The 108,757-nt window shown below is 32.5% G+C and overlaps 9 protein-coding genes and 1 long non-coding RNA gene across 13 annotated transcripts; 4 read left to right on the top strand and 6 right to left on the bottom strand.

Annotated features, from left to right (window-relative positions):
* Window positions 1–717: 717 nt before the first annotated feature.
* On the bottom strand, window positions 718–7,944 carry LOC122579572 (probable protein phosphatase 2C 12). Its single transcript, XM_043751761.1, has 10 exons — window positions 7,877–7,944; window positions 7,345–7,602; window positions 6,999–7,170; window positions 4,164–4,317; window positions 3,999–4,062; window positions 2,975–3,082; window positions 2,578–2,703; window positions 1,935–2,173; window positions 1,650–1,855; window positions 718–1,245 (listed from the first exon to the last, which is right to left on the bottom strand). The coding sequence occupies exons 2-10, from the start codon at window positions 7,555–7,557 to the stop codon at window positions 1,226–1,228; spliced, it is 1,302 nt and encodes a 433-aa protein (XP_043607696.1). The 5' UTR covers window positions 7,558–7,602; window positions 7,877–7,944; the 3' UTR covers window positions 718–1,225.
* Window positions 7,945–13,791: 5,847 nt separating this feature from the next.
* Window positions 13,792–17,892, bottom strand: LOC122580516. Of its 2 annotated transcripts, none has more exons than XR_006320809.1 (4): window positions 17,776–17,892; window positions 17,108–17,374; window positions 16,859–17,031; window positions 13,792–14,106 (listed from the first exon to the last, which is right to left on the bottom strand). It is a non-coding gene; the product is annotated as an uncharacterized LOC122580516 (long non-coding RNA). The 2 variants fall into 2 exon arrangements; XR_006320810.1 differs by having other exon boundaries at window positions 17,726–17,781.
* Window positions 17,893–19,538: 1,646 nt separating this feature from the next.
* On the bottom strand, window positions 19,539–26,665 carry LOC122609903 (pre-mRNA-processing-splicing factor 8A-like). Its single transcript, XM_043782852.1, is given in 4 exon segments — window positions 19,539–22,472; window positions 22,475–24,599; window positions 24,601–26,153; window positions 26,156–26,665. Coding segments are annotated over 4 exon segments (6,831 nt in total). The 5' UTR covers window positions 26,628–26,665; the 3' UTR covers window positions 19,539–19,791.
* A 2,199-nt stretch (window positions 26,666–28,864) lies between these two features.
* LOC122609787 lies at window positions 28,865–30,814 on the bottom strand. Its single transcript, XM_043782730.1, has 7 exons — window positions 30,636–30,814; window positions 30,305–30,362; window positions 30,114–30,194; window positions 29,977–30,012; window positions 29,659–29,898; window positions 29,429–29,570; window positions 28,865–29,340 (listed from the first exon to the last, which is right to left on the bottom strand). Exons 1-7 carry the CDS (start codon window positions 30,812–30,814, stop codon window positions 28,865–28,867), a joined length of 1,212 nt encoding a protein of 403 aa, XP_043638665.1.
* A 3,632-nt stretch (window positions 30,815–34,446) lies between these two features.
* On the top strand, window positions 34,447–38,198 carry LOC122579751. Its single transcript, XM_043751980.1, has 7 exons — window positions 34,447–34,805; window positions 35,155–35,243; window positions 35,328–35,463; window positions 36,867–36,962; window positions 37,049–37,171; window positions 37,258–37,520; window positions 37,928–38,198. Exons 1-7 carry the CDS (start codon window positions 34,625–34,627, stop codon window positions 38,036–38,038), a joined length of 999 nt encoding a protein of 332 aa, XP_043607915.1. The 5' UTR covers window positions 34,447–34,624; the 3' UTR covers window positions 38,039–38,198.
* Window positions 38,199–38,936: 738 nt separating this feature from the next.
* On the bottom strand, window positions 38,937–41,964 carry LOC122610603 (patatin-like protein 2). The gene is made up of 7 exons (XM_043783579.1): window positions 41,878–41,964; window positions 41,551–41,735; window positions 41,227–41,413; window positions 40,921–41,082; window positions 40,290–40,592; window positions 39,955–40,130; window positions 38,937–39,006 (listed from the first exon to the last, which is right to left on the bottom strand). The coding sequence occupies exons 2-7, from the start codon at window positions 41,652–41,654 to the stop codon at window positions 38,937–38,939; spliced, it is 1,002 nt and encodes a 333-aa protein (XP_043639514.1). The 5' UTR covers window positions 41,655–41,735; window positions 41,878–41,964.
* Window positions 41,965–52,303: 10,339 nt separating this feature from the next.
* On the top strand, window positions 52,304–53,852 carry LOC122610602. The gene is made up of 3 exons (XM_043783577.1): window positions 52,304–52,457; window positions 52,574–53,140; window positions 53,318–53,852. The coding sequence occupies exons 1-3, from the start codon at window positions 52,304–52,306 to the stop codon at window positions 53,668–53,670; spliced, it is 1,074 nt and encodes a 357-aa protein (XP_043639512.1). The 3' UTR covers window positions 53,671–53,852.
* Window positions 53,853–61,825: 7,973 nt separating this feature from the next.
* Window positions 61,826–67,125, top strand: LOC122579215 (probable inactive heme oxygenase 2, chloroplastic). Of its 2 annotated transcripts, XM_043751333.1 has the most exons (5): window positions 61,826–62,410; window positions 65,427–65,647; window positions 65,738–65,845; window positions 66,191–66,282; window positions 67,013–67,125. In XM_043751333.1, the coding sequence occupies exons 1-5, from the start codon at window positions 61,867–61,869 to the stop codon at window positions 67,056–67,058; spliced, it is 1,011 nt and encodes a 336-aa protein (XP_043607268.1). In that variant the 5' UTR covers window positions 61,826–61,866; the 3' UTR covers window positions 67,059–67,125. The 2 variants fall into 2 exon arrangements, with proteins under 2 accessions (XP_043607268.1, XP_043607269.1); XM_043751334.1 differs by lacking the exon at window positions 67,013–67,125 and having other exon boundaries at window positions 66,191–66,604.
* A 1,866-nt stretch (window positions 67,126–68,991) lies between these two features.
* On the bottom strand, window positions 68,992–75,892 carry LOC122579942. Of its 2 annotated transcripts, none has more exons than XM_043752209.1 (15): window positions 75,838–75,892; window positions 74,326–74,718; window positions 73,993–74,218; window positions 73,083–73,325; window positions 72,886–72,998; window positions 72,712–72,810; window positions 72,509–72,596; window positions 72,184–72,410; window positions 71,885–72,069; window positions 71,245–71,444; window positions 70,834–71,166; window positions 70,641–70,742; window positions 70,106–70,555; window positions 69,750–70,034; window positions 68,992–69,392 (listed from the first exon to the last, which is right to left on the bottom strand). In XM_043752209.1, exons 2-15 carry the CDS (start codon window positions 74,622–74,624, stop codon window positions 69,183–69,185), a joined length of 3,060 nt encoding a protein of 1,019 aa, XP_043608144.1. In that variant the 5' UTR covers window positions 74,625–74,718; window positions 75,838–75,892; the 3' UTR covers window positions 68,992–69,182. The 2 variants fall into 2 exon arrangements, with proteins under 2 accessions (XP_043608144.1, XP_043608143.1); XM_043752208.1 differs by lacking the exon at window positions 75,838–75,892 and adding an exon at window positions 75,526–75,669.
* Window positions 75,893–93,792: 17,900 nt separating this feature from the next.
* Window positions 93,793–96,119, top strand: LOC122610601. Its single transcript, XM_043783576.1, has 8 exons — window positions 93,793–93,858; window positions 93,985–94,083; window positions 94,190–94,309; window positions 94,403–94,998; window positions 95,076–95,175; window positions 95,278–95,421; window positions 95,513–95,629; window positions 95,789–96,119. The coding sequence occupies exons 1-8, from the start codon at window positions 93,793–93,795 to the stop codon at window positions 96,092–96,094; spliced, it is 1,548 nt and encodes a 515-aa protein (XP_043639511.1). The 3' UTR covers window positions 96,095–96,119.
* The last annotated feature ends 12,638 nt before the right edge of the window (window positions 96,120–108,757 follow it).

Genomic DNA, 108,757 nt, shown 5'->3' with positions numbered 1-108,757 from the left:
TATCTTCTTGTCTATTAGGCCATACACATCAACTTTTAAATGTCTGGCTAGCTATTGTTACACATTGGTTTGTCAACATTGCAAAATGTTATCTTCTTGTCTATTAGGCCATAGATACGTTATCTTATAATTATTCTCAATCATCAAAAGCGATATTTGTTTTGTGATGCACAAAAATGCTAATGCGGAAGATCAAAATGAGAAACAATGAAGCATAGAACATGTGTTTGTCCAAAAGAGCATAATATTATGCTTTAAAAGGTTCTTTGTTAATCATGCAATGTTGCAGATATTGATTTTTACCATCGAATTGAAGTTTGAAAAATACTTGTGAAAATAAAGAAGATAAATAAAGAGAAAAAAACAAAAAAAAACACTCCATAGAGCTGATACATTTAGTGTTTTACATACTTTCCTATAGTTTTTAAGGTGGAGTTTCATAGAGAAAGTGAAGATAATGAATTACCAATGGAAGAGAAGTTGATCAAAAATCCAGCTCATTTCCAGACCAAGTCAATTAAAAGCAACAGCAAACTTCATAGGACCCATATATTCCCCCAGTCATAACTTGATAATCTGTTTTTATTCAAAATATATGAAAGGTAGTGTTTCGTTTGCGTGTACCGAATCACAAAAACTCCAAGAAAATTCAACAATGACTTGACATACACTACAACAAAGAAGATAGCATCTTTCATCAATCAAACAACATGCCAATTATAAGCATACAAAAACCGGGTCACTAGTCACCAGCTTCTAAATTAGTCAAGCATATCACAAATGAATCTGCTTTCAAAGGCATACCCATCACGGGTACCACGATATGTTAGCATCACAAAACATATTACATGTCAGGTGGTTTTTTTTTTACTTTTCTGTAGATGAAAGGAATAATATAGTTACATGAGTTATCAGTAATACTAAGATTATACGGACTACAAGCTTTGTAAATGTTAGATCTATGCAAATGGTAGGGCTAGTTGAAATCGCTCAGCAAACGTTCAATAGCACTAATCTGATCTTTTAAGGCGAAAAAAAAGAAAAAGATCATTATCAATCACCAATCTTTGTCACAAGTTAAAAAGAATGTTTGGAAAGGTCAAAGGTCAATTCCCCTCGAGATAGAAAAAGAACTTTCCTTCACAATAATTTTGTTCTTCAAATCTATCCTTTGCTCAGAAAGGATTATAAGTATTTGTAGGGTACAACTGTAACGCTAATTACTTCAGCTACTGTATCGCCCGTCTGACAACAATATAAGATGAAGGGATGATTAGTGGACATAAGCATATTAAAATTCAGAACAGAGGCAAATTCAACCCATTTACTTAAAGGGTTGACAGATTATATTATATCTCTAAGACTAACGGGTCAAATCAAAAATTTAGTTGCAAAAGGAAGTGGCAAATTATTTGAGGACAAAAGCATGGCCTCCTAAACTGGTTTTTGCACCCAAAAAATATTATTATAGAAAAAAAAAGTATCCGTAATCATATTTATTAGTCTATTTGTGAAGATTTTTACGGCAACAGTCTAAGAGGCCATGCTTAGACTGTCTGAACTGATAAATCTTTACAGAACGCAAAATATTTTGCGTTTTGACCCAATTTGCCACCTCTAAAAAAAAGAAAGCATGAGAAATGTCTTACTCCTGGATGAAATTTTCCCTTCCATGGCATCTCTCTTATGTTGGCAACTTACACAGAGGAAAGGACCATCCCATGGCCTTAACTTTCCATTTGTATTAGCTGGTACATGGTGTATCGAAATTCCTTCACCTGGTTTCATTTCAATTTGACACACCGCGCAAACAAACAACCTGAAAACATTACTGAGCGGGTATTTGGTATCTAACCTGCAAACCAATTGAAATAAAATGTGTCATCTCAGGTCTTCCAATATACAATTATAAACTACATTTAGTAATTACCAACCGTTCTGAAAGCATAGCTGATCCTTCCTCCACAAGCTCCTCCACCATATCTGGTTCATAATATTCTTCTTCATCAAGCTGAGGTGGCGTCTCTGTACTCTTTTTCTTGAACATGGATTTCAACACTCTTTTACCACTCTTCTTTGGTGGTGGAACGGGAGCATTTGTCTTCTCTGGAGGTAGAACATCTATGACTATGCAAGTTGTATCATCCCGCAATCCTTTCACTTGTACAGCTTCCTGTAGATTGAAATTAGAGTAGTAAGACCTGACGTTCATTCAAGTATGAAGATTATAAGAGGCCTTATGGATGGGTGAGACGCTTAGGTTAACAGGTCATTTTCTAGTATGGCAAGTTGGATTGGCCTATACACATTTTGTGGCCCATTTATTACAAAAAACGGTGCGATATTTATGATCACAAATACAATATTACAGCAATAATAAAAACGATTTCAGAGGGGCTATGCAATTATGCATCGACTTTGGGTTATCTTCAACCCTTTAAACTTATTCCCCTGTTAGGAACATGTCTGAGACAAAGACAACACCATTTATAAGTAGATGAATTGAAGTTGCCATCTCTACTAAACATTAGAACAGAAATTTTTGAAGGCATTAGATGCATAATTTGGGTATCATACTTTAACAATTTGTGCTGCTGCAGCTTCAGGTGCCAAACCACGGCTGCACTCAAGAGCCTCTTCTGTAGAAAGAGCATCCCAGACACCGTCACTTGAGATAACAAGCCTCCCGCCAGCAGAAGATAGCTGCAAGTCAAGATCACATATACATAGAATATTAAGTCTTGTACTCTTGTTCACATCTAAATGAGTATATCATCATTTAAAGTCAAAAGTTGATGGTCATTCATAATGAATTTCATTAAAGAAAACAGAAAATATAACGACGTGACACACATAATATATATGCTAAATAAGAAGACAAGATTATTATTGAGTTATTGAGAGTATCAGCGTGCAAAAAGAAGCAATTGATAAACCATATTGTCATATTCGTTCATTGACACGAGTAACGAACCTTCACTTGCTTGACAAAGGGAACAGGAACAATGAACTCCCCAACATCCCGATCTCCAATAGATCGTGAAAGGCATAAGCCCCCAGGCCAACATCTCAAAGGGCCGATCTAGCAAAGCCACAAGAAAAAAGAGTAAACACAAGATTTGTGAGCAAATATCAGAAAACAAACGTAGAGCAAAGATGAATAAAGATTATCAACTTGTATAATAATATTAGCTATTCTTCATTACATCTGAAGACGATGGGCATGTAAAAATGGCTCCAAGGAATGATGATACATTCAGAAAACATGCCTAAGATACAGTGACCTCCTACAATCAGCCATTACTTTGAAAACATCTTACTCAATCCAACCCTCCACTCTTGCACACGCACAAAAGATACAGACAAGTGCTGCTTAGTTAGAGCACTATTCGATGTATGAAAGGTTATCAATTTACATAGTCATTTAGCATGTCATGATTGTCATCCAAACAATTGGCTTTCTTTACTATGAAGTTCATCTAATCAACTACATCTAACCCTGGAGTATTTGAAGAATTGAAGTCACTACCAAACCTCAAAGATCAAAATACCCAAGAACATCATTATTGTAGCCCACAATTAATGAAGAAGTTCAAGCCTCGAAAAAGAAACAGGAAATACTATCAATACCCAACCAAGAACATCTGTCACTAAATATTTTATGATATGTTTATTTTGCGTATCAAGGACATATGGATTTTAATTCTCTAAAATCTAAAAAAATGAAACAGAATCTGACCATACATGCAATAGAGCAGAGTGTGGATATATGCTAAAGCTTTTACCATAACATATTACATATCCGTATCTCTTCTCGAAAAAGAAAATTTCTTATAGTTAAAGCATAAATAACTCACACAACAATGAACACAGATGTGCACATACATAATCAATCTGAAATAGAACATACCAGGAACCTAGATTGAAAGAGAATATCTTATATCACTGCAGATAAAGCAAATATGATGTATATTTAAAAAAAAAAAACTAAAAATTACCTCTGTACCACCACCAGTATTAAGCCGACCAACCTCACCACCACTTGCAGTGACTCGCTCTCTCCTGCCGGACAAGGAAAGGAAATTTAAGATAAATTTCAATATACTTCAAATAAAAATCAATCCAAGATATTGGAACACGTCGTATGAGTTTCATTGACTTACTCCTCTTCATTGGTGTCAAGTCTGTGATCTGCGGACAGATGATATATTGCTCCATCAGCAGATTCAAGTATGCAGCGGGAATCCCCAACTGATGCTACTGTCACAATTGATCCCTCAATAACTACAAAGGTGACAGTCGTCCCTGACATTTGAGCTGTAATAATAACATGTATACAAATTAGAAGACACAGTCCATATATGCACACACATAAAAAAAAAAGAATTTATTAAAAGAATGATACTCGAGAAGGAAATGATAATATGGGCCACATGCAACTATATAATTATATCCATAAACATAGTAATATGGCAAAGATAAGACTTAAGAGAAATCATCAAGCATTACTCACTACCCTGCTTTAGTATGGAATGTTGTACTAGGTATACAAAAAAGGGTAGAAATAATAACATGAGAGCAACATAACCACAGTAGATAGAAACTTATAATAGTGAACCTTGAAACATTTCATCTACTTTATAGAACACGGGGATTAAAATTAAACTTGATGCAAAGAAATGCCTCAAAAAAGTAAATAACAAAGGAAATGGCCCATGGTGGGAGAATGAAAGCAACAAGCGGGATGCGATGGGTCATGGGCTCTCACAAAAATGGTGATTTACCAACATGATTGAAAAGATAGATAGATTGTCATTTACAGTTGACATTAAGAAGGTTAGATGTAGCATCTTGATATTATAGATTAGGGTTAAATGCAAATATAAAGAGCTGATACAGATTCTGTGGTATCCTACTAGCATAAAAAGTTAAATTTATCTGTGCATATGGAAACTCTGTTTTCTACTAGGCGCTTACATATAACTCATTCCACATGAAAACAAATCATTAACGGGAGAATGACTTGGATGGTTCGTATACAGGTGTGATACCCAGAAATCAAATTATCTTAGTAATTTAACAAAAAGGAATCCTATGTGAAGGACGATACACAGATGGAGGAACCCACGAAATGGAGGCGAACACATATAGGTGGCGCAGCGTCATACAAAATGCACCATGTGACAGCCTTAAATATTGAACAGTGTAAATGACTTGGTTTACACAGACTCCGTCTAAATTCGTTGGGATTGTCTGAAGTTATTGTCAGGAAAGTGCAGGTTCCTTACATATATGCTTGTATTATTTTGGTATAAGATGATATATGTGCACTCTCTATAATGTTTAAGTAAATACTTGTGTTAGATGAATTCACTTTGCTTCTCTTTCAATGTTCATTTGTTCAGCTATGCTACACACGTGGACCAAATCTGCATTTCTTTGATGATAAAGTACCAACTTGGACGGAGTCCGAGTGAACCCATGCATTTACATACGACGAATTAAAGGCCACCATGTGTCGAATTGCGTGTGGTGCCAACAAGCACTTAGTGTCTGCCATAACTAATACCGAGTCTGGATATCCCCATTATAGGAGATTCTTCACCATTTTTGTATTTTAGTAAGATTTTGAGTTTTTGACCATGTCGAGACACCACACATAGGAGATACAATCATACATGTAATTTTCCCATACTTAATTAGTGACAATAGAAATAACAACAAGCAGATTTTTTAATGACAAAAACTTTAAATGCTCCATATGATAAACTTCCACATACACAAGGCTCTCAATATGGTAAATTTACAGAGGATACAGTTATCCCCATTAGCCCTTGAAGTGGAAACATTGTTTCCTTGTTAGAACTTGAGATCCATGTCTCTCAATAGAGAAAGCTTACCATTTCTTACCCAAATCACAGGCAACTCAATGCGAATTTAATAAGTTCCAATGTTCCATATATATTACTATGATTGTGGTTCCAGTTATACTAAGTACTTTTACATCCAATAAGGTCTCCATAACATATATGGCTTGAGAGTAAGATATCCTCGGTAAATGGAACCACAAAAATTGTACATGGTATACATTTCATCTCCTTTTCATAAGGCCCTAAAAAGAACGCCTAATGCATAAAGTCAGCCTACTTTTTTTAAATGGATATAAATGTATTTTACATTGAAATAATTGTACACGATTAAACTATTAAAATGTCTATTATAGTTGTAAACGTGCTTTTTCTTATGAGAAGTAGTAATATGTCAGCATGAATGGGACAACAGTCAGATTGTTTTTAATCATTGACATCAAATAGGTCAGATGCTGCATCTACTCTAAACAGCTCAATACAATTGAGACCTAGGTTTAATCACTTCTAGTTAAGCCCTAATAGAGAATTTAGAGAGCTGTAGTGGTTCTATGTCATTACCCTAACATCAAAAGCTAAAAAAAAATTGCATCTCTAAGAAAATCTCATAACCAACGAAAACATAGCAACTACTTTTTTATTTCTGCTAATAGGTTAAGTTAACAAACATAATGTCATGCATTCAATACAAAAACCATCAGATAATTAGTAACTATGGAAATGAGTACAATAAGATTCTTTAATACTTATATTAACCATTTCATACGACAGCTTTCAAAATGTATAATGCTATAAATGCTACAGGACCACAGAGGTTTCAATTACTACCACTAGCCTCGAAGTGGAAACATCCTTTCCTTGTTAGGACTTGAGATGCCTATGTTGTAGTTACTAAGTTTGCATGTATATGCAATTTTAGCAAACGTCCCAAGCAAAAAATATTTATCTGCCTACTTTGCTTCAAGTCTATACATACAATATCCGAATGAATTAAGAAATACTTATCTACATAACAGAATCTAGACACAACAAAATAAACTATGAAATATTTATCTACACACAACATCTAGTCACATCTATGTCCAGCACATACAATATCCGAATAAAATTATAAAATAAACTTATTCGTACCTTTTTGTTGGAAATCTATATCAGTTTTCACAAAACCAGCCACCAAAGCCCTAGGCAATGCCTGCACCCATTCCTCACGATTAAGATCGGGAGGAACAGCACACAATACATTATTCAACAAGTTCTCCTTAGTATATATAGCCGCTGCAGATCCGTTATGTCCATCAAATATCTACAAACAAAAACCAAGTCCAAACTAAAGCATCACTCGCCGAAATCCTAACTTACCTATACATTTTTTATTTCTTATCCTACTATGCAAAACAATACTAATAGAAAAACTACTTATAAAGAACAATAACATGTTTCTCCTAAACCCGACCGTATATAAACATAAAAAACATACCCCAAATACAGAATAAGTAGCAACACCATCTCCCAACGAACGTCGACAGTCAGTCTCAATCAACGAAAAATCTTCCCCTTTTTTCGACTGATTAGCTTCTCCACTAACAATCTCAGGCTTATCAGCTTTCTCATTCACCAACTCTCGTTTCAATAACACCGATAACGGAACGTGTTGCTCACTCTTATGATTATTATTATTATTACTCAACATAATTTCCAGATTTAACCTTCATACACACTCATCAACAATAAAATCCTAAAAACAAACATATCAATAAATTAATCAAACATTACATATATATATATATATATATATATTATATATATATTCATATTTATATTTATATAGATAAATAAAACACTATATTAAATTTGTTTGACCTAAACACATAGATAGATAGAAACAATAAGATTGAAAACCTTAATAATCGAAGAACAAAGAACAATGTGTGTATATCTATATTATATTATATTATAATATTAATATTAATGTGTATGTTTGTATGAATGAAGGAAGAAAAAGGACTTACATAGATTCCAAAAAAAAGGAAAAATGTTTGTGATTCGATTCGGTGAGACAAAAATTTCCGCGCGAGAGAGAAAGAAGGAATGTGAGATATATATATATATATATTACAGCTGTAAGTATAATGTAATATTATTTTGATTTTTGATAGTGATATATGTGATATGTTTTGTTTTTGTAGTGTTTTTATTATTATTTTTGTATAGATTTTTTGTTTTGATTTTGATTGATTTATGAACGTGTTGCTGACATGTCTATGGAGACATACCACACACAAAGCGCGTGAGTGAGGGATTTATGAGTTGTCTTTTTTTTTTTATTAGCTGTTTTTCGTTCCTTTTTTTTTTCTTCTTAATTTAATATTATTAATTCAAGAAGAATAAAGGCTATAATTTTTTTTCTTTTAATTATTATTGGAATGGCAAATAAAGTCTATATATAGATTAAATAAAATAATGAAGCAGAGATAAGATATATGGAAGGGGATCAGCAGAAAACGGAAATCAATCGTGATAATTTGGAAATTATCATAAAAGTATGCAATAATTTCCTCTTTTTATTCCCTAAAGTGTATATGCATTTTCTTTAACTAGTTATATATGCTAGGGGCGTGATTTGTAATATTAAAGTAATTGATATAAAAGATTGTATTATAGTTATTGGGGTGAGTTATTTTGAAAACTCATTAAAAAAAACTCAAAAATCATTCTGTACTACACATTCTTTCTCTCATTCTTTTTTTTCAATTAAATAATAAAATTCACTCAAATCATTCAATATGTTTTATCTCACAAACCGTAAATCGTTAGACGAAACAAAAAACATGGGTAGTCTTAAAATTTTGTCCTCTTTCATTAGAGATCCAATTCGATATACTTTTGATGACTTTTTAATATTTATTTTCTTTTTGGTATTTACACATAACTTACACATGTGTAGGTTGAACAAAAATTATGATTCGGAGCGGCCTTCACCCTTAAGGATATTCATAAACCAAAGCTGGTATGGATGATAGGTCATTGAGGGTGATAGGTCATAGTGTGATAGGTCATAGAGGGTGATAGGTCATATGGGGTGACCGGTGATGGATGATCTATCTAATGGGCTCCGCCCTTAGCCGCTATGGCTCCGCCATGGACTGATGGGCTCTGCCCTTGGCCACCATGACTCCACCATGGATTGACGGGCTCCGCCCCTAACCTTCATTGTTGTGTACAAATGTTCATTTACTAATTTACATGTAAAAACAATGATCTACACAAGTACAAAAGGAAAAAAAACGAATATTAAAAAGTCGTCAAAAGTATATCGAATTGGATTTCTAATGAAAGACGACGAAATTTTAAGACTACCCATGTTTTTTGTTTCGTCTAACGATTTACGGTTTGTGTGATAAAGCATTTTGAATGATTTTAGTGAATTTTATTATTTAATTGAAGAGAGAAAAAGAGAGGAAGAATGTGTGTTCCCAAATAGTTCTTGAGTTCTTTTTTATTTGTAAGTTCCTAAGTAACCTTTCCTCTATAGTTATTTTAAGGGTTAAGAGATATATTTTGTAAAATTTTATTAATGGTATTGTAGGTATATTAGGTGAAGATATTTAAATTAATAAATAAATGAAATGATTAGTTTAGGTATATCAAGTTCTTTTTTGAAAAAATAGAATAACCAAATGCTTTATATGGTAGTTAATATTAAGATAGTATATTTAACCTTATATTTCATTACATATACGAGAGCAAGTACTTGCGCGTTGCGGCGGTGAGATGGTGGGGGTGATAAGTCATAGAGTGTGATAGCCAAATGCCTTAACCGTCCGGGCTCCGCCCTCGGATTTAAAAATCCGTCGAAAGTATATCGAATGACATCTCTAATGAAAGAGCATTAAATTTTAGGAACACCCATGTAATTTTTATAATTTATCGATGTAGGGTTTTTGAGATAAAAGATTTTGAATGAATTGGAGGAAGAAATGATTTATGGAGGAGAGAGGAAAAAAATAATTGGTTGAGATTTGAGAAGAGAGAAAAAGTGTTAGGTAAATATATAATTGATATATTGGCATTTTGAGAAAGTAAATGTTGAAACTTAAAATGTAGACATGAGGAATCTGCTTTATAATATAGTATAGATAGATAACGGATTCAAGTCAAAAGTCATGTAGGACCATTGGTAATTATCCACTCTTTTCACTAAAAACACAATTATTATACAATTAAAGTTAAATCATTGATAGCATTTATTATTAATTTGCAACTTAACAATTTAAAACAGATTTCTCAAATACTTAATTATTATTTACTGGATGAAAAAGATAAAGTTTATAATCCCTATTCGTGCAGTAACATCATTTTGAATCCATTCAATTTGAATTGGTATTTTGAAAAGACTAGACTCGATAAACCGAAAATACAAATTTTTTTTTTTTACCAGTGGGCCTCACCACATAAGCAGTGGGCAGCACCAAAAATCGTATTTGAACAAAATTTCAGCTAGTGAGCCTCACCAGGTATGTGGTGGGCAGCACTAGAACTTTTCTGTCCTTAATCCTCCAGTTAGTGAGCCTCACCAGATTGTGATGGGTAGCACTAACTGGTATACCAGAAAAATTTCCAAATTGTTACTTGCAAACTCACAAACTCATTTCCATGTTTCAATTAGCAACTAAACTGATTCAAACAAGTTTTTAACATCATTACAAACATAATTCAAAGGTCCATTTCATCATACGTTCATTTACCTATCCAAATGGGTCGTTTACCCATTTTGACACAATTTTCGCCTAAAACTCAAATGTACAACCTTCCAAAAGAATTTGCACTAGACCTCTTACAGAATTTAACATTTGTAAGACATCAAAACATTATGTACCAAAAGCCAAGAAGAGAGGGACAACTAAGCCTCTAACCTAAAGATCGTCATTCTTTCATGAATGACCTAAATACCTTAATTATTGCAAAAACTTCACTTCGATCACTTCAAGCTCTAGATCAACACTAGTTCCTTCTTCTGGAACTACCTATAAAATGGTAAACAACTAAAATATAAGCAAAGGCTTAGTGAATATACTTGCATACATTTACGAACACGAAGGAAGGCAAGTGCAAAGACTTTCACATGTAACCTATGACACTGTTATGTCATATTTACATGCTCACTTTGCACACTATCAACACATATATGGATCCATATAAGCTAAACAACATAATCATGATCATCTATCGGGGTTCTTAGGCCACCGGAGGTTCTTAGGCCTCAATCAATCAACTATCGGGGTCCTTAGGCCCCAGAGGTTCTTAGGCCTCATAAACTATGCCCCACATGGGCTTAACGCCAAACCAATTACCATGCTTGGAACATTCACATCTCATGGTAATTGGCCCAACGTATACATAAAGGTATGCAAATATACTCACCTCATCCGCGTCAAAGACAATAGCGCTAAATGATCAAGCACAAGCAAGCTTCAACCTATGATCATACCGTAAAATGCATAAGCTTACATTCACAACTATGACTAGTTCAACCTAGTCACACTCAATCACTACCCTTTTCCTAAACCCAAACCCAACCCATTTGTCATTGAGTTACTTCCATTCTTAAGATTAACATTAGGTAGTTCAACCTACCATTTTCATCCATAGTTCATTAACTAGCAAAAACTCATATTTTCTCATAAACTCAAATTATCACATAACCTTATGAATTTCATAATCAAATACATCATATAACTCAATGACAACTAAGTTAACTAAGGAATTGGGGAAAAATTAACCATAATTCAAATTCTAGTAAAAACCCCCAAAGTGGTTCATCCATGAACCCTAATTTCTCAATAACAATAGAAATAATGAAATATAAATCAATACCTCAACATTGGAAGATAATAACTTAGGTTTTTAATTCCCAAATTTCTCTCTTTTTCTTATTAAATTTCGGCCACCACCTAAAATCACCAAAGCCCTAAATTTCAAACTCTTGAATGGAGATATATTGATGGTGATGATTGTTAGGATGATTTCTAGTCTTGGATTTGAAGGATTAACACTTGATTTTGGAAAGAATAGAAAGGAATTGCATGAGGGAATGAAGATGAAGGTAGTGGAATTATGAGTTTGAAGAAAAGAGTATGTGGCTGACACATTTTGGGGGTGCCACGACCCACTTCAAAAATTGTGGGTATTTTACCCACTATCCGCTAAAGTTCCAACTAAATTAACCCTATATCCAAAAATAAAATACTAGGAAATTAATTTAATGTCAAAACTATAAAAAAGGGTTAATTTCTTTTACCTTAAAATCTTTGGGGTGTTACATATTTTCTGCATTACAATTGTTGTGAAGAGGCATCTACAGTTGTTAGTCTTGGGCAGGTTCTTTGTGAAAATGTAACTCATCGTCTATGTCACTATGTGTAATTGTTAGACTAACACGTTACCCGCGCGAATGCGGCCCGGGGGGTGGGGGGCTGTTGGTGGTAGATGGGGTGTCGAGTATAGATAATTGATTTAAGAATAATTGATATAAAAGGTTAATGGAGATATTTTAAAAAATTAAGGATTGATAGTGTAACTTAATCATTAATGTTAAGGGGTAGTGTAAGTGAAAATATTTTAAGGGGGTGCTAAGTGTAAATGTTACATACTTTTTAAAACTTCCAAAAATAAAGTGTTATTCTTTTAATAATATAGTATAAAAGTATATAGATATAAATTATTATATTATATATAAGATATGTAGATACAAATCATGTAAAACCATTCTTAACCGTTCACCTCTTTCACTTACACTTTTTCTTGTCACATCAGTTTCACCTTCTCATCTCTTTCACCTTCTCTTTTCACCTTAATCATTCACTTACTATTTACACCTCAATTTTATTTAATTAAAAACACAAAACATTTTAAGTAAATATAAGTAGCAAAAGAAAACAAATAAAAGGCCAGAAGAACAGCGGATGGACCCCATATATGTTTAACTTTTCTTTTTTGTTCTCTTACCTGAAAACAAAACAAAAAAGGGAGAAAAGGTAAAAAGAAGAAGCAGCCGGTGATCACTTCCACCAAGCTAACTTTCACCTAATGATATCACTGACCACCTTTAAAGCTTTCATTTCCTTTCACTTGCCATATCATATTATTTCACCTTTGTTTCGCTTAGATTTTACAAATGGTCTAATAGTTTACGTGTGACACTTGTTTTTTTTTTCTAATCTCCTTTCTTCAAAATTTCAAATTTAGTTATTACAATAAACATGAGAGAGAAAGAGAAAATAACTCATACATGGTGAATCGATGCGTATCCAATTGTGATATCAAAGCTAGGGTTTCCTCCATTACCTTTTTAGAGAGAGAGAAAAAAAATAATGACATATACTACTTTCACCTCTACGATACATTTCAGTTAAGTCACTCTTGCTTTAAACGAAAATCATTCATGAAATGATAATTAAACTATGTCATAGAACTTCATACCGTATCTTTATGGTTAATAACAAATGACTGTCCTGTTAGACCAATTAATTGATTTATTGATTTTTGTGGATATTATGTCACTTAATAAAGCGGATAGAAGGCATAATAACACATGACTGTCTTGTTATACCAATTAATTGATTTATTGATTTTTGTGGATATTATATCACTTAATAAAGTGGATAGAAGGCATTTTACATGTAATCATGTCACACACATGACACTCTTGCCCAAAATTTCCACCATCTTAAATTTTTCCTTATTCAAAATCCCCTCTTTTGAGTATTTATTGATCACACATATAGCAAGTGCTTGCAATCGCAAATGCATGAGACTGTTCTAGTCCACATACAGGATCAGAACTTGAAACTAAACTATGTCAACATGTTGACTAACAACTCAATTGCAAATACTCATGTTATATTTTCAAAATTGCAATAACATTTAGCCCACGACAATTAATTTCAAGCATCAAAGCGAAAGGTTAACAATACGTCCAAAATAATGCAAGAAGTGAATATATGTCAAATAACTAACATTTCATGATACTAATGAATAGATGTCAAATAACATTTGAGCCCTTTTGCATGTACACGACGACCCCAAGGACCGTCAACCCCAAGTACATAATTTGTAAGCCGATTCATTTACACAGCCACATGGATATCTGTTCTTGCTATCTTAAGCACCTTCATGTGAGAACCGCGTGCAGATTAGGAGATAAACTTCTTCTATTCATCTCATCCCAAACCTTTAAGCCCTGCAGGAGTTCTCATACACAACAATGGCCATCAATTATTATGTAAATGTAATAACGTCAGGATTCCAACCAAGGCATGTACAAGGTACTCTTTGGAAGGGTCACATTCTTTATGTGCACAATATCTCCTTTTAAAAGCAGATTTTTCATCATATAGATAAGACATCATTTATAAATGAATAAGCCTTAAAAATCTATCAGGTTTAAATGCCAAAATGAAATGACCAAGGGATATCTGGATTTGTGTTTTTAACTGAATCATTTAATTGCTATGACTTGAAGTAGTAATAGAAAGTTTACTGCATCTGAACATGTGACTATTTAAGGGTCAAATTAAAAGTTTTGGACAATCAGCTTCATACGACCTGCAGAAAACTGTTAAATTAAACGAAGAAATAAAAAAGAAGGAATTTTAGAAATGTATACCCAACAAGTCATGTATATCAAACCTTCTTCAACAACAAACTCAAGAACACCACAATGTGAAACTCTCTCAGTAGGAGTATCGCGCAGTTCAAATAGCATTGAAATATCTCTTCATTTTATTTTTTTTACATATAATTAATTTTTAATAGCTTCTTATATGAATCCACTATCAGTAAACTAACCAAGGCGATCAAGTACAGAAAAAGGCATTATAACTGGAAAAGAAACAAAGAAATATCAGTAACTGAATGGTAACCTTAAAAGACCCTCATCAATCATGACATTAAACATAAAACGTGATAGTGTTAGGTTTAATTCCCTAGTCTATCATATCATCAAATAGAAGCAATGCCTCTTCCATTTCACCTAGCTTGCAATAAATTGAGATAAAAAAGGTAAAAGTCACGACATCAGGTGAACATCCAATTTATTAAATAGAGAGTGATCAATAAATCTTTTCTTCTAAATCCTTGCACAAATCGTATGAACAACAATAAACCAAAAGCATATAATCAGTAATTATTAAATATATTAATGATTGGCATCTTTTCTTCTACTTACTATTTTAGAGATAAGTATAATGGTCTAGAGTTGTATCTGAAATTCTGAATCAATTTCACATTTCACCTATAGCAACTGGATCAGCTCATTCTCTCACATAATTCCCCTGCTCTCATCAAGAATATAAGTTAACCAAATGGTATCCTTTTAAATCTAATTAGATAAAAAAGAAACATTCCAAACTTTTTAAAAAGTCACATTGAAATTTTTGAGAAATCATGTACGTATAAATTGGATAATCACAAATTCGGTAAACCTCAATAGTTGTTATCCTCATACTCCCTCAGTCCCATATTTGTTGTACTCATTACTATCTACGTTTATCCCATAAAAATTGACATCTGCCATCAAGTACATATTATGTTCTGTTCATATTATTTGTAAAATCAACCTAAAAAATGCAGATAGCCATATATATATTATTTCGATGGCAAAATTATGCTAGTAGAATATAGAAACCATAATATCCTAAAGAATTGTTAATAGATGCTTAACTAGCCGTTCGGAAAAAAAAAAAGAAAAAATAAAAAGATGCTTACCTAGCGTCTCACATGCAACAACTTATTGACATTTGACGAATTTTTTTTTGAAACAGTGATTTTGAGAGGGTGTTTTGTCAAACAAGTTTTCGAAAAAAAAAAATTATACAAAAGGGTAAACCGGCTTTTCAAAAGCCGGGTTCAAAAAAGTTGCCTCGAAACCGGCTTTCCAAAAACCGGCTTCAAAAAAGTGAGTTTGAAACCGGCTTTTCAAAAGCCGGGTTCAGAGTTTGTCAGTTGTACAGGACGAGCAACAGAAATGTGACCAGACGCGCGCTGACGTGATGTGACCAGGCGATGTGACTAGACTTCGAACAAGACTTTTCAAAAGTCGGGTTCGAATAAAGACAAAAAAAAATGCATGCATTTTTGACCCATCGAGCTACTATAGTATTATATATACACATACATTAATTTTGTAGTAAAGTTCATACCCGTCGTCTATATCCTCTTTACATTTCGCTTTCAATGCATGAAATATTACTGTAGGAGGTGATGATGGGTCAGATGACGAAGAAGAAGCCATAAATTTCCCTTTAAAAAATAACTTATACTGATATACTTTTATAAATAAGTTATATAATATAGTTTTACGAAGAAGCATAAGCCGAATTATATATATATATACTAGTTTCGAAACCGGTTTTTGAAAAGCCGGTTTCAAAGTTTGAGCCTTCGACCACTGTAGCTCGTCAGCCCTTGTACTGTTCACCTGACAATTTCTGAACCCGGCTTTTGAAAAGCCGGTTTCGGGTGTACTTTTTCGAACCCAGCTTTTCAAAAGCCGGTTTCGAGGCAACTTTTTTAAACCCGGCTTTTGAAAAGCTGGTTTACCTTGTTTCATAAAAAAAAAATTTCGAAAACTTGTTTAACAAAACACCCTCCCCAAATCACTGTTTCAAAATTTTTTTCGACATTTGACGTGTTTCATTGGCTAGTGGATATAAGCATAATAGAATCCAGAAAAATAGAGGCAACTTCAACCCACTTACTTATAACAGAGTTGATGGTTGTATTATATCTCTATGAGTAACGGGTCAAATCAAAATATTTAAGTGCAAAGGGAAGTGGCAAATTTTTTTTTGACAAAAGTATAAGCCTCCTAATTGGTTATTGCAACAAAAAGGATTAATACAGTAAAAATTAGTATCTGTAATCATATTTATCTATGATCCAAATTTTAACACCTATAAAGAAAAGAAAGGATTAGAGAACAAATGTCTTACCCCTGGATAATATTTTAACTTCCATGGCATCTCGCTAATAGTTTAATCTCAGCAGCTTACACAAAGAAAAGGGCCTTTAAATTGAAATTCCTTCACCGGGTTTTATTTCAAATTGACACTCCGCGCAAACGAACAACCTGAAAACGTTACTGAGCGGGTATTTGGTATCCAACCTGCAAACCAAATTGAAATAATATGTGTCGTCACAGGTCTGCTAATATATGATAATAAACTCCATTTAGTACCAACCGTTTTAAAGGCATAGCGGATCGTTCCTCCACAAGCTCCTCCACCATATCTGGTTCATAGTTTTCTTCTTCATCAAGCTGAGGTGGCGCCTCTATACGCTTTTTCTTGAACATGGCCTTCAACATTCTCTTACCACTCTTCTTTGGTGGTGGAACAGGAGCATTTTTCTTCTCTGGAGGTAGAACATCTATGACTATGCAAGTTGTATCATCCCACAATCCTGTCACTTGTACAGCTTCCTATTGATTGAAATTAGAGGAGTAACACCTGATGTTCATTAGAGGCTAAAGATTAAAAGAGGCATTATGGATGGTCAAGCGCTTAGGTTAACAGGTGATTTTCTAGTAATGCAAATACGAGGCAGGTTGGGTTGACCCGTACACATTTTGTGGCCCATTTGTTACACATCAAGATGCAATAATTATATAATCACAGATACAATATTATTACCATTAATCTAAATCATTGAATAAAAACGATTTCAGAGGTGGTATGCATCGAATATAGACTTTAGGTATTCTTCAACCCTTCTGACCCATTCCCTTGTTAGGAACATGTCAGAGATCAAATACAGCCGAAAAATAACCAATCTATAACTTGATTATTTAATATTGCCACCTCTAGTAAACAGTAGAACATAATTTTCTCAAGGCATTTGTATATCATACTTCAACAATTTGTGCTTCTGCAGCTTCTGGTGCCAAATCACGACTGCACTCAAGAGCCTCTTCCGTAGAAAGAACATCCCAGACACCGTCACTTGAGATTACAAACCTCCCACCAGCAGAAGAAAGCTGCAAGTCAAGATCACACATACATAGAATATTCAGTCTGGTACTCTTGTTCACATCTAAAATGAGTATATCATCATTTAAAGTCAACAAGACTGTTCTAACAGTTGCTTCTTTTTAATTTTTCACCAACCCGTCCATTTTGCCACTTCTTCCAATGCGCAAATGATCCACAAAGATTCAAGCCAGAGATGTTCATGGTCTTTAACTAAGATTAAGATCCCTCATATGTAAATAGTTCAGCAACTCCATATTGTAATTACTTTCTGATGTAGTAAGGACACAACCACATATCCGACCAAAATCTTTTGACCCTAAGTGCATTTAACCATATCTTGAATGATGAGTTTTAGCCTCAGTGCTAACCATATCTATATGGTTCTTAATATCTAGTTCATCAATAATATACAAACAAACTACACGCACTAGAAAATCTGAAGATAAGCAAAGGTTAAGATGGTCCAAGTGATAGAGAAGTCAGAGAAGACAACACTTTCTGCAGGATATCAAGCATAAAAAAGAATCATATTTTATTAAAGCTACTACCATTGATTCTCAAGAAAAGGCCTCAACAGCTCTTTAAGTCTCTATGCAATCATTAATTTATAAAATGACAGCAATTATTGGCATTATTTCTTATGATAAGATTATAAAAGTTTTATACGATTTGGTTACTAACCAACATACCATGCAACTGCATCATCAATCTAACACCTGCCAAACAAACCATAATTTAGTTTACAACACAATCTGATCATGGGTTAAGATCCAAGTGCTAAATAAGAAACAACAAAATCATTTACATTGTACCAATTAGTCTGTCCAGTTAGCATTTAATTAATTAGAAAGATAACAAAATAAAAGGTAAAAAAAACAGAGCTTTTGTCAGATACAAGGTGTGTATAGCCAGGAATTCATTTTAAGATTGTCATCGCTCAGATTTTTATGTAACTAAATGCAGTACATACATTGGTACGATGTCTTTTACAAAGATAAAGCTTTTTTCAGATGCAATGTATCTGTTAAAAAAACAAAAACCCCATGAGAATAAACCTGTCAGATTTATTAATCCCTTACAAATTCTAAACCAAACTGTAAGTCTTTGTGTATGCGTCATTTATTACTTGAAGTCTTGAACCATAAGAAACCATAACAATGCTTCCTTGTAAAGTCGACTATGAAGATACCCAAGAGAAACCCTAAAGGTTTATCTGAACCCCACCACAAGCTTAAAGGCTAGAACACCCCATCATTACCCGACCCTATTTCAGCCAAATATCTCACAAGAATTGTTATAATGTTCTAACCCAAGAACTTCTTACTGCTGCTAATTTTGAGAACATAAGAAAACCAAAAACCCTCTTGGCTGATGAAAGATAACCCTCTAACTCCTAGTAGGATCGAAACTGGTAAGGCCTTTAGATTACATTGGTCGATCTTACTAGCTTATAACCTTTGGTTCCTGATGCATAAAATAGTGTTCAAAATTTTGAAATCAAGAAATTACTAATTTTACGACTATTACACACTCAGGTACAGGACCTATTCCGCTATTCATGAGTAGTATAGTACTAGTAAGTCCATGTTTGAACACATGGGACATATTCGTGAATAGTATAGTAGAGTACTAGTAAGTCCATATAAAGAGCCGATAGGATAAAGAATTTGGAATTCTGGCGCAATATCATGCATTAATATTGAAACATGTCATGATGAACACCGGAAGTAAATAACCTACAAAATTTCAAGATACGCCTGGTCCGTAAGCATCAGTTATGAAAAACTTTAAGATTAACAAAATGCATATATAAACTACAACATCACTGTAGAGCGAAACAATCAGCTTACAGCAAGAATAGAATGCATCAATCTCTTCCTGCTGCAAGTAGAGCTTCAAGAAAATGTGTCCTCCTGATCTCCCACAGATCTATGACCCTCTTCCAAATTGCTAAACTCCAAAAAATGTGTCGGCCTGTGATCTTCATGATAATATTCATGTGGATTCCCGAGCTTTATTCCATAATTCATGCTAACTGTATGCTTCACTCCCATAAAATTGTAATTCCACAGACCATCATCAGGAACCATGTAGAAACCAAGGAAACGGTCACTTAGAAGCAATGGGACCTTCTCATAATGAGTTGGTAAATAACCATGCGGATTGCTTCCTGTATTCTTATTTGCACGGCCCCATTGGTAACCTGCTGTAGTTAGTTTATAAGCAGTCAACGAGCATGATCCTGGAGTGAAACTACAAGTCAGAATAATAGACTTCTCCCTGTCCCATTGCTTCTTATTTTCCAAAATCTGTGCATGAAACGAAATATCATGAGGTGAGAGCTGAGGAAGCTCGTTTGGTTGTGTGTGCATCCATCCCAACGGTTCCAGATCTTTAAGGAAGTCATGTTCAGGGATACTTGATGGAAGATGGACTTGTTGATGTGTACCCCATTGTGGTGGCATGACGATGCAGCGGATTTCTTTAACTTGAAGATTATCAGGAGGACTAACCCCATATAAGTAGCCAGAAATCTGTGTTCTTAAATCTGCTATGCATATAAATTTCTTCAAAAGGTTCTTTGGCATGACGTATGTATACCCCGTCTGATTTAAGTCTTTTGAGCTCACATATATATGATTCACACGGTGATGAAGGTTTGCAGCTGATATTGCCCTCATACGCCAATCAGTCTTGGAAGCAAATGCAGCTTGCTCAAAAGGACTAGTGGTGGTCACGATAAGTTCATCGCCATGGATGTTGGTAGTTCTGGTGGTGACAGCTGTCAATTGACTGCTTTCCTTTGCCTGTTTCTCGATCTCAACTATTTGTTGCCTCTGCTGAGAAGGTGGAGTAATTTCAGCACCAAGAATAATATCACGTATCTCGGATTGTCTCAGTGCTGACGTATTAACATGATTCTTTTTTGAATAATCAGACAAAATGAGATCTTGTAAAGCAACTTCAACTTTCACCCATTGATCATCAGTAAGGGACGGCCAGATGTGATGCGGCTCGGTGACAACAGTCTTGTCAGGTTTAAGCAACATTCTTGCCTTCTCATTATTCACATGTAAAGCTCTCAGAATCAATATAAGCCTCGGAAAAGCTGTGTATGATGATATACTCTTCAACCAATCATCATATATATTGAACAAAACCATTTGTGGTTCGGATGCTTTCAGAATCAGATCACCAAATTTCATAATTTTTAGACACGCTTGGAAAGGAAGCTGTAACTCACTCCCCTTAATGACAATATTAGGAAAATCCAGTAAATGAACTTCAAGAGGATCCAGCATGCCTTTACGAGTGACAATGATTTGTTTTGGTTGTTCCTCAACGGGTAAAGAACGAACAAGAGCAGCCACTTCTTCTGCTGTTTTCCACTTAGCCAGTTGACCACGACGTTTCTGACCAGCCCACACGCTTGTATGAATGACCTTCAGAAATAGCTGACCCGTGCGAGGATTAAATATGAAAATGGCACCATTGATTGGTTTTGCTGTTATATTTCCTTCAAAAGTCTTGCGAGCTTCCACACGGTACACATTTGTATCATCAACGAACCACATAAGCTGGTTGCTGAAGATTTCTCCATAGTTCTGAGATGACAGGTATGGTTCAGTTGGGTCTGAAGAGTATAGCTGCAGCCCTTTCCTTATACGCTCCCTTAACACATATAGAGCCGGATTTGACTTCATAATCTTATTCATGGCCTGGGCTAAAAGTGGCTTTGAACCAGGGAACCAATTACCAAAAGCTGAATGCAGGTTGTAGGCGAGATCTATTCCAACCATCACCCCTGTTGGTGATGGATAGATGGACATGTTATCAGTAGTGTAGTCCATGAACTTGGCCCTTGTATAGCGCTCGATGTCATGAGAATCATAATCACCCCAACGAAGCTGCACATCAATCCAGTACTTATTACTTGCTTTCTGATCAAAGACATCATTTGACTCGGCTACCAGGCTTGGTTTTGACATGGGCCATCTATGTGCAACAAATAAAAGAATGTCGGCACAGGAACTGTTCATTTTGTAACTCTTTCTTGGATGGATTGTCTCCTTCTGCACAGTCTCGATTTCCAATGCATCCAACTCTTGATCCAATACCTGGCAGAGATCCATCACCACACTCTCGTGAATCTTCTGCCACAAGTGAGCACGGAAGATTTGAATAAGAGAGATTTTTAAGGTCGGTATTTTTCCGTGCATGAATATTCCTGTCAGATCTAACTGCACTTGGAAACCGATATAAACATTCGCCCGGTTAATAGTGGGCGACCACCAAAGTGTGAACCTGCGGTTTGGAATCTGGTTCAGCCCAGATCTTTGTGCATTTGTTAGCTTCTTGTACTTCATTGACTCTTCAAAACCAGAAGCTTTCTCCCAAAAAAGACCCTCCCAAGTTGGGAAATATGTTCCCTTGAACAATGTATGCTCGAGAATTCCCTCAACACCACCAAGTGCTTGAATAACATCGGTTCTGTAATTATTCAAGTTCCAAAGTTTACCATCATGCCTTTGGTGTGTCCACCAGAATGGATTTTGTTTCAGAATCTGATATTGTTAAATTCTGTCCTCACCCTCCATCCTTTGTCATATGCTAATGTATGTCTATCCTTCTGGAACAACGTATTGATCCTCGGTATTCCACGATCATAAGTGTCATCAAAGTCTTCAACGCTCAAACGTTTGTTAGTGGACTGTGCTAGCTGTCTCTTGATAGCAAATTCTGCCCAAACACGTTGTGAATCAATGAACTCGCTTTCCCATGACTGAATATAACGAGACAGATTTGGAATCAACTGGTCTGCCCCGTGACTCATACCACTCCTAAAGTGTGTAATCCCAACATCTGTCTGCCGATTGTAACGGAAATCACTCTGTGGAATCAAGATGTGAGCCATTGATAACATGCCAAGCCCTCCAATCTCCTTAGGTGTGTAGAAAATCACAGGCGGGAACCTGCTAGGCATTTTTGAGTTCAGGCCAATCTTGATACGTGTTTGTACTTTGTTTTCACATTTGACCAACAGATCTAATAGCTCACGCGTGTTAATAGTTGCTTCCCGGAAGTATGTCATTAAACCTATTAGAGCTGTATTCCACTTGTTAACAACTTTTGTGAATGTTGTAGCCCCTGAACTCATAAGAATCTGCCTAACACGATTTTCAAACTCTTTTATTTGTTCATCGTCAACACGTAAGAAAGCAACTGCAGTAAGCTCTTTTGTCATTTCATTCTGCAGATTCCAAATTCCATCTTTCATATTACTGAATGCCTCCTGAGTTACTCTTACTTTAGGCAATATACGGACCTCAAACCCACACATGCTAAATAGAAGGTTGGGATTGTCTTTGCTATAAACAGAAACAAAGCTATTCTGCCACTCCAGGGTCGTGATACTCCGAGGAAGACAATTCTTCAAGTCCCAGAAAACGCTCCTTCCAAGATTAACATCATGTTTCATGAGCCTCATTCTTGCATCTCCGGGCCAGCATTTTCTATTATTGTAACCAACCATATTTTCATTGTTGGGATCAGGATGCTCCGTGAGAAAACGCTGAATCAGATCCCGAGCCTCTGTGTGTGTAAATCGGATTAGCATATGCACTTTATCGATGTACCGGGAGTACAGTCGTATTGGATGTCTTGTTTCAACTTTGGTATCCTGGAAAGTGGCGAACTCATTAGTCATCTGTGGTGAACCAGCAATTTCACTCGCACGGGTCAAACCAAGAGTTAAAAGATCCAATACCAACCCATAATACTGTGCCACAAAAGAAGCAAAATGAAGCCCACGTATCAGCCCATATGAGTTCGTGTGACTCATATCTTTATATGACAACACAACATTGTTCTTTGCTGTGATATAATCAGCAATATTGTGATCAAGGACCAGTTTTAGAAGCCTGTTAAGCATAGTAAAATCAATCTTCTCAAAGAGCTTCTCAAACTTCGTTTGAAGCATCACTACACACTCCCCATCACCAGTGTCCCATATACCCTGCAAGTTATTTATCCCCTGGCACCATTTGTAAACCAATAGTGGTGGCGGTTCTGAATCTGCAGGCTTGATCCAATTCGGAAAGAGATGCTTTTTGTCAGCTTCAAACCATAAGAACTGATCAAGATATGCATCTGTGATCTTCTCGAGAGGGTCAATCTCATAAACCGGAACCAGACAGTTGTATAAATCCATAAACTCAATGCCAACTTCTTTAAAAGCACGCATGGTAAGAAGATGACGCTTAATTCTTGCTAACGTCTCATGTGGATTGTCATAAACTTGTTCAATCAATCCCAATTCTTCTCTTTGGAGCTGATTTAACCTCACATTACCACTGTAAGATTCCTTAAGCCTCTCGAGAGCAAGAATAAGAAGCTTTGTGTCATGCTTGTAAGACAATGGAGGAAAAGGTATGGTTGTGAACTTTCTAGATTCCAACCAATGAAGCGTGGTAGTGTAAATAGCCACGGCTTCTTCTGGAGACACAGATGGACCATCTTTCAAGTAGTTGTGCTGGCGTTCCTGTTCAGACTTCAGCCAAAGACAAGTCAATCTCCCCAAATTTTTCTTACAAACGGTCTTATCAACCGTGCTACCCCTCCTTATACGTTCACGGTTATAGTGAGTAACATTAGTCCACCAATCAGCTTTTGACTTCACATATCGAAGAATCACATTCTCAATCAGGAGCCGGTAAACTAGAAACCTTCCATGGGATATTTGCCTTCCAACAGCGCCATGCTTCACTTAAATGCTGTATAACTGTTTTTGACTTATTCTGCTTTATTCCCTCTGGCATAGCATCAACAAGATCATGTATCACAGCACCACGAAGTTCAAGATCATAATGACTTTCAACACGTTGCTTTGTAACAGTCTTAGCTACCCCTTTTGAATGCCTCCCCTCAAACTGGCGAGCAAGTAAATTCCCGAGCCACCTTTCTAGTAGAGGCACTATACCACGAAGGAAAAACAACCACACCCTCCACATAGGTGCCCAGAAACCGCATCCGGGTCCCTTCCCAACTGGCCCAGTATTAAACCTGTAATAAATCAAATGTTTCAAATCTTTACACATCCGAATCTGTCTCATTAGTCTGTATTTATAACGATACATACCAGTCAACTGTCCAACATGTGAGAATGTATACTGAAGACCATCAGCCAACTGAAACGCATCCACATTCCCCAAACGATACTGGATATTGGCATCAACAACAAGCTTAGTTAAACGCAAGATTTCACGACAAAGATGAAAAGCATTCCCAAACCATGACTTCTTACGCTCCTTGGTAGTGAGAGTCTTAACAGGCTTCAAATTAAAATTGTAGTCTAGATGAAGGTAGTTAAGATTCTTCCTACAGATCAACAAATTGAGCATGTTGTGACCCTGCTTACAAACTTGCAGCCCTGCTTCAGCCCAATCAAGTTCTGTCGACTGGAAAAACTTGGTAGCCTTAAGAGACTGAAACAAGTTCTTCTTATTTTGAGCTTTTGGCTGTCTGTGATGCAGCTCATTCAATACAAAACACTTTAACAACTTCTGATAACTGACACGAACTTTAACTGGAAACGATGAAGGACAATGTTCCTTGTACCATTCAGACACAATGGGAATATCTTGAGCACGTCTCATCCTGCCAGATCTCATATTAAAGGGGCGTGGTGCATACAACAAAGAAATACCAGCAGCTGTATTATCCGTGTATAAAGCTGTGTTCGTAAGCAAAGGCTCGACGCCCTCTGGCAACCAGAAATCATCATCCTCATAATCAACAGCAGCATAATCAGGATTATAATCTTTTTTAGCAGAACAAGTTATCGGGTGTAACAAGGGATCATAATAAAATGCAGGCAAATCAGGATCATCTGTTTTCATATACATAACCATAGGAACATGATAAACGCCCAGCCTAACTTTCCTCGGCCTATTATTATACAAATAAGGAAAAGCAACCCGATACTCAGTCCTCAAAGGCGATCGAATAATAAGTTTACCAATATCATTAAACTCGTTCCAATCCTCATCTCCTTTCTCCATATCCCTAAACAAAGGCTCAAATTTTGGCCCACCAGGTATACACACATTAAGCGATTTAGCAGTAACAAACGATGCCACATCAAACAAATAAAAATAATTCCTATCAGTCAAATCCGAAAGCAACTGCCCTGCTAACCTATGCAACGTCGCCATTATATCCACCGACAAATCCCACTTTCTATAACCCTCCCCGTTACAAACTTCGTCTTAACTAAACCCTTGTGATCATAAAACCAATCACAAACCGCAGAATCCTCAACCTCATCCAACTCTAACTGAATAGGTTCCAACGGGTCCACATCTAACAAATTCTCACCATAACTCAAAAGTGGTTCCTCATCATCAAAAGGGGGAAACCGCATACGTTTAAAATGCTTCCTATCTCGTTTTTCCCTTCTCATCATAATCCACATTGTCCCCCATTGTGCTAAATAAACCGGCTCAATTACCCACGGAATTTCATCAACAAAAGTAATGGCCCCAGTAACATGATACAATACTTTTACGTTACGGACTTGTTCCCACGGCATTGGCATGTTTTCTAACAATTTGTAAATAGCATGAGGGACAAACTTAAGTGCTCCTAAATAAACACGTTTATCGTGTCGGTAACGTTTAGACGACATATCTCCGTGTTCATTCATAACTTTTCTAATGTGTTCTGGTGGCATGTCATGTTTTTCAGTCTGCTTGATATCGTGTTTTCGTTTATTCGAGTATCGTTTCGAGATTAATAGGTTCCACTTCCTAGCCTTTTCTTCTAAGTCCGGTGCACCGGTCATCGGAACATCAATATTCGACATGATTTCGGAAAAAGTAGAAACGAAAACAAAAACGAATTTAATTAACTAAATTAAAGAAACAGTAAAAATATATATATATATATATTTAAAAAAAATAAAGGAATATAAAAGAGGGGAAAACGAATTAACGGACCTGTGCGGAAGATGAGGTTTTACTGTGTCGAAATTTCGAAAAATTGAGGGATGAAAATAATATTTGAAGAAACAATTGGATTGGATGTATATATATATATGAAGAGGGTTAATTAAGGCGGTTACGATTAAAGGATTTAATTTGAGAATAAGTTATTTGCCTTATGTAACAAGGGTTTTTTGTTTCCTTTTATTTGCTGGCCTTCTTTTATTACTGTTTTAAAATAAAAATAAAAATAAAATTAACTATTACTTTTACAAAACAAAATTGTTTCGTCTTATGTAAAAAGAAATCGATATCTAATTACAGTATGACGATATAATTCAATATGTAATTTAAGAATTCATGCCCGTTATAGATGTGGTAAAGTGTTTTATAATTATTCAACGAAAATGGTCGGCTGCAATTATCGTTTTTAAAAAAATAACTTACATAATTTAACTAGATTAAACCCATGCAATACATGGTAAATAATTGTTGTCGTATAATTCCGTTAAAACTAAATAATACATCTTCCAATTTGAAGTATAAAAGTACAATATTGTAACAATGTATTTAAATGTAAATTTATTTATTAAAGACAGTTACATAATAAATGGATATATTTTAATCTTAAATGGACTTATCTTTCTAATAATAGTTAAATCATGTAACAATGTAATAATAAATAAAATCAAAAAATAAGATATATAAAATATACTGTACAAATAAACTATCAACATAAATTCAATTTTAATGCATAAGGCACAAGCTGAAAGGATTGACTTTTAAAAAATGAATAATTGATTGAATAAGAGTTAACTAAAATGTAAAATTAGATCTTCTAAAATTTGAAGGATGAAAAGAAAAAAAAATTCACTATATTGTATTTAATTTAATACTAAATCAATTTGATATAATCGTTATGTAATTCTTACTCTAGATATAAGTACGTGACAAAGTTTAAAATCTTGAAAGCTTTTTCATTCATTATATAATCTTTAAATAATGAACTTTTACTGAGTCTTTCTTTTAAATAGTATCATAATGTACTAAAAAAAGAAAAAAAATAACAAATAAGCAAACTTAGTTGACGTCGAAAGACTTAACGCACATTAGTTTTATCTTATCTTCACTTAGTTATAATAATAATAATAATAATACATGTATGAGGTGAAAAATGATCAATAGGATTATAAAAAGTGGTTACCTTATAAACTTTCTAACAATAAACAATAAATATCTATAAGAAATAGTAATTTAATCGATGGTAATAAAATATGAAGACTATTATACATTTAAGAAAAAATTTTGAAAAGAACTATTAAAAATATGAAAATAGATATGTCATCCAATTTGGATGATCTTGCAGCCGACTTATTATTATTTATGGTTTTTTTTTTTACTTTTTAATTTTTTTTATTATTAATTAAAGATGATTTGGATAAAGAATAGTTTTTAAAGTAATGCTTAAAATTAAGAAATTAATGTAAGTATAACAATACATTCTCTAATAATTGTCAACTAATCAAAAAACTATTCTTTCTTAGTTATATAGAGAGATCAATCGAGTCTAGCCAAGAAACTTTCTTTCGGGGTTCATCCTGTGCCCATAAATATTTAAGAAAACCCCTTATATCTTTTCGGATTTTTTTTTTTTTCAAAAACTTATAAATGAATATAAATAATTAGTTTTTTTAAATGTAACTTAATGTATAATGATGAAAAGTTTTAATAAACTAAACGTGTTAATTACAATATGTTTGTGATTTTCATAATTAAAGATAAAAAATTATAAATTAAAATAATCAAAATGTGTTAATTGTAGAAAAGAAAATTTAGACTAAAATATATATAGTTGGTATTGGTATTAATTAAGATTTAGGCTCGAATTGAACTTCTCTTTGACTATAATGTTTACTGTTTGTTTTTGATACTTGGATATATGCTGATATGCAGAAATGTGTATATGGCCTTACTTCAGAGATACCAACTACAACTTTGATATGTGGATGCATTTTACAGCATCAAAATGTGAGTTTTTCTGATTGGAATCGAGTGGCCTCAAATCCCAATCTTCAACATTTTTCGGGACACAAACATCAAACAGGATTTGACCAAGTATGCCATAAGCTTTCATCGTTGACAAGGCAGATGGTCGAATAACAGATTCTTTAAATTCATCTTGCACTGATCCCACCTCTCTAACTTGATCATACTCCATGGAGCCAGACATGATTAAGTGATCCTTTCGATCAAGAGCCATTTTTTTGGACTTTGGTTGCATGTCTGAAGCAGAAATCGCTTCCCTTAAGTGGCTAAGTGGGTCAGGAATCTTATTATGGCCTAGCTGAATGCCATTGTTTTGGCTTTTTAGTTGCTGCAGCCGCGTTGTGTATAAGGATGCAGCCTTAGTTAGTAGTTCTCCCACGGCTGACTTGTACTCCTCTGGGTGATGCAAGTAATGACCTGCATGAGTGATTATGGGAAGTTATGATGTGCATTTTGAAAGCCATTATTTCATGAGTATTCAATATGAGCCGAGTTAGGCACCAACCTACATGAGGGGAGCTACTCCATTTAATCAATTTAACGTCAGCTCCAAGACTTTTCAATCGTTGCGAAAAATTGAAAATGGTTTGGTAAGGAGCAATATCATCAGCCTCAGAACACAATATGAGATATGGTGCTCCCATAGCCTACAGAATTCAACAAATTTATAAGATATAAGGCTTAAATAGATAAATTACCATTGAAATATATAACTTACTATAACAATAAACTTACTGCAGTCGAGTAGAGAGTCTGCCAATAGTCTGCACGTTGTAACTCAACTTTGGGAAGAAACAATGCATCAAGACAAGACGCAATACCATTTGCAACCCATGTCACTATGATTGGCGGATGGGACATTTTAAGAACAGATGGATGGAGAAATAATCGGGTACCAACATCACTTGTGAAATCCGCAGGAGTAGAGTCAAAAATGTGACCAGAAAGACACTCTCTAACCAATCGATATTCGTCCTTTACAACAGTTTTTTTGTTTACAGTAAGTTAAGAACATACAAAGGGTGAAAATTAGAAAAAGAACATGATGATTACCTGATTTTTATGAGTTTTGCTCGTTCCATCAATTATCTACAAGAAAATAATACTGCGTAAATGCTATACAATCAAAAATATAAACTAATAAACAGGCCCTTTGTAGAAGGAACAATTCATTTAAAAGTCACATTCACCTGTATGACTTTGTACAGAGAAGCTTTTGGGCCACCAGAAAAAGAAGCAAAAACAACCGGGCATGGTCTATCTTTTAGCTCCTTTAACATACAAAACGAGAAAATTGTATAAGTTGAGTACTAATGCTAAAAAGTCTATTCGGTTTATACACAAAAACTTATAAGTAATGGCAAGATGATACAAGAATGACCTTAATGAGCTCATTTAGAATGTCTAACGCCAAGGATGCTGCCTTATCTGGGAAAAACCTGAAATTTTCTACATATTAATTCCATAGAAAAGTAACAAACTTCTATCAAATACTAAGAGTACAAGTAACTATCTATCATCAAATATTAAGAGTACAATTAATTTGTTATTCTAACATGGTAATCAATTTTCACAGGTAAGTTACAAAATTTAATGTAAATATTTAGATTTAAATTGAACATTGACTTAAAGCATGACCAAACTATAACTTCAAAAAAAAAAAAAAAACTTTAAGGAGATAAGGATTTAGAAGTGATTTAAGAAAAACATACAAATTGAAAAACTGAAAGTGGCAAACCAGGGAATTCCAACCAAATGAAGAGTAAAGATTAACATAATTATTCAAGTGTTTATCTTGACTTGACATCCATGCAAATACTACTACTATCCCTTTGTTATTCAATTCTTCTTTTTTACATCCCCAGTATAATCTCCCACCAAATCCCCACATATTTCTTGAAGAAGACTTTAGAAAACAAGATAATGGTTATTATGTTTGGATTAATTTTTTTTATTGAGATAATTATGAAACCTATGCAAGTCTTTTTTATTTTATAGTGTTTGATCAACAAGGCACTTTAATTTAATAATAGCATAATATGTTTGATCAACAAGGCACTTTAATTTAATAATAGGATAAATATGTTTGATGACTGTAACTTTGTAAGTATTTATATGTATCTTGTGATTTGTCAATATGAGTTATATATATTGCAGGCTGTAGGATTTGGTCTTGTAGCATTCTTTTTGTAAATTGTGACTATGAGTTCACTATTGTAGTCAACTCCTTCCTTTGGCTTTAAGATGTTTAATTCACAAGTATTCCGTCACTTCTCCCAACAAATACTAGTATACGACTGATCATATATAGTTTGATTTGTTCCTGATTAGCTAGATTTGATTTGGTTTTTAGTTTTTGATCATTTAAACTTTTAGGATTGTAAAATCGAGCAACCCAATAAACCATAAATCAAATCGTTTAACATCCTAATAGAGTTGCAAAACGTGGAGCAGATGAATTAATTGACACAAAAAGGCCAACTAACAATGATTTAACTTTATATGGAGACTTTTAATTAAGAAAAGGGAAAACTTTATCGATCGGCCAGGTTGTATGTGGTGTTCGACTTGTTTTATTGGACTAGTGGCTTAGTAAATGTGAAGTCAAAGTGACATAATCATTCGACATATAAAGACAATGATATGATGATATGTGTTTACTGTATGTCAACTTATATTCAATACAATTCTTACTTTGTTTAGGCATAAATCACAAAACAAATGTTATTATTTGCACTTCATTCTCAAGTTTTAAATAAATAGAAAGGAAAGGAGATGATTAGATATTGATAGAAAAGAAAAAAAATAATAGTAGATAAAATGCATTCTTGAGTTTATGGGTAAGAAAAGGAAAAAGAGATACATTTACAAAAATATCATTTTGATAATATTTATAATACTTTGTTGAATGTAAGAGTTGAGGCTAGAATAGTAATTGCATAAAAAAATTCTTTCCTTTTCTTCTAAATCTGGCCAATTTGGCAAGAAAATTTTTGGGGTTAAAACCTTTAATTTATCCTATCATTCTTTTTCTTTTCTTTGATTAAAAAAAACTTAAGAATGAAAAAATATGATATTTTCTTATCATTCTTTTTTTTATCCTTTAAAAATAAACTCAAAAATGTAATGTTAGAGTTAAGGTTGAATCTTACTCCACATAGTATAAACACTATTTGTAAGCACCAAATCGGATTGATTCTACTCGTTCAAATACGTGTGTAGCCTTTGTAAATGAGACAAACTTTATAAAAACGCTTTCTAGGGACAAGGTTTTATATATAAAAAAAAGGATAACTGCAGAAAATAGAAAGCATCTTTAGACCAATTCACGATATTAGCAGTAACTTTTAAAAGTTTTAGTTATTAGCAATGACCTTTCATTTATTGGCGTAAATAGCAACATTTGACACGTGTCTTTGATGACGTGGAAAATTTTGATGATGTGGCAAACTTTTACTGATGTGTATTTTCTTATTTATCTATTATTCTTATTTTCGTTGCCAGGTCAGTTTTCCCCAAAATAAAAACTACCACATCGTAACAGTGACACACATTTAGGGTTTACAAACTTCATAAACCCAAAATTGATTACGGGCGATAGGGAAGCAATTGAGGGTTCTGATGGTTATATTTTATTTCTATTTAAATATAATAATGAATAAGAGATTTTGTACATTAAAATACAATATTTGACCCGTTTCATTCGTCCTCATAGAGATATAGTATGATTCCCAGTGTCGTTCATCTGTAAATGTGTTGAATATGTCATGACTAATTCTTTTGATTAATGTGATTTATTTTATACAGGGTATTGCTAGTTTACTAGTTACTACCATATTAATCACAATGGATCCTTAATTTGTTTTCTTTCCCATGTAATTTTGCGTTTCTTTTGATTATGATTTACAGGGAGGTGATGCTTCTGTAAATACCGTTCACCTTTCCCCCAAAAATTTTGACCATGTAATAGTTTGTAACAAGACATCATCCATCTATCTTATGATTTAAGTAATCGATTTTCGGTTTTATGAATCATATAAACCTATGTCAATGTTAGGATTTAGGGGTTTTTATTTTGGGGGAACCGACTGGGCAACGAAAATAAGAATAATAGATAAATAATAAAATCCACGTCAGTTAAAAGTTGCCACGTCATTAAAATTTTTCACGTCATCAGAGACACGTGTCAAATGTTGCTATTTACGCCAATAAATGAAAGGTCATTGCTAAAATCAAAAACTTTTAAAGGTCACTGCTAATATCGTGAATTGGTCTAAAGGTGCTTTCTATTTTCTGCAGTTATCCCATAAAAAAAACCTTCAAATACCTTCCAAATACATTAAATCATGGAAAAAGCATGTTTATATCGATCTAAGACCTTGTTTTTTTTTGTTTTTTGTTTTTTTTATCAAATAAACTTAGTAATGAAAAACTTAATGCATTCAGTTAAATTTTATGTTGTTTTTTACTTAATAAACAAAAATAACCGTCAATTATCTATTTTTTAATTAATACATACAGACATCATTTTTTTTAAAATTTTTTTTACATAATATGTTAATATATTATCTTAACGTTTGTATGACATCATTCAAAAAAATAGACAAAACAAAACAATTTCAAACTTATTTCAAGATATAATGATTTTAACATAATTTTAGTATATGGAAAATTTTTATTTTACTTAAATATTTAGGAGGAATAGAAACTAAAAATCAAAACTCGTATAATTAATTAAATTTTTCATTGTATTTTTTTAAAATTATATAACTATATTTTTTTTCCCGATATCATTGTAACTTAAGTGAAATATTAAGTGTTATCAAAAGGGTTGATATTGAAATAGAAAACAAATTTGTAGATTAAAATTTATTATTGTAATTTTATTTTGGAGTTAGAAATATGAGAATTGAATAATCAATTTATTATCAGATTTTTAATATAACAAATGTGATTTATATATTTTGACTTCTTAACAAACTGTAATTTTAACAACAACTTCTATTCAGCTACCCGCATATTATGCGGGTTGATTAGCTAGTAATAATAATAACGCCCATTTATCCACTCATTGTGAAAATCCCCTTTTAACTCTAATGACAACTTACAATAAAACATGTACACGGAAGTTGTTCTAACTTGAATGTATGTATAAATTATAACTAAACTAAATAAACTTTAATAATTTGCAGTAATTAAACAATTAGAATAAGATCAATTGAAATTACTTCGTTTTTAGAGATAAGAATGAGAGTTCCATCCTTTTCTTCTTTTAACAAAACGATTAAAAAGATAAGAATGAGAGTTCCATCCTTTTTTTTACAATATGATTAAAAGTTCTTTAAAAAGGGTCCCGCTAGTCCTCTACCTTCGATTAAGATTTAAGATGGACTATCTTCACACCATAATGATACGTTTTATCATTTATAAGAACACATGGTCCCAACTCCTTACTAAAACATTACCTAAAAAATGACATCCTTTCCTTAAATCAAGTTAAAAAGAAAACCTTCTTTTATTACATTCATCACACACAAATGTAAAAACATTACAGAACCCAAAATCCCCCTTAGATTTTATTCACCTTTTTTTATTCAACATTGTCAAAATATTCACTTCCATTTGACATTCATTCTTTAATCTTATCTCAATACATATAAGGACATAATTTATATAGATATAGATATAGAAAATTGTATGTATGGCAAGAGCAGAGTTTAGTTATAATTATTCAAATAATGGGAGAACAGTAACACCCAAATGGTGTTCCTGTAAGAGAAGTATACTTATTATATGTTCATTCAATATTGTTGTTGCCCTTTATGTTTTTCATAATCTCTACACTTCATTGTACTCTTACCCTTATCAAGATTCACAACAAGGTACTTCCTTTTTATCTTTTTTTACTGTTAATTGTTATACCCATTTGTTAAATTAGCTTTTTTTACTGTTTGGTGACTGATTTATGTGTAAAGATTGTTAATTGAGATGTAAAGTTTGTGCCTTTTTTGGTTTTTATGTCTGGGTTTTGTGTAAAACCCAAAACCCAATTGTGTTTTATTGCCATTTTCCAGGAAAAAATATTATTTTTATATACAAGATTACAAATTTGAGGGTTTTGTGAAAACTCCAATTTAATTTTTGTAAAGTTTACATCTTTATTGGTTTTGGTGTGAAAAAAAGAAGCTGATTATGGTTTTGATTAAATTTGATGTGTGATTGCTTGTAAAGGTGTTAGCTACACTCCTGATCAGATTAGAAAAATGGAAGAATCAGTGCGAATACGAATAGAATCTGAACCTGTAAAGCTCATTGAAATGGTAAGATTTAAACTTGCATTTGATTGTTATAATGGTAATGGTCTATTTGTTCAATTCAAATTAATTAGTGTTAATGTTTAAAAGGTTAAGGAAATCAGAACACGTTTGAAAGGAGAAGATGTAACTCGATTACCGCAGTCATTGAAGCAGAAGTTAACTGATGAGCTTTTAGAAGTTTTGAGGGCTGCGAAGGCCAACGGTAACACCACTTTACAAAATGGTATGTTTCTTTTAATATATTTCTTTCTTTATATAGAAGGCACATAATTTGCAGCTATGATAAGTATGCTTTAGATCTTACTTGGTTTTTAAGTTTTCTGTTAAGTGATATATTAGCATCATTTTCGATAAAGGGTTAGAGAATAATCTTAATATGCTTTCTTGCAAAAGTGTATTCATGTCTCATGGGCATCATCTACCTAACAATGGGACCAAGTATTAATGCCTGTTAGGTTTATTAACTGTTCCAATCATTAATCATAAATAAGACCCTCAATTTGTCTTTTTTTACTGTCATGCATTCCATATCTATATTCATGGTAAAATTTTGGATTGGATAGTGATACACTGATGCCAAGCTTCTTAGAGGTTTCTTTATGGTAAATTTTGGATCACGTATCCACTCTATAGCAGAAGCATTAGATATTTGTTTTATAACTTGGTTTGTTAATTAGCAAATGTTTAAGTTTCCTTTGTTGTCGTCTACATATAGCTATTTTAAGGGTATTTATGCTAATTTTCGAAGATTCTAAATTTGGCCATTGAGCTTCTTTTTATCAGTAATTAATTGGTTTTGGTTGTAAATTTGTAATTAATCTTCTTCATGTTTTTAAATAAGATGCAATCGCAGTCCCGTTGCATATAGCTGTTGAATCCATATGTTGAAAATGATTTGTATAACAAGAAGTCATTCTTACCTAATTAAGTTTGGAGCAGAACTGACCCCATAAATTGTTGAGGCTTCTTCTTTGGTTCACTTTTTCTTGTATGTTGTTTTACTGTTGTACGTTGTCTTTACTTCTATGAATCTATGATTGTCTAATACTTATTTTATACCCAACTATGTGCAGTAGTACCGTGGCTATAACAGAATAAAAATAACATCAATATGAGTACTTTTTCAATTGAAGTTCAAAACAAGAGGTTGGTTGAAGTAGTAAATTTCCATACTCCTCAAAGCATTAGCTATATGAGATAGAAATTTTAAACTGTTCTGAAGCTCATAGTCATTTCGGACTTATTACTCATTAGACTTTCATGGTGATCATACTTTGACTTCCAATGTCAAACGAACTACTGTAATATCAGATTTGGGGTAAATGTATATGATTTGGGAGGATCATGATGACTAGTTAACTGCAGAACAAGTACCAGAAAGAATAAGTATCAAAAGAGATACTTGTAGATTAAAAATTGCAAATGCAAATGTAATACTTTAAATAATGTCAGAAACACATTTTTTAAAGTCAACATATGACTCAATGTGTGTATTTTAAAGTTTAATTGACCAAAATGGACTCGATAATGTATCAAGATCTTAATTTCTTTGACATTCTTGTAGTCTGGTAACGCAGTTACATTACTTTCTTGCTACTATCTAATTGAAAATTTTATGATGCACAGAAGCTGTTCAACAATGGAGGAAGAAAAAGTTAAAAGAAGCTAAAAGAATTAAACGTGGGAAGACCTCAAATTCAACCATCCTACCGGAAGAAGCAGGTGATTCAAGCTTGTAAAAAGCTATTATCCATAGTACTTCACTTATAGTAAACTTGTACTTATGAGAAAGATTACTTGACTTTTAGGAATACTTGCAAGAGCACTGAAGTCTAATTGGGCTCAGCTATTAGATGAAGTTGGTCTGTGGATACCTGTTAATATTATCAACAATGAACATAATGACAAACCCGAGGGTGTAGATGATTTTGGTAATTAAATATCTAGTTTTGCTTTCATTCTTAATTATTCTGAAAAGTTTTAGGATATGATAAAAATGAAATATACCCATTTTCAGATGATACAATCCTAGCTGGCAGGCGACTACCGCCTGAATGTAATGTAGAACTTCATACCGACTATGGTGGTCGAGCGGTCAAATGGGGGCTTACCCATCACAAAGAAAGCGCGTATGATTGTTGTCAAGCTTGTTTGGATCATGCTAATAATGCTAAACCAAATGAGATCAAATGTAACATATGGGTTTATTGCCCGAGTGAGGATGGATGCCATTCCCCGGATATATATGAACATAAACTTCAAGAATGCTGGCTAAAATATGTAAGCTCTTCATTCTCCTTTTTCCTATTAAGGTTTTTTTCCTTGTATATCTAACATGATGGCAACTTGCATAGAAAGTAACCGTTCTTAATAACTAATACGTTAACTTTCAAAGATCTTGATTCAAGATTTTTTTAACGCGGTCACCCTCTTAAAAGGACAGCAACATGGGCAACTTTGATCATGTTGACCTTTTTACTGGCATGAAGGTGATCAGCCGCTGGCATGACAGCTGAAAACTGGTTAACTTACACAAATTATCTTCAAATAATTTTTTTTAGAAGCTTGAGCAGTTTTTAAGCATAAAGAGAGTGTTTTACTCGAAACAGGAACAAGACAAAGTACATTAGCTCTTGACACAATTGTCCCTTAATTCATGATCCATGGTGCTTCTATGTCATATGCAGGATGAAAAGCCTAAAGTAAACTTTAAAGACATGTATTCAGAAAATTACAGAAATCGTCATCCAAATGCACCGATGTTTGTTCCTTGGGTCTCCGGTGTGATAAGTACTTGAAGACCTGTATTTGTATCTATATGCTTGTGATTTTGGGTTTTGTTCCATCTGTTACTTGCAATTTTCTTGAACTTTTGTAGTGATAAACGGGTTGGGAAAACCAGCGTCAAAAGGGAGGAAGACATTGGTTACATATTGAGCATACAATATTTTTCTATAATTTTGATCAGTTTTATAAGTGATGTGTGATGCAACACGCATCCATGTTCACTTATCCATGAGTCTACTTCAACTGTGGTTCAACTTTCCATTTGCAACGAACTTCTCAATCTAGCCGGATCACCAAATAGACTTGGCTATATCGTAATCCTTTTTTTTTTCTTTTTTTCACAATCTTGTGTTTTGTAAAAAATTTATAAAGAGATTGAAAAATATGCTAAACCTAAGCGATCCTTGATCCCTTTTCATTTTGGGCTATTTAGTAACTCACATGCCCCTCACGTGAGGGCATTTTGGTACTTTTCCCAGTTTGTCTTCTTCCCCTCACGTTTCCTTTTGAAATCTGCTATTGTATTTGATCTGTATGTAAGCCTAAATTAGACACTCAGGAGGTGGACAATGAGTGGTGTGAAGATGGCACCCGGAATGTGTTCTTGACTCCTTGTCAATTTATACATCTTTTTTCAAGAATACAGTATAAAAGAAAAGTAAAATCAAACTTCATCATGATACACTCTTATTTGTGCTTTTTATTTGAAATGCATATATATGTCATACATTAAACTTCATGTTAAAATAACAAACGAACCAACCACAATATTTTACACAACTGCTAATAAATACATATCGGTAGCTAGCTATATATACATGATTACATCCGAGTAAATTAAAATAAATAAATAATAAATAATGTTTGTATAATTAAGAAATATCAAAGTGAAACCATTCACGACTTTAATCATTTGATGAGTTGAGCTGATTTTGATGACTCTCGCAGCTTCTTTTCCTCTGAAAGCAATTTTGCAAATCTGCATTGATCGATATGAAAATAATATTAGTTTTAAGTAAATTATTACTTGATTTGTAAATTTCTCTAAAATGTTTTTATGATCAAAATTACAAAATATATTAGTTTTTGTTAGGGGTGTAAGAAATGAACCGGAAAACCGAAAAACCGGTCCGAACCGCGTGATCCGAAACCGAGAAAACCGAAAACATAAAAACCGAAGTGTAACGGTTCGGTTACGGTTTTCAATATTCATTACCCGCAGTTAACCGAACCGAACCGAATTTTGATATATACCTACATATAATCATATATATGTATATTTACACATATATGTATTCCATAAATACATCATTTACATATCTCTTTAGCTAAATTTTTATATTTGTTGTCTAAGATATTAACAATTTTACTAACTTTCTTTCACAATCTTTAATTAATTTTGAATATTATAAGTATTTTCTTATATATATACTCTTTTTAAGAAAAGTTGTTAACTTTGTTTAAAATATTTATCAAAAACATTAGTAATATCATATAAAAAACATTTTAAGTAGTAAATCATGATACTCTTAGATAGAAACTTGCATTGTATAAATAAAACGTTAGAAAAAAGTAATTCACAATTAGATAAAATGTATATTTATTATAAAACAAAATATTAATGTAGCTAAATAACTATTATATATATAAAAAAATTAATTAATGCAATGTAAATTGACTATTGTAATTAAAACTTAAACTTTTTATTAGCATAACTATAATAAATGGTTAACCGAAAATAAAACCGAAATTAACCGACTTTTTCAGATAACCGAACTTAACGGTTTAAAATTTCTAACTAACCGAACTGAACCGAAACCCGAAAAACGATTCGAAATTTCTTGCTTAACCGAACCGAACCAAACCGTTTACGGCCCTAGTTTTTGCATAAAGTTACGGAGAAAATCAAAGTTACTACTATATTGACCTTTTAAGAGTTTCAGCATATGTTTCTCCATTTCCTATTGGTTCAGACAATCCAGTCTTCCAACTGACCCTTGAAGCTGGTTTTTTCAATAGCTTTTCACCAATTTGTGCTAGTTTCACCATATTCTCTTTTGTCACATCATCCACTGATGCCTCATTACCACTTAATGTATCCTCCTGGTTAATTATATATTAAACATGCATTAAACACAAACTATTTTATAAACTGATCGATTAAGCTCAAAGTAATTAATATCCAGTAATAAAGAATTATTAAGTTATTAGTTTATAAAACTTGGAAAAGTACTTGAGCTTAATTAATTAACTTTTACGTACTTGGATTCGAAGGTAATTTTCTTGAGAATGAACGGCTTGAAAGAAGACTGAAATGTGACCGTCGACCATATCTCCACTTGCTTGATTGTATACATCTATGATAGGGGTGGAACCATCGTGGATCAGCCAACTTAAAACCCCCCATTTGGACGCCATTTTAGCGTTGTATTGTTTCGTTTCCTTTGATGCACCCGTGCCTATAGAGATCATAAGGAACCGACCATAATCCTCTGGCTTAACTGGAAAGAAGTCTGAATTTTCGCTAAACACTTTCCTTGTTACTTCACTTATTGCAACAAGCGCCTACAAAACATTCCAATCGCCAAGAATTCATTAAGGAAAATGAAGTTCTGATTGTTTCTCATTTGTGGGCAAAAGAAAAAAAATTGGCATGTTAATTGGATTTGTTTCTCAATTGTTTTAAGAAGAAACTATAGAAATCATATACCCAATCACTAAATCTTAAGTTTCCTCACAAATACACGAAAAAAACTATATATGTGTGTATGGATCGAGCGCCGCATACTGCCCAATTGGATATCGATCACTGTGGTGTCTCAAATGCTAACTGCTAACTACTAACTACTAACTTGTTGTTCAAAATATTTATGTATATAACTAAATTATATACCGGATTATTGGCAGCAACACCACCATCCATAAGATTATATTCTTGACCATTTCCATCAACGTCGTCATTCTTGAAGTAATAGGGAGGAAAATAGGTTGGAGCTGCGGATGTTGAGATGCATATATCTGATAACCGAGCATTGTTGGTTGGATTAGCTTCCGCCTGTTCATGTAAAATTGATTGGGCTTCTTTTATGTAATAGATAAACGGTCTAACAATAAATTAATTAAGGACATATATATACATATATATTGAATTGCTAATGGATTTTGTAAGTAAAAAAAAGGTAGTTAAACTGAAATTTACCGCATAAGTTGAGAAAACCATGGGTTGTAGAAGTTGAATGTCGAATGTAGGAATGACAACATTGGTTAAGGTGTCCTTCAAACGAGTGTTTCCTAGTTCCTGTCTTATGACCTTTCGAAGATACTTGCCATTGTACTTAGGTCCAAAAATCATGCTAATCCATGTCAAAATTGATCCCCATACACCCCTATAATTAAGTTGAAATCACAGCTTAATTAATAAGGTCGATCATGATCATATTATTATTAGCTAGTACACATATACCAAAATAGATGCATGCATGATCGAATTATATGATCTATATTGGTCATAAAATCAATAAACCTAATTAGTTGTGGAAATATCTTAGGGCCATGCTCCATATAGAAAGGGACAATATCTTTGGCTGCGTAGAGCGGTTTGTTGTTTCCGTCTGGGGCTGTTATCATGGCTGTCACAAGACCACCGGTGCTTGTTCCCGCAATTACATCAAAATAATCTGCAAGTCTTGCATCCTTCCCATCCAATTCCTACATGATCATATATAATCACATACTCCCAAATTATAATTAATTAGCTTTGGATATGATCATATATATCAAAGCTAACAAGAACTACGTACAATCGTACAATGTACATTGTCATTTTGTGTGTTTCGTGTATTATATTTACCTGTAGTTGAGATTCGAGGAAAGTAAGTATAGTGGCAGGAATTATCCCTCTGATACCGCCTCCATCGATGCTAAGAATGGTGATAAGCTTTCCATTGTTAGTTGGGGATTCGATATGCTTTGTTTTCTCCATTAATTATTATTGTTTGTCGAAAAGATTAATTAACTTAATCAAAAGAGAATGTGATTTCACTTGTTTGATATGATATTGATAAAAGATGGATGTGGTTTGGTGGTGTTTATATAGCAAGCTAAAGATTTGAAAATTTTGAAGAGTATATATATATGTGCGTGTTCATGCATGCAGTATAATTAAGACTACTTAATTATGTTAATAAACACTACTTGCATATATGAATAGTCGCCATTTATGTCACTTACAAGAATAATTCAAAGTTTATCGCCAAAGCCTATTTGTTGCTTCATATATATATATATACATTATTATAAAACTTTGTACAAGTTCTATTTGATTACCACAAACTACCGAGTAATAATAATAATATTATATAAGTTGGTTTAATCTGTGGTAACTAACTAAGTTTAGAGACGCACGTACGTATACGTACACACATGCATTTAATTTGTACATACAATGACCAAAAAAGTAACAATCACCAAAAGGTTTTAACCCTTCAACTATGCCTAAACAAAAGCAGTTTATATATATTGATGCAATTAATTACATATATAATTCATTAATTCATCATAATCAAGAAATGTAAGCCAATTGCAAGCATTTTTATTGCATGCTATCATATCTTTGGGTGTCAGAATCTTTGCGGGAGATTTATCTGGTTTTAGCCGATATGTATATATATAGTACGGTGGTGGACAATATATGGACTTATCCCGTCTCTAGATTAGTTGGCTGGCGTTCATGATCATATAATTTTATTTTATTTTATTTTTTAAACCCGATCAAGTTTTGTCAAACGACTAGCTAGTTAATTAGGCAAGGAATTTTTTGGAGCTTTTAAGGAAAATCGTAACAAATTGTATACTTTAGTTACAAAAGCTTAAAGTTTTTGGTTTGATTCTAATCTAAAAGCTATATAAACAAACTGATAGGTTACAGTTTTTGAACAAAATAGGTTGCTACATTTAAATGAATGAGAGATAGTGTTGCAGCGTTGAGATGATAGGAGGCGATAAGTCATATAGTGTGATAGCCAAATGTTTTAGCCGTACGGGTTCCGTCCTCGGATTTAAAAATTCGTCGAAAGAATATCGAATGAGATCTCTAATGAAAAAGCATGAAATTTTAATAACACCCATACAAATTTTAATTTATCGATATACGGTTTTTGAAATAAAAGATCTTAAATGAATTAGAGGAATAAAATGATTTATGGACGAGAAAGAAAAAAATAAGTGGTTGAGATTTGAGGAGGGAGAAAAAAATTAATGGTTGAGATTCAAGATTATTATAGGTATATTAGGTAGAGATGTTTAAATTAGTAAATAAGGAATAAGGGTATTTTAGATAGTTCAAATCATCTTTTCTTAAAAAAAAAAATTACTTTATAAGATAATATCAGATATTAGATAATTAATTGTCATCTTGAATAACCTAAAAAGAGAAAACACTACAACTCGATCTACAAGAAAAGGAGTATTAACATTGTGGAATTTATATATTTATAAACTAGCATGATGTCCGCATACTGACGACGAGTAATGTAGATAAATGGCTAACACCCCCCATGCAGATGTGCTCACATCGGTTCGATTCCTGACAATGCCTTAAAGGGTTTGCTCCCCATGTGTTAGATGGGTATAACATTACTAAGATCTCCTCATCACATTTGCATGTGGCAGGATTCGAACCTGAGACCCCTAGGAGGAAACTACTTAATGGAAAACCCCCTAGCTAACACCCCAATGGCGATGTGTTATTTTAATAAAGGGTATTTTTAACATTTTCTCTTTATAAATTTCAACAAAATAATCTTCTTTTTTAATAGGAAATATCAAGGTCGTAAATATCGGTTTCGGTATCATATCGGCCGATTCCCGATATGCGATATATCAGATATGTCAGGGATATATTGGATACCCTAAATTGTAAAGGAATTCATTTAAATATATATATATATATATATATATATATACTAACAATATATACAATTTGACACAACTTTACATACCTTTTAATCTTAATTGTTATGCTATGAAGCAAAATTTACATACTTTTTAATCTTAAAGTCAGAAACCCTATTTTTGGTTTATAAAAAAAAAAGAAAAAAAAAAGACAACTTTTTTGACCGATATTGACCGACAATTGGCCGAAATGATAGTTCAGCCGATAACCCATATATCGTATCAGTTGAAGGCCGATATCCAATATATTACCGATATATCGACAGATATATATGGCCGATATTTACAACCATGGGAAATATAGATATATTTGACTTTTAAGTCAAAAAAATACCTTTACTTTATCATTTAATGCCTATTTAGTGATCAGGGACGGAGCCAGAACTTATTTTGTAAGGGGACAAATTTAAAAGTCTCTTGTTATATTTATTAGAGTCATTTTTTAAAGAAAATTTTTTTAAAAAAAATTGACCCTCACATGAGAATTAGAAAATATGGACTCTTAAAATAATTTCGTGTGAGGTCTTTGTAATTTTGGCAAATGTGTAGAAGGAAGGGTTGCATGATATTAAACAACATAAAATAAATTCATCGAAATCAATGATATGCAATTTAGCCTCTACATAAATTTTCACCTGACTATTGTGATTACTATTATATAATAATTAGAAAATAAAATATCATTTTCACATACAGCTATATTATTTATCAATGTATGATACATTAACTCAAACAAATAAAACACTTTTTTAACTTCTATTTTTAAACTCTATTAAAAATCAACACTTTTTTCAACTTCTCTTTTTAAACTCTATTAAAAATCAGAATAACTCAAGATTTTTACTTTATCAATAGAGGATTTTATCTCAAAACTAATGTTTCTAACATAAGTAACATACTTCCGAAGAAGATGCGTATAACAACGATGGTGACATTTGTATGTATTTTCTGTTTATTTATATTTTTTAAGAACAAAATTACAAATATACTTTTAAAAAATTACATTGTACCAAAATTGGAATGGGGACAGTTGTCCACACTGCCCCCATTGTGGAGTCGTGATGACATTTAATTTTGTCATCGTATAAAAATTAGGTCTTTTAAAAGTTTTTTTTTTCTTCCACATAAACCTTATCCATTTAGTTAATTTTCTTTTATTTCTAATTACATTGTATTAAATTCAATAACACTTTTTTTTAATAACAAACCAATTACTACCAAATCTATATGTCATTGCCGGCATATCCCTCTTTTTTAATCAAACATGTCATGTGTATCTTGCGGCATGATAAAAACATGTTGGATCTAATTAAGTAATTATCTTCTATAAGTCTGACTATAAATATGGAAGTAGTAAATACTTGATGGCCTATCTACTAATTAATTTAACGGTGTACGTGTGTGTTGATGTCTCGTGGTTTAATGGACCAGTAATAACATTTGAAAAGGTTGAACAATATACGCAAGCTAGAAGAATATATCTCGATCTGATCTTTAATTAGTTGGGAAGCCGTAGCGGTGTCGAAGCTGCATATATAATATTTAAGTGTCATGCGTGACAACTGACAAGTTATTTTGTAATTCTTGATATGTACAGTAATGAATGATATCCAAGTTTATCTCTATACCATATATATATATATATATGAAAATGTTTGACCCATGTTTTTTATGAACTAAAAAAAAAAAAGATGTGAGATATTCTACACCCAAACTTGGGTGTCTAACATATATATATATATATATATATATAGTAGAAATATTGCGAGAACTAATAAATTGTCTAAAACTACGAGAACCAATCAAAACCATTAGATTAATTAAATCAAAGGCTAAAAAGATTTGGTGGCATTTATGTAATGATTTTGAATGCAAATTAATTTATTAATAAAAAACAATTAAGAAAGGACATAATTGGAATATGAAATTAAAAGTGATAAAATGAAACGGAACACAAGTCGTTCGAAAAACTAGGATCTTACCTTTTAAATTGTCAACTTCTTCTAAATATTAATTAATAATAATAACAATTGATGCCTTTTATTTTCAAATATATATTTTTAATCGTTTTACAAATTAATTAAATTAATCAATATAAGAAAATTATTGATTAAAACATTGATTAATAATATAAATATTATTTTTAAATGTATTAATTTATTAATATATGGTTATAAAATATGAAAATGTGATTATATTTAACATATAAACATGTGAAATGAAAAAAATATATAACATAAAAAACACATATTTTTAATTGGTATACATGTGAACGTTAGCTAATACATATGTGAATGACCATATTCACAAGTATATAAATATTTTTTTATTATAATAAAATATATCTATTAACTGGTACATATGTGAATGACCCATTTCTTTTTATCTTAAACATAGGTGTTCAAAAATGTATAACCTTATTCAGATATTTTTGAACTATAGACAATTTAATTGGTACACATGTTTTAACTTGTACACATGTATAATAATTTTTATAACTTTAACAACTATAAATTGTATAAGTTTGTTTCTGTTTGATTTTAGTGATTTGTTAAACCTACACATATGTTAATATAATGATAAAAGAAAAACATTTGCTAAATTCATTGATGTTTACGCATGGATTTGGAGATAATAAGCTTATATAAAAAACTTAAATTCTTTTTAACTTGTTAGTAACTGTCAAATATTAATGTGACGACTTTTAATGAAAGGGGACCAATTCACGAGGGAATTTTGTTTACGATTGATAGTTAACTAAAATGTATTAATTAAATGACACTATACCCCTAAAGATTTTAATTAAATACTAGTTCTCGCAGTTTTCGATAAATATTTAGTTGTCATTTTAACTTTTTAATATATATATATATATATATATATATTGTTTTTAAAATGTTAGACGTTAGTTATTGGGCATTTATGGTCAAAACCAATATAAGTATAGTCTAAAAACTTATAGTTGTATCGCCATTTGAACTTAATTAATAAAGCTAAATGGTCAGCAAGTTGCTATTATCAATAGTTAGCAATTTGATTAGTTGTGTATATAAAAATGAAGCATAGAAAGATGATACTAGTACAAATTAAGAATCTTATGCCAAACAAGACATGATATCTGATTTTTGAAAAAGAAGTTTGAAGAAAAATTTCTGGCGTAACCGATATACTTAACACTAACACTGTCGGGCTTGTCCAAATCACTCTGGTTTTGTCAAAATCACCACCACATGTGTACTTGAAAGAAAACGATAAACCGGTAATTATATTATATGTTTGATGCTTCCGCCACATGTTTTAAAGATAGTAAAGTACACTACAACAAATTTATCAATTATTCACTTTTTTTTCACATATATGAATGCGTGTAACTTTTTCACACAAATTTCACATTTAAAAATGTTTAAAATTTATTCACATTTATAAGTGTTTATTATATGAAAAGGTGTTAAAAAAGTCACACTTTTAAATGTAAACAAAAATAATTGTATACTAATTAAAAACTTTTCATGTTAACAATAATTTACAAATTTTGTAAGCACTAAATATGTACAAACTTATTAAGCATGACACTAATTGTCGCACATTTCATACAGGATTAGAGGGGGTAATAATTAGGGGTTGATAATTGGTTTGTTTAGGGCCATGAGTTGTTGGGCCCGTTAAACTTGCAATATCTTAGCCCATTGATAAAAAAAAAATTTTTTTAAATAGAAAAGGTTATCGTTGTATTGTTATAAAGGCAACATATTGAAAGTATTTATTTGTTTATTTATACATAATTTTTTTCTAATAGCATTATTATATACCCATAAAATCGTTTTTAGTTTAGTGGTTGTAAGAATTTGTTTACATGACATTTGATTTTTTTTTTTTCCTTTTTTTGTATGATGAGTTTTATGTATATTATAAGTGTTTTATTTACTGTTATATAAAATTTTCTTTCTAAAGATTTTTAATTTTTATTTTTTAATCAGCTAAAAATTGCTTCGAAGTAACAACTTGATTTGTAAATTTAAGTTTTAATTGGTATTGTCATGGTCTCATCTCACAATCTTCAGACACATAAGACTCTGTTGATTGCCTTTTTCGGTCAATGTGTGCCATTGTTAGACAAGAATGGGAAAGTTTTTGTGGAGTTAAACAAGAACTACCCATTTGGGCAGTCGAAGAAAGTTTCTTAAGATCTTGATGATATAGCTAAGATAAATGCCAAGGGGTGGGATATCAAAGGGTGTGTGATGTCAGCGGGTCTGAATGTTCACTCATGGTCTAACTTTGACTTTGGTGGTCATCAGTGATACAAAACCACCGAAGGATTTGGCAAGAGCCCCACTTTCGCTTAGAGGACGGGCAAATCATTTCTGCATGAATTTCAAGTTGACGTTGGGGGTTATCGACAGAGGCGGTACCAGGAAAAAATTTCAAAGGGGGCAAACATAAAAAAGTTATGAAAAATAAATCTAAAAGACGGCAAAATGTTAAAAACCTATAAAAAAAATTTTAAAATTTTATGAAAAATTAAAAAATACATGACAAAATTTTAATTTGGAGGGGACATTGGACCCCCCCCCCCCTTTAGTACCGCCCCCTGGTTAGCGAGGAATTGGACAAGAAGCCAGAGAACTGAAGATGTAATTTGCCTAGTTGACATTTAATAAAACTATTTCACACTTATATATATGAAAAAATATGAAATTATATCACAAATTTAAATGTAAAAAATAAAATTTTTTCACATTTCCATGTGTTAAAATATAGGGCTAATTGGTTAAAAAGGTCTGAACTTGTCACTTTTTTCTTATTTAAGGGGTCTACGTAAATTTTCATATAACGTGGGGAATATCGTGACAATTCGCATATAACATAGGGGCCAAAACTGCCATCTGGTTTTTGTAAAATGGTTTTGTGTGTATGTTGACTTAGTTGACTGCCACGTAGGAAAAAATGGGCGGGAGAAGCGTGGGGGGGGCGTGTGTCTGCCGACAAATGTTTCATTTCAGTATATATATATACATAAACTTATTTTTTATACATTAACAAAAATCGATATATCACTTTCAGACAAACCCTTTCTTCCAAACGGTCCCCCATCCATAACTACGAATCAACATCGGATCATACGAAACCCTAAAATTCAGACAACAAGGGAAACGTTGTTTGAGTTGTGCCATGTCGTAATCTTCATCGTCTTCTTTAAAGGTAGGTTTTTTTCCCCTTATAAAGTTTAAGTTTCTGGGTATGTGGGTTGTTTCAATATATGTATCTTTTTACACTAAATTAAGTTTTTCATGAGCAAATCTTTCAAATCGGAGTTGTTTATAAAGTTAGATCTGAAATGGTTTCTGGGTAAAAAAAAATTAGGGTTTCAAATTTTTATTTTTATTTTTTAACTCTAAAAAGATAATATTGCATGGGATATTGTCTTGAAGTACGTGAAAACTGGGTCGTATCATCCGATTTTTTTATACTTTATTTATTCTTTTGTAAACAGATGGCTGGTGGTGACTTTGAGTTTTCCGTACACAATGATGGTGTTTTTTACTATGATCCATTGAGGTATTTAGATGGTCATGTTTTGAATGTTCTATATCCAAAATATCTGTCATATGATGAATTTTTTGCAAGACTAGAAAAGGACACTATTTCCATTGTTAGTGGTATCTAATACTTAATACCAGGGAATGATTTTACAACTGGGTTTTTAAAGGTTGAAGATGATAATGATCTTGGTTGCTTGTATGACTTAGCTTACTGCTATGGTAAAATAGACATATACTTGAATCACCTTCAGACTCATGAGGAGTCATTAAGTGACCACTTAACTGTTACACAACAAAAAAAACCCAGGTGAGGTTGATCATTTACATGGTAGGAATGATTTAGGTAGTCCTAGGATGGGGTTGGTTCCTAATGGTGGTACCAATGATCCAATTGAGAATGAAGAAGATGTTCTAGATTCAATTGCTATAGATGATGAGTATGATGCAGATAATGATGGAGAGGGGACAATTGGTTTGGATGACATTGGTGGACAAGGTGTTGGATTAGATGATATTGGTGGGGAAGGTCCAACACCTAGCCTTGTAAGAAGGTTATTTGATGACAATGAGAAAGGCAAAGGGAAACAAGTTGTTGAAGAAGAGAATGTGGATGACACTGAGTCAGATAGTGATTATGTAGGTGAGCCAGAATGTTCTAGTGACGGTAAGAGTGAAGCCAACTCTGTGGACTACTTGTCAGAAGGAGAAGATGAGCTTAGAGAGCTTAGACTTAGGAAAATTGCAGCAAAAAAATTGCCTAAAAAAACCAAACAGCCTGGTTTGGCTGGACCACCAAAGCCTACAGGCCAAACACTAGAAGTAGAAATGGCAGCTGAACATGATGAGTTCATTTCAGGGTTGTTGAGAAAGCTTAAGAGTAATGACACTAATGAGTTGCATGACCCATTTGAACTAGCAGAGACTGTTGACAAGTAGCCAATCCATAATAGTACCACACCTTGGAGATTAAAGAAACTTGTTCTTGGTGAAATGTATTCAAACCATTACCAATTCAAAGAGTGCTTAACCTACTATAGGTTGGCCAATGGATTCAATATTTGGTATGAGAAGAGTACCCAAAAGAAGGTTATTGCTAGATGTGGTCAAAGGCCTCCTACATTGAAAGACCCATCAGTTGGTAAACAAAGGAATGTGCTGATGTATCCTGCTGTTGTGAAGGGTGAGGAATCCAAATGCCCTTGGAGGTGTTATGGTAAAAGATTGAATGATAAGGCTTTTTTCCAGATTGTGTAATTGTGGGATAATCATACTTGTAGCAGAAACTTTAGGTTTGGATCACTAGTCAGTTACAAGTGGATAGGTACACAGTTTGGCAACAAGATCAGGGCCAATCCAGCCATTAAACTTGTTGAAATTGCAGATTTGGTAATGAAGAAATACAAGTGCATTGTAACTCACAATCAGTGTAGATCTGCCAAGACTTATGCATTGGAAGAGTATGCAAGGTCTATTAGGGAACATTATGGTATGCTGTGGTCTTATAGTGATGAGTTGATTGCATCCAACCCTGGTTCCACCATCAATCTTCAAGTAACTAGGAACCCAGATGGGAATGCATACTTTGATAGAATGTATGTGTGTTTGAAAGGACTGAAACAAGGTTGGAAGCTTGGTTGCAAAAAGGTTATTGCACTTGATGGTTGCTTTATGAAGAGGCCTGCTACTGGTGAGCTACTAACAGCCATTGGAAGAGATGGAAACAATCACATCTATCCTATTGCATGGGCTATGGTTAATGTAGAGAACAAGGATAACTGGTCATGGTTCTTAGAGTTGCTTTCAGGAGACCTTGACATTGAGTGTGGTGTTGGAATCACAGTTATTTCTGACCAGCACAAGGTAATTAATTAAGTACTTGTTGATTAATTTAATTTGTCATACTACTTAATGATACTGCTTATATACCCTAATACTGCTTATATTGATACTACTTAATAATACAATATTGATACTGCTTATATTGATACTACTTAATTTGTCATACTACTTAATGATATACAATATTGATACTGCTTATATTGATACTTGTTGATTACTTTAATTTGTCATACTACTTAATGATATACCCTAATACTGCTTATATTGATTGCTTATATAGGGATTAATTGAGGTAGTGAAAGATGTTTTGCCTTATGCTGAGCACAGGCAATGTGCCAGACATATATATGTAGGTTTCATGGTCTAGAGCCTTCTTCAAACTGCACAGAGGATGTGAGAGTGTAGAAAATGGGTTCAGTGAATGCTTCAACTCAGTCATACTCAGTGTCAGGAACAAGCCTATCATAACAATGTTTGAAGCTATTAGAAGCATAATCATGGAAAGACAATCTGTAATGAGGCAGATTTGTGCTAGGTGGAAGGGTGACATTTGTCCTTCAATACAAAACAGGCTTGAGTGGGCAAAAGATCAACAAAGGTTTGTTTTCTATATGCATACTTACATATTTTTGCAATATCAGTTATCTATAAGCATACTTACATAAATTTGCAATATTAGTTATCTATATTCATCTATATGTATAATTACACCAAAAGTTTTTTATAATTTGATGGTTTTGGAAGCCTTATCATGCTGGTGGTGCACATTGGGAAGTTAGGCAGTTGCATGAGGCATTCAAAGTGAATGTGGAAGAGAAAAAATGTAGTTGCAGGATGTGGGAACTGTCTGGCATACCATGTCCACATGCTTGTGCAGTTATATTTAAGATTAACAGATCACCATAGGACTTTGTACCAGGCTGGTTTAGAAAAAATAAGTACATGGAGACATACTCAACCCACATCATGCCTGTTGGTGGGATGAGTACATGGACACCAAACAACAGGGAGAAACCTCTACCACCACAGCCAAGGAGGATGCCAGGCAGGCCAAAGAAAAAGAGGAGAAGGGCATACCATGAGGTCCTGGTCACAAGTCAGATGCAGGGTCAAGTATAAAGAAGAGGATTTCAAGGCAAGGATTGGTGATGACTTGTGGTGACTGTGGTCAAACATGACATAACAAGTCTAAATGTCCAAATGTTCCTGTAGAAAAACCAAAAAAGATTCCAAATAAGGGTGGAAGACCAACCAAAGGACAATCAAGTGGTTCAAGAGGTGAAGCAAGTGCTCCAAGAAATGTTGGTTCAAGAGGTGAAGAAAGTGTTCCAAGATCTGCTAGTTCAAGAGGTCAAGCAACTATTTCAAAGAATGGTCAACCAGTGGCACAAGCTAGTGTGGAAGTGGGTGGTGACTCAAGAGGGCAGGCAAAAGTGAGTGTTGATGCTGGGGGTGGGTATGCAGCATGTGTAAACTTGAGTGGTGGAGTGATGAGGGGTAAGAAAGCAGCAGATACTTTAAATCCAAATGAAACAGAATTTGTTAACACAACTCCAATCACAACCCAAGAAAGTCAAATCTCTCCAGTCAGGATTACACCTAAACCTAAGTGGACAAGATGCAGAATCCTACAAGACAAAAGTCCAATGAAGGCAACTAGTGTTGGCCCTTCCAATAGGTATGAAGATAATGTTGTAATTGGTTCGTATAGTGTGTTAACCAAAGCTAGTGCATCTTTGGGGGTCACAAGTACAGGCTTTCAAAAGATGAAAACACAAGGTATGGTTTCTTACTAGGTTAATTTAACCAACTTATGTATTTATGTAGTAATATAAGAAAGGTGTAACTAATGAAACATATATATATATATATATATATATATAGGCCCTTACAAATATCCAAAATGGTGGGGTCAAGGGATTTGTGTTGACCCTGTGACTAATGAAACATTTATAGGTGGTAGAGACTCAATTCCTGTCCCTATTTGGCCCAAGGATGTGCCACCTCCAAGTGCTAGTGAGGACTTGGCAAATAAACAGAAGGCACTGGAAGCAATGAGGAAAAGGGCAGCAGTTGATGGAAAGAAAAGAACAGTGGATGCAGTCAAGAGAATGCTAGAAAAGAATGCAAGCAAGCAGACAGATGGAGGTCCAAGTACATGTGTCAACATTGAAGGTTCAAGTGTTGTTGCCAGTCAGCCATTGATGAGAAAGGTAGGGGGTGCAAATAAACAAGTGAGGAGCCAACCACTGCCAGTTAGGGTCAGGGCACCAAGTGAAAGAATAATGAGGAAGAAAATAGCAAAATGAATTGAAGGGCCAGGAACCACAGAGGACGATGCAGTGATTATTGAGTGATCTACTTAATTTGTGTATCTAAACTCTATGCTTTTGATATCCCTAGTAATGTGTATGATCTATGAACACTATAAGTGACATAAACTGATCTAATTTAGGGATATATGTATGGTATGTAATATGTATGGTCTAACTAGGTATGTAGAATGGTTATAAACCATTCAGTGATGTGTACAACAACAAACTGGAAAGGCTGTAATGCCTAATTTTGGAATGAAAATTGATGTATCTTGTTCTATGATACTTGCTTTGAATGTATGTTCTAAATTTGGTCATTTGAAAAAACAGGCTTGGTATGAATGTAATTTGACCAGCAGCAATAACAATTTATAATGAAAACCAACACATTCAATTTTCATTTCATTTCATTTAACAATTTTTACAAGGCAAACACTCCAATGCAAATACATAAAATCATTATAACTAGTAACAAAAAACAACATATTTTCTCATAGACTTTTAGGTTGGACTTTGTAATCTTAAACTCTTGCATTGCTTGTTCAACATCCAATCTTGATTCACCAGCTTCACCTTCTCCGAACACCTCCAAATCTTCATTCACTTTACTTGATTCGACTTTTTGGCGTAAATCGTATAACAAATCCTTGTAGTAGTTACTTGGTAGTTCGTCATCCAAGAACCTATATACACCACACTTTTGTCTCGAATCCTTGAATACCAAAAGAAAATATTAATTTTTGTTTTACTGATTCATAGTTATATTCATAGTTATTATACATATATATATATATATATATACATACACTTAATTAAATTAATTTACCATTTTCGGGCAAGAAATAAATCTTCTCTCTGGATTCTTGCTTGTCCATGAAGTACAAGGATACACCTTGCAACCACAATCACAAAAACCGTAGTTAGTTTTATCTCTTGAACGAACAGACCTGATTGAAGAAGAAGACGACATGGAGGAGGTGGAAAGATTCGATCTTGATTTTATTTATTTATTTATTTTTTTTTTTTTTGGGGGGGGGGGATAAATTAAGGTTTGTTTATTAAAAAAGAGGGGAAATGAAAAGGATTCCCGATTTTCACGTTTATATAGGGGAGCCAAGACTACGTGGAGGTCAACTTCAGTCAAAACCACCCTTACGTGGCCAAAACAGCCATCCGGTATTTTTAGAACCTTTATTAGAGGGTGTGAGTCACGATGTTCCCCACGTTATATAAAAATTTACGTAGACCCCTTAAATAAGAAAAAGTGACAAGTTCAGGACCTTTTTAACCAATTAGCCCTAAAATATAAACAAAAAAAGTTCTCACGGCAATAAGTGTGAATAATATTCAATAAAAGTACACACTATCGTGAAGAATTAAAGAAAGAATAACTTTACATACATACCTATAAACAAATTTGTAAAATACGTTCACACCATTATATGTGAAGAAAACTTTGAAAGGAAAAATATAGCAAGGCTCGATATTTTTATTTCCATACAATCTGTTTTTTATTTATCTACTTTTAATATACGTTATATTAAATAACGTTAACGTGGACATGGAAAAGTTGACATACAAGTTAAGTATGTCAACGTCGGAATAACTAACGGTACCACTGGAACACTCGAAGCAAATATAAGTTTCTAGTTCAATTAAAAAAGAAAGGTGAGATTAAGCTATCCTTGGATTAGGGAAAAGATTAACTTGACCACTAGAAGTATGAAGGATAAGGTAGGAAAACTGTATATAGACTAATTTACCATTTTCAATTATTAAATAATTAAGATATAACCATAAAATTCTTTTTCTTTATTTTTCATTCATCTCCTTACAATTTAGACTACGCTCTTGAGTCCATTTATAATAGAAAGAGAAAATAAAAGAAATAAAAAAAAGTATTGAAAGTCAGGTTTGAGTTTTAAATGAAAATGAATGGAAAGGAAAAAAAATATGTTGTTTATGATCTCCAAAATTTATATCTAAATATAGTGAGATTTAAAGAAAAAATTATATGTTTTTAATCTTTTTATTTTTTTTCGTTTCCTTGCAACTCATGAATAAAAATTAATATCAATTTTTTTCCTTTTCCTTTCTTTTACAAAAATTTTACAATGAACTCTTGTTTTTTCTTTCCTACTCTTCTTTTATTTCATTGGTAAAATGAAACACCAAAAAAATAAAAAGGTTTAACAAAATGAAAGAAAAAAAAAGTAGGTTGTTATTTTAAATAATTACTCATCCATTGAAAATTAAAGTATAATCATTTTTGTCTAGATTCAGTAAGAAACATTACTAGTGGACTTGCAAAATTCTCACAAAAGAATAACAATTTCGTTCATAAGGTTTGTAATCAACATGAAAAATAACACATAATACTTTGAACTATTACAAACTCAAGATCTTTAGGATTCACTAGATACCTCAAGTCAGTGGCGGATCTAGGAATTCGTTGCACTTTTCGATTAAAAAAATAATTTTGAGCGGTAAAAAAAGTTTTTTTAGGTGCAAAAAATTATTTTGGTTGAAAAGAATAAAAGATTAATGTTTAATTCCTTCTTTTCTTGATTTCATTGTTAGTTTATTTTCTTGATTAATGTTCCTTATTTTGGTTGAAAGGAATAAAAGATTATTAGTCAAGCTATTGTACAATATGAAAAGTAAGAGGTTCAAACTTGAAATATATTTTTTTTCTTTTTGAAAAGAAACTTTTATTCAAACTTGAAACATAAATCATAAAAAATACAGTAAAAGAGTTTACTTACTCACCTATTTTTAATTGTGATTTGTTAAAGGATCTGAATCTTACAGTTTTATTTTTCTCCTTTATTTTGGGCTTTTTATATCTTTTGAATGGGCTTTAACTAATACCTCATATTCTTTTTAGCACAGGATATTCCTTTGTTTTGAACAGACTCTCTTAGTAATTATCTTATAATTTTTTCAAATACTAAAAATTTAGCACTAATGTGTATATTTGGAGGGTATGCAAGTGCATACCCTTAAGTCATAGTATGTCCGCCCCTGCCTGAAGTTATGTCTAACATTTCAGCTATTTGTCTTTCTCAATCTCTCGAATACGAGTAATGATAAAAAAATTTTTGTTATAAAGGACTCTCCCCCGACCAAATAACATCACCCTCGGTCGTCGTCGCCACTACCAACATCACTTCCAGCCACTACCAATATTAATTATTGAATTAGTAGATGACCGCCAATGGGAAACACATATTACCAGATATCATTGGAAGCCCCATCCCTATTGTAAATGGTGACGAAATAGTAGCACCATTACACATTGAAGTCTCGCTTGTGGTAAAAGAGGATATTCCGGTTAGGTAACATGCCCCCTTAGAGTATCATCTTTGTTTTTTTTTTTTTTCTAGAAATTTGTTTTTTTTAATCTAGCTTATTTGAAATTTTAAATTAACAACTAGAAGTATGAAGGATCAGGGAGACAAATTGTATATATACTAATCTACCATCCTAATTTATTAAATTATGAAGATATAACTTTAAAATCATACAATTATAATCTTTTCTTTTATTTTCATTTATCTCCCTACAACTCTTGAATATCTTGAATATAACATACATATATGAGAAAAATGATTATAAGGTTATTCGACATCTAAGCTTAGGTGTGGAACCCCTCACATACTAATATTTTCTTATTTCTTGTTTAATGAATAAATGCATGGGCCCCCATGATTTTTATGGATTAAAAAAACAATATGTGAGTGTTCCACACCTAAGTTTAGATACCCGACAGCCTTATATTCTCATCCCCTATATATCCTATATATATATATATGCTCAAGAATATATGTGTATATATAGTTTACATTCTCGAAAAAGTATAGCGGGCGCTTCATTTATCTTTATTCTGGTCGACATATATAGTTCCCACGGAGGCGCCGTTGATTGAAATCTCTAAAAACACTGTCGGTTCCGAAGTCGTCGTGCCATAATTAGGGTTTCTAATGATACGACATGAAAGGGGTAAGGAAATTATATAAGTGTGAAAAATAGAGAAATTGTCACAAATGGTCCCTATAGTTGGTCTTATTCGCATTTCACACCGTACATTAAAGGGTAGAAAGCCAAAAACAACTAATAAAACGACAATTCTAGTTAATAGATTTTATAAATTATATGAATTTTAGATGATAGTTAGTATCAAGATGTGAGTTGGTCATAAATATCTTCTAAATCTACCATATGGGCCTTGGAGGCAGTGGCGGAACTTTAAATTTTTTTTGGAAGGGTCAACATCATTTGATGTTTGTGTGTTATGCATCGCATATTAAACATAATTTTACGATTATTTAGTTTGTATATTGATCATCACTTTCTACCTGTATTTGTATAACCATCACATTAGATTTATATTTGTATAACTAAACAAGCAATACAGCTAGTTAAATACATGTCTTATAAATGATTAATAAAATTACATATATACTTTTATCTATCATCAATCATCATGCATATATAGTAAACTATAAATGAAATACATGCATATGAAAGGTTAAAATAGATAAGAGGCTGCAATGAAATATTAAAAACTAGGTGGTTCAAAGCCCTGCGTTGCAGGGCCGGAATTATCATGGTCGTACGCCATCGTTGTGAGTGAGAAAAAGTACTATATGTGTTTATTTTCAAAAATCACAAAAAACATAGCGTCCAAATACATAATTATATATAGAGGCAATCCAACAACTAAAAAAGAAAGTAAAGTAATAAATAAAATTTTATATACAAAACCAAATGTAGAACATAAACATCTTATATTAAATTAAAAAAACAAAACAAAAAAAATTGAGAGTAAACTAATATATCAATAAAAACAAATATAAAAGCTGGAGGTTATTTATATAAATTTCAAAAGGATGATACTGTAACTTTAAAAATCCAAAAAATTAAAATGGGGTTGTGCAGGTATTTAACTTGTGCTCTTCCACCAAAGAATACGACCAGCATTATCCCTTCTAAATGGTTTCATGTTTACTTCTTCTTTTATTAACTATTTATTCTGGGTTATTTTGTAACCTTTTTACTGTTCACATTAACTTCCTTTATTAAAGAAAGTAATAGGTATTTCATACCGTCCGATGGGCGGTTTCGGTATTTAAAAGTTTATGTGTTGATGGGTCGGTGCTAAAGAAAACCACAAACGTTTTCAAAATAGAACAAATATTAAAAAAATTCACGTTGCAACGTGTTTGTTTTATCTTTCTAGGACAATACTACAACGAAATATTCATGTTTGTATTTACTTTTAAAAATGACCAAAAAAAAAATGTAATAAAAAATCCAAAAAACAAATGAAAAAAAAAAACTACAACATAATCTTATAGGAAAAAGACTTTCATAAAAAATAATCTAATATTATAAAAGGAATTGTTGAAGAAAATAAAAAATATAATGAAAGCAAAAAAGTTTAAAAAAAAAATGTTAAAATAACAAAAAGTTACAAAACAAATTTAAAAAGAAAAACAAAATGTTTAAAAGAACTTCCAAAATAAAATCAAAATAGACTAAAATGTTTAAAAAAAGAAGCCCTCAAAATTCCAAACAAAACAAAAAAATGCAAGTAAATGTTAAAAGAAAGTTACATGAAAATAAGAATTTTAAATATATATATATATAAGAAAAAATAAATAAAAAAAAACATATGTTATTTTAAACTCAAAAATAAAATATGAGGGGGTAAAACATAAATTTCAAAGCATCCTAAACAATAAAATACAAAGAAAAAAAAAATTAAGGGAAAGGGGGAGAGGGTTTTGAACATGTGACCCCTCCCTTTGAAACCAAGAGACAAGCCACTCTAGACAAGGCAACACTTATTTTATAGACAAAATAACATGAGTACCCAATTTTTAGAAAAAATATACCAATTTAACCAACTTTTTTTTAATTTTTATAAAATACCCAACAAAATCGCAATAAAAAGTAAAAATCGCAACAAGATTTGAAAATCGCTATGAAATTTTGAAAATCGCAATGAGATTTTGCAAAATCGCATAGAGATTTTGCAAAATCGCATAGAGATTTGCAAAATCGCATAGAGATTTTGACTTGTTTCTGATTTTGACTTTTTTTTTTAAATTTTGACTTTTTATTAAGATTTTGAATTTTGAATAGTGTATTTTCAATCTAAAAAAAAGTCGAAATCTCAAAAAAAAAAAAAAAAAAAAGTCACAAAACGTAACGCGGAAGTCAAAATTTCAAAAAAAGTCAAAATAAAAAAAAATCAAAATCTCATAAAGATTTTGAAAATCTCTATGCGATTTTCAAAATTTTTATGCGATTTTATAAAATCTTTATGAGATTTTGCCAAATCTCATAGCGATTTTCAAAATCTCATTAACGATTTTCTAAATCTCATAGCGATTTTCAAAATCTCATTGCGATTTTCACTTGTTATTGCGATTTTGTTGGATATTTTGTGAAAATCTGAAAAAATTTGGTTAAATTGTTATTTTCTCTATTTTATAATTGCTAAATGAAATATTTATTTAAAAACATCCTAAACAATAAAATACAAAACAAAAAAAAAACCATTAAAGGAAGGGGGGGGGGTTTGAACCTGTGACCCCTCCCTTTGAAACCAAGAGACAAGCCACTGTAGCCAAGACAAAACTTGTTTTATAATTGCTAAATGAAATATTTATCTAAAAGCATCCTAAACAATAAAATACAAAAAAAAAAAAGAAAAAAAAAACCATTAAGGGAAGCGGGGAGAGGGTTTTAAACCTCCGACCCCTCCCTTTGAAACCAAGAGATAAGCCACTCTAGCCAAGGCAACACTTGTTTTATAATTGCTAAATGAAATATTTATCTAAAAGTTTCAGGTAGAGACAAAAACTTACTGTTCACAACCAATTGTTTTATTAGAGTAAGGAATATGAGCCACTTATGAAATAGATAAAAAGTATATAGAAATAAAACATGGTATGTTTTGAACCTCTACCAAAACCAAGCGAAATGCATTGTATCATCCTTCATTTTCAGTTGGACTAACAAAACTTTATTCTAAAATTTTCCAAATCTAGTATATAATTGATAACGAATAAACATTTAAAGTCTGTCTCAGATGTGAGTTTTTCCCAAAGTCTCGGGTTTGAGTCTTGGATTTCTCATCTCAAGGTATTTTCCATGAGGAGGAGGTTGGAGGTCCAGCAAATCACTGGTTTAAATTCTCTCCAGTACGTCTGAATCGAAACTAACTTTACAAAAACAAAAAAATATCAAGATGGAAAATTAATAATTAAAAACAAAATTAAAACATAAATGCCCAAAATCATTAGAATGTAGAAAGTTAAATGAAAAAATAATAAGTATCATAAATTAATTTTTGGGAGATGATCGAGAGCATATGTCCGAAGCATACTCACATCAGCTTATCCTAACGCTTGGATCTGATTAATTAAAATAAAATAAGTATTATATTAAAATAAATAAACAATTCTTTACCAATCAATAAAAATCAGTATGGATCATGAAAATCTTCTAACATCAATGTATATGGATGATACCCGTAGGTATGATTCGAGTGAAAAAATACAAATTTGGATATGTTCCGTATAAAACTTAAAAAATTTGTATTAAAGAGTAATTTAACGTATACTTCAAATGCTAATATACTCTATCTATATCTATCTATACTATATTATAAAGCAAATTCTCCCTGTCTAAATTTAAAGTTTCAACATTTACTTTCCTAAAATCTCTCTATCGATTCTATATATACTTAAAATAACTATAATACCATTTCTCTCTTTTTAAATCTCAACCAATCATTTTTTTTTCTCCTCCATAAATCATTTATTCCTCCATTTCATTCAAAATCTTTTATTTCAAAAATCATACATCGATAAATTATAAAAATTATATGGGTGTTCTTAAAATTTCATGTTCTTTCATTGGAGTTGTCATTCGATATACTTTCAACGAATTTTTTAAATCCGAAGGTGCGTACGGTTAAGCCTTTGGCTATCACACTCTATGACTTATCACATTTTATGACCTATCACCCCCACCATTTCACCGCCGCAACGCACGGGTACTCGTTTCTATGAAAACCTAAAATATAAGGGACTAAAAATGAAAATAATAAGTAAGAAAACATTTTGTCACTTCTCTCAAATTATAAGGATAACCAGACTGAAACGAAAAACCACCATGAAAACAAACATGACGTCAGCAACGGTGAACTTGCCAACATTCAGACCACCGTCCATGTTTTTAGCTCGCAACATCTTTTTTCCCACACCAACAATTTCAATAAACAACAAAAACAACATTAAATCATCAATTATCTGCAATTGCTTAAACCCCACAACAACAACCGATGACGTGTCAGCTGCGGCAAAAGAGCTGCCACCGCCGGTGAAACAGAAACGGAAAGTGTACCGGAGAATGCGTCCCGGTGAAACGAAAGGGATTACTGAAGAAATGAGATTTGTTGCCATGAAATTGCGTGACAAAAAACTTAAACTTAAAACTGATAATATGAAACAAAAAAATAAAAATGAGAATAGTGAGGATAATGAGGAGGAGGAGAAGGAGAATGGGAGTGAGAATAGTGAGAGTGAAGACGATGGTGAGACGGATGATGACGTGTCGTGGGAGCCCGAATTAGACGGGTTTATGAGGTATCTTGTTGATAGTAGGTTTATTTTTACTACGATTGAGCGCTTGGTTGACGAGTCTCAAGATGTTTCTTGTGAGTCTTCTTTTTGATTTACTACATTTTTGTTTTTGTTATATATGTGTGTATGTGAATGTGAATGTTTGATACGTGTTAGGGTTTAGGGTTTAGGGTTCTGGGTTTGGATGTTTGTTAGTATGAGTAGGATACGGATGAATGTGATCCCATAAGGCATTATTAGACGTAGGGAATGTAATTATCGAAATCTAGAGAGAGTTAAGGATGAAGCCTTAGATAAACATGAACTTGATAGGATTGTTTAGGAGACGAAATTCTAGAAGTCTTAGGATTCATGTATGTCATTATGTGAATGAGTTGGAATATATTTCTTGTTAGTTGTATTTGCTTCGTAATGTTACATATAAATTGGATTTCTTTTAAAAAATTTGAGCCATTTTTTTCAATAAGGCAATTCTAGAGAAACATATGGGAGAGGTGTTGGCCCATACATTAAGTTAGTGGTTTTTGATTCTAGTTAAAAAATTTGAGAGAATAGCAAGACTTTAAGCTTACGTACCCATGAACTTTGGTATGATTTTGTAGGTAGAAAAGTCATGGGCATCTTGTGATTCATATTTGTCAATGAATTGCCATCTGTTTCCTGTAAGCTGTACTTCTCTACATTACATATCAGTTGCATTCGTATCAATGTTTCGTTGCTTATAAGGGTTAAGGGTTTAAGGCTTATATCTTCTTGCCTTCCTCTCCGTGAATTGACATACTTATGGAATGCAAGATTCAAAAAGTTTAATATACTTTAGCCATGCCGATGGCGTGTAGCTCGCATCGTTGCCACACATACAGGAAAACCTACTTTCATCTATTCTTAATTATCATATCTGATTTTTTGAAGATACAAAAGCATTTTAAAATTTAAAACATTAGGAATAGTTTTTACTAGTTGCATAATAATCGATTGGAACACCAAAATTTTCTTTCAAGACCCTTTGTGTGTACTTTCAAACATAAAACACATGAAAGAATTGATTGATTGATTGTTGATTTGGTGAGAAAGCATTCTGAGGAGGTGGTTGCATTAGATAAACGAGATTACTACACTTGACCAAGTCAGTTTACCTTCATCTGTGACTTTAGCTACCAGCCTTTGTAATCATCTTCATTTCCAGATAAGCCTATGTTTGAGCTAATTAGTAGTGAGTTAATGCTGTATATTATTGTCAGGTTATCATATATAATAAGACTTAATAAGGAAACTAGATAAAGCTGAACTACAAAAGGGGTATCAACCTAATTTTAATGAAAAATAAGTTGTTAATTATTTTTTCCAGTTATATACTGATACTCTAGAATTATTAGTTGCTTTAGTTTATCCAGAATAACTTTTTTTTGACCCCAGCTGCTATTAAAGACGTTGTAACCTTAGATAGACATAAATTTGATAGGTCTGTAGGCCTAGAATCATTCATCTGGCCACACATTATGGAGTTGTCCAAAACCTACCCCCAAGTGTCCACAAGGCTATCATCTCAGAATTTGTACTCGAAAGCAAGTTTGGGCCACACATTGTGAGGTCAAAGGGTAAAGGGGACGACTTTAAATTGACCCGATTGTAGTTCTACATGTGCTCAAGGCTTTAATTGAGACTCTCAATCATGCCTTCTATAGCAAGTTCCTATCCTCCATGTTCACCATCAATCTATCACCCAAGTCTATTATCCAATTGCAGTTGGTGGAATCCATTGGTCAGGCCTCTGTTTTAGTTAATTAGATACTTTTCAAGAATTAGATTTTGGTTGCACAAGTTGCCACTACAAGTGTTATATCATTGGATAACCATGAACTCAGTAGCCCATCACTGTCCACACATACTAAAATGGAGTCTCTTTGTATTTGTATTTGCAATCATATTAGGCCACATTGTGGAATGGGTTGACTTTAACTTAACCCACTTATAGCTCTAAAACATATGTGATTAATTGGCAATCATGGCTTCTCCAGAAAGTTCCTTTTCTCGGTGTTCACCATCACATGGGTCTATTATGATTATCCAATCTCAGTTAAAGGAATCCATTGTTCTTCCTAAGACCATTCAAACCAAGTGGAGTGACATATATATTGATTGGGGAAGTCTTCCACAGTGCAGGGTGGTTGCGATATTGATCCTGCTTTTATATTTATGAAAATTGTAAAACCATATTATACTCTTGTAAGATCTTTGCTAGTTAATTAAGTAAAAATCTTGACAAGTTGGATTAATACATATTAGTATCTTAGAACCATGAGCTTATCCTTTCAGATTATTATGAGTTAGGTTATTGTTTGGCTTGACCCTATTGTATAGATGGACCCTGAAAAATAACATAGCCAATCAATCTAAGGATGGAATAAAATGTTGGGTCTTGAGAGGTTATTAAGTCATAAAAATGGAAATAAAAATAAAGTTGCAGGACAAGCGTGAAGTTTGCTTCTTTGTTTATCTATTGTGTTCTCTGCTTGAACTTTTAGTGATGTTTTTACTTTGATCTGAACTTGTAGCTTTTGAGCTTGTAGTTCCAGACTCTTGGTAAGATGTTCAATGAAGTCACTCGGCAGTCTCTTAATTCCTGACCTTTGAGTTTTGAGTTGCCTTTTTGTATTCTATGACTTGTTTAGAGTTTCCACTCTTTAGTTTCATGTTGTGTTATTCTGATGTACAGTTTCTATTACAGTAGTGAATCTTGTATCTATTTTAGATAACAAAATCACAACAGTTAGAATTGATAAAAATACTAACGAAGTACTAAACACGGATATATGTCCTTAAATCATGAGTCTAACACCAAGTATCATCAGTCTATAGGAGCCAAACAACCTGAGTCCTTATTTAGTCTTGTTTTTATATCATGGCCATAGACAACAACTATACCCAATCCCTTTGAAGGCGGGTAATGGACATCACAGCCATAGAGTCATCGTATATTATGACTGCTGTCATTTTTCATGAAGTTTGATAGAACTATGAATTTATAAGTTTACATTGGTACCTCAAATATAGACATTGTGTAACTTCTCTGTTTTACCCTTTCTGCAGTTGCCTACTTCAGAAATACCGGATTGGAAAGATCTGAAAGTTTTACAAAGGATATAGATTTGCTTAGCGAACAGTTAACTATCCCGGAACCTCTGTTTACTAGTAAAAAGTATGTGAAGTATTTGGAGGATCTTGCAGCCGAAAGCCCTCCTTTGTTTTTCTGTCATCTCTACAATATATACTTCTCCCACATGGCAGGTGGCCAAGTGATTGCGAGAAAGGTTTGTTATTTTTGTGTGGTAGTTTATTTATTAATGTAATATTATCAAGCAACCAAGTCTTGTTAAGTTGCCTTTTGATACTGAACATAGGTATCTGAAAAATTACTAGAAGGAAGAGAGCTCGCGATTTGCCAGTGGCCAGGGGACCCCGAAGAGTTATTGAAGGGCATGAGAGACAAGCTCAATGCTCTTGGACAGGTCATTACCTAAAGCTTGTTCTATTGTGTCACTTAAAATCTCAACCAAAACAATATACTCCATTTAATATATTTTTTTTTTGAAACCAAACCGTCTAGATTGTCAAACCAAAACCAATTCAGGCGGTTTGGTTTGGCTGGTTAAACAGTTACGAGTACAATTTTTTAAAATTCAACATATAAAACCATGTACTAATATGCAGCATGCTAACATTCAGTCACAACTTGTAAGATTTGAAATAGCCTCTCATCTTGTTAAATCATATATATAATGATATGATTATTGGATTATGCATGTTTCTTATATTAAATTTTTGATGTAAACTTCTACAATCATTCATTGCAGCATTGGACACGAGATGAGAAAAACAGATGCTTAAAAGAAACAAGCAAGTGTTTCATGTACATGGGGACGATAATTCGTCTCATCATCATGCGGTAAACCAAAACGTTCATTCATTTCGCCTCTAATATATTGTGCTTTCCAATCGGATGGCTGGAGTCTTGGATATTTTTCTTTGGTGAGGGAACTGGCTGGTGTTGCTGCAACATTAAGGACTAGCATTAACAAAACAATAGAATATGCCCAACTTAAAGATAGTTTGTAGGTGGCAGTAGCTTGTAATCATTTACTTGGGATGTAATATCTGGTTTAGAGAGGATCGGCATTTTGGGGAGCCTGTAAAAAAGAAAGCTTCCTTTCTTTTTTCTTTTAGAGGACCGCTTTCAGAACATTAATTTGAAACAAATTCCAATCTTATTTCTTGTGTATGGCTATGCTCAAAGGCATGAAGAACACAACAAAAAAAAATACTCAACCGATGTTCATCTAAATTTTGAAAAATCATCATTCATTAGTAACAAACCATATATAGAAACACATTTATAAACACATATAACAGATTTATTTGCATGAGCCTATAGAGGATATATATATGAATCACCAAGCATTCATGAATGTGCTGAAAGATCTCCTTTTAGTTGAACTTCATATATCAATGCTAGGTAAGTATCACTGATGCAACTGATATCCTAGCAAACAAGAGTTGAAAATTAAAAAGTTAAAAAAAAATAATAATAATTAGAACAATGCAGTTTCCTCGTTTGGTGATCTGTGTTGCAATCACATATATCATTGTCAGAGTTGTAAAAGATCATGTTGATGCAGTGTTCTCCATCAAAAATACGAGCATGGTGCTCGCACAATGCAGTGAAGGTGGTGGGGAAGACGGTCTAGTGGTGTCGGTGATGGTACTATTGGTGGTGGTGATGGTGTCAAGGTGTAGGTTGATATAATTGTGATAGTGAAAAATTTTAGAAGATAAAAGCTTAAAGTGTAAATTATTTTATTAAGTGCAAATTTGGTATTTTATAAAAACTCTTTTTATAGTAAGTGTTTATTAAAGGTAATTTAGTAATTTTGTATGTAATTATTTTGTAATTATATACCTTCTAAAAAGTAACTTACTATGTACAACTTATTATGCTTACTGTACATTGTGTCTGCTGTACAACTTTTGTTGCATCTTTTACCACTTTCGAACATGGAAGTATCTACATAATAACATTCTATAGTATCTAATGTCTTCTCTTTACCTGAACTTATTTCTCTTTACCTGCATATATAGTTTACTCAAAAAAATAACAGTAACCTACTTTACTCAAAGTATCTGTGTCTTCTCACCTTTTGTAACAGCAGTAAAGTTCTAAAGCTATCAAGTATGTTTCTTTCTTTTATATTTTCCATTACTAAATTAGATTTACATTACTTCAAACAAAATACAATTCAAACATAAATTAATTTTACTGTTCTTCTTTGATAAATTCAAACATCAATTTGTTTTATTGTTCTTTCTTTTTTTATTTCTCAATAAATAAAGTTTTAAAGGATTTCTTCTTTTTTAGGGCTTTTTAAATGATTTGTATCTAGTCTTTTTTTGAATGCAACTCTTAAACGATAAACACTTCAGAGATGCATTCCCAAACACTCTCTTATAAGGGTATCGCGTTATCAAAAGGCTAAAGGCTAATATAGTAATTTTGTTAAGCAACAGGTTAACACGAATGGCACAAGATTTTTACTCGCTTACTCTATACCACATAACTCTCAATTTTTTTAACTTTTTTCATGATAGTTTCATTTTTCTTATTTTTCACCACATAACTTTTAGATTTTTTCCCTTTGTCAACAAAGTTTCTTTTTCTTAACTTTTTACCATATAATTTTAAATTTTCAACTTCATTCACCAAAACTAAGTGGAAAATTCAATTTCTGAAAAAAAATCTCGTGGCAATGCGCGGGGTATTTTCTAGTTAAATACTAAAAATGAAGAGTGTGATAGTTTTTATAAAGGTGTATATAAATATTGAAAGGGCCAACGTAAATGTCACTTGGATAGGCATAAATGGGTCCCAGCAAGTTCAACAAAATGACAGATGCTTCATTTCCTTTCCATGTATGCAATCCTTTTCAACAATTTTCAATCTGATTCGTGTGGTGTTCACGTTCCTGAACAGATTAGTGTTGGATGACGTTGCCTTCCAGTTACAAAAGTTTATGCTTTGGCATTATTATAGTACAGATAAAGCTACAAACCTGGTCTGAAAATATGGGTTATCTCACCAAGGGTTCCTTTTTGTGTGCATTGGAAACAAAAGAGTTCGGAGAAGATAATGACAGGGTGAACTATCCAAAAGCGAATTGATAAAAATACCACAGATTTTAATAAATACAATACAACTTCGGAAAATAATTAATCAACCTAACTCGTATGCCTAAAAATCAACCTAAAACTTTAAGAATTTGACACGTGAATTCCACTAATTCTCTTTTCTAATCTTGTCTCCTGCATTTTCCACATGTTATCGTCCTATGATTAGTTTGATTTGTAGGTATACAAATTAGGTTGATTCATACTTGTATAATTCATAAAACTGTACACTGTTATATTTATCACAAAGGGTGGTCGGTTTATGGATTCCCCAAAAAACAAGACATAAGGCAACGGAACACTCAGAACTAAAATAAACTAGAACTGAGTTTTATCAGTGTTTTTTTTTTTTTTTTCTCTGAACAGCAGACAAGTTTTATCAGTTGTAACTTGTAACCTTTGTTTAGACTATATCTATACGTTGAGCATACTCATGTCAACAAAATTTGCAACTTACTCTTTGATTAGAATACAAAATATTCACATTAAACTAACTTCTCTGAATTAAGTATCCTACATTGTCTCGTGAGCAACACAAGTATACACTTTTTTGTTCTCTAACTACACGTCGTCCACCCCTAAGTCTCTACCTCAAAATAATTTTTTAAACTATTTTAAGCTAAATTGTCAGTGAGATGCTGACCCATTAACTGCTGCTACTTGCAATTTGTCCATTGGTTGAATGACAAAATGATCAACGATCCTAACTGTATTTACAGGATCCTGATGAAAAGCATTTGCCCTCCACTTGCTTGGAAACTTTCTATGGTGGCTTGCCTGCTGCGGCTGTTTCACCTCATTTTCCCACTCGGGATCTAGCTTCCATTCCTTTGGAACCTGCATATTCGAATGTTTATCAGCCATGAAAGAGATGGATCATGGATGTCACTTAATGAATCTAATGTTTAGATGTGGCAAAAAGCCAAAAAGGATAAATCTAATAAGTAGGATAATAGGTCAGAACCGGTCATTTTTAACGGACCACCTTTTTTAGATACCATTAAAGAGTAATATACGCGTACAAATTATGCATACAACAGTTTAGGCGTCTTTCAATCATTCAACATGTTTCCATTTTTTATTTAAATAAGTATTACCCCTTATTCTACACATTAGAGATAAAGCATGGCCCGAATAGACAAATTCACAAGTAACTAGGTTGAAGTCCCGCCTATGGGTATAAAAAGATAATACCTTGTCAACTGCCAGAGTGAAGATTTCCAGATCACCATCCTCCTTGATGTGGAACCGTGTGAAAGATTTGTAATTTGCAATACGTAGTGAGGAAAACGCTTCGTCAAAGTGCAAGTGAAGCCAATTGATACAAATATATAAGTAGCTTCCAAATACAAGGGAAACTACAGGTGTCGAGAAGACCCAGAAATATAAAAACACAGATGCATAATATATGGCTGCACCCCCTCGTGAGAGTGAAACCATCCCATTCTTGCATATATTGCTCCGTGTCACAGCCATCACCTGATTATTGCACAACAATTAATTAACACAGCTGAAAAGAAAAAATGGTACCAAAATTATATAAACCGAACCTCTGGAACATCAAAAGCCGACATGAGATATTTGATACATGCCGGATAAAAGCCAAAAGTCCATTGCTCTATACGGGTCCGAAGACCCGTAGGGTCAGGAAAGTGCTCACTTTCCACCGATCTGTACCATTCATATAATGTGTGATAACCCGAAGTAGCCAAAAGGTTATGTTGAACGCATAATTCAACACCTAATTCCATAAGTAGCATGAGAATTAAAGCAGCTGAAAGGTGTGCTGAAACATGCAGAACTCCGATTACTACTTTTCTTTTTCGTGATACTTTGGAAGGAACAAATGATATTGCAGCCACTAACAGTAACATCGCACCCGCAGATGACACATACGATTGCCCAAGCATATACATAAAAGCATCCCACACTGTGCTAAAAAAGCTCCTAACATGGCCCGTAAATGTATCATCTTTCTGTAAGATATGGCCAAGATTGCACTGAAAAACAAACGTGAAAAAACTATAAGGAAGTATTCTCGATCTTCAAGTACAGATTTATGGGGAATATTAGCAGAATATATACCTGTGGGAACATCGAAAAGGCCAATATGAAGTAAATGAACCCGCCAATGAAGTCAAACTGCCAGTTTTTCTTCCGGAACTTCAAGATATTACCAAGAGCAATCTGCATCGCACAATTTAGCTCTAAATTAATCAGGCCTGTAATTATTTTAGTACTAAAACACATTGTTTTATAAAACAAAAGACGCACTTACCCTGCTTGAATCTTCAACTTCAGGATAAGCAGCTTTCATTTCATAAGCTGTACCATATGCTTTATCAAAATTACGGAATGTGTGTGTAGGATGTAAGAAGGCCCCACCGCAACCATTCACAAGTAAATGTTGTATCGAGTCGGGATTTTCAGTTGGAACACGAGTATGACGCATGTAATGATGTAAATCACCAGCCATTCGAAGTTTACACCTTCCTTTTAAACGATCTTTTACAAGATGTGAAACATTCTTTCCAGTGACATCATCCCAGTACCAATCCAGAATCCAATTTGGTTCATGTGTCATGATGATCACAGAATCGTTTTCTTTGACCTGGAAAAATAGATAACAATGATATACAAACCCTCACCAACACAAATCTGGAATTTATTGAAACAAAAATAGATTTACCTTTTCCGTTATTAATTCCGCAAAGAACTTGAACTGATAAACATCAATGTCACAATGAAGAGCTAAATCAAGGCCAAAAACCCACCATCCCTTTGGAAGCTTCAAAGCAAAGTAGCTTTTCTTTTGAGGCATTAACCATCCACCTAACCAGCTCTTGTGACAAATGTACCTCATAAAAGTTTGGAGTCCATCAAACCAATCTGTAAAACCACAAAATTTTTAAAAAAGAAAACAGGAAGATTCAGATAGTAGAGCATAGATGGTGTCTAGATTTGCATTTTAGAACCAATTATCTTATAACAAAGTAGCAACCTCGGGATTAAATAACAGAGAAACAAGATTTGCTTATATTTTTTTTTACTTTAAAGGACAAGTTCCGTACTGGCTGCAAGGAAAATGATTATATAACGATCAAATAGGATTACTCATCCAGCAGACCGCCACTTCTCTTGACTTAATTTGAGAGATTTCTATTGTTATTTCACAAGTCACTACGTTATCATGAAAATGACATTTTTCTTCATATAACTACTTCATGCATCAGGCAGAACCCATCCAAACACACCTTCAAGATGCCACTATTTTATACGAGTAATGGTTGAATGAAAAGAAGTAAAAGATATTGTCAAACAAGACCAACCATGGTTTCCTGGGATTAAGAAGCATTGTGGCCCATCATATTGTTTCAAATCAGACACACCAGATGGTAATTCGGGCTTGTCTACAGCAATATGAACATCTTTATACCACAAAGGTGGCTGAAGAGCATACTCAAAAGGACGAAAAAATCGTTTTTCATAAGTCGATGCTGACGGATTAGGATACCTGAAAGAAACCCGACAACAATTATAGAAAATAAAAGCTAACAATATAAAAGAAACATACATTTCTTCAGAGAACCATATATCATTACGAAGGAAGGGTGGGTGTGGAGCTTACGCAAGATCGCCTCCAATAAGGAGGAGGTCTCCACGAGGCAATGGTTGTGTAGAATCATCATCAAAGGCATAAAGTGTAGGTTGAGCAAGAAGTCGAGCTACAGAGTAGGAGGAGTTCCCACCATCACCAGTGTCGGCCATAAAATCAAACCACAGGTGTTCTTTTTCACTAAGATGATCATATAAAAAATCTTCTCTTGCACCTTCGTGAACTCTACTCATTGCCGCCTATGTAGGAAGCAATACAAGGTCATCAACAGACTATTAAATATTTAACACTTTTCTGAAGTAAAAAAACTAAAGGAGTAGATGGAAAGATATTAAACCTGCATCATCCGCATATCAAATCTTCCAACGAATACAGTCACAGATACAAGGAGGTCAAACACAGTCTTGAATAAATCAGCTGACGTCCTGCAACATGCATATATACACACGTAACTATAGATAGAGATACATATATATGAAGCAAATACATATACATACATACACAAAAAACATAAATAAAAGACAAGAGAGGAATATATACCCCGAATACCAAGGTACCATATCCAAGAAATTAGGTTTCATCTGCTTGTTCTTCAACTTCTCAGTTTTCTCAACTGACAAAGGATGAGTAAGAGCCCATCTGATGATCGAATTAAATAATTAGACATCCCCAAGTTTTCTAACTTTTTGCTGTAATAAAAAACGACACACTTACCCCGTTGATCTTTCCACCACATAATTAGCCATATAAAGACCTATAAAGGTTGCCCATAATGAATAAATTGGGGAAATTTCATCTGATGACTCACATGGACCAGTACAAGAAAACTGAAAGCAGGGGAAAGGGTAAGTTAACACATAATCAGATCCATAAAGATATATGAATAAGGTGGAAAAAGCACTAAATCATACTTCTCCATATATAACCCACTTAGAGAGGAATGGATAATCACTGGCAGACCCGACTGGAGCAAACCATGATTTGCAAATCTCATCTTTTAACTCGTACATTTTAAGAAATTTCGATAGCCATATGCTTGGTTCCCCTTTCTTCCAGAGTGAAAACAGGCCAGAATCTCTTCTTCCCAATCGTTTTTCATTTAAAGCCTGATTGCCACAGTGGCTATAAAATACACAGCAAGCCACGCTTAAGACCTACACAAATAACCACACCATCAAAACTGAAACCATCAAATGATACACACAACTTATTACAGAAATGGAGAGCCTAGAGGTGTAAACTTCGGCTGATTTACTATTACATAAGTTGAGTTGAATTATGCTTTGAATCTAAAGGGCAATACAAATTATAGCTTATAAGGAAACATGTGAAATGATTTGAAGGGGTTAAAAGTAGAAAGTGCACATTTAATTTATAAAGCCTAGTAAATCATTTTATTCATAAAGTAGATTAGTATTGATAATTTGATATAACTCAATTTTAACAATCATATTAGACACCCTAAAGAAGATTGAATGACACGTGTTTTGTTTCTTTTACACAATCCCATTTCCTTAAAAAATTAACCATCAGGCATTTGCTTAGAAAAAAACTTGAATCACAAATTACTAATGTAACCCTCCTTTTTATTTTGAAAGTATTACACGATTGCCATCTCAATCTAATGAATCAATTTATAATGTTGATGTAAATATTTATTAAAACTTTAATTTGCATAGAGTCTGTATTGGATAAGTCTACCTGCACCAACCCAATTCAACAGCAGGAATATTACCTGTTTTGACCCATTACCCAGATTGTCCACCCTGCAAAATTTTGATACCTCTAATAGAACCCAAAAATGTAATCAGCAAGACTTACCGCACAATTTTGAAGAATGGTCAAGATCGCGGGTCTCCTGCCTGCCACACGAGAAACAAGACCCACATACCAAAGGGCCAGAAAAACTAAGTGGAAAACAAGAAGTACCAAAATAGAAGACATGTATATTGTCAAAAATAACGAAAGATTCATTCTCATATCCACTCCCATTGACTGAAAACTAGGAAGATGGTATACAGCCGCTACTAATATCCACCCTATATACCTGCATACACACACGCGCGCGCACACACACATTATTAGCCCTCAAACTATCAGTACACGCCTAAAAAATTGATGAAAAAGATTGATGAAAGCTATAAAGCAACTAACCATCGACTGAAATTTGAATAGCTTGGCTTTATTGTCTTCCCTACAAAAGGCGATGAAAAGAAATAGAAAAACCCGAGTAAGCATGCGTACATTGACCACCACTTGATGTTTTTGTCTAACTTTTGGATGAGTGTATGCATGTTGTCTGATGAAATAAAAAACAGACAACCAATAGCAACTGCAATGATCGCATGGCGGGAATGCTCATGGGGATAAGGGTATGTGTGAGTTAAAATTGTTCTGACTTTCTGCATGTTAATATTATCTAGTAGACCACCATGATCTCTATCCAAGCCCATATTTGACTTTATGTCTGATAAACAGCCTTTGATTTACAATAATTTCATATACTTGATGAGATTCTAATCTGTTGTTGCGAGCAGCTTCAGGATCCTGAAAATTTGCCAGCATACGGAATTCAGAACTATATGGTAACTGTTTATTCTAACTTGAAGTCAAAAAACAAAGCTGTTTTAAGTTTCAGCTATACTGGTTACCAAAATGATTCTATTATGATATAGGATCAATACTCGGATTCAAAGAAATAGGTTAAGGAGTTGGCAGTATAACTAAAATTTATTTAATCGCAAAACTACATAGCTATCACTAACTTTAAGCACTTGACTATCAATATGATTCTGATTCTTCAAACCACAATAACCAGATTAAAAAGTAGCATGCTAATACCCTCGCAGTGACTTGCGAACGTAATTAAGTCGGAAAAAAGTGTCTAGGTGATATGTTGCCCCTAATTACTAATGGCCAAAATAACCAAATTTCGAAAAACTTATAATAAAAATAACTATCAAATCAAAACAGACATAAGAAAAAACCACATAAGTATCCCCATCTTTATCTATGCACTTTATTATTACTATTTGATTCAGATTCTTTAACTAGCAATAATAACTGGAAACAAAATAAATGGCATACAGAAGCCACATCAATATCATCATGTGTATAATATATACCTCAAAAAATGATAAAATTATGTCACTTTCCGAATATTCTCAACATACCCTTTTTATAGCTACATCAATTATAATCAAACCCAAAAACATAAAACAGCTAAAAATGCTTGCTGATCAAGATCATACTTTTATGTGCAAAAAAAAAACATCTAAAATTCTAAACTAATTCTGAACAGAAAGAGATAGATATACATACATATATAGATAGATAGATAAAAAAAAAAAGTACCTTGATGAGTCAAGAAATTTTTTATGAAGAAAGTGATGCATGTGTGTTAGATATATAGATATATTCTATATATATATATTGGGGGTGGGGATTATTGAGAAGTATCAAAGAATGTCTGCTAAGAACATATTTCTAAACAAAACAGCATATTCTTTTTCCATACACTATATATATTATGTATGTATATATGTAAGTTTGGGTTTAGAAAGCAGAAAGTGGGGGTGGGTTAAGTTTGATTGAAGATGTGAGAAATTAAATAAATTAATTAATTAATGTTAATAATAAGAGTAATTTGGGAATGTGATTACTTACACATGATGATAACAATTTGAACACGTATAATATATGGGTATAATTAAGATTGCTTGGTTGATGTTAGAATTAAGGAAAAAGAAAGGAAAATGTGAATGATGGGCAGGCTGTCTGATTATGACTTTTGCTAGACATTTCACTTTTTAAGGTTTGTTTTTTATGTTTTGTGTTATTGGGTTTTGGTAATGGTTGGTTTGGTTATTTTGCCATGGTCGGTGAACACGACAGCATCTTTTTGTTAAAACTTTGTTTAAATCTGTTTTTAATACTCGTAGTAGTTAAGATCGTTAAACAAAATTAATTTTTGAAAAACTTTTATATCCCAAATCTATATCTATCAATTATTACTCGTAATAAAAATCTTTTAAAATTGGAGTAACTTCATAGGTAAAATTAGTGATCTCAATTAAAAATCAAATATCAAGATTCAAATTTGATATTTGAATTTTAACCCTTGATTTTGGTCAAAATATTGAGAATTGTCTAACTTCACCTATGAAGTTATCTCAACTTTAGAGGATCTTAATCGGATAAGAATCCTCTAAAGTTGTAATAACTTCATTGGTAAAGTTGGAGGATCTCAACCATTATATTAAAATCAAAAGTAAGGAGTCAAATTTGATTTTTGAATTTAACCTTTGATTTCAATCCAAGATTAAAAATTGTTTAACTCTATGTATAAAATTATTACAACTTTAGAGAATTTCAATCCATCTTAATCCATCTATCTATATTATATATAAAGGGATAATGATTAAAATTTTGTAGATTTTTAATATGAAACTCCTCACATCATAATATTTCAATCAATTAAAACATAAGGTCTAAATCATTTAGTTATTTAAAAAGATGTTAAAATTTTCATATGTAAGGAATTCTACATTGATTCTTAAGTTTTAACATTTGATCAATAATTAACATACACAACTTTTATATTAAAACATAATCTAGATAACCAAAATCATAATAAATTACCAAAATAATCTAAAGTTTTTAAGTGTTTACAAAATACCTACAAAATCGCAAACCAGATTCGAGAATCACATAATGAGTCAAATAAAAAACCAACGGTTTTCTCATATTCAACATGAGCTTTAGTTATCTATGTTAAAATTGTGTAACACAAAATATCCACAAATATATCGGTTTGCGCAAACTACATAATTGCAAACCGATGATTTTGGCCCCTTTTGTAATTTCTTAATTCGATTTACGATTTTGTGAAGACTCAATTCATATATCAGGTCTATAATTTCTTTCTATCTTAAACATCAATGACTTTCAAACTTAAGAGAAAAGACTTGCAACAATGACTATATTCTCTATTTAGCCTTTCTTTTTATTACTTTTTTGTGAAAGTAAAGTTATAAATGTACTCTTAAAATAAAGAATTTATATTATATCAAAATTAGATTTAAAAAAGTTGTTCACCTTACTCCCACACTAAAAAAAGCCACTGATTATAAAATAAGTAAGATGTATTAAACCAATCTTAAAATTTATTATCTACCAAAGTCTAATATTATTGTTATCTTCTCATTACTTGGCAAAAAATAATATTTACCTAGAGCAATAAACATGTAATCAACTTAGAAAGGTATTGAGCAAATATACATCAATTACGCATTAAACGTTGAAGAGGTTCATAATTTCAAACCTTTCTCATGCCCTGTCAATGAACATTTTCACGTTACTAGATTGGTGTCCGCGCAATGCAGCGGCGGTAGCGACAACGGTGATGGTGTGGTTATTAACGTAAAAGTAATTTCAATGCGGTTGGAGATGTGATTAATTGTGTGTGGGATATGAAAGGGGGAGGAGATGGACGAATTTTGAGTTGGGTTTTTGCTATGTGTTTCTGCATGAGGGGTGATAGAGGTTGAATTTTTTAAGGGCATTTTAGTCATAGTTTATACAATAAAAATAAGGATGTATAAAGATGGAGGGTAAATGTGTCATTTCAAATTTTTAAAATTAAGGAGGAAGAGGGGAAGTTTGTTTTATAAAGGAGTATAGATGAAAGTTTGATTCATGAACCATTTTAATTTTTCATAAAGTACTACCAATGTAGATAACCTAAGCGTAGAGCATCTCCAATAGAAATGTTGATAAACACTTTTTATTATTACATAAAGTTTTTAAAAAGCTTTAACCTATTAAAATAGAGAGTTTTTATCTAATCTAATTACTTAAAAAAAAGCTTAGAGCATTTTTAATTAGACTTTTATAAAAAAAAATGTTTTAAGAAAACTCTCATTGGAGATGTTTTATAGTTATTCGGTCAATTTATTAGAAATAATGATTTACCGTATATGTAAATATTTACTTTTAAGCTTTAACGACCTTCTATAATCTATAATCTCTTATAAAACAAACTGACATTTCTATTTTAGGAAATTCAACACTTTTTTTAATATCCTCAAACTAACCCTAAATAACCCTAACAAATATATTTAAAATGATTAGTTTTTGCACTTTATTATGTTTCTCATCTAATCCTCGACTTATATTTAGAATGATACCCACGGTTACATACTTCATCACCGCATCTCATGAAAATAGCATAAACAACTTGTATTACCGTTACGGAATCTCACGCATTATAAACCATTACCGCTACAACGCACGAACACCCTTCTAGTAATTACAGTTATAGATAATTAGAGCAAAATCATAATCAAGTTCAGATTAAAAATGGGCCTTAGTTACCTTTCAGGAAAAAGAAATGGGCCCTTACTTTGTGTTTGTGGGTGTTAGGTATATATGGGCTTCTTGAAGTATCATATAACAAGAGGTCAATAGCATTTATTTTCATAGTTGGGCTATAACATTTGACATCTCGTTGTCATCTAAGGTGTTCCGAAATGGTTTGTTTGTAGCTTATTGTCTTATGATAACCTCTTTTAACAAGTCAAGAATGATGAAATTATAAATGAGAATAGTAAGCACTCGATTCCGCCTTTCACAAATTTTAGGTTCCAATACCTCGATGGTACATGGGAAAAGTTTAGACGTAGACAACCTTGATTTATACAAATAAGCATAAGTTCAGTATAAGCTAACGCAAACAACTCATAACATATAAGCATAATCTTACATAATTATATAGTTCTAAACTTTCCTTAACTCGTTTTTTACTTTATTGAAAGTTTAAGTATTCGTATCGTTTTTCCTTTATTGAAAGTTTAAGTATCCGTACAACATATTATCTATAATCTATATCTATAATCTCTTGTAAAACAAACTTCTATTTTAGGAAATTCAGCACTTTTTTCAATATTCTCAAACTACCCCTAAATAACCCTAACGAATATATTTAAAATGGTTAATTTTTGCACCTTATTATGTTTCCCATCTAATCCTCGACTTATATTTAGAATGATAACCATGGTTAGATGCCTCATCGCCGCATCTCATGAAAATAACCTAAACAGCTTGTAATACCGTTACGGCATCTCATGCATTATAAATTCTTACCGTTGCAACGCGCTGACACCCTTCTAGTAATTATAGTTATCGATAATTAGAGCAAAATCATAATCATGTTCAGATTAGAAATGGGCCTTAGTTACCTTTCAGAATAAAGAAATGGGCCCTTTGTGTTTGTGGGTGTTAGGTATATATGGGCTTCTTGAAGTATATCATATACCAAGAGGTCAATAACATTTATTTTCATAGTTGGGCTATAACATTTGACATCTCGTTGTCATCTAAGGTGTTCCAAAATAGTTTGTTTGTAGCTTATTGTCTTATGAGTTATGATAACCTCTTTTAACAAGTCAAGAATGATGAAATTATAAATGAGAATAGTAAACACTCAGACTCCGTCTTTCATGAATTTTAGGTCCCAATACCTCAATGGTACATGAGAAAAGTTGAAACATAAACAACCTTGATTTATACAAATAAGCATAAGTTCAAATATAAACAACCCCTAAAACATAAGCATAATCTTACATAATTATATAGTTCTAAACTTTCCTTAACTCGTTTTTTTCTTTATTGAAAGTTTAAATATTCATATCGTTTTTCCTTTATTGTAAGTTTAAGTATTCGTACAACATATTAGTCAAATTTTAGGGTATGCACAACTTACTTATGTTATAAATAAACCTTCTTGTGCATTTCGATTGTAAGTCAATGGCAGAAAATATAAAAACTTAAATTAAAGTCAAAATTGAAATCAAAAGTCAATTTAGAAAGTTGAGAATTATGATTGGTCGATAGATTATTAGAGAAAACTTATATATAAAAATTGAGAGGTTATTATTATAGTTCGATGAAGACTAATTGTAAGCAAGTTTTTTTATTTATTTATTAAAAAAATAATTGTTTTTATTATTTCATTAGTTGGATATTTGGAATAAATATGAGTTTTTTATATTATATATTTTATTTCAGTAAAATTATTAATTTAAGAAAAATGTTTAAAAGTTTATATTGATGATGAAAAACAAAAAAGTGTAAATTATATTATGACATGTACTAATTTAATTAAATTAGAAAAATTGAGAGTTGTGATTGGTCAATTAAGGTTCAATCAGTTGCCTTTTAGTATATATTAAGTTTAAAATAAAATTAATTTTTTATTTACCTTTGATATATATATATATATATATATATTTTAAGACTATCCGTCTATCAGGCGGGTCTCAAATCTATTATACAACCATAGTATGCGTTGATTAAAAAAAAAGCACACAGGGGCTAAAAGGCCAAATTCTAAAACTGCAAATGCTTTTTGCGAAATCCATTAATTTTGTTTTTATATATTTAAAATTTACACAAATAATTCTTCAATTTCATATCTCATAAAATTGGTATATACATCCAGTCATCCACCTTTTAGTTCTAGATTTTCAACATTTAACATATTAACTTAAACATTTTTCTTTTGTAAAATGCTAAACAAAGCTCTTAGGCTATCTCCAATGCTAAATACGTTTTTTAACTGACACATCATATCCTTACAAATTCTTAATATCCTTACACATCCTTATAAATCCTTTAAATCCTATAATTCTATCTGCAACCATACAAACATCCTTACATATCCTTTAACTCCAACTAAAAACAAATATATATTAGGTAAGGGCATGCCCTTAGGTAAGGACGTCATTCAAAAAATATTTAGCTTTGGACAAGCTTCAACGGCAAAGAATATCCAAAGGCACCTAAGGGCACCCAAAGGCACCCCCATTGGAGATAGCCTTAGGCTTCACTTAACATGCATAAACCTTTTTTTTAATAGAGGTTAGTAGTTAGCATAAAGACACCACAACGACATTCAATTGAGTAGTATGCGGAGTTCGAACCATGCATGCCTGAAATAAAATCCAGGACTCTCGAAAATCCCCTATAATAATATGTTTTAGAGTTAATTACTGAAATGGTACCTAACGTTTGTGCCATATTACTGGTTTCATACCTTTCCTTTCAAAATTACGCTGCTCATACCCAACATATGCAAATTTCCACTCGGATCATACTGGAGGCTAACGCCATCACGTGGCCGTTAAAAACCCCCTACGTGACTTGCACGTAATGGGTAAAGATGCAATATCGTGTTTTTTAATTACTTAAATGATACCTAACGTTTGCACGATATTGCTGGTTTCATACCTAATGTTTTTCTTAATTACTTAAATGGTACCTAATGTTTAGTTATTAATTTTTTAATTTTTTTTTTAAAAGGTGAATTCCGTTTTAAGCCAATGTTTTAAAAACTGGTATTTTAGTCATACTGGTGTGGAAAAATTTCTGGTATTATCGGTATTACCGAAAATACTGGCCGGTACGACTATTTTTAATTTGTTTTATTTTTTTTTTAATAAAAATTTTTCAAAACTTGTTACAATTTAACGAAATTAGTTAAAATGCACTTTTAATCCAGTAAAAAATAATACCAAATAGGTTTTTCATAACAAAATATAAGTTTAAAGTTCACAAATAACCAAAAATAGCAATAAAGTATCATAAAAATAATTTTATAAAAAATTCAAATTTTCTTTTTTGAAAATGTTGGGAATACTGATCGGTATTTAAAACATTGTTTTAAGCTTCGTGTTGCAGTAAATACTGACCGGTATTTCTGGTATTCCTGGAATATTCCGGTATTATCATTGCGGTATTTCCGGTATTTTCGAAAAAGAAAATTTGAAATTTTTTTAAAATTGTTTTTATGATAATTTATTGCTATTTATAGTTATTTGTGAACTTTAAACTTATATTTTGTTATGAAAAACCAAAAACCTATTTGGTATTATTTTTGAGTGAATTATAAATGCATTTTGACTATTTTCGTTAAATTGTAACAAGTTTTGAAAAATTTTCATAAAAAAAAAACAAATTAAAAATAGTCGTACCGGCTAGTATTTTCGGTAATATCGATAATACCAAAAATTTTTCCACACCAGTATGACTAAAATACCAGTTTTTAAGACATTGGCTTAAAACGAAATTTCACCTTTCAAAATAATAAAATTAGAAAAAATAATAACTAAACATTAGGTACCATTTAAGTAATTAAGAAACATTAGGTATGAAACCAGTAATATCGTACAAACGTTAGGTACCATGTAAGTCATTAAAAAACACAATATTACATCTTTACCCCCCTCACGTGCAAGTCACATGGGGGGGTTTTTAACGGCCACGTGACGACGTTAGCCTCCAGTATGGTTCGAGTGGAAATTTGCATACGTTTGGTATGATCAGCATAATTTCAAAAGGAAAGGTATGAAACCAGTAATATGGCGCAAACGTTAGGTACCATTTCAGTAATTAACTCTATGTTTTATTAAAGCATGTGTTTTCATTGGTTTGTTGGTAGTTCTCGACAAGATAAAGTTACTAGGTTCGAGTACATACGTCTGTGTTCTTTCCAATGGCGGCCCGGAGAATTCAAACAACTCGGCTGAGCCATGAAAAACATGCCCCTAACTTCTATCGAATTTAAATATATAAGCAACTTTTTTTAATAGATGATAATTAGCATTATAACAAAAACTTATATATCCATGATAAGATCATAATTTTAGAATTACATTCCATAACCTTTTTACATTTTAAACATTAATTTAATTGAATCAAATATATATATATATATATATATAGGATTAGTATTTCAGAATGCAATCAACTTTACACGAATTGTTATAGTGTGTATCAAACTTCAATCATGTGTATTGTATGTAATGAACTTTTAAATATTGTGCATTGTACGTATCCGACCAATAAAAAATTTACAAGTAACAACTTATATGGTTGCCACATACACGCGAGTACATACAATGCACAAGATTTAAAAATTCATTACATACAATGCATATGATTGAAATTTGATATATACTATAACAATTCGTGTAAAATTGTTTACATTCCAATGTACTAATCCCTATATTATAACACATCTTTTTAGCATATCATACATCATATATATAATATATATATAAAAAGTTCAAAAACTTATGCCCCTTTTAAAGTTATGCCCGACCGAGAATCGGGTTTGCACACCCTCTGGGCCTCTACCCTGGTTCTTTCAATTCTTTTTTGTATTTTTATTTGCTTTTCTTTTTGCTTTTTTAACTTGTTTCTCAAATTGTCATTTTGACTAATGATCGGGTTTAACTCCAGTCTCAAGTGAAAATGAAATAAAGTTCCAAGTAGCTGGGAATTACCTAACTAGCAATAGTGTCGATTTAAGATGGCCAGCAAAAGTGCACGATGGCCTATAAAAAGCTTTCCAGTTCCACAACTTGAGGAGTCAACAACTTCCACCACTCTTTTTTCCAAAGATTCCGAGTGCTAATTACCTAAAAGAATTCTAACTTCTTTAATGTATCCAATACCTAAAAGAATTCTAACTTCTTTATTGTATCCAATACGTTAATTACATTTGTTTGTTTCTTGCATTTTGATATTTCGGTTTTTTTTTTAACATTCAATTTTATTAATAAACACCATAACTAGCAAGACACTAGATTACAAGAGAGAAGTAAAAAATGTTACACGGATTAATCTAAGTTAAAACTATTCCATTTGGACTAGTCTAAGCAAGGCCGTGGTGATTTTTGAGAGATCCAAAGGAAACTGAGTGACTTTATTTCCTTGAAAGCAAAGGGTAACGAGGGAGCTTTTTATAGATTTCTAGATAATCAAGCAGAATGCTAATATAATCGCATTGAGAAATTTTCTTCTTTTTGGGGCAATTGAGGGAAGCTTATGAAGTTCAAAAAGGTCTCGGCAGTTAGCTGGTTTAACTGGGGGTAACTTACACCAGGAGAGAATGTGCGACCAAAGAGAATCCGCGAAAGAACAGTGAATGAAGATATGAGTTGCAGACTCGTCATGTGAATGCCAAAGAGAGCAAGTGGGTTGGATATGTGGGATATGTCTTTGCATCAGGATATCGGTTGTGGATAGTCAGTTTAGGTCGAGTCTCCATCCAAGAACACTCACTTTTAATGGTGCAAGATTGTTCCATAGGAAGATCCAGAAGTGAGGGCTGAAGTGAGCTTTTTGTAGCTGCAGTCTCATAGATTTGGTATTTAACACTAAATAATTGGATATAAAGGTATGTATTTATGTGATGCAAAAATGATATATAAACGAGAACGTATAATTGATGAGTAACATATCATTTCCGTGATGGTTGGTGTTTTTTTAACAATAAATTGAAATCAGTGACAATAACCCGACCACTTGATTATCTTATGTCACACAAGAGGAAACCCATTATAGGTGAATGAAAACTCCGTGACCCAACATCAATTTCTTTAGTCACATGTGGGACTTAAACCCATAATATTCATATTATTGAAGTCACTAGACATCTTATTTTCATATGAAGTCGATGATGATTGGTGGTTGTTGATAAATAGGTTAGTCTTTATGATTGGTTGCGTTTTTGTTCATATGAGAGAGCGATGAATTCTAATCTTATGATTTTTAACAATTTTGATTTTTTTTTATTAGATATATTTTAATGATTTTTGTTGATTCCTATTAAGATTTTATAGAAAAGGGAGATAAAGATGATAAAATTGGTGATGGAACTTTGAATAAATCAACATGCTTTTATGCAATAACACGTGTGTAAATAATGTATTATTTTAATTTATAAAAATTTCAATGATAACGCACATTTGGTTTGTAGTTGGGTCTTACCATATGGAGAGGGGATCCCATCAAGTTGTTTCCAACTTGAAGGGTCAGGTTAGAAATATCTTCATTAGATTAAAATTAATAATTAAGATCTAAAAATAACAAACTTGAGTGGTCAAGTTGAAAACATCTTCATTAAATTAAAATTAATGGTCAAAATTCAAAAATGATTTTTAACTATTGATTTTAATCTAATAATCAAAAGTTCTTTAACATGACTAATCATGTAGTCATGTTAGGGAACTTGAGGAAATCCCTTCCCTACTGAGAGTATGATTTTGATAGATTTTGAGAAAAGCAGCCTTTAGTTCTTCACCATCCAATAATCTTAATGCCCCTATATAGGCCACACGCTCAGGTAATTGAGCCCGACAAAAAGCTATTCAATGTCGAGGAAATTGCAGGGTCATTCTCAGTCACTATTGATGTAGCTTTGCCGGCTGGGAGCACCAATGGGTTACCATACTATGTAAATGGTGGTGGAGGAATAAACCAATGAATTGTGGTTCAAAGTCGTTTAAGCTTTACATAGCCATAGTCGATCGTTTTTTTTTTTACCAATAAAACTTAGGGTATATATGAAAGAAAATATGTAGTGTAGATAATGATGAGATGAGATGACATGATATAATTTTGTGTAATATTTTCATGTTTGAGTTGGGAAACGATGGAGAAAGATGAAAATGAAAGTAAGATTATTCAGGTATTTTTATTACGCTTCAATGGGGAAAATACTTGAATTTAATTTTGGATGGAGTTTTGATGTAGAAGTTTAGATAGGGATAATTAGATTACTATCAAAACTAATTTTCATTTTTAGAGAGCTTTGATAGATAGGTACCCACCAAATAAAAAAAAAATAATGTCAAAGCAATACAAGTAAATTTTGATTGATGTTCGATCGGTATGAAACAATGAGAAAAGGAAGTGACTAGATGGGGTAAAGTAGAATTCTATATCTATCCCACAACGTGGGATCTTTGCCGATTGCAACTTGTGTTATCACAATTGAGTTCTTTTTCTCGGGCACCAACAAATCAATGCACCACCATGGGTCTAGTAGTGGACCTTCATTACAGATCGTACAATCATTGATGCAAATGTCACAACCCTCAGAAAGTGCTGTTGATAATGGTTCACTCTGTTGGGAATAGTAATTTTGCTCAAGGTTTAGTCAACAATCCAAAGATATCATACGTACCACTTCGGCACTTTTGTATAACAAAATGGAAAAGTGAACAAATATCAACGTACTCTAAAGATTTTGGGCACCAACATGGCGAACAGTGTACTGTCTCTAAATATTAGACGGCTGTAATTGAATTTTTAATCCTTTACACGTTTCCACAAACAATTTCTAGTGGGAATATTTGGTTAGTTATATATTAAAATAATACCCGCATAGGTATAGAAAGGTGAAACTTAGACGCTCTTGTCTTTACCAAAAGAGAAAGAGACTACTTCCAAAAATATTTCCGGCCAAAAGTTAATACCCGCATAATATATCAAGTTTAACTATTATTTTAAAATTTTGTATCATGGTGTATATAATGAACTTTAGAAGTAATATGAATGTTTTGGTGATTGAAAACGGTTTATAGTATGAAAGAAGAGCGAGAAAAGGGCTGGTTGGAAAACAAAATACGAAAATACCCGTTGGTTGTGCTCGACGAGCATGAACCGACATGTCGGAAAGCAGGAGTCGAGTTGAAACCGAGAGTAGTTATCTTTCATGTGAGGTTAGATCCCCACCGTGCTCATGAACCGCCTAGCCGACCGATCTTTCAAACAGATCGATCCCCCTAAAAATTATAAGTTGAAGTTCCTAGCGAGTTTGAGATTGTTGGGGGTTTACATTTGTTGACCAAAGAGGTAGTCGAAGTTAATAGGAGTTATTAGGCGACTAGTGGGACTTTAGAGACATTGATATATGTGATGGTGTCTCGGTTTCTACAAAATGTATGAGTTACATACATATGGTGCTCGACAAGCATATAAGTGGTAATCAAACTAGATAGGCGTGCAAAATTCGGATCAATATACTAAAGCATTCAGACATTTAGTTATTTGAAACTCTCCAATGGCATGTTTGTGACTGACCGGGCGTGGTGAACCCCGATTAATTTATCCTAGAGATCACACGATAAATAACATATTCGCAAAGTGGGAGTTGGTTATGTAGAAGAACATGTGTTTAAGAATAGACGTTTGTTTACTGTCAGGGTACCAACGGGGAAAGCGTAGATGATGCGTTCAAGGTTATGATGACGTTATTAATTAATGCTAACCATGAAGTTGAAATTCACGTGTTAGCATTAGGTGGGTTTTCTGATTGATGGGAAGGAAAACAGGGTTGGCAGAATTTTGTACTGGTGAAGAAAGTTGGGGCATTGGCTTGTCTTCTTCATAAATGAGGAACACGGTAGTAAACTAGAAAGTGAGAGAGTAATTGATTCCCGAGTTTGATAGTGAACGTAGTCCAGGATACCTTGGATCGATAGACTTCAGATTCAGTGATCAGCCACATAGCGTGTTCCAGGTGTTTCAGCGATACATATATATAAGTCAGAGCACCTGACACCGTTGGGCTTCAGCGATACAAAGACCCCTCTTGCTAGCTAATTTAATTATCTCCACCTGTTATATCTATATATAAAACTCTTAATGAAATTATATACAACACACTTAATCCTTAAAATAAATACATCACCCCATTTTACAATAATTACTTTTACATTACTAACCATGACAGTATGTATCCGCGCGTTGCGGTGGTGAGATGGTAGGGTGATAGGTCATAAAGTGTGATAGCCAAATGCCTTAACCGTACGGGTTCCGCCATCGGATTTAAAAATTCGTCGAAAGTATATCGAATGACATCTCTAATGAAAGAACACACATATAACTTTTATAATTTATCGATATACGGTTTGTGAGATAAAATATTTTGAATGAATTGGAGAAATAAATGATTTATGAAGGAGAAAGAAAAAGGATGATTGGTTGAGATTTGAAGAGAAAGAAAAAGTGTTTGGTAATATAGAATTGATAGAATAGACATTTTGGGAAGTAAATATTGAAACTTAAATTGTTAGACAAAATGAATCTGCTTTATAATATAGTATAGATATAGATATATATCGCCACCACCATCACCCGTCGCCGTCGCATTACGTGGGCACTGCTCTAGTATCCTTTGAACTAAGCTACTTCACAACTGATCAAGAATCGCATTTATATTATTGTCGAAGCATTCCAAAAGACACATATATCTCTATTTTAGCTAAAATTGCCAACATTGCCATTTGAATTTCGTAGAACATAAAAATTCTAAGATGCACATATGTTAGTTCTGTATCTAAAAAAAAAACCACAGAAATTAAGGCCTCCATTATAGAATACTCGTATTAGTTAAGCATCCAAATACTCTAGTGAAAGCAGGCCGGATCGTATGATACATTAATTCATATATGTGTATATATATAAGATGTATGAGTTATGTATGAATGTGTATTAATTGGAGAGTTTTTGATGAGCATGAATGGCTAGTAAAGTTGACGACAAAATGCACTAAGAGTGCACTGCTTGTATTTCCGTATGTGAATTGATAACCACTGAGATTTCAATTCGTTGCCTATATATACATGGCCTAATAATTAGTATGCATCTCTTACTTGCAAGTAATATACACCATTCATCCCTCACTCTTCATTTTTGTGCTCCATTAAATATTTTTATAAGCCCAGATATATAAATTATTGGTTTAAGTATTAAGACACTAATTAAAGATGAAGTATATTGCACTTGCTTTGCAACTACTACTAGTAGCAACATTCATTTTCACCCCAAGTGAAGGAAGGGCATTGCATTTGGAGAGCACCAAGGCGTTAACAACCAACAACCATGCAACCACTAAAGTCACAACGGTCTCTATAGACAATTACTATGGACATAATTCGGATTCTTTAGTGACGATTGAGGGAGACTTTCGCCCTACAACACCAGGACATAGTCCTGGTGTTGGTCACTCGATTGGTCCATCTGCAACCGTTGATCCTAAACCTTAATGGTCGTTATATCACCGGCCATCACCTACTATACATTTATACATACTACTTATACTATTATTTCATTTCCTATAACATGTTACAAAATATACATGTAACATGTACGTATGCATGCTTAATTTGTATATGTAGGCCGTAACTATGAATTGAAGGGGATCGATGGAAGGGACAAAATAGTATGAGTATAAAGGTGCAGTGAAAGGCAAGGATCAAGTAGTGTGCATGCTGGTATATAGTTTGTATATATTATACTAGTTGCATTTAGTGATTTATGATAATTTTATGTTATACATATATCATCCTTAATTATTGTATAAGTTTGCTAGGATTTGAATAAAATAAAACGTAAGTATGTGATGATTGTGTTCCGATTAATTGTGCCGGTCAGCGTATATATATATCTCAAAATATATTCCTGACTATATATTGATTATGAGAAGTGATATTCGTATTATATAAATCGATATATCTATCATTATTATGCATTGCATATTTGTAGAATATGCTATGAAATATGTTTCGTTTACGATTATTATTTTCCATTGATTATCGTATGATCAATCTAAGCGCGCATTTCTTTGTAAAAGCCACTAAGATATTGATTTATCAAAAGAATCGGTTTTAGCTTCTAACGATTTTTATCAAAAGCCACTATGAATCTATGATATATTTTATAATGTGTTTGGTTCAAGTCTTTTGACATTGTCAATATTTCTATTCTCACCCCGTTTTTATTTGCGTACGAGTACCATTTATTTTTAAACGCACATACAAAAAACAAAAACAACTTGGACCCACCCTACCGGCCTACCCCACCTCCCCTCCCTTTTCTCTCGTCTTGGTGAGAAAACCAATCTCGGAACACACCCGGTATTAATCTGGCCCATGCCAATGATGTCTTTGAGAACATGCCAAGACATGTCGTTGGGCCGGGAGAGCCCAAGGATCCTAATTCTCTGTCTACATCTTATGCTTAAAGATCTTTTGACAAAATAAGGAAAACAAAGTGCATACTTAATTATTTATTATTAAAAAATAATAACAAAAGGGGAAAGGAGAAAAACAAGTTGAAGTTGTACATGATGTTTTTTTTCAGATATTTTTCTATCATACAATTATCGTGAAGTCCATATTCGTTCATTCACTATGCCAATGTTTCTCCAATGGGTTTTGGTTAAAGGGTGCCCAATGGGCTCATCCTCAAGCTCGTTCGCCAACCATGGACAAGTTCACACCATTGGGTGGGACTCGTCCCAGCTTTGTTCGATACTTTCGTCCAATGGTGTTGTTCCTGCAGGGACGAGTTTGTGTAGCTTTGTTTTTTTTTTTTGAATAGTAACGGCTACTTATTCAAAGGAAGGAGACAAAATACAACTTTCAGCATTTGGCAAAACAGGCCCCTTAATGGCTGTTTTGACCAAATGGCTATATATACACTTCAATTGAACTACCATATCACACCGCTCTTCAATATAATCAGCTATATTATACCAAGGCACACTTTTGTATATACAAATCATCATGAACAACATGTTTCCATCGAGTGTACCAACATACGTGAGACGGGATTTGCTTCCCAATGAAGACGATGATGATGAGCTTATGGGCATCATGGCCGAATGTGTTGATTTGCTTGAACAAGGTGAATCATCAAGACCATTCATACCCCGTATGCCCGTCGAGAGAGATCGATATGGTGCTGAACCTAATGGCAACTTATTTTAACGAAAACCCAAAGTATTTGTTGAAGAGCTTTAGGCGACGATTTCGTATGTCACGGCCTATGTTCATGCGCATTGTGAACGACTTTCATACCCATCTCGACATCCAGGTCCTGTGCCCTTGCATTTTCAAAGAATGCAAGACAAGCAAGTTGATGGTCGAGGAAAGGTTGGTTTCAGTACAATCCAAAAGTGTGTATGCGTACGCCAGTTGGCGTGTGGCTACAATCCCGACTCGCTTGACGAATACTTGTGTGTTTGAACTTTACAGGGATGAATACTTGTGCAGATCAACACTGGAGGACATACAACGCTTGTATGCTCGACATGAGGAGCTTCATGGTTTCCCAGGCATGCTTGTAGAATTGATTGCATGCACTGGCCTTGGAAAAATTGTCCCAAAGGCATGGCAAGGTCAATTTACGCGTGGTGATCACGGTCATCCAACCATTATGCTTGAAGCGGTAGCTTCGTACGATAGGTGTATTTGGCATGCTTTTTTCGGCACAGCTGCTTCGAACAACGATATAAATGTTCTCAACCAGTCACCTATATTTAGGGAAATCATAGAAGATCGTGTGCTTGATAGCTCGTTCACTGTTAATGGCACCCACTACAAAAAAAGTTACTATCTTGCCGACGACATTTATCCCGAATGGTCGACTTTTGTAAAGTCGTATTCATGCCCTCAAGATGAGAAGCAGAAAAAATTTAAAAAGTTTCAAGAAAGTTTCCGGAAAGATGTTGAACGTGCCTTTGTAGGGCTTCAAAATTCATGGCACATTCTAACCCAACCAGCAAGATCAAAAAGCGTGAATCGGATACTCGAACAATGTACACGTGTGTTATATTGCATAACATGAAGGTTGAAGACGCGGGGTACGCCATAAGCTCACTCGAGGATGGAGACGACAACGATCCAATTGTTTTACCTGAGTGTACGTTCGAGGAAAGGATTGCACTTCACGAATGAACTGGCAAGGAAATTCGAGATCGACATGTGCATCATGTTCTTCGTCATGATCTTACGGAGCATATATGGCACCTCCCGCTTCAAGTATTGTAATGTGTTTTTTTTTTGTGCTTTTTAAAAATAAATTGCGTAATTTTTTTATATTTAATGAAGTATTTTTTATTTGTATATGTTTTAGTTTGTTATAATTTTGAAGGGTTAAAAGTGTAAAGTTTGGATAAAAGGGTAGAATTAAATAATTGACGGGTCCAAGACTAGTCCTTGAGGGATGAGTGCATTGGGTATGTTTTGGGGGGATTAGTCATCAGAGTGTTTTTTTGCTGATGTAGCACTGACAGAAACTAGTTCTTGAGGGATGAGTCTAAGGCATTAGGTAGCCTCTTAAATGCCCTACTCCACTAGGTAGTTGGTACATGCATCAAAAATATATCAATAAATTATAAAGAAACATAAAATTTTAAATTCAAAATAGAAAAATTTTCTTGATTGACAACTAGGTTTTCTATACATTTCCCTTAGGGGGTTGGGGGTGGGTGTGGGTGTGGGCTTCGGCTTTCATGTGGTTTGGGTGAACGTGGTCGAACCTAAATAATGTTCCCATCGCCACCTCTTCGGTTTTTCCTCGCTTGACAATTCACAAATGACTTTTGCACATGCCTTGGAAATGTAAATTGAATGACTAGTATGCATTGAGTTTAAATAGAAAATTAATTCTTTTTTATTTTACTTGTGTCATGATATCTTGTAAAAAATGATTGAAATTTTAGTTTGATGGGTTAAGATGGCTTGGCAACATGTTTGGTGGTTGGTTTGGGTTGATATGGATTAATGTATCATGACACCCTTCTCCCTTAATTAGGAAGCAAATTAATGTTGATTGATGATCTAGCATTCAATGTATTTACAGTATTCAAATTCCATTAATTGATAAGAAAATTCTATATCAACCTTCGGCTGATTTGTTAACATATAGATTCTTAGTTTACTATGAGTCTTGAGTTTAATTTTTAGAGATGACAAACCTTGAGCTTTTGCCCTTCGAATACTTATAACGGTCTATGGTCAATATCTTATTGTCTAGAGTATGTATAAGATATCACTATTATACGGTGAGGTTTTTCTGATGTTATATCCTAATTGAATGTTTGGAAAAAAAAATTTTAATTATCACACAACTATACAAGGTAATGAAGTAAATAGACTCAATGAGTACCAAGTAAGATTTTTATGTCCTTTACTTATATGGTATTTATTATAATATTATTTATTAACACTTTATTTGACAATAAATAATATCAAATAATATATGAAGATGACAAATAAGCAAAAGTATTATGAGTACTTGTCAAACAACTAATTATGTTACATTAACCCTAAACTATCATCTCTTAGTTATATAAAGAGATAAATATAAAACAAAATAGAAAAATACTAAATAAAGCCCTTATTTTTAGCAAAACCCAACAAAATATGATAGAATACTTTCTATGATCTTATAATATATAGTTTATCTTACACGGTGATGCTTGCATTATAATGAGAAGTGCCCACGTTAATGGATAATGGCGCATGACAGGCTTAATTAGTACGTGTTGCCTTATAAAATTAATCAATTTTGGTTACCACGTTTCATATAAATCAAGTTTTTAGCACTTTGTTAATTAGCAAAATACTTGCATTATATATGTTCAAGTAAAAAGGTGTATTTGTAAGTTTGTGACTTTGTGTATACTATATGAATAGGTGCTTTTGTAAGCTTTGGCACCATCTAAATAAAACACACAAATTTACTAACCAATTCATCAATATTTACTTGTCAATTGCTTTGAGTTACAACTAAACACACCTTAAAGAATGAACTGACTGGAGTAAAACCCAGGTCTGGTTCCTTCCTTTTTATTTGTTAATCTTTCTATCTTTCATTTAATAATATATTCAATCAACTAATATAACATGTTCTTTTCTATTTATTGAACTCATTTTGCAGTGTTTCATTCGCGCGTAAATTAGGGCCTTAAAGTTAAAACGAATGAATATGAAGAGCAAAGTAAAGGCAAATTTTCGGTCCATGAAAGGTTCACCCAAAGATTCTAAGGTGATTAAATCCTTGTAAACAAAGGAATTAGTTAAATAACAACAACTAGCTAGATAAACATATAATTAAGATGTTTGCTGATAATTTTTGTTTTTATTTATTTATTTAACATTAATGGATATACAGAAAAAGGTTAATATGCAAATGCAACTTGTGCCTGATCAGAAGAGTAGCCTAATCAGAGGAGTTTCTGAGAAAGATAGAAAAATGGCATTGCAACATGATGTACCTTGCTGCCACCTTTGACTTTTTATCTAAGTTTTTGTGGTATAATTCGGGGTGTTTTTTTTTTTGATTTGACCTTTTGCAACCTTTGTTTTTTTTTTTTCAGATAGAAAAACTTAAAAAACGGCTAACAGAAGAAGAAGATGTTCATAGAGCTTTAGAATGGGCCTTAAACCGTCCATTAGAGGCTCATCCTGGCATTACTCCTAATTATCTTCCTCCAGAGGTATGGTAATACATTTTCATACTAAATTGTGTTTCATCAGAATTATATTATATAAGTATAAATTAATAACTATCTACCCTTAATTATGGACAGACATTGAAGTTGCTAGGTGAAGTGGCTGTTTTGGAAAAAGAAATTGCTAGACTAGAAGAGCAGGTTGTGAAAGTTAGACAAGATTTATATCAAGAAACTATCTTCACTTCTTTCTTTAACAACAATGTTGACAATTCATCTGACTTTCAAGAGAAGTGCCTCACAAGAGATCCCATAAGTACCATTCCTACTTCATTTCTACCTAGGAATCCAAATATCGAAAGGGCTAAAACATTGTCGAAGAGATCCCCAGTTGACTATTTATCAGCAGAAGAATGTCTAGGCTTGCAAAAACTACAAGAAAATGGAATATCAAGAGATGACAGTCCCAATAAGATATCAGAAAGTACACTGAAATGCTTAATGTTTGTGTTTGCAAGAATGAACACTACTTCCACTTTGAAAATTTCAGAAATGCTACCTTCTATAGAATCATGTGAAAATCCATGGGCCATGGATTTCATGGATCCATATGATATCTTCTATGAATTCGAAAACACAGATATCGGTCCATATAAGTATATATATGAAGTCAAAGCAGCCACTAGCAATGCAAACCAGATAACAATTTCTGTGCTTTTAGCACAAAGACTGAAGTAAGTACACAATAGTAATTCGATTTTTACTGTAGAAACTAGTTGTAGACTAATATATGATGTTTCTTAAATTTCAGGACACTACTTGGGAAACTTGCATCTGTCAATTTAACAAGCCTTACACATCAAGAGAAGCTTGCGTTTTGGATCAATATATATAATTCGTGCATGATGAATGTATTATAACGATTTTCTGAATTAATCCTTTCATTTCAGAATTATTAGTTATCTATCAGTTTGAACTAACCTTGATATCTCGAATGACGGATAATTTATCAGGCATTTCTTGAACTTGGAATACCAGAGACCCCTGATAGAGTGGTTCAACTAATGCAGGAGGCAAAGATTAATGTCGGCGGCCATCTTTTAAATGCATTTAGTATCGAACACTTCATATTGAGACTCCCCTGTCACACAAAATATGTAAGTGAAATCTCTCATTTCTTATACTTTCATGGACCCAAAACTATATGATAACTGAAACTAATTACATGAACTGTACAAAATACACAAGTCCTTCACAAAGGATTTCACGAACAATGAAGCAACTGCAAGAAGCTTATTCGGGTTGGAGTTGTCTGAACCACGAATAACATTTGCATTGTCTTGTGGAAGCTGGTCCTCACCTGCTGTAAGTTATATATTCGTAGTTTTCAAAAAAGTCACATAGACTAAATCAATCACTATATATATAGAAGTCGTTTCTTTGTGCATCTCTCGAATTGTGGATACCGTAGTTGAAAACTTTGACTCCTTTTTTCAAGATTTCCTTCTTTTTTTGTAAATGAAGGTAAGAGTGTATAATGGTGCTGAAGTCGAGAATGAACTTGAGGCTGCGAAACGAGATTACTTGCAGGCTGCAGTTGGCATTTCAAGCACAAATAAAGTATTAGCGATACCAAAGCTGCTGGATTGGTATATGCTTGATTTTGCTAAAGACACGGAGTCGTTTGTAGAGTGGGTATGTCTTCAATTACCAAGTGAAGTCCGGAACGTAGCAATCAAGTGTCTTGAGAGAAACACGAGTGAGCCGCTTTCAGGTTGTGTTCGGGTTAGCCCTTATGACTTCCATTTTAGATACCTTTTCTACAAATAGAATTTCGTTGTAATCGTTTCTACGATCGGGCTTATATTGTTGGAGATTTTTTGACTTGTAGAATTGTTCAGTATATATGATCTAAAAGCAACAGATATTACAAATAAGAAAAATTGTCTTCTCAAAATAATTGAATTACATAAATTCTGAACTTCATCCAACAAAAAAAAACGATGTATTTTTGTTGAGAATAAGAAAATTTTTGTTGGAATAAAAATGATATCATCTTCAAGAGTTGTATATATAATTATAAAAATTGTATAATTTGTTCTTCGGTTTCCTCGTCATTGTTCAACCTAAATTACTTCCAGAACCGCCAAACTCAATGATGCCCTCCAAGTGTTTGATGAAATGTTGCAGAGAAAACTTCCGCCTTCTATCCTTGAATTTCATAAAATCATTACTGGTATTGTTAAGATGAAACACTATTCCACTGCCATTTCACTTTTTAATCAGTTAAATCAATTTTTAATTTCATAATCAATTAACTGCTATTTTCGTCGTTTTCCACTTAATTAAGGAACTAGAAAATGGAGGTTATAAAATCTCTTTTTGTTTTAGATGTACTTCAGATGGACGCGCATTGGACTCGAAAAAGGGCCAAGTTAACTGAACATAGACTCTTAAAAGATACCATTGGGCTTTGTAGTTTCAAAATTTGTATTGGACTTACGTGTTACATCTAGGTTAACATGAATTGATATCTTGAGCCTTGAGGGATTTCAGATTTGAGATCTTAGAGTTTTTAGTTTCGAATTTTAGTGTAAACAACATGCTTCAAAGAATAGATACATGAGTTTTCCCAAAATTAACATTTTACATAGCTTATCAATCTTGGTGATATCCAAGCAAATTAGACATATTGAATTTGTTGGGATTCGAAGGGGTTACGCCCTTAAGGGTACTAATAAAGGATAGGTGGCATGGTTGAAAGATCATAAAGGTAATAGGTCACAGTTTGATAGAGTGATATACTTGACGAACTTCATCCTTTGGCTCTTGCATACGGGAAGAGGGGAAAAGTAAGGAGAGAAAAAAAAAATGACTGACCGATATTTGTGTTCTCACATCCTATTTAAAAAAAATTCTCAAATTAACTTTACTTTATATATTTTGAGATCTATATCTATATTTCACGTAACTATCCGCAATTCAAAATCAATACTCTTAATTGGTTTCTTCTTTAGCAATACTGTATATGATCCAATCATCTTGTGTCGTTGTTTTGATGCGGTATACTAACCTAGATTAACTTGTTTTGCTCCAAACAATATAACAATCTAAGATCACTACGACACATATTAATCAATGATTGTGATGTATGCGCGAATTTTTTTTGGTGTCCGAACCACTTTCCGATATGTTTAGAAATAGAAAGCCTTCCACAACACATCCCTAAAGCACACTTAACGGTCGAAATGTTTTGATATAAAGGAAAATCCTCGCCGGGTTTCGATGTGGCTCCACTATGGGGATAGGTGTGGTCTCATCATCGTTTATTCATAGTGGAAATGTATATATATCACAAGAGGGAAGTGAGGTATTTTATTTAGTCAGACTTTAATGTACGGGATTGTTATGAAATAGGGGGTTACGAGGAACATTTTTTCCCCCCGTTTTATATATAGAACGAACTTCTATCTTACTTCTAGTTTTAAATTACACGAATTTCTGAGTAAAACCGAGGACTTTGAAAAAAAAAAACCCTCTATTAATTCATCCCACAAATGTGAGAAGTGTGACTCGAATCCAAATAAATCTACTAAAGGTCAAAGATCGTACCAATTTGACACTAATTAATTGTCAGACAACTCTCTTTCTTTTAGGTCGAATCGAGAAAACAATCAAATTGTTCATTGGGTTGTTCGCTATAGTAATATCTGCTTTTCATGTTTCCGTTGGTACACTTCTGTCAATATTTTAATAATTGGTTTGGGTGTGATAAGACACTTTGTTTTCTGTTGGAAGGTCTCTTGTTTAATCTGAGACGAGGCAAAGTACCTGCGCGATGCAGCCGTTTAGTAGCGACAGGTGGTGGCGGTGGTGACGGGTGGCGGTGTAATGACAACAGCGGGGGTGGTGGCGGCGGCGACTGGTGGTTGTGGCGGCAACGAGTATAGCAGAGGTTATATTGATAGAGTGTACATTGTTGAATGTTTAATGTTGAAAATTGAATATCCTAACTTCCTCAGCCGTTCAAATTATGTTGGGACGTTTCTTCTCCAATTGAACTTACCTCACGTTCTTAGAGTGATTTGTATGGATATCAGTTGGTAATTTAATTATGTTTTATCAAAATAAAAAACTATCTGCCTTGATGATACAAGCTATGAGCTAGGTTGGAACATACCTCTTGATAATCTCGGAAGAACTTTAAATCATTTCCTTAAACAAGTCCAATAATCATCATTCATGCCGGCTGTAGTTAAGTTTAAAGCCCATACAAATGAGACAATATGATCTACCATCAAATCAAATAATGTATGTATTATATTCTACCAATGAACTGGTTCCATCCAATTTTAACACTTGACATTGTACCAAAATCTTGTACATCTAAACAGGAAAGTTTGAAGTTGACATATGCAAGATGTTACAATTATACAAAGTCAACATTCACAGTTTTGGAATCTAATATACTAATAATCTAACTTTGACTTTTAGGGATATCGGGATGAGATTTTAACAACTTCAATTAAGAAGATCATACAATTGTATTCGAAGATACAGTTGACCTTTTATGATTGCAAATATTCCTTGAATTGCACAGATTAAAGCTAATATATTAGTATTTGACTTGGAAAGTATGAGCAAATTAAGCCACAAAGTACAAGTCAAATACCCGTTATACTATGATCTCAAATGGAGTGTTGATACAATTATTATACAAATATATATGATATATGATGATCAAATAATTCAAGTTTAAATACATGTTTTTTCTAGTTTATTGGGCAAGACCCTATTGTATGAACTAGAAAAGATAAATCGTTAGCTAATTCTTGATTGCATAGTATAATTGTTTTGTTGTGAAACTAGATACGTCAACTCATTATTCACGTTAATTGTTTTGTCGCCTTAGTATAATGTGCCCTGAAGACGATTAAATTGGCGCTAAAAGAGTAAATGTATAAAGTATATCTGGCTTGTCAAGTTTTCCTATTCTATATTGCTATATTTATATACCAAAATTTCAAAATTTTATGATTATTATTTATTGGGTTTTGTCAAGGTTAAATACATAAAAAGATAACCTATTTTCCTAAAATTCTTAAAAATAGTAAAATATTTATGTTTTGATTATTAAAGGTACTTTATTTTCAAATTGTATGCAATAAAGGTAACATCATTAGCTTTTAACGTTAAACATCCGTTAAGTGTAAACGTGACATGTCACATCAATAAAAAAAAAAAAGGTCACATCATCAAAGAAAATGGTGAAAATGGTCGATCTAAATAATTTACACAACAACATCGTCATTTTCAACAATCGGGTATCATTTATCGGTGACATAAATATAAATCAGTAATATGTATAAAAATGGTTGAAGAAAAATCGGTGATGGATATGAAATAGGGTTTGCATTGCTATGTGTATAGAAATAGGATGTGCATTACGAAGATAAATGTCACGTAGACTTTTTTTAATGTTTTGGTATGCCACGTTGGCACTTAACGAACATCTAACGTTTAAAACTAACGACGTTACCTTTATTGATTACAAATTGAAAATATAGTCCCTTTAATAATCAAAAAATAAATATATATACTTTTTTTAGAAATTTAAAAAAATAGGTTACGTTTTTATATAAAACTCAACTATATATTTACAAAATGTAATCAGTTGAGTGCAAATGAAAAACAAGAAATTAAACAAACGAAAAACACTAAACAAAGTCAACAAACTAGTTAGACTAGCAGTCTAGCACCACATTTGGATAACCACCAAGACCGTAATATATGTCAACCAAAAAACAAACTCAGCAAAAATAAAGTTAATGCTTTAAAATGGCAAAACTAAAAATAAAGGTAAAAAGCACATTAATTTGTTGTCGCATCTAGCCTTTTGCATTATTTCTAGCACATTAATTTGTAAGTTAAGGGTAAGTGTTGTGTAGTGTGCAACTAATTAAATCAAGTCCGATTTCTTTAAATTTCCTAAACTAGAAATTATTAATCAAATATTATATTTTCTATACATAATAACGACGATAAAAAAAAATTCTTTGACATTAATTTTAATAATCTTCATAAAACGGCATGCTAACGCACAGTTTTAGATTAAATAACATCGCCCCATGAATAATTGTGATTAGACTTCAAAATCATTGGTCAAGAAGCTAATATGATATTCGAACCGTTTAAGCAAAACTTACATTATATCAAAGTCGGTCGAGCTACAGATTCCAATAACACGTTTGGAGACACAAAGATAAGCCTAATTAAACACTTAGCACTAGTTAATTACGCACCAAACAATTAATTACGTATAAAATATACACTCATTTAAAAAGCTTAGCTTAGTTTAATATTTCATAATGAAGTCAAGAATGACACCCCATGAAGACTTCCATGGTCCATCAAATGAAAATAATAATAGTAGTTAGTTATGATTATAATATTTATTTAAGAATAATTATTATCCGACGATAATTAATTTTATACACATACATAAACTAAGGGTACTTTGCGGGTCCAAATCACATTTAAAACAAGGTGTGTATATATATAACGCTAAAGAGTATCTGCGTAATGCGACGACGATGGGGTAACGACGACGGATGATGGTGGTGACGGTGGTGGTGGCAGTAACCATGTGATTATTAATGTAAAAGAAGGTAATGTAATTATTAATTTTAAGGCTCAAAAGATGTATTTTTATTTTTAATTTTGACTTTAATTTACACCTTTTTTGTTTTTAATTGCAAATTTTCACTTTTAACCATTAATTCTAATATAATAGATAAAGAATAATAGTTAATATATATCCAATAAAATAATAGTTAATATATATTCAATAGAATAATATTATTATAATATCATAATTATACATTCTATCATATATAACTTTAAAATTAATTATTAAAAAAAAAAAAATTTAATGTAAATATATTAAGATTTTAAAAGTAATTGTACTATTATCCTTTTTTTGAAATTTTTTAGTAATTGTCATGACACATATACAAAATATAAATCATGTAAAAAAGTAATTTATAGAAAGCACATATAACATTGTCATATTTTAATTTAAATATTTAGAATATGTTCATCTATAAATAAGATATAATTTTTAAAAGTGTAAAATAAGAATGTAATAAAATCGTGTGTAACAATAAGTCAAATAAAATTATAATGACCTATTATGATTTTTTAATATCAAATATCACTAAGTATGTCACAATCTATAACTTTGATGGATATATTATGATTTTGTAATATTCAATTATCTTATATATGTATGTCACAGGAAACAATTTCGATAAACATACTTTAAAACTATTTCACTATAAAACTCAAAATTTTATAATATAGATCATTTTTATTACTAAAAATTATAAACTAAATTTTAAATCATAATAAACTAACATCTAATATAGATAAAGTTATAAGCCCGTGTATTTGACATGAGCCTTAATACTAGTATATATTATAGACTCATAGCTAATTTATTTAATACAACATTGTATTTTTCTTATATTTGACATAGTCTGATCTCATTTAAACATTATCATATCTACTAAATTCATTTTTTGTTACATTTTCACTCTCCATTATTTCTATACCAAACACCCTTTTTAAGTTTCTTAAAAGAGAATGCTACGTGTCTTGATGCTATATAACCACGTTGCTAACATAGATGGTAGAGATAAGTAATTTTGTATTTAGTTGTTGGTTGTTAGTTTGAGACAAGATTAGCTGTATCCTTCAAATCTTGCCTTCACACAAACTCTTTACTTTCTTTTAACTTGAAAAAAAGAAAGAAACAATTGTAATATAAATGACACACAAATGTGCATTTAAAAAGCTTGAGCAATTATTATTTTAATATTAACGAAACGAATAATTTGAGTTTATGAAAAATGTTTTCTGGAAGACGAGAAGAGATACGACTATTTTATATTATTTCATAACTCGATGTTTCTTTCCCCACATTCTTTATACTAAAAAGTGACACTTAAAAGGAAATAATATGAAAAGCAAATACGAGTAAACATTATTAAAAAAGAGGTTGGAAGTAGGAAGTAAGTATATAAAAATAGGAATACAAAGCCGACATGAAAAGAGAGATCGTGCGGTGCAACTCCCAATGGCTTGCAAAACCTTGGGGATATATGGAATGTGAAAACATAAAATATGTGTATTACTATTAATTAATTTGTAAAGCCGTAGAAATCGGCAGAATGAATGGGTAGGGTGAATAGTCAATTCAGGGCTAGGTTCATATAATCTGTTTACCTTAAACTTGGTTTAGAATTAAATACAACTTCAAAATGTCTAAGCCTCGGTTAACCTGTACATGACAATGATAGTCCGTCTCATAACGATATATCAAGGTATTAAGGTAATCTAGCTAATATGTAAGAAGTTATGATGAAAATGTTAATATACAAATGATAATTGTGGGTAAATAGTTATTTTTTTTGGTGGATATTTTCTAATTTTGGCAATTTCTGTTAATATAAATGATATTGCTGCTAAAAAAACATGATTTAAACTAAGTCTCATAAGAAAGCCAACTGTATGTATATATTTTTTAGGAAACATTTTTAAATCGATTATCAAGAAAAAGTTAAGAAACAACCGTTTTAAAAATACTAACGAGTAATATTTATCATATTCAAATAGATTATTCCCACATAGCCTAAATAGATTTATGGACTTGGTAGCCCATTCGTAAGGTATTTGGTCTTGAAAAGATTTATCTGAATTTGAGTCTCATTTTTCATATATGTGAGGTTACATTAGTAGGGATTTTGTGAGAGTCCTAATTATAATCTCATACGTACCTGCGATTTAGAATTAGATGTAGATTATAATTTGTTTACCCGTTTTTAATGATAGTGTGCCAAATGCATTCCTAGAAAAACAAAGGATGGTCCGTATTAACTTTCGAGAATGATCATGGCTAGTTGGAAGACTTTAAGTTTAATCTAAGTTGTACTATCATGACACCCGTGCAATGCGGGGTAGTCGTCATGGCGATAGTGTGGTGGTGGGGGCGGCTATTAGTGGCGGAGGCGATGTAAATTATTGATGTAAAAACAATTTATGTGAATGGTTAATGGAAATATTTTGAAAGATAAAAAATTGATAGTTTAATTGAATTATTAATATTAAGGGGGTAGTGTAGGTAAAAAAAATAAAATTAGGGTGCTATGTGTAATATTAACTAACTTTCAACATTTCTTAAAATAAAAGGCTATTTTCTTTATATAATACTAGACGAATACCCGCGCAATACGGCGATGTAGGCGGCGGCGTATCGGTGGTGACGACTTGTAGTGACAACGACGTCGAGTAAACTAGATAATTGATGTAAAATAATGAATGTGCGATTTAAGGAGTTAATGAAGGTAATTTAGTAGATAAATATGTATGCTATAAATGTTTTAAGAGATTAAAAGATTTTAAAAATAGAATACCTAGTTTCTTTTATAAAGTTTTTTTATAAGTAGTTATAGATTATAGATAGTATATATAAATGTGACATTTACATAAATCGTGTGGAATAGTTATGTTAAAGTATCCAAGATACATGGATGGGAATTTTGAAAAACAAGAAAATATACTCTTGTCACCAGGATTCTTTTTAGGTTTTGTTTTCTAGTCACTGAGATATCACAGCTATTTGTTGTCGATCTATGCTAATTCCCATGGATCTTCACCACCAATTATTTCTTATACTACCGTTTAGCAAACATGGCAAATTGTCAACTTATCATTACTTTTACTATTTAATGAGATGATATAGTGATAAGGTATAATATCCTAATATTTTTTTTCCTTTAACTTATACGTTAGTTAATCAAATGGTGTCTGTTTTGGTTATACCTTTTAAGTCCAATAATTTTTTCATCCGATTGCCCTAATAGAGATGCAAGAAAAAACCAATTAACCGAACTGATCCGATTTGTAACCGGTAACCAAAATCGGTTAGTAACCGGAATAATAAAAACCAATTATATGTTACCAGAAACCGTTGGTTACTAACCGATTACTCTTTTCAAAACCAAAACCAATTATTAACCGGTTATAGACCTATAACCGGTTAATCACATATTATATATATATATATCATATTATATACATATATAGATATATAATCAGAAAGATCGCATATTCAGATGATTTTGTAAACTTTCAATATATCTATACTGTATACGTATAGAATAATGCTTCTTTCATCAGATCCAACATCAATTTTTAGTTGTTTTGAAACTTGGGATGATTAATTTTGTTTTGTCTTTGAAAAATGATGTTTATTTGGAATATGGGTTCGTCGCTTAGACTTGTCGGAAATGACTGTTGCTCCCCATTGTTCACCACTTTCTTAATATTATAATGGGCAGTTAAAAAAACTGAATAGGTTAACCAGTTATTATTAATCGAAATCGGTTAGATAGGTTCCAATTTTAAAACCTAGAAACCGGTTATTAACCGGTATAAGTTAAACGTAACGGGTTATTACTGTTTCAAAAAATAACCAAAATCGGTTAACCACTTCTTGCACCTCTATCCCACCACCACACAGCTACTCTTACCGTTGTTGTATTACTCGGATTATAATTATAGTTATATGTATAAGGGGTTAACTTACCTATCTGTTGTCCTCACATTAAAAAAAAGAAAAAGGAAGTTAATTTTATGACTTTTTAAGATAAAAGGGAAATGAGTATTAGTATTCTACCTTTTCATTACATCATTTAAAAGTTAATTTAGTCTCTCTTTTTTATTTTGAGATTTTCACATTTGTTTTCCTTTACATATACGAATATAGTGCCTGTACATTGCGGCGCCTGGAAGGTGACATTATGAAAGGTAGGCGCGGCGGTGGTGGAGATCGAGGGAGACGGCGGAGAAGGAGGGCAGCGGCGGAGGGTGATAGAAAGTCGATGAGAGTGTGTAATGATTAAAGAGAATGGGGAAAATGATGGTATATAAGGGTTTTATGTTTAAATAGGGGTATTTTGAGAAGAAAAAAAGTACTTAAATTTAATAAATCTAATACTCTTTATAAAGGAGTATAGATACATACATAAATGACTGGTACATTGCACAAGTTGATTAAACAAGCATTTTGTGGCATATGGTTTATCACCAATGAATTGAAAATGCAGAAAGTACAATTTGTGAGTTTTTCAATCAATCGATAACTATACATATTTCAAGCTTGCAAGTGTTAGATTATAATAACATTTCCACATTCGGAAGTGTATACATGATTAAATAATGAAAGTACTTAAAGGTTTTTTATTGCTTTTTACATTTGTATCCGTTTAGGCGTATAAAGATAACAAGTTTTTCAACAATTAATTAATGGAGTGTATTAAGATTAATTCATTCATACACGCTTTTAACTTGTAAAAGGTATAATGAGGACAGAATTACTAGTTGGTAACCGGCCACCCATGGTAACTTGTAGTTCGTGCCAAGGAGTGATATGATGTACGTGCATCAATTCAATGACTTACATTCTCGTCCAACAATCTTAATGATTCCTACATATATATTGGCTTTTCTTGCTATCTAATGTCTATATACATATATTCCCTTAGCCATATATTTCGATATATATATATAACCGTGTCAAATAACACACATATATACATTAAACACGTCTTGTAAAAGATATCAAATCTCTTCAATAGGATTCGACTAGGCTAAAGGCATCTGAGGGGACAACGACCATTCTTTTCGGTTATAATGTCCTACTTTTAGGATGAAGCCGTCCTTTGATTTTATTCTTTTTTTATTTGTATGAAACTCATATAAAATAATCTATACAGTTTCCCAGCTAAATCATATAAGTCCAAAACTAACAATCAGCTATAGAGCTAGTAATTTATGACACAGACCTGTTAACACGAAGTGACGAAACGATACGACCCAATCTGCTCAAGTTTCATGTTTGACTTTAACATGTTTCGTGTCTTAACAGGTTTGTACATGTTAAGACACGAAAAGACCTATTAAGATAGAGGGGATGTTGGCTTGAAGACCTGAGATCGAATCCTGATTCCTCATGTTTTTAGGCATTTACCTCTTGAGTGTGTGGACATATGTGTTTTTACTCCTGTTAGCAGGAGTGTACGGGTTTCAACTTTCAGCATACTGCCCACCTTGGATGTCACTGCTGAGGTTCGAATTATTAACATCTAACACTTGCCGTTTAAAATATATATATATATATATACACAAAATTAAACCAGCTTAGAAGCCTATTAAGACACGATATGACCTGTTAACATGTCTCTTACCAAGTTTCCTATTGTGTTTTAACAAGTTTCGTGTCTTTAATAGGTTCCTTAACAGGTTCGTTGATTTAATTCTAGGATTTTTGTTAACAGGTCTCCACGTTTCTTATTATGTAACTTGTTAAATATATATTGTGTCGTGTTCATCTTTGACTTTAATACATTAATGGATTATCGTGTTTGATTCATGTCGTATCATACACGATATGCCAGCTCTAATCATGTGGCTAAGTTTAATGAAACTGACATGTGTTTGATGGTATAAGCATTGCTTTATATACCCAAACTAGTCATATGATTAGTTGATGCACGATTGAACAAATTATCTTGAATGATTAAGGTTTTTATACTATTGAATCTCATTCAATTGATAAGCATTTTACAAGCATGTAACTAAAAGTTAGACGGACATACAATAAGGTGCACTGCTAATTGTTTTAATCAATATCATCGGTATGTAGTTAAGCCAACTTGCATCATGATCGTGTTTTTATGACAACTTGAATTGAGGTAATTTTATGTCAACTTGAATCATCATTGCGTAGTTATGATCAGTTTATATGTATGACGCAAACTCACACACCCATTTGAGACTTGAAATTACAATGACTTGGCATCTAGTTAAATAATTGAGCTACACCAAGTATACACTTTGGCAAGTTTCTAGTAAATATAGCTTAATTGATCATCAAATTCTATCAATAAGTACCATTTTCGATCAACACCAAATTTTGGGTATTCATATCTTCAATAGTCTTTCGATATAGCACCATTAGAGTATAATTTGTTATGTATTAATTAACTGCATGCCTTCATAAACTACATAGAGACAAAGATTCTTTTGGGACTGCATGCTTCATACTTTCATTAGGAATAATTTACATTTAACTAATATGAGTTAGTCAAATTCTAATGATTGTATGGACTTTTATGACGCTCCAATCACTAATTATAAGATAAACTTCAATTCTATCACCTCTAAATTAATAAAGCTCGTTTTAGGGGTGCTTTTTGGTCAATGTTTCTTAATATTGTGAGTTCAGTTCGATAGATATATGTATACATATTCGTTTAATTAAACTTTTTGTAATGGATTCAAACTAAATTGGTTTTATAAGTTTTAGATAAATAATCTTAATCATAGCTTCATATATATATACATTATTTAAACTTAAAGCAATTATTATTAATGTTTTGCATAACAAAATCAAATATTGACTCTGTGTTGTTTTTGACAGATGGGTGGCATCACCCTTGATTTTGGAATCTCAATAGAAAGAAATATAAAATTGCTTAAAATCTCAATCGTAGTAAATCGCAAAAAATCTAAATTTGATTATTATAGAAGAATTTGATGTATAAGATTAAAGGTCAATAGCCAAGGGTAGATCCTCCGCTAGTAGGTTCATGTAATGCATAGATGCCAACTAACACCATTCAGGTGGCGTTGTACTGGTGGACTGACAGTGGTGATAAAATGAGTAGCGTAAGTAATTGATGTAAAGATAATAAATGTTAAGAGGATAATAATGTATATTTTTTGTAAATTAGTTCATCAATGATATTATAAATATATTAAGTAAAGATATTTAAAAGATACAAAAGTTGAACAATATTTTAAAATTATCAATATATAATTTGAGAAAGAGGAAAAGGTAAATTTACTTTATATAATATTATATAAATATAAATGTTAAGAGACACAACAATCAAATAGTTTATTATATATATATATATAATTACTAATGATCGTAGAATATACGAATTGACCGTACAGTAAAAGATTATTCTGTTTAGTTTAACTTAGTATTTAAGTTAGATATTTTGTTAGAATTTTTACTATTGTATAAATAAGAATAATACTAAATAATTTAGTTAGTTATAATAATAGTTAGAAATGTAGTTTGATTAGGACATATAGATATATTTTAAAAAATATTATATATATATACAAATATATTTGGTAACTTAATTAAAAAGATATTATATTTATTAAATAGATAAAATGACAAATGTCGATCAAAGAATACGTCATGTGTCACTCAAAAAACCCTATATATCTATTTTAGTATATTAATTAATTACTTAAATGGTACCTAACATTTGCGCGATATTGCTAGTTTGATATCTTTCCATTCAAAATTGCGTGGATCATACCTAACGTTTCCAAAACTCCACTCGGACCATA

This window comes from Erigeron canadensis, chromosome 8 (assembly GCF_010389155.1).
Source record: "Erigeron canadensis isolate Cc75 chromosome 8, C_canadensis_v1, whole genome shotgun sequence".
NCBI classification, from domain to species: Eukaryota; Viridiplantae; Streptophyta; class Magnoliopsida; order Asterales; family Asteraceae; genus Erigeron; species Erigeron canadensis.
Note: the sequence above shows the minus strand (reverse complement) of the source record. Positions and strands in the feature narration are given on the sequence as shown.

Coding starts and splice junctions, on each gene's coding strand:
- LOC122579751 (XM_043751980.1), top strand. CDS start 34,625: ATGGCAAGAGCAGAGTTTAGTTATAATTATTCAAATAATGGGAGAACA. Junction 35,464..36,866: donor TAACACCACTTTACAAAATG/GTATGTTTCTTT, acceptor TATGATGCACAG/AAGCTGTTCAACAATGGAGG. Junction 37,521..37,927: donor AAGAATGCTGGCTAAAATAT/GTAAGCTCTTCA, acceptor TGTCATATGCAG/GATGAAAAGCCTAAAGTAAA.
- LOC122610601 (XM_043783576.1), top strand. CDS start 93,793: ATGAATATGAAGAGCAAAGTAAAGGCAAATTTTCGGTCCATGAAAGGT. Junction 95,422..95,512: donor TCCCCTGTCACACAAAATAT/GTAAGTGAAATC, acceptor AAAATACACAAG/TCCTTCACAAAGGATTTCAC. Junction 95,630..95,788: donor GAAGCTGGTCCTCACCTGCT/GTAAGTTATATA, acceptor TTGTAAATGAAG/GTAAGAGTGTATAATGGTGC.
- LOC122610602 (XM_043783577.1), top strand. CDS start 52,304: ATGGAGACATACTCAACCCACATCATGCCTGTTGGTGGGATGAGTACA. Junction 52,458..52,573: donor CCATGAGGTCCTGGTCACAA/GTCAGATGCAGG, acceptor ATGTTCCTGTAG/AAAAACCAAAAAAGATTCCA. Junction 53,141..53,317: donor TCAAAAGATGAAAACACAAG/GTATGGTTTCTT, acceptor AAACATTTATAG/GTGGTAGAGACTCAATTCCT.
- LOC122610603 (XM_043783579.1), bottom strand. CDS start 41,654: ATGATAACAGCCCCAGACGGAAACAACAAACCGCTCTACGCAGCCAAA. Junction 40,593..40,920: donor GTGTTGCTGCCAATAATCCG/GTATATAATTTA, acceptor AATGTTTTGTAG/GCGCTTGTTGCAATAAGTGA. Junction 40,131..40,289: donor AAAATTACCTTCGAATCCAA/GTACGTAAAAGT, acceptor ATAATTAACCAG/GAGGATACATTAAGTGGTAA.
- LOC122579572 (XM_043751761.1), bottom strand. CDS start 7,557: ATGTTGAGTAATAATAATAATAATCATAAGAGTGAGCAACACGTTCCG. Junction 4,063..4,163: donor CTTGACACCAATGAAGAGGA/GTAAGTCAATGA, acceptor CTTGTCCGGCAG/GAGAGAGCGAGTCACTGCAA. Junction 3,083..3,998: donor ATACTGGTGGTGGTACAGAG/GTAATTTTTAGT, acceptor TGGCTTTGCTAG/ATCGGCCCTTTGAGATGTTG.
- LOC122579215 (XM_043751333.1), top strand. CDS start 61,867: ATGAAAACAAACATGACGTCAGCAACGGTGAACTTGCCAACATTCAGA. Junction 62,411..65,426: donor CGAGTCTCAAGATGTTTCTT/GTGAGTCTTCTT, acceptor CCCTTTCTGCAG/TTGCCTACTTCAGAAATACC. Junction 66,283..67,012: donor ATTCGTCTCATCATCATGCG/GTAAACCAAAAC, acceptor ATGTTGATGCAG/TGTTCTCCATCAAAAATACG.
- LOC122579942 (XM_043752209.1), bottom strand. CDS start 74,624: ATGGGCTTGGATAGAGATCATGGTGGTCTACTAGATAATATTAACATG. Junction 72,597..72,711: donor ATGGTACCTTGGTATTCGGG/GTATATATTCCT, acceptor TGCATGTTGCAG/GACGTCAGCTGATTTATTCA. Junction 70,035..70,105: donor CGGCTTTTGATGTTCCAGAG/GTTCGGTTTATA, acceptor TGCAATAATCAG/GTGATGGCTGTGACACGGAG.
- LOC122609787 (XM_043782730.1), bottom strand. CDS start 30,814: ATGTGGGGATTTGGTGGGAGATTATACTGGGGATGTAAAAAAGAAGAA. Junction 30,363..30,635: donor CACTTTCAGTTTTTCAATTT/GTATGTTTTTCT, acceptor AGAAAATTTCAG/GTTTTTCCCAGATAAGGCAG. Junction 30,195..30,304: donor TTCTAAATGAGCTCATTAAG/GTCATTCTTGTA, acceptor TGTATGTTAAAG/GAGCTAAAAGATAGACCATG.